The sequence below is a fragment of the Phalangium opilio genome, unplaced genomic scaffold, assembly GCF_054372755.1.
Source record: "Phalangium opilio isolate 3A_F unplaced genomic scaffold, DU_Popi_V2 ptg000082l_1, whole genome shotgun sequence".
Taxonomy (NCBI): domain Eukaryota; kingdom Metazoa; phylum Arthropoda; class Arachnida; order Opiliones; family Phalangiidae; genus Phalangium; species Phalangium opilio.
In genome coordinates, this window is record NW_028324189.1 from 10007541 (window position 1) to 10147544 (window position 140004).

A 140004-nucleotide genomic window follows, 5' to 3' on the forward strand; every position below is an offset into this window, starting at 1 on the left:
AAATCCTACCGATTCTTTGATGATTTCGGATAATAGTGATGGAACTTCATTTGTGGTGGCGTAAAAAATTTCTTCTTGTTCTTCAAAGGCATTGTAGTATTGTGATGGATCGTCATACCGGGCTGTTTTCTCAATATCCACACCGGTAAGGTTGTAAAGAACGATTGATTGACCAATTTGAACTGCAAATAAATTTATATTTTTTACAAATCTATAAGAAGGATGGTTGTTTTCAATTTTAATTTAGGTCTAGTATGGTAAAATACCGATTGTGCATTCGTCTCCATCAAGGTAATACGCGGGAGGGCATTTGCAGACCGGTTTCCCGGATTTATCAACGATGCAATGCGATGCTTTTCTTGCGTTGCATGTCTTACGCTCAAGCTCGCAGACATCTATGTAAACATATTAATTTGTAATTGTAGCGTTCCCAAATATCGTAATAGAAGCACTAATAACGTTTGTACCTTCGCATTTTCCTTCATTTAACTTATATCCGAATTTACAGTCCTTGCATGTGTAATTGAAGTTGGTTATATCTGGTACACAAACGGCGAAGTTTTGTTTTTTACATTCTTCGTCACCCTTCACATTATTAACTTCCTCCTTGCACGGGTCCTTTGCTTCATTATAATAATATTACACGTAAAATTGTTACATCTTTTCGAAATTAAATTCATAAATTCTGCCATTAATTAATTTGAATCCTTACCGACACACACTGTTTTGATAGTTTCATGCTCCCTGTAGTTTCCTTCACAAATACATTTGTAACCATCATCAGTTGCCTCGCATTTACCCGGACAGTTGGTCTTTTTCGCTTTACATCTGTCTGCGTAAACCAAATGAAAAAAAAAAATAAATTTTTTTAACGATACCGAATTCTTAATGTAGGCCTATCATTGTTTTATCATATTATAAATTATTCGTTTGGTTTTTAGCCAGTGGTCCGTCGTCCTCGTCATCATCCGGGTTTCGAGTCAGTGTAATTGAAAATAGACACTAATCTAGCCTGTCTACATTGAAAAGAGGATCCTTTTTATAAACTTTCCTTGAAATTTATATTAAGCTGCCTGTTTAACAACGGAAATCAATAGTTCTAAGGGTTATCTTTGTGAGAGAAAACCACAAACTCAGTATTTGACGACTCGAAACCAAAACAACATTATTAATATGGTAGATATAAATTTCGATCCGAGTTATGTTACTATTTTTCTTACCAATGCATTCTATAGAAGAGTTTGATGAGGAACCTTCGTATAAGTCGGAAGAATAATATTGCTTCTTAGGTGCCTCTGTTCCAGTCGAGGTTATTTTGGCGATAGTTGTAACGCGTTGCGTCACAGTTGTTGGTTCTTCATCTGGCTCCTTAACAACAAAGTTTGGTTTGCATTGGCATTTTCCGTTTTCGGTACAATATGCACCTTTTCCGCAAGAACAGTTCTTGTTTGGTTCTTTGAAAATATATTCAAATATTGCATCCAACATTAAAGTAATTTGTTTATGGTTATGTCGCCTTACCACTATTGCATATGGTGTTTTCGTCAACATCGGTTCCATTGAAACATTGGCATTTGTAACCTTTCGAAATTGTCTTATCGTCAATGCAAATCTCGTCGCAGCTGTGGAAGCCAGTTTCGCAACCCTCCCCTGTTAGATAATTTAACTTTAGTACTTTTCGACGTTGGTTTTTATAGTTTTAAACCATACAATCGCAGTCCTTCTCGTTCTGGTTTAGTTTGTAGCCAGGTTTGCATGTACATTGGTGCCGAATATCAGATGTACAATATGAAACAAGCTCGCAAATCGCGTTTTTGCCACATGGCTTGTCAACACATGCTAAAATATTTAATCAAAGAAAATAATTAGTCAGAGGCTGCAATTTGTTATCATTGATAACACTTACCATCAACACATTTATCTCCAATCAAGTTCTTCTTAAATCCGCATTCGCACTCGCATTTCGTTCCATTTGAATTACAGGTTGAATTTCCTGGACATATGGGATTCACGCACGGTATGAGCTTCGCTTTGCACACCAGATTTATTCCTTCACCGGTGTCCTTTTCGTGATAATTATCTTTGCAAATGCATACATTTGAAGGACCGCAAATGGTGTTCTTTCCCTTACATGGGTTTAAATTGGTGCATTCATTCGCTATTTAAAGAAATAAGTTAACTCTGAGCCGATTGGTCGAGAATTCCCAGTCCGAGGTTAGCTTACCAGGTGGTTGTGTGCATGTTATGTCTAGTCCCGAACCGCCTTGAATAGGATGACTTTCTTTACAAACACATATGTGCGTTAGAGAATCGCATTCGGCATTTTGGCTCGAGCATACTTTGTTGATGCTGTCGCACTCATCCCCTATTAAAAATCCAAAGTGTATATTGATCTAGATTTTCCGGTTGAAGTTTATAGCTTACCAGTTGGTTCTCTGCATGTTGTTGCTAGTCCTGAGCCGTCCTGAATAGTGTTACTTCCTGTACAAACACATTTGTGCGTTACAGAATCGCATTCGGCATTTTGGCCCGAGCATACTTTGTTGATGCCGTCGCATTCATCCCCTGATAAAAATCCAAATGAATATGTTGATCTAGATTTCTCGGTTGAAGGTTACCTTACCAGTTGGTTGACTGCACGTTATTGTTAGTCCTGAGCCGCCTTGAATAGTATTAATTCCTGTACAAACACATTTGTGCGTTGCTGAATCGCATTTGACGTTTTGACCCGAGCATACTTTGTTGATGCCGTCGCACTCATCCCCTGTTAAAAATCCAAATGAGTATGTTGATGTAGATTTCCCGGTTGCAGTTTATAGCTTACCAGTTGGTTCTCTGCATGTTGTTGCTAGTCCTGAGCCGTCCTGAATAGTGTTACTTCCTGTACAAACACATTTGTGCGTTACAGAATCGCATTCGGCATTTTCGCCCGAGCATAGTTTGTTGATGCCGTCGCACTCATCCCCTGTTAAAAATCCAATTGAGTATGTTGATCTAGATTTCCCGGTTGCAGTTTATAGCTTACCAGTTGGTTCTCTGCATGTTGTTGCTAGTCCTGAGCCGTCCTGAATAGTGTTACTTCCTGTACAAACACATTTGTGCGTTACAGAATCGCATTCGGCATTTTGGCCCGAGCATACTTTGTTGATGCCGTCGCATTCATCCCCTGATAAAAATCCAAATGAATATGTTGATCTAGATTTCTCGGTTGAAGGTTACCTTACCAGTTGGTTGACTGCACGTTATTGTTAGTCCTGAGCCGCCTTGAATAGTATTAATTCCTGTACAAACACATTTGTGCGTTGCTGAATCGCATTTGACGTTTTGGCCCGAGCATACTTTGTTGATGCCGTCGCACTCATCCCCTGTTAAAAATCCAAATGAGTATGTTGATCTAGATTTCCCGGTTGCAGTTTATAGCTTACCAGTTGGTTCTCTGCATGTTGTGGCTAGTCCTGAGCCGTCCTGAATAGTGTTACTTCCTGTACAAACACATTTGTGCGTTACAGAATCGCATTCGGCATTTTGGCCCGAGCATACTTTGTTGATGCCGTCGCATTCATCCCCTGATAAAAATCCAAATGAATATGTTGATCTAGATTTCTCGGTTGAAGGTTACCTTACCAGTTGGTTGACTGCACGTTATTGTTAGTCCTGAGCCGCCTTGAATAGTATTAATTCCTGTACAAACACATTTGTGCGTTGCTGAATCGCATTTGACGTTTTGGCCCGAGCATACTTTGTTGATGCCGTCGCACTCATCCCCTTTTAAAAATCCAAATGAGTATGTTGATCTAGATTTCCCGGTTGCAGTTTATAGCTTACCAGTTGGTTCTCTGCATGTTGTTGCTAGTCCTGAGCCGTCCTGAATAGTGTTACTTCCTGTACAAACACATTTGTGCGTTGCTGAATCGCATTTGGCGTTTTGGCCCGAGCATACTTTGTTGATGCCGTCGCACTCATCCCCTGTTAAAAATCCAAATGAGTATGTTGATCTAGATTTCCCGGTTGAAGTTTATAGCTTACCAATTGGTTCTCTGCATGTTGTCGCTAGTCCCGAGTTCTCTTGAATGGTATGAATTCCTGTACAAACACATTTGTGCGTTGCAGAATCGCATTTGACATTTTGGCCCGAGCATAGTTTGTTGATGCCGTCGCACTCATCCCCTGTTAAAACTCCAATTGAGTATGTTGATCTAGATTTCCCGGTTGCAGTTTATAGCTTACCAGTTGGTTCTCTGCATGTTGTCGCTAGTCCTGAGTTCTCTTGAATAGTATGAATTCCTGTACAAACACATTTGTGCGTTGCAGAATCGCATTGAACATTTTGGCCCGAGCATAGTTTGTTGATGCCGTCGCACTCATCCCCTGTTAAAAATCCAATTGAGTATGTTGATCTACATTTCCCGGTTGCAGTTTATAGCTTACCAGTTGGTTCTCTGCATGTTGTCGCTAGTCCTGAGTTCTCTTGAATAGTATGAATTCCTGTGCAAACACATTTGTGCGTTGCAGAATCGCATTGGACATTTTGGCCCGAGCATAGTTTGTTGATGCCGTCGCACTCATCCCCTGATAAAAATCTAATTGAGTATGTTGATCTAGATTTCCCGGTTGAAGTTTATAGCTTACCAGTTGGTTCTCTGCATGTTGTCGCTAGTCCTGAGTTCTCTTGAATAGTATGAATTCCTGTGCAAACACATTTGTGCGTTGCAGAATCGCATTGGACATTTTGGCCCGAGCATAGTTTGTTGATGCCGTCGCACTCATCCCCTGTTAAAACTCCAATTGAGTATGTTGATCTACATTTCCCGGTTGAAGTTTATAGCTTACCAGTTGGTTCTCTGCATGTTGTCGCTAGTCCTGAGTTCTCTTGAATAGAATGAATTCCTGTACAAACACATTTGTGCGTTGCAGAATCGCATTGGACATTTTGGCCCGAGCATAGTTTGTTGATGCCGTCGCACTCATCCCCTGTTAAAAATCCAATTGAGTATGTTGATCTAGATTTCCCGGTTGCAGTTTATAGCTTACCAGTTGGTTCTCTGCATGTTGTCGCTAGTCCTGAGTTCTCTTGAATAGTATGAATTCCTGTGCAAACACATTTGTGCGTTGCAGAATCGCATTGGACATTTTGGCCCGAGCATAGTTTGCTGATGCCGTCGCACTCATCCCCTGATAAAAATCTAATTGAGTATGTTGATCTAGATTTCCCGGTTGAAGTTTATAACTTACCAGTTGGTTCTCTGCATGTTGTCGCTAGTCCTGAGTTCTCTTGAATAGTATGAATTCCTGTGCAAACACATTTGTGCGTTGCAGAATCGCATTGGACATTTTGGCCCGAGCATAGTTTGTTGATGCCGTCGCACTCATCCCCTGTTAAAAATCCAAACGAGTATGTTGATCTAGATTTCCCGGTTGAAGTTTATAGCTTACCAGTTGGTTCTCTGCATGTTGTCGCTAGTCCTGAGTTCTCTTGAATAGTATGAATTCCTGTACAAACACATTTGTGCGTTGCAGAATCGCATTGGACATTTTGGCCCGAGCATACTTTGTTGATGCCGTCGCACTCATCCCCTGTTAAAAATCCAAATGAGTATGTTGATCTAGATTTCCCGGTTGCAGTTTATAGCTTACCAGTTGGTTCTCTGCATGTTGTCGCTAGTCCTGAGTTCTCTTGAATAGTATGAATTCCTGTACAAACACATTTGTGCGTTGCAGAATCGCATTGGACATTTTGGCCCGAGCATACTTTGTTGATGCCGTCGCACTCATCCCCTGTTAAAAATCCAATTGATTATGTTGATCTAGATTTCCCGGTTGCAGTTTATAGCTTACCAGTTGGTTCTCTGCATGTTGTCGCTAGTCCTGAGTTCTCTTGAATAGTATGAATTCCTGTACAAACACATTTGTGCGTTGCAGAATCGCATTGGACATTTTGACCCGAGCATACTTTGTTGATGCCGTCGCACTCATCCCCTGTTAAAAATCCAAATGAGTATGTTGATCTAGATTTCCCGGTTGCAGTTTATAGCTTACCAGTTGGTTCTCTGCATGTTGTCGCTAGTCCTGAGTTCTCTTGAATAGTGTGAATTCCTGTACAAACACATTTGTGCGTTGCAGAATCGCATTGGACATTTTGGCCCGAGCATAGTTTGTTGATGCCGTCGCACTCATCCCCTGTTAAAAATCCAAATGAGTATGTTGATCTAGATTTCCCGGTTGCAGTTTATAGCTTACCAGTTGGTTCTCTGCATGTTGTCGCTAGTCCTGAGTTCTCTTGAATAGTGTGAATTCCTGTACAAACACATTTGTGCGTTGCAGAATCGCATTGGACATTTTGGCCCGAGCATAGTTTGTTGATGCCGTCGCACTCATCCCCTGTTAAAAATCCAAATGAGTATGTTGATCTAGATTTCCCGGTTGCAGTTTATAGCTTACCAGTTGGTTCTCTGCATGTTGTCGCTAGTCCTGAGTTCTCTTGAATAGTATGAATTCCTGTACAAACACATTTGTGCGTTGCAGAATCACATTGGACATTTTGGCCCGAGCATACTTTGTTGATGCCGTCGCACTCATCCCCTGTTAAAAATCCAAATGAGTATGTTGATCTAGATTTCCCGGTTGCAGTTTATAGCTTACCAGTTGGTTCTCTGCATGTTGTCGCTAGTCCTGAGTTCTCTTGAATAGTATGAATTCCTGTGCAAATACATTTGTGCGTTGCAGAATCGCATTGGACATTTTGGCCCGAGCATAGCTTGTTGATGCCGTCGCACTCATCCCCTGTTAAAAATCCAATTGATTATGTTGATCTAGATTTCCCGGTTGAAGTTTATAGCTTACCAGTTGGTTCTCTGCATGTTGTCGCTAGTCCTGAGCTCTCTTGAATAGTATGAATTCCTGTACAAACACATTTGTGCGTTGCAGAATCGCATTGGACATTTTGGCCCGAGCATAGTTTGTTGATGCTGTCGCACTCATCCCCTGTTAAAAATCCAAACGAGTATGTTGATCTAGATTTCCCGGTTGAAGTTTATAGCTTACCAGTTGGTTCTCTGCATGTTGTTGCTAGTCCTGAGTTCTCTTGAATAGTATGAATTCCTGTACAAACACATTTGTGCGTTGCAGAATCGCATTGGACATTTTGGCCCGAGCATACTTTGTTGATGCCGTCGCACTCATCCCCTGTTAAAAATCCAAATGAGTATGTTGATCTAGATTTCCCGGTTGCAGTTTATAGCTTACCAGTTGGTTCTCTGCATTTTGTCGCTAGTCCTGAGTTCTCTTGAATAGTATGAATTCCTGTACAAACACATTTGTGCGTTGCAGAATCGCATTGGACATTTTGGCCCGAGCATAGTTTGTTGATGCCGTCGCACTCATCCCCTGTTAAAAATCCAAATGAGTATGTTGATCTAGATTTCCCGGTTGCAGTTTATAGCTTACCAGTTGGTTCTCTGCATGTTGTCGCTAGTCCTGAGTTCTCTTGAATAGTATGAATTCCTGTACAAACACATTTGTGCGTTGCAGAATCGCATTGGACATTTTGGCCCGAGCATACTTTGTTGATGCCGTCGCACTCATCCCCTGTTAAAAATCCAAATGAGTATGTTGATCTAGATTTCCCGGTTGCAGTTTATAGCTTACCAGTTGGTTCTCTGCATGTTGTCGCTAGTCCTGAGTTCTCTTGAATAGTATGAATTCCTGTACAAACACATTTGTGCGTTGCAGAATCGCATTGGACATTTTGGCCCGAGCATACTTTGTTGATGCCGTCGCACTCATCCCCTGTTAAAAATCCAAATGAGTATGTTGATCTAGATTTCCCGGTTGCAGTTTATAGCTTACCAGTTGGTTCTCTGCATGTTGTTGCTAGTCCTGAGTTCTCTTGAATAGTATGTTTTCCTGTACAAACACATTTGTGCTTTGCAGAATGGCATTCGACATTTTGGCCCGAGCATACTTTGTTGATGCCGTCGCATTCATCCCCTGTTTAAAGTCGAAGTGAGTTGGTTGACCTAGATTTCTGTAGATATTAAGACTGTAGCTCAATAAATCAATTACAAACCTTCATCCTCATCTGACTGTAAACGGTTATTTTCGTTCGCTTCATAATTAATGTTTCCTTGAAAGAGTTTGGCCAGATTTTTTTTATCCTTGGCAAATTCACTTAGTAAATTTATAAGATCACCTTTTTCGGATCTCGCGTCTTTAACCACTATATTCCTGGCATTAAGTCCCGTTATTAGGAAGAAAGTTCCAAGTAGGCCGACAACGCTCAATAGCGTTACCGCGCGCATCTTGAAAAAGAAAATTTAATATCTTTTTTTTCACAAACAACCGTTCATTCAGTAGGTCCACACTCAGGTTTGTCGCGATAAAAAAGAGACTGGGTAAATGGGCTCTATTGCTTATTATATATAATCATAAGACTGCCGATATCAGTTGGGGGACCGTTGACGTCATCCTTCATCTACCTGAAAAGATAAGCTTGTAGTTTTGCGTGCAATGAGGCATATTGCCTTTGAAATCTCATTAATATTTGCCTTTTGAACGCGGAATAAACTCAAATATTACACAATTCTTCATTTTCTGACGGTGACGAATTGAAATCGTTTCTTATTTTCTATTATTTCTCCCTTGCAACTATTTAATTAGATCCTGAATCCTGATCTCAATTAGGGCGTTGTTTACTGAAGTTCATAAATCATAATTGCCAATCGAATGCAATACCATGAAAACTAGTGTGTCTTGCATACTTTGACGCAGTTCATCCTTATTCCGAGAAATACAAAACCTAAAAGGCATTTGTTCATTAGAGATAAGCAAATGCAATACAAATACGAACCTTACACTTTTTTGAGCTATAAATCTGAAGAACTATCTTTATGGGTTTCAAATTATCGAACGTTAAGGATTCAATGTCAATGATTTATCATTAAAAGGTGTTTCATAAACTAATTCTTAACTTTGTCAAGTAATTCAACTCCAGGAGTAGAAGAATTAGGCTAGATATTGAACTTTCATCTCGTTTGCTCTATCCTACCAAGAAATGATTTCTGAAGAAGTATTGTTTAAGTGGTGTTACGACTCATCATAGTAGGCCAATATAATTCAACTCCTAAAAATAACCTTAGGGTCAAAATTAGATGTATCTTTCAATATGGAAGAAATGTTTCAAGTACTTCAGAACTTTAAAAAAATCATCATTAATAAATTAACTTAACATTAAAATCTTCTTATAGGGTTATTTAATAGCATGGTTCTTAAGGCATTAAGCAATACACCTAACATTCGTTTTAGTATTGGATTTGCAACAATGGTTTTTCCACAGTTCTGAGAAATTGATATTTGAATACAATATGTATATATATATATATTTTTTTGGTTTTTATTGTTTTAGTTTTAGCGTATATAGGTACTTGAGAAATTCTGCAACCCCTTTCTCTGGCAGAGTTCGATTGCAACCGTGTGGTAGGTCTTCTTATCACCTAGTTTTCAAGTGCCTGTACTGGTACTGTAAACTGTAGTTCGGTCTGTGGAAAAGGTGTTTCGAGCTCACGAGTTCCCTACCATCAGAAGTATATAATACTTCTCTTCGAGAGAAGTGTACCACAAAGCGGGGCAAGTGTAACGTCATTCTTCACAACATCAGAGCATTTGGAGCAAGGTTACTAAACCAAATCACATACGCGATAAATAGTTCCCTCTTCATTGCTCTATTACGCTTAATTATTTGCCAAGGCACGCTCGTGAATTTTCATCCCATGTCAAGATGAGGTTTGTGGGTTGATTGCTGAGGATTTCAAACCAAACAGTTATAGAATTGACCCCACGTTGCGATGCCCATCTATGGTTTGATGAGCAGGAAAGCAAACAAAAAGGGTGAGCCTGGAAAGAATGACGTTACATAACTAAAGTATTAAGAGGATACAGAGTGTCATCCTTCTTCTATTATCCCCTTCTGCTACCATCTATTTTTATCGGTTATAGGATGTATGAATTTATAGGACAAAGTAGCGCCAATGCCATGCAAACCAAGGGAAAACTAACGGAACGGTTACCGCTTAGTTTAAGTGCAAACTTATCAATTCTCACGGGCTATTGTTCCACGAAGCTGGAAAACTTATGAGAAAAATATTCGGCATTTTTATCGCTATAAACTGATTAGGTTAAATATTCTATAAGTTCCCGAGATTAAAGTTCGAATATTCAGGTTAACTTTGATGGTAAAGTACAACGGTAGAGGCGATGACAATGGCTACAGATAACGTGTTTTCGAAGAACGTTGTAGCTGTCTAAATTTGAATTTTTAGCTTGATTAAAATGACAAATCCAGGTTGATTTTTTTTTTTTTTATTTTTTAAACTTGTATCCTGGTTTAATTTGCGATTTCACTAATTGAAAGGTTCCTGGTCGATAGATTATTTTAGGGAAAAAATCGAAAGGTGTTGAATAATTGCAGTGCTTATTCTACAATGCGAAATAATGATTTCGAAAACAATGACTTCAGCCGTGACACAAAATTTATATTACATTACTAAGTAGTTTACCTTTTCTACCGTCATTTGATTACACTTAGAATCCATTATTGACGGAAAGCACTTTAGCACTTCCAACTGAGAACTTAACTTACTAATTCATTAAAGGGAGGGTGAAGTGAAAAATCAAGTGATTTTTTTATCGATTCTTCTTCTAATTATAAGACCAGTCTGCACAGTGAAACATTCAGGAAATATCTCCGAATGATTTTAAAATTCAAATTAGGTTCAGATTTAAAGGATAATTTTAAACAAGGACTTCCGACCAATCGCGTAACGCCCTGCCTTTTTGTTAACAAAATTCTCGTGGCACGCTCCGTGTTGTATGAAATTTATCACGAGATTTGATAAAATTAGGCGCGCGACGTGACAATCGTGGCGCGAGACACGGAGCGTGCCACGAGAATTTTGTTAACAAAAAGGCAGGGCGTTACGCGATTGGTCGGAGGGGGATACTTCAAATTATTCTTAAAATCGGAACCTAATTTGAATTTTAAAATCATTCGGAGGTATTTTTTGAATGTTTCACTATGCAGACTGGTCTTATAATTAGAAGAAGAATCGATAAAAAATCACTTGATTTTCCACTTCACCCTCCCTTTAAGAAGGATGTAAGTTACTTGTACATCTACGCGTTCGAAAAGGACGTTGCATATCCTCTGTAATAAGTCGGTTCTGACAGAATAATTTGTTAGATTCATTATTTGGTCGAAGTTAGTTTTTGATAGTTTTAAGCTCTGTTCTGTAAAACTATTTTCATTTGGTAAATGGTAAACTTTAAGGAATATTAATACAGAAGTTTGGCCTCGTCAACATTTTTCGATAAAATTGATTACATTTGTAAAATGGTAAACTTTTAGTGGTTTAAAATCACTCGGTTAAACGATTTACATTTGCATAATAAATTCTCTTCGGTAAAACCTTTATTTTTATTTGGTAAATGGTAAAACTCCGGAGTTATAATTTAGTGGTTGCCAAAACGAGTTTTAAAACATCGTTGCAGGCTATAAAACACCTTTGAAAACATCTATTATGATAAAACAGAGGAATTGAAGTGATTAATTTATGCAGATTTATTTCAAAAACAAAGATGGTGGCCCTTTTTACCTCTCCGAGTGACGTATGTCACGGAGAGGTTCTAATTTCGACGTGTGTGTCTGTCTGTCTGTCTGGCTGTTGTTATTGACTTACACCCCAGGGGACCGCGTTCGCAGTTTCCGAATCGAAGCAAATGTGTTCGCTATTTCCGGACCGCATTCACAGTTCCCGGAAAATTCAAAACTTGAGGCTATCCACAATTCAACTGACCACTATTACTTCATCTGACTAGTCAATTGTCCATTCCACATGGACACCAGTCTGTACACACTGGCTTCTAACACCACCATCTTCTGGTCTTTGTTTTTGTCCATCCCCCATGGACACCAGTCTGTACATACTGGCTTCTAATCACCACCATCCTCTGGTCTTCGTCCATTCCACATGGACACCAGTCTGTACATACTGGCTTCTAATCACCACCATCCCCTGGTCTTCGTCCATTCCACATGGACACCAGTCTGTACATACTGGCTTCTAATCACCACCATCTTCTGGTCTTTGTCCATCCCACTTGGACACCAGTCTGTACATACTGGCTTCTAATCACCACCATCTTCTGGTCTTCGTCCATTCCACTTGGACACCAGTCTGTACACCTGGCTTCTACTCCATCGTCATCGTTGGGTTTAAGACATTCGCGGCGATCAGCTAGGGTTACGAGAAACGTCTAGCCTCCCTAAGGTGGGATCACCACCAAAGGTTTTCGCAATTGCGGTTGTTCTTGCTTTTAGCTGTAGTTCGACACCCTTATATACTACCTATTTTAGTAAGGCGAAACAACCGGCGTATGCTTCATTTCAAACGCCAATATTAGTCAAGTCTCTCTAGAATGTTTAATTGTTCTTTTTTAAAACGATGTAACGTTCAATAAGGCGAATAACTAACGAAGAAAATGTTAAATATTAATTATATTTATTTTAATATTTAAGATAATCTTGTTTCTCAATTCAAAATTAATACGGAAAGAGTTAAAAAGCAGCCTATGTTTTTGTCTGTGTGTGTCCGTCCGTTGTTACAGTAGTGCGCTGCGTTAGAAGTTCGTTTTGTTTTGATGTGTAAAGAAATCCTACAGAACCATAATATTCCCTTTATCCTTAATATAAATTGAATATGTGGAAATATTTTTCGTAATTATGATGCATTTAGTACTTTTGTAGCTTTAAAGCTCTATTTCATTTTGATATTCCAAAGATGTTTTTAAATATTATTATTTAAAATGGATGTTTATATATTACTTAAGCTATACTAGATCTGTTTATAGCATAATCCTTTCTAAAGTGAATATAAGCACAACGCTACTATGTTGTCCAAATGAACTTTCATTTGTCAATAGGCCTAGTGAACCAAAAAGTGAACGCTTGGTTTTCGTTTCTGTAATGCAGAGATAGTAACGGTTCAGAGTGAGCCGAAAGTTAAATACGCTTTTTAATAATTAGGCTTAAATTTTATAATCATGGTGTAAATCTGGGCCGCCTTCAGCAGAGCCCAGCGCTGTGAACAGTGTCCTACATAACGGGATTTGGTTTATGAATTTTGACGTCCTGGTGCTCAGCGCTGAGCTAGCGCGGTCTAGAAAGAAAATAGTCGGCTTTTTGGATAACGTGACGTAAAACGCGTAGTTCTCAGCTTGGCGAAAAAACCATGGAGGAATTAATACAAATAGCTTGATGATTCTGATGGGACTATAGCTATTTAATTGGCGTGAAATCAGTTGATCACGCGAGAATTTTAAGAGATATGTTAGTTTCTAATTTTAATTATAAAAGTTGTTATCTATCTCTATAAATATGTTATCATACAATTTTTGTTAAGCCTTGGTACCTTGCACGCTTTATTGCGCTAGCGTCATTTATAAAACGCGGATGACCGGAGAAAAGCTATGACGACAGAGCTCACCGGTAAACATTTCCAAAATCCGCTGTCTTTTTTGGTGAGCTCTGCTGAACGCAGCCCAGACCAGTGAAAGGTCTGATCGTAATCGGATTATAGCTTCGTGTTTTCATGCTTTTTATGATGCGCATTTACTTTCAGTGTGTGTAGCCACAAATAAGCTTTGGTGTTATGTAACGTTAACAGTCATGTTGACAAAACTAAGAGAATCGTTGAGGTGAAACGAGAGGATAGTGTTTACATGGCAACCCTGTTGTGAATATGGCTTTGAACATAGAGGGCATACAGTTGAGGAGTAGAAAATTGGGCCTTTACAAACACGTAAAGGTAATATCCCTCCAAAGTTTTATCTCTTCATTTCCCGTTTTTTCCCCATCGGATGATTTTAATGTGTACAAGTATATCATTATTGGATGTAAAATGTCGTCTGATTTACAGTATATTTGCTATGCTTTGTATACTGCTTTAATATTTCATAAATTTTAACTTAAGAAACATTTCCATATCTGGGTAAATAAGTTGGTAAGTAGTCGTCTTGACTCGGAGAGGTAATATTTTGGTTTTCCCAACTTGTTGTATTATTCGATAAACCTTTGAATTTTCTTGGTTTCGTCTATTTAGATTATTCAGGCCTATTATTCACTTATGTTGTAATGTTTCTGTCTAGTATTACGATAGTTAACTGCAATTTTCAGATATTCGTTAGGCGCGTGCAATCTTAAGTAGGCCTAGTTATATCAGAAGTATATAATACTTCTCTTCGAGAGAAGTGTACCACAAAGCGGTGTAAGTGTAACGTCATTCTTCCCAACATCGGAACATTTGGAGCAAGCTAGGTTACTAAACCGAATCACATCATTTGTTTATTAGCGCTTAACTATAGGGCAAAACGTGTTTTTGGTTTTTTTCCCGCCCCAAGACGAGGTTTGTGGGTTGATTGCTGGGGATTTAGTGCCAAACAATTATAAAGTTCACCTTACGGTGCGATGCCCATCTGAATGAAGTTTGATGAGCGGGAAAGCAAACAAAAAGGGTGAGCCTGGGAAGAATGACGTTACATAACTAAAGTATTAAGAGGATACAGGGTGTCATCCTTCTTCTATTATCCCCTTCTGGTTATATGTATATTTCTCCGTATCTTGAAGACGCCATTTTATCTGAAACACCTAAATCTATGAAAATGCCTAAGTATTTCTATTTATTGGGAAATAATAATTTTTGGTCTTCGATAGCGACCTAGGCTTAAAATTAATCTTATCAGTTTTAAAAGTCAACCTATAGATTGTATTAGACTGGCAGTTTTCACATTGGCGAAACTTTAATCTCCATTTTTCGAGAAGTATCGAAGGATTTATCTCACATTTTCAATTAAAATATATATATATATTTAGGTCACGTGGCACATGTACACGCGTTGAATCAATAACTGTATTTAAGGCCTATTCCAATGACCTTTAATTATTATTTAGGCTTAGCTTATTTTAGAGGGTATGTTTCTGTGGCTAAAAGATTTAATGAAAACTTAAGCCTTGTTGTCTTTTTAAGGCGCAGTTATTCAAGTGTTAGATAAAAATTGAGTTCTTATAATTCAGGGATTAAAACCTATACACATATTTCAACCCCACTTCAAAAATTTATTTCATATCTTTTAGATTATTGATTGACAAGAGGCTTTCAAGGTTTTTTACCTTTGTCACGTTTAATCGATATTGCGAAATTAGAACAAATACATTTTAAGCTCTTTTATTTGAAATAATTTTTGCAGTTAATTGATTTGCATTTCAATGGGTGTTTCAATCTTTAAAATATAATATTTAGATAACAAACTACTGTATTATTCAAAATGTAGGAGTTAAAATATGTCTCAATTTGTTAGTAATCTAAAAACAATGAGTTTATAGATTTAAAATCTAAGACCATTTATCTTTATAAATCACGCGTATTTAATTGTTTTACTGCCATGATTAGTTTTAAGCTTAAATTTATAGATAATATCTCCCTCTAGTAGCTAAATTCAGTTAGGAAAATACTTTTTTTTGATAAGATTAAAATTGATGTGCCTTGCTCGTCTTGTTACGTTGCTAACTAAACGATGTGTGTTTTTACTCCATGGAATATTGGCCTTCTACTCCTGTAAACAATGAATTTATAGATTTAAAATCTAAGACCATTTATCTTTGTAAATCACGCGTATTTAATTGTTTTACTGCCATGATTAGTTTTAAGCTTAAATTTATAGATAATATCTCCCTCTAGTAGCTAAATTCAGTTAGAAAAATACTATATTTTGATAAGATTAAAATTGATGTGCCTTGCTCGTCTTGTTACGGTGCTATCTAAACGATGTGTTTTTACTCCATGGAATATTGGCCTTCTACTCCTATAAAGTAATCTCCTAGTTTTCTTCTAGTTCCTCAGAAAATATACTGCTATATCGTCTGCTTTATTTTAGCGGGAAATTTTCAAAGAGAAGAGAGACGCGCTTTGATTTGAAGGAACGTTTAATTTTCTAATTTCTATTAATTTTTAATTGAAGATAATGGGAATTCAAGGGCTTTCGAAATTATTAGCCGATCACGCACCGAATGCTATTAAAGAAGAGGATATTAAGGCTTATTTTGGTAAATTAAATGGAGAAACCATAAAAATGTGAGCCAAGGCTTAACAAATGTCATTGTCTTTTTTGTAAACAAAAGGCCGCAAAATTGCCATCGATGCTTCTATGTATATTTATCAATTTCTGGTGGCTGTAAGACAAGAAGCAAATGTCCTAACCAACGCTGAGGGTGAAACTACCAGGTAATTTGGTTTAATTTGTACGAATGTAAACAATTACTTATTTGTGGCATGGTTACAGTCATCTTGTAGGTCTATTTTATCGTACAATTCGCATGCTTGAAAACGGAATTAAACCAGTTTACGTGTTTGATGGCAAGCCCCCGCAACTTAAAAGCTCTGAAGTATGTTTAATAGTTCATAATAAAGGCGAATTTAGGCTTAAATTTGAGTAATTTAGCTTGATAAACGTCAAGAAAGGAGACAGGAAGCCCAGAAGAATCTAGCTGAAGCTGAGGCAGAAGGTAATGCCGAAGATGTTAATAAATATACACGAAGATTAGTGAAAGTCACCAAACAACATAATGATGATTGTAAAAGGCTACTTAAGCTTATGGGAGTTCCTTTTGTTGAGGTAAGCCTAAATTAATAATTATTAATTACCAGGCTTTTTTCTTTATGCAAATTATTACGAGTTATTTTAGGCCCCAAGTGAAGCTGAAGCTCAGTGTGCCGCTTTAGTTAAAGCCGGAAAGGTTTATGGCACTGCAACTGAAGATATGGATGCCCTAACCTTTGGCTCGCCTGTTTTACTAAGACACTTATCCTCCAGCGAAGCCAGAAAGATTCCAATCAAAGAATTCAACTTTAATCGTATTTTGGAACAATTGGAACTTGAATATGATCAAGTAAATAGTTTGTGCCATCCCTAATTAATTAATAATTAAAACAAAATTGGGTTTGATCAATTTTAATTTTAATTTACAGTTCATAGACTTGTGTATACTCCTTGGTTGCGATTATTGCGACAGTATCAGGGGAATTGGACCAAAACGAGCCATAGAATTGATTCAAAAGCATAAAAACATTGAAACTATCTTAAAAAATATTGATACTAAAAAATATCCCGCTCCTGAAGATTGGCTTTTTGACGAAGCCAGGAAACTTTTCAAGAATCCGTCAGTTGCCGATCCTAAAGATATTGAAGTTAGTTGTTAATTTTCTATTGAACCAATTGGGGTTATTGTAATTAATAATCCTTTTATATAATTCTAGATTAAATGGATTGATCCAGATGAAGACGGACTAATTAAATTTCTGGTGGAGGAAAATGCATTTAGCGAAGATCGTGTGAAATCCGGAGTAGCGAAATTGATGAAATGTAGAGGAGGTTCAACTCAAGGACGTTTGGATAGTTTCTTTAAAGTTATTCCACATAGCAGCACCAATGGAAAAAGAAAGGTATTAATTAAATTAAATTAAATTAATTAACTATTAAGCATAATCTATTAATCTTCAATTAACTTGTTTAAGTTGTTTTATTATTAAATTAAATTAAATTAATTTACCCAATGAAACTTTAAAATAAATAAAAATAAAAATAAACAAATTAAATTAATATTTAAATTAAAAATAATATATTAATTGTTTTTAATTATTAACGAAAGGTATTAATTAACTATTAAGCATGCATAATCTTCAATTAACTTGTTTAAGTTGTTTTATTATTAAATTAAATTAAATTAAATTAATTTACCCAATGAAACTTTAAAATAAATAAAAATAAATAAATAAACAAATCAAATAAAATTAATATTTAAATTAAAAATAATATATTAATTATTAATATTAATTGTTTTTAATTATTATTTAATAAAGGTATTAAATTAATTAACTATTAAGCATAATCTTCAATTAACTTGTTTAAGTTGTTTTATTATTAAATTAAATTAAATTAATTTACCCAATGAAACTTTAAAATAAATAAATATAAATAAACAAATCAAATTAAATTAATATTTAAATTAAATAATATATTAATTATAAATATTAATTGTTTTTAATTATTATTTATTTAATCTTAATTAATTTAGGCTGAAGATAAGAAAAATTCCAACTCTGCCAAGAAAACAAAAGGATCTAAATCTAATGGAAGTTTCAAAAAAGGAAAATAAATTTAATTAATTAATAATCAAACACTTAATTAATTAACACATTTATTGACAATTGTTTTATAGAAAAATAAAATACAAAAATTAAAACCCCATTTCATTCATTCTTTCTTTTCTTACAAATCTCAATTAATAATTTTTTTTTTTTACTTAATTACAATTTGATCTAATTTTTTATAAATTTGATTTTATATTATCAATATTTCCATCAAGTGGTTTTGATTTATCATGATCATTTATTGTCATGTATAAAGGAGTGTAGAGTCTCCCTCCTCCATCAACGTGTAAAATTTCCCCGCTAAGAAAAGAAGCGGCTGGGGATAACAGGAAACAAACAGGACCGGCAATTTCTTCGGGTAAGCCCAATCTTTTAGTTGGTAGGCGTTGCTTAACTTGATCAAAAATACCCTCTCCATAGTTTAATTCCGCTGTTCTAGAATAAATCCCGCTGGCAGGGGCGATAGCGTTAACTCTAACTCCATTATGAGCCCATTCAATAGCTAAAGATTTAGTTAGATTTTCCACACCAGCCCTAGCGGCTCCCGAATGAGCCATAAGGGGTACGCCTCTGTCACAATCCATGGTTATATTGACAATAACTCCTCCGTTATTTTCCATCCATTTAGTATAAACTGTCCGGCACATTTGAAATGTTCCAGTTAAGTTAGTTTCAATAACGGCATCCCAACCTTTACGATTGATATCAACAGCTTGGGACAGAAATTGACCACCCCCATTATTGACTAAAAAGTCAACTTTCTGGTAATTTTTAAGCGTGGAGCTGATCAAATTCTCAACTTCTAGCTCTTTTCGAATATTACACGCTTTTCCCATAATCTGGGATTGATCGATTTTTAAAGTTTTTTTTAAATTTTCAACGGCGGAGTTAATTCTCTCCTCATTTCTAGATGCTATTACAACTTTGCACCCTAATGAGAGTAATTCCTTGGTAATTGCTAAACCTATTCCCGTCGCGCCACCAGTTACTATAGCTACGCGATTTTTAAAAAGATTTTCACGAAAAACTGAATATATTTTGGACATTTTTTAAATTTTTTCTGCAATTGAAATTAAAATTGATATCAAATTTATTACGGTTGATGGACTTTGGCATCGGCACATGCTTCCTGTTCAGGGTTGGAAATAAGACAGGTTACGCTTCCCTACTAAACCCATAGAGACTATAACCCCAAGGAGTGGAAGGAATGCCTCAACTTGTTGCCCCTTATTCCGGTTTTTCCTGGTACAAGGCGACTTCCGCTAAGCAAAATTAAACGGGCCGGAAGCTCTCATGTACCAATTTAGGAGCAACATCATTATTTGCGCTTGTAGAGCGGGAAACCTGCCACTCCTTGGGGTTTATAGTCTCTATGCTAAACCATAGTTCACTCGATCACGCGCAACACGACGCAAGCTGCTCGCGCGTTCAAGAATTCGATTTACATGTTTAAGCGCAACTTTTGAAGATTATTCAAAGGAACCCAAAATTAACATTAAGTTCTATGGGAGTAGGTAGCTTTTTCGGCCAGATCCTTTGTCCTATACATCCGAATAACCTGAAATTTGAATGAGACGTGTGTTTTGGCGTGTTTTATTATACTAAACAGGGTCCAAGCTTCTAGAGTGGATAGTTTTTCTTATAAAAATTATTTTCCAAAGTCAAAATGGCTTCAGTGCTAAGACTGAATATATCTTCGGATGATTGGATCTACTGGTCCCAATGTCCGAAAATTTTAATGAGAGGTGTGTTACAATCTATTCTATTATACTAAAATGGGTCCAAGCTTCTAGAGTGGATAGTTTTTCTTATAAAAATTAATTTCTAATGTCAAAATTGTAAATTCAGTATTCAATCCGATTCAATCCACAATATCTTTGGATCTAATGGTCCAAATGTAATGAAACTAATGAGAGGTGTGTTACAATATATTGTGTCAGAAGTATATAATACTTCTCTTCGAGAATTTTAAATTATACTTAGTTGTCAAGGAGGGCCAAGAAGAAAAAAGCTTCCTCGCAGCGGTACTCTGCTTGTTCGATGACATTCTGAAGCTTCTTGTGTTTTTTTTAATGCAACATTTTTTATCAGTATCCAAGAGATAGAGGGATAGGATGTAAAAGCGGTACGAGCTTAATAGTAGCTAGGAGGATATAGGGGTGACCGGTGAGCAGGGCCGGAAATAAGAAAAATTTCTTATAGGACATGTGTCCAGTGACCCCTTGTTTGACTGGAAAATTTATAGGACATTGTCCACTGTAATGTGCAAAAATAGTGTCGCATCTCCATAGTCAAGCTATCAAAACTTGGGAAAATTTATTGGTCAAAATGTCCCGTGACCCCCTTAGTTTTTTAAAAAATTATGGGACATTTTAAAATTTTATTGGACAATGTCCAGTGTCCTGTGCTTATTTCCGGCCCTGCCGGTGAGGGAGTCTTCGATGGGAGATTCGTGCACCCGTACCCAGTTACCTTGGTTATGCGCATCACGTGACCACGCAAATCCAATTAAAAAAATAGCGGGTTTTTCGTGCTAGCTTAGGACTTTGAAGCAACGCCGCCTATATTACGTGTTGACTGCACTTGAAGTGATATTATTTTAATTTTATCGGGCGTTAACTCGACCCTCCCACAATCTTTAATCCATCTTAAACACTTATCTAGTAGAGTTTTTGGTGTAGGGAAAGAGTAAAAAACCGTTACCTTTATTTAAGAACCATAATTTACTATTAATAAAAAATAAAAAAAACGATAAAAAACGGACTTCCTTCCACGGGACGGAGGGGTATGAAAGAAGAGGCGGGTCAGAGCGACAGAGGTAAAAAGGAATTACGTATTTTTCGCCTTCCCCGTCAGCAACGTCATCAAAACGTACTTTAAGTGAGCCTATAAGGTAATTTAAAATTTTAATTACGTGTTGGAGGGAGGGGCTCTATACTAGGCTATGAGTCGGACTGAAGTAAATACTAACCGTTCTCCATTCCTGCTTCTAAAATTAAATCTATCCCTGGTATAGTAATTAAATTAGTAACTTGAAAAATATGCTAAATATAAAGGATAATATTACATTCACAATAGAGAATTACTAGATTTGAAAGTTGTATTCCCGCCTAATCTAGGTGTAGATTCAGTTCGTAAAAGGGTCCCAAAAATTAATTTAAAAAATGAATTTCTTTATTTAGTTTGTGAAAAGACGGGCGTGTTTAATTTTGATCCTTTTCATGTTCTTTCAGTAACCATCTCCGCGGTTTGGACGTTTCTCATCATCCCCCCCCATCCTCCTGCCGCCATCATAAAAGGTAAGACCATGGACATCTACGTTGAGGCTCTTAGTTTGACCTGCCCTATTGTTGTTGCCCCCGTCGTGCCAGTATACCCACCTTTGGCTGTATAAAAGTTTTCGTTAGTCGTTAAAGGGAAAGTGAAAGGGAGAGAATTGTGGTTAGGTGATATTTTTCGTTCATCTTCTTATGAAGGAAATTATGATAGTAAGGTTCAGCTATATATTCTCTCCCTTTAAAATTCGTCTCACCCGTCGTCGCCGTCCACAATATGATTTCACGCTTTCAATACCGTTCCCCTATTTCAACATTGAAAGAAATTGAGGGGAATTTATTATCTAGGCAAAGAAAATATATAGGTACTGATGTTATTTTTGGAATGGTCTTAAGGCACCGGGATATTACAATTATTGAGTCTTGAAGGAGAGAGGAATGAAGTACCACCACCTACGGCACCGTAGTCCTCCCATCATCCTCAGCGGTTAGGTAGGGTCGTACCGGACGAAATTGTAAAGGACGCTCCCTCTATCTTAAAATTAGAAGCTAGTTCTCGTACATATAAAATGGCGCTACGCGGCAGCACTTGGCAATCGCCTACCGAAGGGTAGGGGCGTGCGCGAGGTACACTGGGAGAGATACGGTGCCGCAGGCAGGCTGGGAAATAGCACACTTCCTCTGGTCCAAAACCAGTTTATTAATTGCTTGGACTAGTTTTTTAATTCAAGAAGTGGGGGTTACTGGTCCTCGGGACCAGTTTATTAATTGCAAATCTATTGGAGAGCAAAGGATGGGACCAGTCCGGACACCAGTAAATGATTTCAGACACTAGGGGGTCACTGGTCCAAAGGACTAGTTTAAAAAATATCCTTATTTCCCAGCCTGGCCGCAGGTCGCCCTACATCATTTCCAATCCATCTCACCTCCCTTATCCCTGATTGAGTGTTTTACCGAATTCTTTCTCTTTCAAACGCTTCTGGCCATAAGTTCATGTTAGAAATTTTTAAGATGCGATAAGTATGCGTAGGCATAAGTTGTAAATTAAAAGTTTCTGTACGTGTATTAATTGAACGTTAAAGGGGCTGGCCGGAGCTTTTGGGGTGAAGGAAGGGGGTGGGGGTCAAACTGTTGGTTAGCATATTGCTTACCCGCCCACCGCGACGGTGGCGCCATTCCTTATGGCCAAAGAACTGGGTGTTTTCCCCCTGAACTAAGGGCGGTCTCCCCCAACAGCGCCGGTGAGCCCCTTTAAGTACATAATCATTTTAGCACTGTTAAAGGTAACTCGATCATCGAGGGGATAATCACTAAAACTTTCTTTTATTCTATTAAGGGTTACTTGTGTGTAATCAGTTTAACCATAATACTTCTCTTCGAGAGAAGTGTACCACAAAGCGGGGTAAGTGTAACGTCACTCTTCCCAACATCGGAACATTTAGAGCAAGGTTATTAAAACGAATCACTACGCGATAAATAGTTCCCTCATATTACTCTATTAGCGTTTAAATATTTGGCTAGACGCGCTTGTGCATTTTTGTCCCACGTCAAGACGAGGTTTGTGGGATGATTGCTGGGGATTTAGTGCCAAACAATTATAGAATTCACCTTACGGTGCGATGCCCATTTGTAGTTTGATGAACGGGAAAGCAAACTAAAAGGGTGAGCCTGGGAAGAATGACGTTACATAACTAAAGCATTAAGAGGATACAGAGTGTCATCCTTCTTCTGTTATCCCCTTCTGGTTTAACATTGTTAAAGCTAAAACCTCATTTTTATAATGGCCATACGGGTAATCATTTTAGCAATGTTAAGGGTAGCGCATCGAGGGGCTACTCACTCAAGTTTTCTCTTGGCGTCGCGCTATTACAATCATAACATAAATAAATTTATTGAAGTAAGGATTACTGGTAATCATTTTAGCACAGTTAAAAGTAGCGCATCGAGGGGCTATTCACGTAAATTTTATGTACGCCTGTTAAGTACGGTACGATGGGGCTACTATTATGAGCCCAGCCCTTGGCCCATCTTGTTTAACTTTTATTTTTTAGAAATTTTGTTTAATCAAATCTTTCGTGTTCAAGCATTATTATTTGCCGGTTCAAGCAAATTAATGAATATTTCTGTTTAGTTCTATCATGGAAGAACTAATTTATTTATCTATATATATATAAATCAAAGTTCTGACTGACAAACTGACTGATAGTCAACGCCCAGTCCAAACTGCTTGCCATAGAAGGCTGAAAATTTGCAGGAACGTTACTCATAAGTAGTAGGCGCGTACTAAGAAATATTTTTCCAATCCGCCGCCATCTTAATAAATGACGCCCCGAAATGTAAAAAATCTTCTCTATGCAACAAAGTCCGCGCGTTTCAACCGATTTCGCAAATATTTAGTACACAGGTTTCCTTTAACCTATAGACGGGCTGAATGGTCTTTTGGGTTCGATTTGTTGCCATCTTTTTAAATGGCGGCCAGAAATTTAAAAACCCTTCTTTATGGAATAATGTCCGCATAAAAATGTCCTGACGGGCTGACGGGCAACGCCGAGTGCCTTCGCTCCTATGGTGCTACAAAAATATTAGTTATCAGTAAAATCTACCCATTCTTTATATCATTTTGATGGAAGTTCTTATTATTTTTATTATAATTTCAGATGTTCGGTAATGATTCAAACGTTCCTGGAAATTCTGGCGTTACTTCATTCCTTGTCGCCATATTGATATTTCTTTCTAAGCTATAAATGTTTCTGTTTTGAGGCATACCAAGTACAATATACGAGGGGTCCGACTGTACCAAAAAAAAGCGTACGAAATTTCGGGATTTCTTCTTGATTTCGCTTAAGATTTCGGAATTTCCTCTTTGATTTCGTAATTTATTGATTACTTCAAAGATTTCGTGAGAAGCATACGGGATTTCGTGTAAATGTCGGACCCCTCGACAATGTAGAATTTAATAGTGAGATTGAAGTATAGTTTATAGTGTCACCGAGGGGCTAAACACTCGCGCATTCTGGCCTCAGTGTAGAAAAGCGGTACTTGGGATAGCTCATATATTTAAATCCCTCCACCGGACTGAAACAATGGTTGGGTAGTTATTTTTGTTTATTAATTGGTCTTAGTTCCGAGGTAATTATTTAGCAACTCTGGGTTATCTAAACAAATAATTTAATACGAAGGGCTGGGCTCGTAAGAGTAGCCACATCGTACCGTACTTCGATGTGCATCTTTTCACAGTGGTAAAACATGGTACCCGTAAAGAAAATCAGAGTGAATAGCCCATCGATACTCTAACAAAAAATTGGAACCCTTAATCCTTACTTCAATAAATTTACTTACGTTATAAGTGAATATCCGGGGCCACAAGCTAGTACTTTCTTTTAAAACTCTTCTCGATTTGTGGAGAAACAGACGTGTTTTGGGTACGTTCCCCTTTCGCTAGCTCGAGATAGAAGCTCTCCAGGATTACAGATTAACAAAGCTTGTTTTACAAATACGAAGGTGCATTTTTGTTACTATTAAGGGTTGGTCGCTTTAGAAATTGAAAGCTCAAGGTTTTTACTTGTGTTATTATTGTATTCAAGGTTGGGTGGGCTTTTATCTTTTTACTATTGTTCACTCGCACTTACATATTTCATTTATACGCTTAATCTATACATGGTTAATAATATTTATGCAATTTTAATTTTAACAATTAACTTATTCCATAAAAACGCGCAAATTACTTTCCTAATTTTTCAACACTCAGTGACTTTACGCACTTCCTATCTGGACGCAAAAGCATAATGCTACGTTTTGCCACCAAATACCCTGGTTTTCCATCCTAACAACCTCGTTTTCCACCGTAGGATATTAGCGTGGAAAAACAGTGGAAATTCTAAGCCGATTAAAATTTGTTAATAATAGAAATTTTCTTATTATTTTCAGTACCTGGACTCAACACTCGGAAGTTACACGTTTATAAAAATATTCTTATTATTTTCATTATTAATCTTTTTAATAAAATCTAATGTATCAATGAAATATATTTCAAAATAAAAACTTGCATTAATATTTATAAAATATTATTTGGTAAAATTATTTCTATTTATAAGCTTATTAATTATAGTTATGGGGTCAAATAATAAAAAGAATAAAAGACTTTATAAAAATGATTACCACATTTTTGAAAAGTATTTTAATTACAAATTTTTATTAAATCCGAATGTATCAAATGAAATAGATTTCGAAATAAAATATTGAATTAATATTTATAAGTCTGCCTGACAAATTTATTTTTACTTGTAAGCTTACAAATTATATTTAGTGACTAAGGTATAGAAACTTGCTTCATACCTCTGAATTAGAGTATGATTAAAATGCTTTCCCAACATAGTAGAGCCGTGAGTCGAGTATGCTGACGTGAGACACGTGACACACTCTTAATAAACAGTCAGAATAACAGACTTTATACAATGACGTCAAATCACGTGACCTATGACGTCAGATCACGTGACCTATGACGTCAGATCACGTGACCTATGACGTCAGATCACGTAGCCTATAACCTCATATCATGTGACCTATGACGTAAAATATGACGTCATATCACGTGACCTATGACGTAAAATATGACGTCATATCACGAGACCTATGACGTCAGATCACGTGGCCTATGACGTCAGATCACGTGACTAATGACGTCAAATCACGTGGCCTATGACGTCAGATCACGTGACTAATAACGTCAAATCACGTGAGCTGTGGCGTCAAATCACGTGACTAATGACGTCAAATCACGTGACCTATGACGTCAGATCACGTGACTAATAACGTCAAATCACGTGAGCTGTGGCGTCAAATCACGTGACCTATGACGTCAGATCACGTAACCTATGACCTCAGATCACGTGACCTATGACGTCAGATCACGTAACCTATGACCTCAGATCACGTGACCTATGACGTAAAATCACGTGACATATGACGTCATATCACGTGACCTATGACGTCAGATCACGTGAGCTATGACGTCAGATCACGTGACCTATGACGTCACCGAGGTAATTGACTTGTGACGTCACGACAGATGTTAATGGTAATAGGTAATGATTGTCCATTCAGTTAGGCCTAGCGTTCATTCATTTAGGCCTAGCGTTCCTTCATTTAGGCCTAGCGTTCATTCATTTATGCCTAGCGGTGTTCAGCTATTTGGATCTCGCGCCTCGGATACTTCGCACCCGAGTCCGCCCATAGGAGCTTTTAGCGCCCCCCGACGATGGAAATTTACTTATTTGGAATGGAAGTTACGCGTCAGTCGGTTCATTCTTGCCTGGAAGCGGTCGAGGAAAGTCGCATGGAAATCCTTTCTCGCTCAGCTGATCATTACGGATCACCCGTTCATTCATTGCTTGGAAGCCGTCAGGGAAGTCGCTTGGGAAAACCTTTCTCACTCAGCTGATCGTGATCCCGGCTTTTGAGGTCGATTCTTGATAGATCCGCCATTTCGCTGATCGTTTTCACCGAGGACGCAAGCTGAATTCGAAGCTCTTCAACATACTTGGCGGCCATTGCTTCGCCTCGTGGTGTTTTAACAGTCCGTAAGCCTAACCTTTCCAATAATCCAAACTCATCTAGCTCCCCTTAAATTATTTATTTTATTTCAAGTATTTAAATTAATTAGGCAGTGTTAAATGTTAGTGAATTTTATTTATTTATTAAAAGTCAAGTAAAATAAATAATATTTTACAACGAGATGCTGGACAAGAGAGAATCCCTTAATAATTAGTTTAGGAGCTATTATTATAATCGGTTAAACGGGGTACGTAATTAATTTAGATATAACGCGACAGATTTTCGGAAACAAGGTCCCCCCAAGAGAAAATTTTAAAACACGAGGACCGTAAGCCTAAATTGAGCCGTGTCTTATTAAACTCTAGTTATTTTACAGATAATGTCTGTGGGAATAGTTTTAAAATAAATGGAAGGTTTTCCTAAAATTATTTTAGGGCTATTATTATAATCTATTAAACGGGGTACGTAATTAATTTAAGAGATAACGCGAGAGATTTTCGGAAATCGGGTCCCGCCGAGATAATTTTAAAACAAGAGGACCCTAAGCCTAAATTAAGCAGTGTCTTATTAAACTCTAGTTATTTTACGGATACTGTCTGTGGGAATAGTTTTAAAATAAATGGAAGGTTTTCCTAAAATTAGTTTAGGGACTATTATTAATTGAGCTAAAGCGACAGATTTTCGAAAATCAAGTCCCGCAGAGATAGTTTTAAGACGCGTGGACATTTGCCCTAAGCCTAAGTTCAGCCTTGTCCTTTCAACTCAAGTTTTTGTTTATGGGTTCTATCTGTGGGAATAGTTTTAAATAAATGGCTGGTTTTCCTAAAATTGGCAATCTCTAAATTATTTTTCTATTAAAAGGGGCAAGCAATTTAGTTAAAATAAATGTCAGGTTTCCTAAAATTAATTTAGGGGATATTTTAAATTAATTTCATTATTAAGTTAAATAATTTAAATTTAAATGAAGGGCAGATTTTTTTTTCTGAAATAAGTTTAGGGGATATTTTAAATTATTTTCATTATTAAGCTATAATTTAATTGAAATGGTAGGTTTTCCCAAAATTAGTTCAGGCGATGTGTTAAATTATTAAGGTAATAAAAGGGTACAGTTAGGTTTTTCTAAAATTATTTTCTATACAATTTTGGGAAATAATGAGTTAGCCAGATTATTATTTAATAAAGGGTGGCAATCGCGGTAGTCAAGCCTTTCTTTAATTCGGGGTAGTTGGTCTTTCTCTCTAAATTTGGGATCTTGTTTTTTAATTAAGGACTTTTTTTCTTAAATTATTTAAATCTAAGATTATTTCGTTCTGCCCAAAACTAGGCAATAGTTTAAGATGTGTTATTAATGTTTTCATTTATAGATGCGGCTGATATTCTTGGATTTTTCTGTTGCCTGTCCTTCCGAGACGTATCATTCCTGATGACACGCTTCGTTGGATTCACGTTACATGATGTCTTCTGGACTTGCTATGTATCATTCCTGATGCCATTCTTCATTGGATTCACATTACATGATGTCTTCTGGACTTGCTATGTATCATTCCTGATGCCATTCTTCGTTGGATTTACGTTACATGATGTTTCTGGACTTGCTCTTTCTCTCAGCGCTGACCTAAAGATATGGAGGAAGTCATCGAAGCTAGAAGAGACCAAATACATCGTTTTTACTTGCAAATTTTTCATGTAACCACTTAACTTAATTTTTTTCGTGGAAATTTTATTTGTAACTACTTATTATTTTTTTTACGCGTTCAAACTTTAACTTAGAAACCTCTTTAATATTTTTTTTGTTCGAAATTTTTGTAAACACTTTGGTTTTTTTGTTTTTTATTGAATAAATTTTGCCTTAAACCTCGTTCTTTCTTTTCTTGAATTTTTTATATACTAGACTTGGTTTCAATTTTCTAGGGTCTGGACTTAGGGGGATATTTTTAGGTCCCTTTTTAAGCTTTTTACTTGATAAAAAAGAAAATATTAACATAAAAACAATTTTCTTTTATAAAGATAAAAAAGAAAATATTAACATAAAAACAATTTTCTTTTATAAAAAAAAATTTTTTTATGAAAAATTTATTAAAAAATAAAAATTTTATTAAAAAAAACAATAAAAAAGCATAAAAAAGGTCAAAAAAACTACCCTAAGTGTTTTTCGACTATTTTTGTTCCTTCCCCAAAATCGAAACTTAAATTTTAAACTTAAGCTACCACCCCCAAAGTAAGCCTTGCGAGCCCAATTTAAATTTAACAAGTCCCTGTTCAACTCGGGAATTATTAAATTTAAACTAAGGCCCGCTGTGGAGCCCCCAAAAACCAGGAAACTTCGTCCTTAGCATGGGATTTCCAATGAAAGTCCACTTGCAGACGTCCACTTTGTCCTTAGCATGGGATTTCCAATGAAAGTCCACTTGCAGACGTCCACTTCGTCCTTAGCATGGGATTTCCAATGAAAGTCCACTTGCAGACGTCCACTTCGTCCTTAGCATGGGATTTCCAATGAAAGTCCACTTGCAGACGTCCACTTCGTCCTTAGCATGGGATTTCCAATGAAAGTCCACTTGCAGACGTCCACTTCTTCCTGCGCAAGAAAAATTCGAATCAATAATTGGGAAAAAATGTCACACACGTAATTTCAAGTTAATTACCTTAATATGAGAATCCACAAGCGTATTCTCGCATGATGTAACGCAAAATGTTCCGGCATAAGACACAAATTCCTATTATTTGACAAATGACATACGCGTGACGCGTAACATTAAACTAAATACCTTAATAGAAAAATAATACCATAAATCCTAAGACTCGCCTTACACCCGCTTAAAATCGTGATTACTTTTAAAGGACAAAGCGTACAAGCAACCTTCTACCTTAAACATAAATCAAAAATTTATTTATATCCTACAAAAGTCCCTCAACGAGTTGCCGAAAGCTTTTTCCTCTAAAAATCTTTATAATTAAAACCATAAACTAGATACCTTAATACCGCAAAGGGAATCTCACCCTTAAAATTCTAATTGCGTTCATTATTCTTAAAAGGGAGGGCTAAGACCAGGTTTCACCTATTCCATAATCAAGTAATTTATTTATGTCCTGGCGCAAAAACAAAATCCCTAAAAACAACAGGCAAGCGCTTCCCTTCTAAAAATAAATAGAATAATAATTAACTAAGTACCCTGATAATTGCATAGGGGTAATATGTTTATAATAATAAGATTTAATTATTGCTACGCATTAAGTGCCTAAAACGCTTTACACGCTTCTAATTGTTTTCCTAATGAGATTCCCTTTCTACGGATAAAATCAAAGTGTAGACCCGAATTGTTCATTGACTCGATTCATATTGCATGTCATTTGTCAAATAATAGATATTGATTCTAGAATCCAACATAAATTGCTCCTTCGGAAACGGATGATAGCTAAAATAAAAACCAATTCAAACACTGTAATGCAGTTTAAAAATTTTATCATCCTAAATGCAGAGCTGCGCTAATTTTTTTGCAAATTAACATTCGAATTAATTATTGAAGATGCTAACTGAATTTAAATTACCTTACTGCTAATTGGGAAGTAATTATAATAATTAGTATGCATCGGAAAAGCATTCATCTAATTAAAAATTAATTAGATTTAGGATTATAATTAGCCAATTGGATTTTCAATTAATCTCTCGTTATTAACTTGTTTCAAAAATAAATTAGTTACTAATTGAATTTAGTTAGCTTCTATACCTAATTGCTAATTAGATAAATATTTATCCATGTGCTAATTCTAATTTAATTAGTTGCCAGCTAATTAGCGCAGCTCTGCTTAAATCCCACAAGTATTTAGAATAACATTAATTTCATTTTCAAATAAATCATTTAGCATAACTAGAAAAATAAATATTACATAGCTATTAATACGGTTAAGGGTCAATCTTGACATAAATTATCACTTTGAGTTACTTTACGGCTAAAAGTCAATCTTGACATAAATTATCACTTTGAGTTACTTTTAAACCAACGAAAAAGATTAAATAGTAATAATAATAAATTCCCTTACTAGGAGGCTAATAAAAATCATCCTTGGGTTTTCAACTTCTAAAAGTATCACAATATCACCGTTAACTCTACTAACTGCGATTAAAAACCATCCATGGACCCCCAAACGCTATCATCCATTTATTTATTAGCTAATATTAATAGAGGGAAAGTCTAACAAACTTGCTAAAAAAAGGCAACTTGCACCAATGGTTCACTTGATATAATAGCCAAGTTCTACGCTCAAATACCGCAACATCCAATTACGCATGGATAGCTTCACGTTCACACCCCAAGGCTGTAATTTGTACGGCTTGACTAATAAACTCGTAACCCTTATACACTAGATATTGAAAAAAAATTGTAGTAAAAAATTAGTACTTACTTTAATTACTTAGCGAGTCTTACTTCCACATAAGCCTTGGCCTTCCTTACGTTCATCACAGGCGCTAAGCCTAACCTCGTGGACGCAATTTACGAACTCGGAGTTTACCATGATTTTTGCAGATTTTCAATGCCTAATTTACATTAAAATTAATGAACATACCTTTTCACTTGAAATACGAATAAAATTTATAATAAAAACATTAATAAATTACCAAATCTGGGGTATTTTAGCCAGCCTCGAGGAGAATCCTGAAGTCCTTCCTAACCGTCCTTCAGACGACCTTCAGCAGACGAATCATATTCAGACGACCTGTCATAGCCTACTCAATCACGCTCTCAACGAAGTGGATCGAGTATGCTATGACTGTGTCCATTTGGGCATGCAGCATTGTGCCACCATAGAGCAATATTATATAAGGCATAAATATAATTTAAGGCAATTCGGTTAAACTTATGTTTAGCTCCGCTAAAACTACTCCACGGAAATATTACTTGCCACCATGTAGCAGTAATAAGGAGACCGAGATACCATGGATAAAGATTGCGCGTGAGGAAATTTGTTTTCACGCTTTAGAGATCTTTCAGTTGGAGGAGGAGCTGAGTCTCGTGACATGATTTACGCTGCCATATTGGTGGGTTTAAAGCAGGAATGAAGCTGAGACCACCCAATATGGCTACCAGAAGAGCGGTAAGACTTGGGAGGGTGTGACCATGGGTAAAGAATGCGCGTGAGGAAATTTGTTTTCACTCTACAGGATAGGCAACTCCCTATAGGCCTGTCCAGACTGACACATTTTGCGAGTTCGCATATTCGCTTTGCTTGTTTGCAAGATCGCGCTACTGTCCACATTGGGTTTTCGCTACTTTGCGTCCTCACCTCGCGAAGATACAAATTTCTTGCGACTAGGCCAAGAATTTCGCGCCTTCGCGAGAAAAGCACCAATCACATTGGAGAGGAAGGCTGGGAAGATTAGTTTCGTTTTCCTCTTTGGACAACGTCGATGGAGAAGGGCAGATGGCGCAATGATTGCTCAATTTTTATTGGCTCTCAGAATGGGAAGAGCAAAATTTTTGCGTGTATCTGAACAGAAGTGCAAATGTTTTTCGTGATCTTTGCGAAGATGCGAATAAACGAAGGCGCGAACACGCGAGCGCGAACTCAATGTGGACAAAGCTTATCTCGAGCGACAGCTTATTCTGTATATACTCTGTTACAACATCGGTTGGCAGCACGCGCAAAGCTAGGTCTCTATGTAACCTAGCTTTGTGCCTGCTGACAAGAGACGAGGCTCGAACTAAAAAGTTCGCGGATATTTTAAATCCTGAAGATCCTGAAGTTTTTTGTCTCTTGACAGCACGTACAAAGCTAGGTTATATAGAGACCTAGCTTTGCGCGTGCTGACAACCGATGCCGTATCAGAGTATATACAGAATAAGCTGTCCTTCGAGATAGGGAGTTGCCGATCCTATAGCGTGAAAACAAATTTCCTCACGCGCATTCTTTATCCATAGTGTGACGTACTACTATCCCATCTGAAATCTCTCTATAGAGCTATCTTAGAGTTTTTCTCAGACGCCTAACCAAAGCGGTTACAAACATGGCCGCCGACTGCCAAAGCTAAGCCCGTGATGTTTTACCTAGGCATTAACGTCACTACTGAGATATCTCTATAGGATAGGCGTCTATACCCAATGGCAGCAGATGGCAGCTTATTCTGTATATACTCTGTTCCCGCTTTGGTTGTCAGCACGCGCAAAGCTAGGTCACAAGAGAGGAAGAAAATAAGGGTGTTCTGGATTTAAAATATTAGCGAGTAATTTTGAGTATATGTCAATAAATGGACGTATACTCTAATCTCATATGCCATGGTGACGTCATTAAAGGGATGTATAATCTAATCTCATATGGCATGGTGACGTCAACAAAGGGGCGTATACATAGTTTACAGGCTAGGAGGATTCATACCATTTACACAAGGTCTGGATCTAGACTCAGGCCTCCTTGTGTAACACGTAAAGCCTGGCCTCCCTGTGTAATTGTATGAATCCTCCTAGCCTGTAAAATATGTATACTCTAAGCTAATATGAAATGGTGACTCACCATAAACATTCCCCGTGTCGCTTCTATATTTTACTGATGGTAGATTAAATTCTCGTATTTATACTACACCATAGCATTGTAAATTACACTAATTAAGTGTTAATTTTTAAATAATAATAATAAGTACTGCTACTTCTTTATTATTTAAAAATTAACAGTTAAATAACCATGGAACGGAATTTTAATATTTATAAATACACGCTAATTAAGACCATATTCTAGCGTAAATTAATTCCAATTAATTCATTCGATTCTGGCTAAAGATAATAGATTATCTTCCCAATGTCAAAGAATTCTCAAGGTATTTGAAACTCCTCAAGGGACGTATACTCTTAAGTTCATATACCATGGTGACGTCAAAAAGTGATGTATACTCTAATCTCATATGCCATGGTGACGTCAACAAAGGGACGTATACTCTAAGCTAATATGAAATGGTGACGCACCATAAACATTCCCCGAGTCGCTTCTATATTTTTACCGATGGTAGATGGTTTTAATTAGTGTAATTTATTATAAAAATTACACCAATTAAGACCATCTACGAGAACTACTACATCTACCATCAGTAAAATATAGAAGCGACACGGGGAATGTTTATGGTGAGTCACCATTTCATATTAGCTTGACTATTCGGTTAAAGTTCGACTACCATAAATTTAGGTCCTTGACACTTCAGCTTTCGCCACAGAGTAGAGAGACCCACCTTATTTAAAAAAATATCATCTCAATTTTATTTTTCTCCCATCAAAAATAATCCTCCTTGGTACTAGTTCTTTCTCTGTGTTTATATAATTTCTTATTGTTAGTCTACCTTGTCTCATTTGTTATACTACACCGTGTTTCTTAGCACTATATTCATTGTTTAATCTGTTTTACATCTCATATAGATCCGATGTTCCTACACAAGCCACTCTGCTGGCTTTAGGAACAATGTTCATTCAATAAATAAATAAATTAGTATTTACTTTTGTGTCTTTACGCGCTTCTTATTCTCACCAATTTAGAAATTTTATAATGGGACCAGTAAAAAATAATTAATGCAAGGGTCACTGGTCCCAAGGAGTCAGGACCAGTTTAATAATTCCAACATGAGGGGTCACTGGTCCCGAGGACCACTATCAAAATCCACCTTATTTCCAACCCTGTTCCTGTTCCGATATTAGGTAATGGTGTAGATCACATGCTGTTTTTGTCCAATGAGAATCCGAGTATGCTTACAGTTTAAGGCCATTTCCGGTTGCTGACGTAAGCCACCCGCCCGCCCGTCGGCCCTCATTTTCGACGAACCGAACCGATCGGCAGTACTGTACAAAGGACGTTTGGATTTCCTAATTTTCATTATCATTTTTGTGTGTTTGCGCTTTCACGATGTGATAAATTCACCAAGATTATTGCCCCCATGGTGTTCTTTAGTAATATTCAACTAATTGAATCGTCGGAACACCGAAATAGAACATTTAAAACTTTGTTTGTAAGAAAGCTTCAATGCGCTTTGAAGCTTTCGTAGTTGTATTCATGGAACTATGAACCTAGATTCGTTGTCTTTTGATTTGTCACAAATTAATTATTCAGTGGCAAACGTGACAAAAAAGAACCTAAAATCGAGTATTCAGGAGCTCGCGTCCGTAAGTATAACATATTTTTATATTAAAGTCAGAAATTAGGCTTAATAAGTTGCCAAAATGCAAACTCGCCACTTCGCAAGCTTGTTGGCCAAGGCTTACGTGCGTGTGTCTGTGTGGCCGTTGCCTACGTTAATCAAGGCCTGTGCGCGGTGCCGATTTTTATTTTTCGTTTGGCAATTTAAATTCTCTCACCTGACTCAGGTGAGAGAATTTAAATTGCCAAACAGTGTTGTGCAAATTGCTGTACAGAGGTGTACTACCAAGCGGGGGGAAATTCGGGGAATGATCGCGAATTTGCTGGACTTAAAATCTTAACTAATTTGAAATGTTCAAAAGTAGTTTGAAATGTTCATTTTCTCGCGCTTAGAATATAAATACTCATTTTCGCGAGCGTTTCGGTCCAGCTAGCAATGAAATCTCACGGTAAAATAGGGAGAAAATAATGTCGCGTTTCTTAAAAGTCTCCCCCTTAGAAACCACCGCGCACAGGCCTTGCTTAACGTAGGCAACGGACTGTGTGTGTGTGTGTGTACGCTAGAGCAGTTGAGCTGCATTTCATTTTCAAACGTTACCGTTTCCATACCATTTTCGTTCATATTTTTGTTTACCAATTCCACCCATATTTTTTATCAACCTCCCCATCCGTTACTGATCCGTGGTTTCCAAATACCAACCATTCGCACTTAAGATACGTTATTGCATTTCCAACCATTACCGAAATGAACAACTTCGAAAAACCATTTCCATACCATAGTGTTCGATAGAATATAACCCTTGAGCGTCTTGGTTTGGCCCAAAATTACCATTGCAATACCGGTTCTTCATCGGGAATTTAAGTAAAAATAAGGGGGCTGAACAACTGTAGAAAAATCTGATTGGACTGAGGGACTCTTTCTCGACCCCACAAGTGGCTTGAGTCACTTCCCAAAATATTTATTCCTAGAATTTGCCGCGAAAACTTACAATAGACTGATTGACAGCTATAATAGCCGTAAATCTCGTGTGCTAAAGTAATAGGAGGATGAGCTAAAAGACGGTACTGTTAGCTTAGCTTAGCCAGCTAGTAACTAGGCTACAGCAAACTAAGTGAGATGAGTAGTAGTGGCACCTTTATGTTATATAGGGACCTGGCAGTACTACGTCATGCAACGTCAGGCTACCTTCCATTAGTGCTAAAAAACATACCAGGAGGAGGGGCTTATATAGCTTTCATTCTGTTATAAAAACATACCATAATGGCGCTGGGGGCGGAGTTAAGCCCGAATTGCCAAGTCCCTATTGCCATATATCGTCTAATACAGTCAAAGGCATATAGCTGCCGTTACTCAGTGCAGGGTTGCCACAGTACCTGGAAAACCTGGAAAAGTCGGGGAATTTAAAAATGGGCCGAAAAGGTCAGGGAATTTTAAAAGTTTCGGCAAAGTCAGGGAATTTGACTTTAGTGGGTAAAATTTCTGGGGATGAAAGTTTCTCCTCATCCTCTCTTAACACAGAAAACTCTAGAGCAATCCTTAAAAATGTCTAGAATTGTTTTTGTAAAGTAAATGCTCTCTGAAAAAATCTCTTAGACTGTTATTTATAGTTAAAATGTTTCTTAATCATTTTGGTGCAACAAACACATTGGAAAACTTAATGTAGAGAGTTTATTTAATTATAAGCACTTAAAACGCGCTGTAAACATTAACGCTTTCGGCCTAAAAAGGTCAGGGAAAATCGCAGAAAAGGGTCAGGGAATTTGGTTCTGAAAATTCCGTGGCAACCCTGCAGTGGCAAAACCCTTCTTTAAAAAAAGTTAGGATCTTCCATAGAAAATAGGTTCTATCCAATTACCAACCATTTCCAATTAAAATTTACATCAATTTAACCACTTCCATTCCATATTGGTTTTTTCCGTCCATAGAGTAATGTCAGTTCTACTATGCAAACGTCATTCCATAGAGTAGTGTCGGAAGAGGGGGAGTAGACTGTGTAACCCTCCCTCTAGGCGCGCTTTTGTAAGAGGGGATACTGTACGCGCCTAGAGGGAGGGATACACAATCTACTCCCCATCTTCCGACACTACTCTATAGAGTAATTTCTTTCCCATATACGGCAACGTCATAACCCTCTATCTCTTACCTTGGTGTATCCCCCCTCCCCTTCCCTTCCGGGGGCAAATAGTATTCTCTAGTACAAAGTTGCCCCTAACGTAGGGGATACACAGTTCACTCCCCCTCTCAACCGAAATTACTCTATTCCCGATCCGAATATGTAATATTACTAGAAAAACCATCCATTCCCACGGTTTTCCATGGTTATTTACCGTTTCCATGCAGCTCTCTAGTGTGTGCTCGGTGTGTGTGTGTGTGTGTGTGTGGGGGGGGGGGTTCGGCCTTAAGAATTTAAGGATAAAATACCAGTTAATACATTTCATCATTCAAACCGTAATTAGGGTGTATATAAGGCTAACACCTGTGGTACGTTGTTTTCGTGTTTAACCCATAGATAATTTCAAAACACGGCTCTGAAGCTGAAAGACATTTACTTCGTTGCTTATTTTCCCACGTTGAATTTAGTGGTGATGGTAAAAACAGTGGTAAAGACTCTTATCAGGTATTGAAATGTTAATTTTATAAACTTAAAAAATTTGGGGGCTTAATTTATAAATCATAATTTAGACTCAGTATTTAATACAAGAGTGTTTTGAATTAATAAGCAAGCCAGATTTTATATCAACTTGTTGTTACGCTATCGATAATCCTTTACACCAGCAGAAGGTAAGTTTAACGCGGACCATGGACGGTTGACCTAATAGAACTGAAGCTTAAATGATAATGAATATTTCATTCAGAGTTTAAAACCGTCTGCCTCATTATTACCACAAATTAGTCGTATTTTAAAATTAACCAAAGTCCAAGAGGTTGCTTTTGGACTAGCTCTACATCATTCATCTGTGCCAGAAATTTGTCATTTCGCTCAGGAATTTGTAGCTAAAAAACTACCCATCCTATTAAAAGCCTACGTAGATAGTGGTAAATTATTGAATAAAGAACTAAAAGTTGTAATAGCCCCCCCTAACTCTCGACAAAATTTATAGAAGGAACATCAGACCCTGACGCGGGATTTCACGATACCCCGGCAGAAGTCATTCACTATTTACTAGCGCATTTATTAAAATTATCCAAGGAAAACCCCATTATTTTACCAGTGGAACAAAAGGAAGCCTTTCTTGAGAGTTTAAAGAAAGATTTTCCGCAAGGACAAGTGCCAATTATTGTTGAGCCTTTATTATACTCTGACAAACTTGATATTACAATTCAAAAAGCCACGAACTTAAATATCAACATGCCTAAAGAAGTACGATTTGTTTTAGAACTTCGCGAACTGAACTGAAATTTTATGATCCGAATTTTCTTCACACAGTCTGACTCCTCAATCGCCGAGCTTATAAAAGAAATAGGCTATGGGTTAACGTCTAGTTTTGAGGACTGTAGGTCTAGCTTGATGCACCTGGGTCACAATGAACTTACACCATCAACAGTGGCAAAGATCTTGTCCCTTATGGCTAGAACTCATTCTGGTCTTTCAGACTCTGTCTTTGTTCAAAAGTTAAACTCATCTGGAATGACTATTTGGAATGATAGCAAAGACAAAAATGAACTGGGACAAGCCACGACTTGGAATGTTGAAATATTTGTTCACGTTCTAAGAGAACTTGTAAGGTTTCGCGCGACGCGTCACGCTTTAGGACTTTGTTAGATGATTGTTGCGATTTCAGATACCCAACTTAAAATGGAAAGACGTAGTTTACGAATTAGATCATCCCAACTTCCTCTTAAAAGATCGTCAGGGTTTAAAATTACTTTGGTCAGCTTTAATGTTGGGTCTTGGCGACGAAACATTTCCTATGGAACACATGTATAGACAATGGAGGAATATTGAAGGACAAATATCCTTCTTTCAACAAGTTCTTAAGAATTCCGATATTGTTTGCCTGGTTGACTATCAGTGTCATCCAGTTTCCGTTGATGTTCTGAAAGCGCCTCCTGAAGAAGATAGCAGAGACATTGCAAATTGGAAGTCGCTAAATCTATTCGAGACACTATTGTTTTTGTCCGAGGCGGGATATTATTCGCTGGTGCAAGAGTTGTTCAAGTTTCCCGTTCAACATTGCCCTGATTTGGCCGTTTTGGGACTTTTACAAGTAACTGTAAGTCTTCGAGGATACTAGGCTAGGGTTTGAGAGGTTATTTAACACGGGGTGCGGGAAACATTTCAGGCGCCTATGAACATGTTGAGGCAAGAACTTTTAACGACTTTAATCCCGGTATTTTTGGGAAATCATCCAAACTCCGCTATAATTTTACAATTTGCTTGGCATTGCCAAGCCCATTCGACCACCGTTAAACCCATAATTATGCATTCAATGGCTGAATGGTATATGAGAGGGGATTGCGATCAAACTAGATTATCTCGTATATTAGACGTTGCCCAAGATCTTAAAGCCCTTTCGGCTCTTTTAAACGGGACTCATCTACCATTTGTAATTGACTTGGCTTGTCTAGCTTCGAGAAGAGAGTATCTTAAACTTGACAAATGGTTAACTGACAAAATTAGGGAACACGGGGTAAGAGTCTTCGTATTAAAAAAACAGGATTTTGAAGCCCTTTAGAACCTTATTTTTTTCTATAGGAACAATTTCTGCAAGCTTGCGTTAATTTTCTCAAAAGACGTTGTCCCCAGATTTTGGGAAGTATAGTTAAGGAGGAAAGTTTACCAAAAAGCGCTCAGTTACCCCCAGAAACATTAGCGACGATGCTATCTTGTTTGCAAGTCTGCGCCAGCAACGTTTCTAGGGAATTATCGGAAACAATCTTGACTATGGTTGGAAACTGTAGTATCTTACTCAATAAACCGCGTCAGCCACCACCCGGAGTTGTTAAAACTCCCAGAGGTCTTGAACCCGCTTTCTCGGCCTCTTCCATATCAGTTTCCACTCCTTCAGTCGTAAGAAATCTCTATGGGTAATTAACTTAAATCATCGCTTAATTAAATTTCATTTTTGCAGATTGAGTCCCTAGGTGGTTTGCCAACGTCAATGTCCAACTTGTCCCTGACGAGTTCTATTAATAATTCCGTCAGTAATTTCATTACGAGTGGTTTGAGTTCCTTGACTAGTTCATCGGCTGTTGGGTCTCCAGCCAAATTATATAATATACCATCTTCCTCCGCGAATTCCATGCCGGCTGTTACATCGGCGATTGGACATAACCCATTCTCGTTGCTTCCAAATCATTTAGGCCAATTTAGTTCTCAGTTAGGTCTTGGTGGAACTAGTTCCGTTCTATCTCCTTCAGTCAATTCCGCAGTTGGCAAAAGTTTATTCGGACCTCAAAGCGTGGAACGACTTAGGCAAGGCATTCCTCCTTCTACCGTTTACCCCAGTACGGGAGATGTCGGGGATATGTCGATGATTTTCCCCGATATGACCTTACCCATATCCAAGGACGTTGAAGACGAAGCTAATAGTTATTTTCAAAGAATTTACAATCATCCCCCGCATCCTACTTTGTCAATTGACGAAGTTTTGGATATGCTTAAGAAATATCAAGAATCAAACGTTAGAAGGGAAAGGGTGAGGACGACGCTTGCCTATGATTACAGTCGAAAAGTGATTGGGTCTTAATGGTGGTTCTCTAATCCTCTCAAACTTAGGACGTTTTCAATTGTATGGTTCGAAATCTCTTTGAGGAATATCGCTTCTTTCCTCAGTATCCTGATAAGGAGCTTTTAATAACGGCTCAATTATTTGGGGGAATTATTGATCAAGGATTGGTGTCCTATATGTCATTGGGGTTAGCGCTAAGATGCGTTTTGGATGCGTTACGTAAACCGCACGGTACTAAAATGTACTATTTCGGGATTACAGCCCTAGATAGATTCAAGGGAAAGTAAGTGTCCACTTGCCGCCACTTTTGTCCTGAAAGAAATTAGTTTTTTGATAGAAAATTTCTATCAAAATGATAGATTGAAAGAGTACCCTCAATACTGCACGCATTTGGCCTCAATTGCTCATTTTCAAGAGTTTCCGCAACATTTGATTGAGGTTAGTGTCCTATTTAGCCCCTTATTTTTCAAGCCTTAATTAATCTATCTTATACCCTCCCGTACTTATATTCTAATCAGGCAATATGACTAGCTCGTAATCTTATCTAATCTAGTTAATCTTTTATTTACACTGAACTTAATCGAAGCTATTTTTTTTGCGCATTATGGGCTTCTAAAGTCTGGGGGTTTTTTTTAGTATGTTGAATATGGATCCAGATCTTCAGAACCCCCAACAAGACCTCAAGGAAATTTGGGCGCCAATATGGCCAATATCGCGAATTTAAACCCACAAGTTTCCTCGGTAACTCGAACTTCAACTACAACCACCGTTACCGTGACAACGACTGTTGCCAAACCGGCTACCGTGACTGGGAAACCGTCAATCGCGAATGCTACTAATATAGATACGCTTTTGGTGGCCACCAGCAAGGATGAAAAGATGGTGATACCGCCCGAAGCCATTCAAGACAAGATGGCCTTTATCATCAACAATCTAGCGCAGATAAATATCACGCAGAAAGTCGAAGAATTTAAAGAGTTGATGAAGGATGAATATTGGATGTGGACTGCGCAGTATTTGGTTTTGAAACGAGCGTCGATCGAACATAATTTTCATACGTTGTATTCGAACTTTCTGGATAATTTGAAGATGCCAGAGTTGTCAAAGTTGGTTGTTGAGGAGACTTTTCGCAACATAAAGGTAAATATTAGTTAAAGCCCCGACACTGACACTATGTCTTTGTAATTTAAGTTTCTGTTAAACTTAAAGGTTCTCTTGAGAAGTGATAAGGGCATCGCTAACTTCTCTGATAGATCATTGTTAAAGAATTTGGGGCATTGGTTGGGAATGTTAACTTTAGCTAAGAACAAACCCATTCTTCAGATGGTAATATATTTAATAGTCCCCCGCGGTTTAACTCGGAATTAATTTAATCATTTTCGGTTAGAACATTGATTTGAAAGCTCTCCTAATCGAAGCCTACCATAATGGTCAACAAGAACTACTCTACGTTGTCCCATTTGTAGCTAAAGTCCTAGAATCTTGCGCGAAGAGTAAGGTCTTTCGTCCGCCTAATCCTTGGACAATCGGCATCATGAATATTCTAGCCGAGATGCATCAAGATACCACTTTGAAGCTGAACTTAAAATTCGAGATTGAAGTTTTATGTAAAACCCTGAGTATTGACATCAACGAGCTAAAACCCGGAAACGTCCTGAAGGACATTGAGAAACTTAACCGAATGGAATTACAATTATCTCCTTTGCAACCTAAACATCCGGAACCGAGCCCGGTCATATCCTTGGCTCCCGGTCATCACATCCAACAAAGTCAAATTCAACAAGGACCAGTCGCTCCGCCTCAACAGAGCATCGAGCAGACCATGGTCTCTAATGAAGATGTCATTGGTAGTGTGGCTCCCGTTCATCTTGGAGGATCTGGTACACCTACCAGTAGTTCCGGATCGGCCGCGACTCCTATCCCGACTTTGATGCAAAAGCCACAGTTTTCTTACAATGATATCATCTCCAGCAATACTTTGGGCAACCACATTCAAATCAATGGTCAGATACCTCTGTTCCAAGCGCAGCCGCAGTTGAAGAAGTACGTTAGGCAGGCCATCGAACACGCTGTCATGGAATGGATGATACCCGTTGTCGATAGATCCATTAAGATTTCCATAACTACTTGCGAACAAATTGTCAAGAAGGATTTCGCTTTAGACCCTGAGGAATCGAGGATGGTAGCTGCCGCTCACCATATGGTTAGAAATTTAACAGCTGGCATGACAATGATTACTTGTCGCGATCCCTTGATGATTTCAATCAACAGCAACCTAAAAACTGCCTTTACTAATGCCTTGAGAGTAAGTGACTCTGAACTTTTAGACGACCCATTTGGTAAGTACGCTGAAATCTTTTCGTTTTTAGACTCAAAGCACGCCCCAGCCTAAGGAACTTGCCACCTTAGTGGAGCAAGCCGCGACCATTGTTGCCGCTGATAATGTAGAACTCGCTTGTTGCGTAGTTCAAAAGGCTGCCATTGAAAAGGCGGTAACTGAGATGGACAAAAGACTATCGAATGACATTGATTTAAGGAAACAAGCGCGAAGCGAAGGCAGACGTTATTGCGATCCCCATGTCTTAACTTATCAAGCTGAAAGAATGCCGGAACAAATTAGACTTAAAGTTGGAGGAGTAACCGCGTTACAAATGGCGGTTTACGAAGAGTTTTTTCGAAATATCCCAGGATTCATGCCTTCCGATAAAGATCAAACGGCTGGAGCTCAACAACAACAACAGCAGCAGCAACAACAACCTCAGCCCCAACAACATCCTCTATTCACTGCTAAACCAGTAAGTTGTTACTAATGTTTTACTTACTTCTTCCTTAATATTAATTTGATTGGGAAAAACCTTTCTCTTAAAAAGCAACAACAAGTTCAGGCTCCCTTCTATCTACCAGTTGACGAGGTTTCTACTAATTTAGATAAAGTTATTCCCGAAATTGAACATGTCTTGCGTAAAAATATCTCTTTGGCTAGCACTCACGCGGCTTCAGCCCCTGTAGCTGGACTTCATACTCTTTTAGAAGCCGTCATGGTGACGCGAAGCGTCAGAGATAATAACACTGTGGGAGCTCTGATTCAGAAGGTATGATAGTGAAGATATATTATTAAGTTGATGGAACTTTCAGCTTATTTATACGGCGTCAAACCCTTTCCTAGACTATAGAGTGCCTTTTCGAAGGTTTATCTCATTTGAATCGCGAATTGGAATCCTTGTTTAACTACAAAGAGTGTCATTTGATCATTTTCCGCGCTTTGGCCGATACTAGAGTATACGGGCACAATTGGGTGGCTAAGCAAGTCACTAGATGCGTCATTGAAAGCCGGGATGAATATAAATTTAACTTAGAAGGAATTGATTGCCTGATTAGGGATCAGTTTATTAATATGCCTTCCTTCGATATGTTTTTGGCTAAGGCTATTGAATCTGGTCACAGTTATTTGGCCATACCTTTTGCCACGCAATTTATAAAACATTATTTTATTTCCGAAAGGGGACTTATTGTCGAAGTAGGTTTTTATTTTAAGCAGCGGTTCAGATGGCGTAAGGTGGGTTTGTTATTCGTTTTTTGTTCCTTTTTACAGACTGATATATACAATACCTTGGAAGCTCTCGCCAGAGTAGCGCCTCAAACAAGACCACTGCCTGAAGGGTACGTAACGTACTTATCGTAATTTTGGAACTACTGTTTGGCTGGCTAAAATGTTAGCGCGTGTTTCTAGATTGAGTCAAATTCTGGAACTTTTGAGGAACAGCAATGATCCTTCTAACTTCATTGATCGTCACGATCGGGATGGAGCCGTTTCTATGATGCAATCGGGAATAGCGCAGGCTCGGGAATTTGACGATCCACCCGGCCTACACGAGAAGACTGAGTTTCTGTTGAGAGAATGGGTGACCATGTATCATAATTCGGCGGGAGGCCGGGACAGCACCAAGGCATTCACCTTATTCGTTCATCAGGTGAACAGAGATAGTTCACTCTTGTCAGGATCGGATCTGAATCATCCTGTTCTGCGGTTAATCGTAAAATATATTGACATTCATCCCTGTTTTATGTTTATTATTATTAATATATACTTTTTAATATCTCAGAATCATTGGTTAAAAAATATTCTCGTGCAACTTCTTTAATTACTTTGAATTTAAAAAATTAATTACGATTAATCGATGATTTTACAGATTACTGCAGGGGGGACCTTACTTTCGATGGTTGATCTAAATAACTTCTTTCCCTTACCTACGTTGGTTTGGAAATAAGTTTTTCAGATACAAACCCCTTCCTAGAGCGTTAGATCAGCCATTTTAAAGGTCTCGGAAATGAGTTTAATATCAGACTAGTTGTCATTTCTTTACCATGGCACATTATTTATTCATTTTAAATTCTTTTATTCATTAGTTATTTATTTATACGCACTTAACGCTAAGACAGACAGACAGTCGAGTATCGAGATTTCTTTCGAATGCTTTTGTAATTGTTTCTTCGATGGAGAGATTTTTAGCTCGGAAATAATTCTCTAAAAGTTTATTAAGCAGTTGTTCTTTCTCTACGCCCTTAGATGAACTTACAAGGCATCTTAAAAACGGACGATCTCATAACGAGATTCTTCAGACTGAGCACGGAAATGTGCGTGGAACTGTGCAACCGCGTTTTATCCGAGCAAGGAGGAGCTCACGTTAATTCACCCGCCGTTCACAATAAGTGTTTTCATACCTTGGACGCCTACGTCCGACTCATTTCCTTGTTGGTCAAACACAGCGGAGACGCTAACAATACGCTGACCAAAGTAAACTTATTGAACAAAGTTCTGGGAATCGTCACTGGTGTCCTGATTCAGGATCACGAATCGAGAGGGGTGGATTTTCAACAATTACCCTATCATCGTATCTTCATCATGTTATTCTTGGAGCTCAGCTCGAGTGAGCAAATTCTCGAAGCCATATCTTTCCAGATTTTGTCGGCGTTTTGGTAAGTAGGCTTACGAAAATGAGCGACTGGATAGAATAGACCTTTTCACCGGTAGAGCGGGGGGGGGAATTTCGAGAGGTGAGCATGCGTAGAAAGAATGTTTGGGGGCAGTGCGGTACTTTTAACCATTCCTTTTGCCTTATTCGAGTTTATTTTTATAAAACAGTGTTGTATTAGGCCTACTTGTTGTAAAAGTATTAATTGAACTTCCGAGGTGAAATTTTATCAAATAGACGTAAAATTAAATGAAATTCTACTCACTAAATTGGGCGCCAGGGCTTACGGGCATTTATACACAGCGCTTTCGGCACGGCATCGGCGGACATCGCCGTCTATAGAGTAATATCGGTTACGGGGAGGGTGACATTAAACTCCGCCCATTCGCCATTTTGGCGGCAGGATTTAACATGAGCTCTATAGCCACCAGAAGGTGACGCCATCTGTTGGCTTGTTAATTTCATTAGCTGAAAAACCAATGACGTCTCACCCCCCTCAGCAAATATTACTCTATTCGCCGATGAAGCGATGATCCCTACCGTCGCCAAGGCTTAGTGAGCTATAGCGGCCTACTAATATCAATGCACCGTTTCCATTAGAACTTAAACACTTTATTTCTTAACATGATTTTAATTGTACTATCTCGGTTTTAAATACTAGGCATTTTATTTTAATATTAAATTTCAAAAGGTCTGCCATACGTCCATCGTAGTTTAGTTTACACGTTTAACTCCATAGAAGCGCTATAACTCATGCCCCCAAACATTGCAACTCCTCATGCGCGGCCCTTAATGTGAATAGGTCTATAAGGCTTAACATTTTCTTTTAGCAATACCTTACACATTTTGAATCCGAGCAAAGCACCCGGTTTCGCTTACGCCTGGTTGGAGATTGTCTCCCATAGAGTTTTCCTGGGACGTTTATTGGCTCAAACTCCTCATCAAAAAGGATGGAATCCCTACGCCACTTTGTTGGTTGATCTGTTCTCTTTTTTGGCGCCGTTTTTGCGCAATGTCGAGTTGCCAAAGTCGGTAACTCTGCTCTATAAGGTAATTGTAATTGAATGATTGATTGAAGGAAGAATTTAAATTTATATCTCCTTCGACGCGATTACTCCTACAATTTCAGGGAACTTTGAGAGTTCTCTTGGTTCTTCTTCACGATTTCCCAGAGTTCTTATGCGATTATCATTACAATTTTTGCGACGCCATCCCACCAAATTGTATTCAAATGAGGAATCTTATTTTGAGCGCTTTCCCTCGTAATATGAGATTACCCGATCCTTTCACGCCTAATTTGAAAGTTGATCTTCTACTGGAAATTATGCAAGCTCCCAGGATTATGATGAACTTTTCAGGAGTCATCAAACCCGCTACTTTTAAGAAAGATTTGGACTCTTATATTCAAACCAGGAGTCCGGTTACTTTCTTGTCAGACTTAAGGAGCAATTTACAGATGCAGGTAATTAAATTAAATTAAATTGTCCGAGGATTTTGTTTTTCCGTTAATTAAATTAAATTAACGTCGTTGGAATATTTTGGGAACTAGTTGCCTAACGAATCCGTCTTGAGATACAACATTCCCCTGATTAACGCGTTGGTGCTTTACGTTGGTACTCAAGCCATCACGTTCATACAAAGCAAAAATTCGACTCCTAGTATGAGTACTATTACTCATTCGTCTCATATGGACATATTCCAAAATTTAGCCGTAGATTTAGATACGGAAGGTCGTTACTTATTCTTAAACGCTATAGCCAATCAACTACGCTATCCAAACAGTCACACGCATTACTTTAGTTGCACTCTGCTCTATCTTTTTGCCGAAGCAAACACGGAAGCCATTCAGGAGCAAATAACTCGGTAAGTCTTAGGTACTTTTATTTCACAGGGTTCGTACGGAACCTGGATAACCTGGGGGTAAGTCAGGGATATGAAAATTAGGGGAAAAAGTCAGGGATATGAAAATTAGGGGAAAAAGTCAGGGATATGAAAATTAGGGGAAAAAGTCAGGGATATGAAAATTAGGGGAAAAAGTCAGGGATTTAAAAGTTTTTCCTAAAAAGTCAGGGATTTAAAAGTTTTTCCTAAAAAGTCAGGGATTTAAAAGTTTTTCCTAAAAAGTCAGGGATTTAAAAGTTTTTCCTAAAAAGTCAGGGATTTAAAAGTTTTTCCTAAAAAGTCAGGGATTTAAAAGTTTTTCCTAAAAAGTCAGGGATTTAAAAGTTTTTCCTAAAAAGTCAGGGATAAGTCAGGGATTTAAAAGTTTTTCCTAAAAAGTCGGGGATATGTCAGGGATTTCGATTGGTATATCAAACCATGATTGCTTCGAGCAATGCTAAATATGAGACAGGTGTGATGAAGTGGGCTCTGGTAAACACCTTAAAATGGTCAGGGATATTGCTAAAATTTGGTCAGGGATATCCTGGAAAAGTCAGGGATTTTCTATGTAAAAATTTCGTACGAACCTTGTTTCATTTCATTTACAGTTGGTTATACTTTTATTAACTATTTTTTTTTTTGCGAAGAGTTTTATTAGAAAGATTGATCGTCAATCGTCCACATCCTTGGGGACTTTTAGTGACGTTTATAGAGTTGATTAAAAATCCTGGTTTCAAGTTCTGGAACCACGAATTTGTTCGGTGCGCTCCCGAAATTGAAAAGTGCGTAACTTCAGGATTTGGAAAGTGCTTTGGGTGATTTGATTTTTGTGTGTGTCTGACAAAATCTGTTATGATATTAAAGGCTTTTTGAATCCGTGGCCAGAAGTTGTATGCAACAGAAGCCAGCAACGGAACAAGGTTCGGTATAAGAGTAGACCCCAATTTTTTTACTCATAATCATCGTAATAAATCATTAACTTTTCATTACTATAAATATCGCGCGTTTAAAATATTATTATTATTATTATTATAACTTGGTTTGTAAATTCAACCTATTTTTCAGTGTGAATTAATTGGTAAATGTTTTTCCATTTACGTTAAAATGTAACGATGTACATAATTGTAGCGTCGGGCGAAAGTTTATAACTTGTATAAACTTACGTTTAGGCTAATAAATTTTCAATGGTTAAAAAAAAATTTTTGGTTTTTTTTTTCATTTTTGACTTTTGTTTTATTGTTGGGAATAATCCGAGAAGTGGAAGGTTAAAGTTCATGATGCTAGTCTTAATAAAGGTAGGCCCATCTGTTTTAAATAGTCACCATCACGTGACTGAGGAAAGGCTTGGTTCAAAGAAGCTTATAGCATTTATCATTGGGGTGATCCAAGACGGAGGCGCGTTTTCCATTTTACCAGTCGCTCCCTACTGATCCAACCCATGGATTAACTAATAGCGTTTTCCTTTGGGTCCTCGCGGAGCGCTCCCAAGGAGCAATAAAAATGGTAGTAGTAGTTTTCAGCTTCGTTAAAGACTGTTTTTGTAGAATAGGATCTCCTAGTTTTATTCCTCCATGGGAGCGCTCCGCGAGGACCCAAAGGAAAACGCCATTACGCTAGGGATAGTTCGTTCCCCCTAAAAGATAGCGCATGCATGTTCCAAACGCCCCCTAGCAGCAGCTACTATCCCTAACAGGAAGTAAAAAGAAAATTGGACCAAATATCACGTGGTCTATGACGTCAAAATTGAAATACTGCCTAAATTGGGCAAAAACGATTTATTTTGCCGAGAGATGGCGCTATATCTACATCCGTTTTGGTCCAATAAATTGGGGGAATGAAGAGGGGAATCAAGGAATAATTCGGAACATGTAGTTGGCGATAGCAATACATGGGAAACCCAGTTAGTGAACAATCCCTAGCGTTAGTTAATCCATGTCCAACCTCTGCTAGAGAAGGAGCGACCACAATGGAGCGCCTGATGACGTCACAAAACCGCTCTGAACAAACTTTTGTCTTTCATCAGTGGAGCAGGTCCTCCGAGCTAAAGCGAGAGCGATGACGTATTTTGTAAATTCGGAGCGATCTTGGAAAACGCTATTAGGCCTAGTTGGTTTTGTTTCGGAAACCTAGAACTAGGGGTGTGCGAATAGCACTTTTTGGGTATCGAACTGGTTATCGAATACCAAAAATTTTCCTTATCAAATACCGAATAGTTAGGCCTTGGTAAATTTTTTACTTCCCGATTAATCACGAATAGTTAAGCCTAGTATTCGCGAATAGTTAACCCTAATATTCGCGAATAGTTAAATACCAAGCAAGGAGAAAAACATTTAGAAGCTACTATATTTCAAAATAGGTCTACTTGTTGGTCGCCAAGAATTTCTTAAAATTTGCCTAGGCACTCGCTGTTGCTGATAGTTTTTGATGGGAGAAAAATAAAATTGAGATGATATTTTTTTAAATAAGGTGGGTCTCTCTACTCTGAAAGGACCTAAATTTATGGTAGTCGAACTTTAACCGAATAGTCAAGCTAATATGAAATGGTGACTCACCATAAACATTCCCCGTGTCGCTTCTATATTTTACTGATGGTAGATGTAGTAGTTCTCGTAGATGGTCTTAATTAGTGTAATTTTTATAATAAATTACACTAATTAAAACCATCTACCATCGGTAAAAAATATAGAAGCGACTCGGGGAATGTTTATGGTGCGTCACCATTTCATATTAGCTTAGAGTATACGTCCCTTTGTTGACGTCACCATGGCATATGAGATTAGAGTATACATCACTTTTTGACGTCACCATGGTATATGAACTTAAGAGTATACGTCCCTTGAGGAGTTTCAAATACCTTGAGAATTCTTTGACATTGGGAAGATAATCTATTATCTTTAGCCAGAATCGAATGAATTAATTGGAATTAATTTACGCTAGAATATGGTCTTAATTAGCGTATATTTATAAATATTAAAATTCCGTTCCATGGTTATTTAACTGTTAATTTTTAAATAATAAAGAAGTAGCAGTACTTATTATTATTATTTAAAAATTAACACTTAATTAGTGTAATTTACAATGCTATGGTGTATAATTTATATACGAGAATTTAATCTACCATCAGTAAAATATAGAAGCGACACGGGGAATGTTTATGGTGAGTCACCATTTCATATTAGCTTAGAGTATACATATTTTACAGGCTAGGAGGTTTCATACAATTACACAGGGAGGCCAGGCTTTAGGTGTTACACAAACTAGGAGGCCTGAGTCTAGATCCAGACCTTGTGTAAATGGTATGAATCCTCCTAGCCTGTAAACTATGTATACGCCCCTTTGTTGACGTCACCATGCCATATGAGATTAGATTATACATCCCTTTAATGACGTCACCATGGCATATGAGATTAGAGTATACGTCCATTTATTGACATATACTCAAAAATACTCCAATCCAGAACATCCTTATTTTCTTCCTCTCTTGTGACCAGGGCCGGAAATAAGCACAGGACACTGGAGTGACTGGACATTGTCCAATAAAATTTTAAAATGTCCAATAACTTTTTTAAAAACTAAGGGGGTCACTGGACAGTATGACCAATAAATTTTCCGAATTTTTGATAGCTTGGCTATGGAGAAGCGACACTATTTTTGCAAACTCAGTGGACAATGTCCTATAAATTTCTCATTCAAACAGGGGGTCACTGGACACTTGTCCCATAAGAAATTTTTCTTATTTCCGGCCCTGCTTGTGACCTAACTTTGCGCGTGCTGACAACCAAAGCTGGAACAGAGTATATACAGAATAACTGTCATTGGAGATAGACGCCTATCCTATAGAGATATCTCAGTAGTGACGTTAATGCCTAGGTAAAACATCACGGGCTTAGCTTTGGCAGTCGGCGGCCATGTTTGTAAACGCTTTGGTTAGGCGTCTGAGAAAAACTCTAAGATAGAGCTCTATAGAGAGATTTCAGATGGGATAGTAGTACGTCACACCCTCCCAAGTCTTACCGCTCTTCTGGTAGCCATATTGGGTGGTCTCAGCTTCATTCCTGCTTTAAACCCACCAATATGGCAGCGAAAATCATGTCACGAGACTCAGCTCCTCCTCCAACTGAAAGATCTCTAAAGCGTGAAAACAAATTTCCTCACGCGCAATCTTTATCCATGGTATCTCTATCTCCTTTGCTACTGCTCCATGGTGGAAAGCAATATATCCGTGGAGTAGTTTTAATGGAGTAAAACATAAGTTTAACCAAATTGCCTTAAATTGTATTTATGCCTTATATAATATTGCTCTATGGTGGCACAATGCTGCATGCCCAAATGGACACAGTCATAGCATACTCGATCCACTTCGTTGAGCGCGTGATCGAGTCGGCTATTACATGTCGTCTGAATATGATTCGTCTGCTGAAGGTCAAGGACGGTTAGGAGGGACTTCAGGATTCTCTTCGAGGCTGGCTAAAATACCCCGGATTTGGTAATTTATTAATGTTTTTATTATAAATTTTGTTCGTATTTCAAGTGAAAAGGTATGTTCATTAATTTTAATGTAAATTAGGCATTGAAAATCTGCAAAAATCATGGTAAACTCCGAGTTCGTAAATTGCGTCCACGAGGTTAGGCTTAGCGCCTGTGATGAACGTAAGGAAGGCCAAGGTTTATGTGGAAGTAATTAAAGTAAGTACTAATTTTTAAACTCCAATTTTTTTCAATGTTAAGTGTATAAGGGTTACGAGTTTATTAGTCAAGCCGTACAAATTACAGCCTTGGGGTGTGAACGTGAAGTTATCCATGCGTAATTGGATGTTGCGGTATTTGAGCGTAGAACTTGGCTATTATTTCAAGTGAACCATTGGTGCAAGTAGCCTTTTTTTAGCAAGTTTGTTAGACTTTCCCTCTATTAATATAAGCTAATTAATAAATGGATGAAAGCGTTTGGGGGTCCATGGATGGTTTTTAATCGCAGTTAGTAGAGTTAACGGTGATATTGTGATACTTTTAGAAGTTGAAAACCCAAGGATGATTGTTATTAGCCTCCTAGTAAGGGAATTTATTATTATTACTATTTAATCTTTTTAGTTGGTTTAAAAGTAACTCAAAGTGATAATTTATGTCAAGATTGACTTTTAGCCGTAAAGTAACTCAAAGTGATAATTTATGTCAAGATTGACTTTTAGCCGTATTAATAGCTATGTTATATTTATTTTTCTAGTTATGCTAAATGATTTATTTGAAAATGAAATTAATGTTATTCTAAATACTTGTGGCATTTAAGCAGAGCTGCGCTAATTAGCTGGCAACTAATTAAATTAGAATTAGCACATGGATAAATATTTATCTGATTAGCAATTAGGTATAAAAGCTAATTAATTTCAATTAGTAACTAATTTATTTTTCAAACAAATTAATTACGAGAGATTAATTGAAAATCCAATTGGCTAGTAATTACAATCCTAAATCTAATTAATTTTTAATTAGATGAATGCTTTTCCGATGCATACTAATTATTATAATTACTTCCCAATTAGCAGTAAGGTAATTTAAATTTAGTTAGCATCTTCAATTAATTAATTCGAATGTTAATTTGCAAATTAATTAGCGCAGCTCTACATTTAGGATGATAAAATTTTTAAACTGTATTACAGTGTTTGAATTGGTTTTTATTTTAGCTATCATCCGTTTCCAAAGGAGCAATTTATGTTGGATTCTAGAATCAATATCTATTATTTGACAAATGGCAAGCAATATGAATCGAGTCAATGAACAATTCGGGTCTACACTTTGATTTTATCCGTAGAAAGGGAATCTCACTAGGAAAACAATTAGAAGCGTGTAAAGCGTTTTAGGCACTTAATGCGTAGCAATAATTAAATCTTATTATTATAAACATATTACCTCTATGTAATTATCAGGGTACTTAGTTAATTATTATTCTATTTATTTTTAGAAGGGAAGCGCTTGCCTGTTGTTTTTAGGGATTTTGTTTTTGCGCCAGGACATAAATAAATTACTTGATTATGGAATAGGTGAAAACTGGTCCTAGCCCTCCCTTTTAAGAATAATGAACGCAATTAGAATTTTAAGGGTGAGATTCCCTTTGCGGTATTAAGGTATCTAGTTTATGGTTTTAATTATAAAGATTTTTAGAGGAAAAAGCTTTCGGCAACTCGTTGAGGGACTTTTGTAGGATATAAATAAATTTTTGATTTATGTTTAAGGTAGAAGGTTGCTTGTACGCTTTGTCCTTTAAAAGTAATCACGATTTTAAGCGGGTGTAAGGCGAGTCTTAGGATTTATGGTATTATTTTTCTATTAAGGTATTTAGTTTAATGTTACGCGTCACGCGTATGCCATTTGTCAAATAATAGGAATTTGTGTCTTATGCCGGAACATTTTGCGTTACATCATGCGAGAATACTCTTGTGGATTCTCATAAGGTAATTAACTTGAAGTTACGTGTGTGACATTTTTTCCCAATTATTAATTCGAATTTTTCTTGCGCAGGAAGAAGTGGACGTCTGCAAGTGGACTTTCATTGGAAATCCCATGCTAAGGACGAAGTGGACGTCTGCAAGTGGACTTTCATTGGAAATCCCATGCTAAGGACGAAGTGGACGTCTGCAAGTGGACTTTCATTGGAAATCCCATGCTAAGGACGAAGTGGACGTCTGCAAGTGGACTTTCATTGGAAATCCCATGCTAAGGACGAAGTGGACGTCTGCAAGTGGACTTTCATTGGAAATCCCATGCTAAGGACGAAGTGGACGTCTGCAAGTGGACTTTCATTGGAAATCCCATGCTAAGGACGAAGTTTCCTGGTTTTTGGGGGCTCCACAGCGGGCCTTAGTTTAAATTTAATAATTCCCGAGTTGAACAGGGACTTGTTAAATTTAAATTGGGCTCGCAAGGCTTACTTTGGGGGTGGTAGCTTAAAATTAAAATTTAAGTTTCGATATTGGGCAAGGAACAAAAATAGTCGAAAAACACTTAGGGTAGTTTTTTTGACCTTTTTTATGCTTTTTTATTGATTTTTTAATAAAATTTTTATTTTTTAATAAATTTTTCATAAAAAAAATTTTTTTTATAAAAAAAAATTGTTTTATGTTAATATTTTCTTTTTTATTTAGTAAAAAGCTTAAAAAGGGGCCTAAAAATATCCTCCTAAGTCCAGACCCTAGAAAATTGAAACCAAGTCTAGTATATAAAAAATTCAAGAAAAGAAAGAACGAGGTTTAAGGCAAAATTTATTCAATAAAAAACAAAAAAACCAAAGTGTTTACAAAAATTTCGAACAAAAAAAATATTAAAGAGATTTCTAAGTTAATGTTTGAACGCGAAAAAAATAATAAGTAGTTACAAATAAAATTTCCACGAAAAAAATTAAGTTAAGTGGTTACATGAAAAATTTGCAAGTAAAAACGATGTATTTTGTGTCTTCTAGCTTCGATGATTTCCTCCATATCTTTAAGTCAGCGCTGAGAGAAAGAGCAAGTCCAGAAGACATCATGTAACGTGAATCCAACGAAGAATGGCATCAGGAATGATACATTGCAAGTCCAGAACAGCGGAAGTCATCAGGAATGATACATAGCAAGTCCAGAACAGCGTAAGTCATCAGGAATGATACGTCTCGGAAGGACAAGCAACAGAAAAATCCAAGAATATCAGCCGCATCTATAAATGAAAACATTAATAACACATCTTAAACTATTGCCTAGTTTTGGGCAGAACGAAATAATCTTAGATTTAAATAATTTAAGAAAAAATTGTCCTTAATTAAAAAACAAGATCCCAAATTTAGAGAGAAAGACCAACTACCCCGAATTAAAGAAAGGCTTGATTACCGCGATTGCCACCCTTTATTAAATAATAATCTGGCTAACTCATTATTTCCCAAAGTTGTATAGAAAATAATTTTTGAAAAACCTAACTGTACACTTTTATTACCTTAATAATTTAACACATCGCCTAAACTAATTTTGGGAAAATCTACCATTTCAATTACATTATAGCTTAATAATGAAAATAATTTAAAATATCCTCTAAACTAATTTTAGAAAAAAATCTGCCCTCTATTTAAATTTAAGTTATTTAACTTAATAATGAAATTAATTTAAAATATCCCCTAAATTAATTTTAGGAAACCTGACATTTATTTTAACTAAATAGAATAATAATTTAAAACATTGCCAATTTTAGGAAAACCAGCCATTTATTTAAAACTATTCCCACAGATAGAACCCATAAACAAAAACTTGAGTTGAAATTGGACAAGGCTGAACTTAGGCTTAGGGCAAACGTCCACGCGTCTTAAAACTATCTCTGCGGGACTTGATTTTCGAAAATCTGTCGCTTTAGCTCTAAATTAATTAATAATAGCCTCTAAACTAATTTTAGGAAAACCCTCCATTTATTTTAAAACTATTCCCACAGACAGTATCCGTAAAATAACTAGAGTTTAATAAGACACGGCTCAATTTAGGCTTACGGTCCTCGTGTTTTAAAATTTTCTCTTGGGGGGACCTTATTTCCGAAAATCTGTCGCGTTATATCTAAATTAATTACGTACCCCGTTTAACCGATTATAATAATAGCTCCTAAACTAATTATTAAGGGATTCTCTCTTGTCCAACATCTCGTTGTAAAATATTATTTATTTTACTTGACTTTTAATAAATAAATAAAATTCACTAACATTTAACACTGCCTAATTAATTTAAATACTTGAAATAAAATAAATAATTTAAGGGGAGCTAGATGAGTTTGGATTATTGGAAAGGTTAGGCTTACGGACTGTTAAAGCACCACGAGGCGAAGCAATGGCCGCCAAGTATGTTGAAGAGCTTCGAATTCAGCTTGCGTCCTCGGTAAAAACGATCAGCGAAATGGCGGATCTATCAAGAATCGACCTCAAAAGCCGGGATCACGATCAGCTGAGTGAGAAAGGTTTTCCCAAGCGACTTCCCTGACGGCTTCCAAGCAATGAATGAACGGGTGATCCGTAATGATCAGCTGAGCGAGAAAGGTTTTTCCATGCGACTTTCCTCGACCGCTTCCAGGCAAGAATGAACCGACTGACGCGTAACTTCCATTCCAACTAAGTAAATTTCCAACGTCAGGGGGCGCTAAAAGCTCCTATACGCGGACTCGGGTGCGCCATATCCAGGGCGCGAGATCCAAATAGCTGAACACCGCTAGGCATAAATGAATGAACGCTAGGCCTAAATGAAGGAACGCTAGGCCTAAATGAATGAACGCTAGGCCTAACTGAATGGACAATCATTACCTATTACCATTAACATCTGTCGTGACTTCACAAGTCAATTACCTTGGTGACGTCATAGGTCACGTGATCTGACGTCATATGTCACGTGATTTTACGTCATAGGTCACGTGATCTGAGGTCATAGGTTACGTGATCTGACGTCATAGGTCACGTGATATGACGTCATATGTCACGTGATTTTACGTCATAGGTCACGTGATCTGAGGTCATAGGTTACGTGATCTGACGTCATAGGTCACGTGATCTGAGGTCATAGGTTACGTGATCTGACGTCATAGGTCACGTGATTTGACGCCACAGCTCACGTGATTTGACGTCATTAGTCACGTGATCTGACGTCATAGGCCACGTGATTTGACGTCATTAGTCACGTGATCTGACGTCATAGGCCGCGTGATATGATGTCATAGGTCTCGTGATATGACGTCATATTTTGCGTCATAGGTCACGTGATCTGATGTCATAGGTCTCGTGATATGACGTCATATTTTGCGTCATAGGTCACGTGATATGACGTCATATTTTACGTCATAGGTCACGTGATATGAGGTTATAGGCTACGTGATCTGACGTCATAGGTCACGTGATCTGACGTCATAGGTCACGTGATTTGACGTCATTGTATAAAGTCTGTTATTCTGACTGTTTATTAAGAGTGTGTCACGTGTCTCACGTCAACATACTCGACTCACGGCTCTACTATGTTGGGAAAGCATTTTAATCATACTCTAATTCAGAGGTATGAAGCAAGTTTCTATACCTTAGTCACTAAATATAATTTGTAAGCTTACAAGTAAAAATAAATTTGTCAGGCAGACTTATAAATATTAATTCAATATTTTATTTCGAAATCTATTCCATTTGATACATTCGGATTTAATAAAAATTTGTAATTAAAATACTTTTCAAAAATGTGGTAATCATTTTTATAAAGTCTTTTATTCTTTTTATTATTTGACGCCATAACTTAAATTAATAAGCTTATAAATAGAAATAATTTTATCAAATAATATTTTATAAATATTAATGCAAGTTTTTATTTTGAAATATATTTCATTGATACATTAGATTTTATTAAAAAGATTAATAATGAAAATAATAAGAATATTTTTATAAACGTGTAACTTCCGAGTGTTGAGTCCAGGTACTGAAAATAATAAGAAAATTTTTATTATTAACAAATTTTAATCGGCTTAGAATTTCCACTGTTTTTCCACGCTAATATCCTACGGTGGAAAACGAGGTTGTTGTTAGGATGGAAAACCAGGGTATTTGGTGGCAAAACGTAGCATTATGCTTTTGCGTCCAGATAGGAAGTGCGTAAAGTCACTGAGTGTTGAAAAATTAGGAAAGTAATTTGCGCGTTTTTATGGAATAAGTTAATTGTTAAAATTAAAATTGCACAAATATTATTAACCATGTATAGATTAAGCGTATAAAAGAAATATGTAAGTGCAAGTGAACAATAGTAAAAAGATAAAAACCCAAGTGCAGTCAACACGTAATATAGGCGGCGTTGCTTCGAAGTCCTAAGCTAGCATGAAAAACCCGCTATAGTTTTAATTGGATTTGCGTGGTCACGTGATGCGCATAACCAAGGTAACTGGGTACGGATGCACGAATCTCCCATCGGAGAATCCCTCACCCCTATATCCTCCAAGCTACTATTACGCTCGTACCGCTTTTATATCCTATTCCTCTATCTCTTGGATACTGATAAAAATTATTGCATTAAACACACACAAGAAGCTTCAGAATGTCATCGAACAAGCAGAGTACCACTGCGAGGAAGCTTTTTTCTTCTTGGCCCTCCTTCGCAACTAAGTATAATTTAAAATTGTCGAAGAGAAATATAATATACTTCTGATACAATATATTGTAACACACCTCTCATTAGTTTCATTACATTTGGACCATTAGATCCAAAGATATTGTGGATTGAATACTGAATTTACAATTTTGACATTGGAAATTAACTTTTATTAAAAAAAATCTATCGACTCTAAATGCTTGAATCTTTTTAATAGAATAGAATATATTGTGGCACACCTCTCATTCAAATTTCAGGACATTTGGACCATTTAATCCAACGATATTGTGGATTAAATACTGAATCTACAATTTTGACATTATAAATTAATTTTTATTAAAAATTTATTCATTCTAAAACCTTGAATCCTTTTTAGTATAATAGAATAGATTGTAACACACCTCTCATTAAAATTTTCAGACATTGGGACCAGTAGATCCGATCACCGAAGATATATTCAGTCTTATCACTGAAGCCATCATTTTGACTTTGGAAAATAATTTTTATAAGAAAAACTATCCACTCTAAAAGCTTGGACCCATTTTAGTATAATAAAACACGCCAAAACACACGTCTCATTCAAATTTCAGGTTATTCGGATGTATAGGACAAAGGATCTGGCCAAAAAAAAAATAAAAAAAAATTAATTAAAATCGCGTACAATTAACCACCTCAACATTAAAAATAATCGTACATTGGTGTATCGCGGGTAACAATTCTACAGGGGCTCGTTGGAAATACATTATACATTTAACCCCTGTAGTTCGGCACTCGGAACCTTTTTGGAATTTCGACATTGGCATGGTCGCCCACAAGATCTAAGATCTCCGGGCAAAAGTCAAAATCTATAAGTTGTCTACGCTACGACTACGAGATTTCTGACCATAAGTGTATGTTATAAGTCAAAGTCTATGTAAGCGAGAGTCGTGAATTGTTACTTGGATTATGGTAGTTTTTAAAAACTTGTTTTAAAGAGGTTGTTGATCAGTGAAATTAATCATAAATGGAAGCCATAGACGAAGACTACACGTCTATATTTTCATCTGGCATCTCATCCCTCCACATAAATATGGTACCGTGTTAGAAAGGCGATACAGTGGGCGTATGGTGGTATTAAGCTTAACCCTTGAATGATTTTTTCACAAGGTATAAGATTATAAAATGGTTTACACATCTGCATTATCGCGGGTATAAATATTCGAGAATACAATGGAAATTACTAACCATTTATCTAAAAAACCAAAGTTAGGCACGGCAATTTTAAAATATATCGTAATTTAAACCTTTTGTTTATTTTCCACATTATTTCTTGATTCATATCCAATATAAATGCCACCGTCTCGGGTTTCAGGAATATTCTATATGACCTTTGGTTCCAATGGCGGAGCATTTTTCGACCAATAGTGTTCGTCTTGCGTGTAATCGTCCTCTAGGATGCCCTTAGTTTTAACGACTCGGTTCCAAACGCCACGGGTTAGGGAATCCTTCGAATTCTATAGATGAAACGGTGAGATATCTTGGATCTAGAAAATCGGTTAGACCAAAAGTTCACACGTAAAAACAAAAAGTATACTTCATTTGATCATTTGATCTTACTCGCGCCGTGTAATACGAGAAACCCCCTTTACACTCGGAATAGTGTTGACCTCCTCTGCGTAGCACAGGGAACAGAAAAGTGATAAAAAATATTTCGACGGACTGACTTGCAACGTCGGGTTCCTTTGCTGTTAGTTTTAAAATATATTGAAATAAATCTTACGTCAAACGCTGCCACTTTGAGATGAGTTGAGGTATCACTTTCGTCGTCCATTCAATAACGAAACTTGAAAGTGCCTTGGAATTTCGTACTAATGCTGCTTTCTTTCAACGAGAGAAACTTAAAGCAAAACTAGAGTTCATAAGGAAAGTCAACTTGTAAGGGGGGGGTGTCCAGTGGATCCCCTACAAGTTGACTTTCCTTACAAACGCCAGTTTTGGCTTGGCGAAGGCAGGAGGCATTTGTGGCGATAATGCCGAACGAAAGTACAAAGCGTTAGGTTATTTGTGGATTATACTGGCCAGATTATTATATATAGTTTCTTCAACTTGTCCTCTACTCTTATCCTTCAAATGTAATTTCAACAAGTTTATTCGGGATAATTAAACAAATATTTTCAAACTCGACATGGGCCAAGATAAAATAGACTCGAAAACTCTGCAATTACACTTTTTCTGGGTCCTAATAAAACTTTTTCCCTCGATGCAGCCATAATGCGGGCGAGAGGGAGAGAGAGAGAAAGACAGAGAGAGAGACTGAGAGAGAGACTGAGAGAGAGTGAGAGTGAGAGAGAGAGAGGCAAGCGTAACAGTCCAAGTTAGTCGACAAGAGAAAGCGAATCAGTCCAGCCGCGACCACCGTACCGTCACCACCTCGTGAAGTAAGCTGACGCGACCAGAAACTTTTAGTCATTTAAGTATTTATAAATTTATATAAAAACAAAAAATAAAAATAACTCGCGCTTCGTTCAATTTGTTCAGAGTACGGTACATTTTTGACACTCATAAAAATTCACGATGGTTACTATGACGTCACATTCAAGATAATTTACTTTATAAAGTTTGCTTCGGAGACATATTTAAAACCAATTCTTCACATCCAACGGAAACGTTTTACACGAAACTTTGAAGTTATTTAATGTCCAGTATAAACGAATTACGAAAACTAATAGCCATCCATATCATACGATAGCGCCAAACGTTTCGTCAAGTCATCTATCCTTAACTATTACCGAAAATAAACATGTTCGTGTCTCTAATGGATGGCGGCGTATCTTTAGCAACTGTTAGTTCGGCTCTAGAAGATTACGTTAATAACGAAGAAGAAGGTGTCATGGACAATTTTACGGGTGTGCCTTTTAATTTCTCCAATTACGATCAAAACGGGACTGAATTACCGACGGAAGAATTACCTACGCGTAACTCTTTCATTATGTCCTGGTGGCAACAGGTACTCTGGATCTTTGTCTTCTTCAGCATGGTTTTGGTTGCCACCGGAGGAAACCTGATTGTCATCTGGATCGTTTTGGCCCATAAAAGAATGAGAACGGTCACGAACTATTTCTTGGTCAATCTCAGCTTGGCCGATACCATGGTTTCGACGCTGAATGTCGTTTTCAACTTCGTTTACATGTTGAACAGTGACTGGCCATTCGGAGCGGCTTACTGTAAAGTTTCCAACTTCATCGCCATCGTATCCGTCGCGGCGAGCGTTTTTACACTCATGGCGATCGCCATTGATAGGTAAGAACAGTCATCTCTTCTTCGGTACCCTTTCAAAAATAAATATGTATTTTTAAAATTAAATCTCGTGTAATCCATAAATTATTTTCAACTGATATAGGCCTATTTAGTTTTTACAATTTCTCGAGGGGCTAATCACTCTCACGTCCACTACACGCTTATTTCCAGATATTTGAAATTGCTATTAAAATAGTGGTAATTTTATAATTCATTCCTTAAAGTTTTTCGACAATTTTAAGTAGAAAGTTTAAAAGAATTGACCGAAAACGTGTATAGGTAAACGCTTAAATACCTTTCCAATATTTCACTGAAACGAGTAAACGAAATTCAAGTACACTTGACTAAACTCTATCCAATTAATGATATCCGTTTAATTTAACATTTTAAAGTTATTAAATACTAGGTTTCAAACGCTATCGTAGCGAGTGATGAACTTGAACCTACTTTTAATCTTATAAAAGCAATCTACAGGTTATCTACTTAAAAAGGGGTCTTATTCCAAATTACTCCTCTTATCTACTAAAGTGACTAACCGCCTGCTTTAATCAAATTAAGATAAAAAGAAAATTTAAAGGACAAAAAACGACTCCACGATTCGTTTGCCATTAAAGATCTCCGTCGTTTCTTAACGACCGATAAAGCTTTCCTCGGGAAAAGCGTTGAAACTTATAGGTCGCGAATCCTATCCTTATTCCCCATCCATACGGAGTGATGGACTAATACCGCTTTACTTAGTTCCCCCATCCAGCTTGATTCGAGTCATTTCAGTTCATACTGTATAATATTCCCGCCCTTTAATGGAATGGCAAAGTTAAGATTCAAAGCCGTCCAGGATTGTAGCCAGCTCTGTATACTATAAATTCTGATATTAGAGCTCTTATCTCGGATTTTCGAATTTAGTTAAACCATTTGGGCCGCGTGTTGTATAACAATTAACTAACCTTAGCTTTAGGTAAGCCTCCGAAGTGATCGCGCCTAAACCAATGCACTAAGAGCGTATACGAGTGAAAGAAACGACACTGTGGATCGCGAATTGAAACCAGAATTTAGATTGTCATAAAGATATTGAATTCCTTCATATAACCGCAGCTCTTATCCAACAACAAACCTAAATATTTGTGGCTTGAATTAACTCAGGGTTATTGAGCTTTGTGACGCGAAATAAACATTGAGACGTCACAACTCTACCTAGGCCTACATTAACAACGCGTCTGATGATCTGATACTACCTAAACTAGTCCTTTATCCAACGATACTACCTAAACTAGTCCTTTATCCAACGATACTAATTAGTAATATATTAATTAGATAAACATATCCTTTACATTTCTAGATTAGATACACATATCCTTTATATTTCTAGATTAGATTATCAGTCAAAAAATGTCGTACTAATTGATTTAATATTTACTAATTGGTTATTTACATTACGATTGTTTTATTGATCCATTTGTTTAAATAATATTACAACGGGTTACAAAGGCATCGTTGATTCAGTTTCCTGATCACGGTGGAAGTTATAGTCTAGCCGATACCTTACTTCCGGTTAGTAACGGGGAATAAGGAAGCGGAAGTACACTTCCTTAAGGGGTTAAACCATTATACTCGTAATTCTTAGAAAATTGTCTACCTCATGCAGGAAGAGGATATAACATATACATATATTACGAATTGATTATGATTCTACCATGTTGTAATTAAAAGCCCCTTTCAAACATAGCTGTAAAGGCTTTAAACAAATCAAGTTCAGTTTATAACTCTATTCTCTACGAGAACTTTACAAACGACCGCATTTTTCATATGAATTACCCAAAGATGTTGTCATACTTCTTGCGGTTATGATAGACTGAGGAAATTACTGTGGCTTTATAGAGCATCGTTGAGTTACAGAAACTCACTAAAATTACTTTAACTTCATGTATGTTTAGGGTCGGGTCTTTAAGCCATTAATTTTAAAATTTTCAAGACAAATAGAGTGTGGAAGAGATCACACCAACAATCATTTTCTCCGAAAATCACCACGCCAACGGAAGAGATCTTTAACCGCTCCTGAGCAACTGTTGAAAGGTTTGGAACTGAATGATAATTACCATAAGTTTATAAGATATGTTCCATGATAAGTATGACACATCCTATACTTCGTAATGCTAGAGATTTACAGCTCGAGCTAGTTCGAGAACGACAAGCGAGAATTGAAGTCCTACACTCGGGGGTTAATTTTGCAGGACTTCCATCTTCCTATTTAGTCTGTACTAAGCCTTTGACAGCGCCTCACCAGGTGTCGCTTTACGAGATTCTATGCCTTTTCACCTACGTCACTTCGTGACAAGCTCTCACTAACCAGTGACAAACTTATGGAACATATCTTACGTACTTCTGTAATTACTGAATCGAACAGAATACTACAAGTAGTTCAGTTTGTTGCAGATAGCGCTTGAACCGCATACGTCACACAAATGACAGGCAACGACACTTGCCCTCACACTATCTAGTGTTGGTCTGACCTCTACCACACTGTTGGTTTATGTAACTTGGTAGAAAATACCTCCCACTGCACCCTTAAAAATATCGTTTGTCCAAGCAGCATGGCCTGGGGTAGAGAGAGAGAGACGGAAAGTTAAACGATTCAAATGATAAACGCGGGTATCGTTGAATAAAAGGCTTATACTGGACTCCTTTGAACTCGTGGAAGCTATTTAAACGCGCGGACAAAAGGGATATAATATCACTAGGAAGAAATTTATTTGAACCTAGAGCCGCCTCTGCTATAAACGACTTCTTGTCAGATACAGAAAGCCATTTGCGCGAAACTGTCTCGCGCCGGGGATTCCCGCGTCTCTTTTCCCGCGAAAAACATCGCGTGAACCGTGGAAAAATCTGGGATAGAATGCGCCTTAGGATCAGTAAGGACTAAATCCGTCAAAATCTTTCAATTTATATTTATATATAGGGCGAAAAAATAAAATTTATTTAGAAATATGGACTGTAGAGAAAGGCGACGGTCGGAGTTGATACGATTTTCAAGTCCAAACGTAAAGTGACGTCGGTTTTATTTAATTTTTATCTATCTGTCATCCGTGATTCATTTAGGGCAAATTCTGTTTTCAATATATCTTTGATCTTTCGAGCTTTTCGAAAGCAAAAATTATGACCGATGCTTTGACCACCTTATCATTTAGAACTTAATTCTTCAAATCTTTCTAAGTAAAGCCAGTTTTAAGTAATTAATAATAATTAAAAACTATACTACTCAAAATATAAATAAGTTAAGAAGTACGTTAACCGGTTTACCAAATATCAGTGAAACCAAATTTATCAAAGATATCTAATATTAGAACTCTTCTTTTAAACCAAAACCATAAAGCCCGTTTATAGGATTTATAGTTAACTTGTCAGATCAGATCAGGTCAAAGTTATTTGTTAAGGATGGTTTTATTTTTCATTTCCGTGCTCCATTTTCCATGAGAAAAATCAATCTTAATGAATGCCTACAACTTAAGAGTGTAATGTCCAAACAAAACTACTTCCATCTTAATCCCAGAGAAAGCGGGTATAATTCTAGGCAAAGAACACTTCCAGAGAATTAGAGCTTGATACGTAGGCCACAATTGTCCTCTACGTAATGCAGGGTAGGGATAATGACTTCTGAACAAATTCCAACTACCCCAATTAAACGTTTTAACAGCCCTATTAGCGAAAGACCCAGCATGTAACGTTAATTCCTCTAGTTAGAGGCGGATTGATGTTTTCTCGGAATCACTTTTCATCGCTCGTATTTTGAGTGCTAAGCCTAATCCAGTTTATAAATCTACCCAAGCTTGTCACTAGGAATAAACAGCTAGACAAGAACTAAGTATATAAATACGTATAAGCCCGCCACTCCCTCTAATCGATTAATTTGTAAGGACGTCCCTTGTAAATGACGATATAATTACTAGCTAATTAATCTGTCATTGAGCTAGCGTTTCATATTTTGACCGAGCACGCTGTTAGAATCTATCTACTAGTATAATTTACTAAGCCTCGCGTCTTTGACAGGGCCACAATAACAGTCCATAATGTAAAGCATTACATACCTGCAGGCCTAATTTCAGTTATAACAACCTGCGTGCAGGGTTTAAACGTGTTCTGTTATGTCAACAACTACTAACATCCCTGGGCTTTGCTAGACTATTAATTGAATTAAACCTTAGATGGTTAAATATCAAAGTTAATAACGACAAATACATGTGGGTGTTTCAAAAAGGTTAATTAGGCCAGAAGTGAGATGAGACTAGAAGTACTGAGCTAACCAAATTCTTCACTCGGCGAAAGTGAATATTCTTGATAACACACCAACGGTTGGCCCTCTGGTGGCGGTTTCAGAATTTCCCCTCCAAAACGTGAGACGCTCGCGGTGGTAGACGGCCGAAGTAGATTCAAGCACCCGCGTCCGTGTTCCGCCGCTTTAGGTTGAGGGGAAGGGGGTAGGAAATGATTTTGGAACTCGACCAATTTTTCTCTCTCTAGCGTAGGCGCGATTGAAGCGGCGTAAAATCCTCAAATTTGTTCACTAGTGCCAGGATCTACTATGAATGCTAGAGCCCTTCACTTCTAGTCTCATCTCACTTCTGATTAGGCCTATAGTAGAGTGTTTCTATGAAATTTGGCCATCCGGGGCACCGCTTACAAGTTACGCGATTACTGTGTTTTAGGGATGACCACTTAACTAAATTAGCATTGACTTTCAGTTTCCTATGTTAATTTTAAGGGACCATAGTAAAACATTCTCTATAATCATAATATGTTTAATAAGGCAAAATTTCATAAAACATTTTGGAACACAACTACTAAACTGGTGTTCTTCAAATAAAATTAATAAACAATTAAGTTTAAATATTACTTCCAACCAAAATGGCCAACGATTAAAAAAGTGGTGAACATCTATATTCTAGAATTTCACAACTAATCGTTTGTAAATTTTAGAAATATTTAAAATAGCTATGTCTTACTTTACTTCGTGTACTTCTACAGAAACTGTCAATATTTATTTTTGTTACCAGCTATACCGTTCTTGTAATAATTACAATATTATCATTCGACTGCGTGTCCCCTTCAAAAGGCGTTACTAATATTAAATTTGAACAAGGGGCATTTTAATATTATATCCTTCAAGTCGAATTTCAAGTTACTCTTTATAATCAGAGCTAAAGCGAGCAGAGTGACGTTTCGAGTAGAATTTAATTTGAATTAATTTTCTTTTATCATATATATCCTAAATAAAACCCTTATCTCTATTCTTCGATCTGATTAGAAGGCTTGCTTAGAGAATATTATTACTCATATCTATCAAACAAAGCACCCGTGACAAATCAATTTGAAGAAGCACTGGGTACAGTAATTGAGTTTGATTTACTAAATTGAATTGGAAGTCCAGTATATAAAAATTGGCGGTGAGATGAAGTCTATCTTTGTTTAAGAACTTTTATGGTCAAGGTTAAATTTGCAAAAAAGCTATATAGCACAAATGGATCTCTACAACCAACAATAACCCACATAACACCCGAGAACGTACTAACTACATTTCTACAAGTTCTTATTCGTTATGTTTGGCAATGTCGCGGCGATGTGGACGACCTAACTTACTTTAACAGAAACCTCAATCCGAACCCTACTGAATTCGGGAGCAAAAAAAAAATACCATGAAAACAATCCAATCAGAATTCTTTCTTTCAGAAAGCCCCAAAGCACTTCAAGGGATAAAATTAAAAGTTAATCCCACTTCGTTAATTTCTCAAAATCTTTTAGTGAGGGAATAAAAAAAAAGAGAACCCCATAGGTGAGGACAGAGCACAACAGAACAAAAACTTAAGCCGTTTTTTATCCTAGCGTAAAATACCACGGGACCCTGCCGTCTTAAGTTCCACTGCCACAAAGAAAAATCGGACTCGGGCCTCAAAAGAACGAAGAAGGAAGAAAAACGAAAAAGAAAATCGTAATTGGTCGGCTTTTCAGCCTAGAAAATCCCTATACGCTAGGCTTAACGACTTTTCCCCTATCCTCTTTTCACGCTACGCTCACGAGCTACGAGTCAGCCTGATCTCGGGACCCTGTCCGATGTACCGGGAAAACTCGGAACGTGCCTTAACCTAGAGTCTCGCGCCTTGCAAATGTTTTTACCGCCAACTTCGACAGGACTCGCAATCACGATTTTCAGGGGACAAAATACTAGTGCAACACGGACGGACGCGTCCGTCTTTATCTCGTTCCAGCATTCTGCAAAACATTTTCGCTTATAGGGGGACATTGCGAGCGGGGACCAAGATATACCAAGTGCTAATAAAGATGGAATGAAATGGCCAGTGGGGAACCTTTTCTAATCGATTTAGATTAAAAAAAAATCACAGAAAATTTGTAAAAAACTTTTCAAGGTTATTTTATTTAAGTTGAGGTGACAAAGTGAAATTCTAACCAATCAGCGACGATGAGTATAAAAGCGCGGGCTTAAACTGAAAAGTTACATGGTGTTCCGGTCGCTAATTGGTCAGAGTTGACTATTGACGTTTTTAGAAACATGCACCATTCATTTATCAAATATGAGTCATGACATCAACTTTTAAAACTATATAACTTTTAAAATAAATATAATATCAAGTGAACGTTTAAAAATGATTGCCTGGCCATTTCAGTCTCCCTTTGAAGGGATTTTGGACGAAAATTAGTATATAAAAGACTTGAAAACTGCACGCTCCCTTTTTACCATAAATTCACCTGTGTTTCTACAGGTTTTTCCGACCCAAGACTAATACGAACAGGCTATGTTAAAATACGTGTCTGGCTAAGTAATTACACTCTATTCGTGTTACTCTCCCTTCGGAAGCTAACGTGTATCTATTATTTAAAGAGACGCTACCTTAGGCATGTAAGGCTAAAATTTGCCTTATTTCTCCCCTAATCACCGAGGGTCACGAAACATTATCTTCTCTATGCAGAGTAATTTTAAATTCTCATTATTTTAAGAATACACAATTACTATATTGAATTTTAAATCTCTACAAGTTAGTTCACAGACAATCCTATTTTCCATGGCATTAAAATTTAATGCGGTGTAACTTTAAATACGTTTTCACGGTAATATCATTATTGTTGATATTTAAATTAAACTTTTCTTCTAGAGCTACAAAGTAGATGCCTATTTCACTGGTTAGGCTTAACAAAACTCCCCTTGAATTAGGCTTAAGGGTCAAAAAACAAACCTTTAACTATGTTTTCACGATGGCATAATTACTGTTATTCAGATTAAAATATTCTTTTAAATATAAGAACAATTTTGGAAGATTTTATTCAGCTTCAAAGTACAGCCTATTCCACTTGTTAAGCTTAACTACATTTCCGTTTTGCGTTAGGCCTAACAGCTCCTTTTCCCCCAAAAAAGGGTCAAAAACAAAACTTATCCGTAGGAGGACGTATATCAAGAAAATTATCGCGCGTGCAACTAGAGTCCAGCCGAGAAATGATAATCCCATAAAAGATTATGTCGGATAATTTTGCGCAAAGGCCTACCTTGCAGCCAAGGATGGCAAGGCTTAAATGGGCCCTATAAATTTCGGACATGTCCAAACGCTTAACTAAAACCAAAAGAATCTGCACATATATTCCCAGAGTATGTTGCAGTCCCGAAGAAAGATTTTACCCTATTTTTATCCCTGGAAAGCGTTATGCCTAATATTCGTAAAATAATTTCGTAAATTCATATGAAACACCTCCCTAGTCGCTACAACCGACAGGTTTTGGATCCTAAATTCATATTTTTTCGGAAACGGCGAAGGAATAAAGGAGATAAAGCTAACAAAGGAGCGGAAATTTTATCTTCACGTAATATTAATTATTTACTGTTAGATTAAAAATTTGGGCCTCGCTACCTCGAGTCTTTGTTGGATAAGGAGTTTGGTGGGAAAAGATAAAGCACCCAAAAATGACAGGTTATGTTTTTGAAGGGCCTCCTGTCTCAAGTGTTAGCGGAAAGTTGGAGCATTATTTACCTCTCAGGTAAAACTATAAAAACTGCTCAATCCTAACACGATAGAATCCTTTGATAACCTTTTTATCTTAAAGATTTAAGATACGTGAATTCTCACACTTATTTATCTTGCCCGTTTTGGTAAATTAAAGTTTGTTTAAAGCGGCAAATTACGATTATAATTCTGAAATTTATTTACGCCTACGCGCTGACTTAATCCTGAGCAGTGGTGTGCGGCAGTTGAAACATTTTTACAGGCGCTATGGAGAAACTAGTGCTATTTGAAACCCTGAATGTCGGCAGCCTTTCATTACATCGCGCTGGTTACAAATATAAATCAATTCTGATGTATCAAATTGTGTTGCTACACAAATTTACATAAAAATGGCATAACCCTACATACGTCAATTAAATATCCAAGGAAGACAACCGTATTTAAAGGGAGCATAAAGCGCGTTTTGGAATAACTGGATCGTAAATAGTTTCTTCTAAATGGAGTATGATAAAATCGTAGGACAAAAATGAGGCTGGAGTGTTTTTATTTGCTTTATTACCCCTTTAAAATTGGCGCGAGCTGTTAATGAAATCGGAGACTCTACCGTAGGCGTATTAAGCCTAACTCTAGCGTTCAGACAAGCAACGGTACGCGTAGCGTGGGACGAAGGCGCAATTTCTATGGGAACAAAGTGAGGTGTACGTATGAAGTATAGACACCATCCATGATGAGGAAAGAGCTAGGCTTAGCTGAAGAGAAAAGCCCGCGTTAAAATCCCGTGAGATTCTAGAGGATACATCCCCGGTAATGCCTACCTACCTAGTCTCGAATCGAATAAACAAGATATTCTAATGATTAGACTTAACGTATGTAATGTGTACCGGCAAAATCCGGGTACAAATTTCGAGAGGTAATGCCTGTACTGTGGCTGGTTAGCGGCGCGAGAGGGAGATAAAATCTATCGCATATCATGGAGGCAAAAGATCGCCGAATATTATGTAAAATAAATTCAAATAATTTGTCGCCAAGGCTTAGTACTCGCTTTAATTCAAAACATTTTCGGCTAATTGATCGGTATTTATTAGAATAATAGTTAAAATATTATTAAGGCTTAGCAAATAGACCTCGTCCCAGATAAAATTAGGCCAAACCACGCGTGCGTACTTCGCAGAAACAGTACATTACCCACGGAATCTTTCGTGATTTTTAATTAACTAAATGTCAAGTTTTCCAGCAATCTGACTCAAAACGGAAACGGAAATGAAATTTATTTCCGATTTCTGTAAAATTTAGACCTACAAACCCTTCAAAACTAAAATAACTGACAATTACGTCATCGTCGCTGCGAGATATCTCAACTACTCAACTATTCCAGTGTGAACTAAGAGAGCCACCACCATGCAATAACAAAATCAGTTATAGGAGAAATAAGGAGTAGAGGAGAGGAGAGAGCGTCACCAGAGAGAGGCCATACTGAAGCTCCCCAACTGTTGCAATTTTCATATCAGTGTGATAGCATGAAAAGAAACTTTTCCCGAACCTCTTTCAAGCCAGTCTTCTCTTTCCCATTGTATGTCCACTATTGGAAGACCAATATGTATAGGGAGATAAAATCAATGTGGGCCCAGCTTGGTCTATTTTCGATATAAAAAAATAGCTACGAGATACTGTACACTTATTTTCGGCCAGCTCTCCGAAAAAGGTTTCTTTTCGATAATGTCGCTCAAGGATGAATTTATCCCTTCAAAAGAACCCTCGCAGTTTAAAAAGAAATTAGGTGCTGGATTCAATAAGATTTCCTTTCTCGATAATAGGTTATTAGGTTAGGATGATGTGAAAGAAAAGAACAGTAAAGGTATTATTTGCGAAAAGCGGGCCAATATTTCCCGATTTCCGAAGGTGATTCTATTACACATGGCAATTGAGTAATTTAAGATTTAGGCTTAACAGTCTGGAAGATGAAAACTTTAAGCCTAAAATGGGCCTTAAGAATCGTGAATCCTATAGTCAAAAATAGTTTGCGTTTTCCATTTTATAGATCAAGAGTGCTCGTAGCTCAAATTGTGTCCAGAACAGCTTTGGAGCTGTAAATGGGAAAACACCATTAGGCTTAGAGACGTCTCCAGTGAAAATTGGTTGACGTTAAGCCTATTTCGGTATCAAAATGGAATTTACTGTAGTAATACCATAAGCCCTTTAAATGTATACAATTTGACTCAGTTTCAAAACCTCATTAAAATTAGGCCTAACATTTAAAGAACCACAAATTTAGGCTTTGACAGTATTGTAAAATGGGCGGGAAGTTAAACCCCAATTTGAGAACGAGAAAGGTGAAACCCATTCGCAACTGTGTAGCAAGGGTTATATTTAAGCCTATTGAGGTCATTAAAATTATACTTAACATTCTGAAAAGGAGGTAACTCTGCGTATCTTTGAAGTAAATTGTTTAGGAAACTATATGGGCGGCGCATGAAGACTTGACATCTATCTATTCCTAAAAGAGGGTTATTTCTCCGCACTTAATTGCTAGAGACCTTTGCCGCAGTGGCCAATTACGGAGACTTTTACGCCTAACGTTTTCCCTTTTCCTATTGGGTTTGCTAAGCCTCGCTCTGTCAGGACTACGGGTCCGTAATAAGAGTGGAAAACGCGCGTCACTGCTTAAAAGGATCGAGCGTGCTTACCAGAGTCCAAGACGTCGGTCTAAATAATTAAATGAGGATTTATCGGTCCAAGTATCGAATTAGGCTCTTAAGGATTTCTGGGCTTTCTTTTCTATTCCAGTTGAACGTCTAGATAGTGTTATAAATGAAGGAAGTGGGACACATTTAATTGCCTTAATTGGAATTTTAGACCAGGAGGATATTTTTCACCCATCTTTGTCAACTATATTAGTATTTACAGAAGGTTTGAGGGCTCGGTTATGTCCCGAAATGACAATAATGGAAGCGTAAAACACTTCATAAACATTTTGTTTATAAACTTCTCCATAACTTAGCATGAACAAAGTTTAGTAAAAAGTATAGAGAATCGCGGCAGTAAGGGGAAAACTGTTGTGAGTCTGAACAGAATTTATTTCGGCGTGATCCTAAGGGGTCCCCCTGTGTGGACCCGATGGGCCCATATATCAAAGAATTCTTGTATAAACAGCGATTATTTGCGCTGAAGCGTACACAATCCTCTTTTCCACCGTCTTCCAGCGGCGAACCCAAGTCCTATTGTTTCCACAAACCAAACCAAACCAATCCGTTGTTAGGATACGTTCTATACTTAAGCCTCGGCTAGCTTCTAGCTATATAAGGGATAGGGCTGACTTTCAGCCCGACGCGTCTTAAGACAGCGCCCTGCAATTATACGTATACCAAGCCCTCTTTTGTGTGCCTAAACTATACTATACAGCAACAAAGTACATAGGATATAAAATACCACTAAGAATTTATCAAAATATACCATGAATATTACGAGACAAACTCGAGCTAAAGAAAATCTGTTTCTTCAGAAGGCACACTAATATTATACTTTATAAGACACGTATACCTATACTTCTTAGTTCTAGAGACTTACTATAGTTCGAGAACGACAAGCGAGAATTCACTACACTCGTTATACAGTCCATCTTCCTATTTAGTCTGTACTAAGCCTTTGACAGCGTCTCCCCTACGTCACTTCATGACAAGCTCAGTAACCAGTGACAAACTTATGGAACATATCTTATGAACTTACGCTAATACCCAAGAAAATCGAGTAAATCAAGGCACCGTCTGGATGGGCCTTTACAGAAAACAGTAAAATTCGGAGTAATAATAAAAGTCTTAATATTATAGGTCAAATTTGGTAAATTCACGTGTGTTCAAAGTTTCCAAAATCCCGCGGGATTAAGTTTCGAGAAACTTTTGAAAGCTTGAGCCAATTTCGATAATTATATCGATTTAAAAGACAACGTAGTTCGTGTCAAGATTCAAATACAATACAGTTTAAGCTATACGAAAATGTGTTGTACCCATGATAAATTTCACTTTTAAAGTGCAATATTATGTAAGGTGAATAAGTACCCTTAAATGTCTTTAGAGCATAGTTTCATACGTATTGTAAATTCAGGATGTAACTGAAACGAGGTAAGGCTTATTTTTAATCTATGAATGGGATTTGGAATTATTGTTAGATCTTTGCCTGTTGCAAATTCCGGGTGATCTTTATATTGTATATGAGTACGTGGAATTTGAAGCGGGTCAATTGTGTATAATTTATAGCTAATATTTGAAATCCATAGTTGTACGAAACTACAGTCATTATGAAGCAAAGTTTGGCCTGCTAATTAACTTTGAAAATTATTATACAATATAATACTAACCCTTTAATACTTTCCATAAGTACGGGTCGAACGATCAAGCATCCCTTATAAAATTGCATTGAGGCATCTCCTGGTGGTGGATTTACTGTAAATAAAAGTCATCACTCACTGTAATTTCCATCTACTCCTGTTCCAGAAAAGGACAATCAGGGTCCCGGTTTGTAGAAGAAACATGTAAACAAAGACGGCGCTGCAAGCTTTTTTTTTTTCCATGGATAGTCCTCTACGAGAGACCCATATTTATTGAAAGTATTACAGGCTTATGATATAAGTAGGAGTCAACGTTTATGGTAAATTCCCTCCCATTCACAATTTTTCTTTTCCCCTGGTAAAAATAGCCGCGTTATTTTAATGTTTTCTGTTTGAGTGTATTTTTTAATCTATTGATTGATTCTGAATTTTGGAAGACTAATGGTTTTAACAATGATAAATGGAAAGGGTTTTTTTCCGGATGTATTTATAGTTCGTTTCAAAGAATTGCAGCCGTAATTCCGAGAAAATTTACGCATAATTTAAAGTATGGAGAATTTAAGGCTAAGAAGATTAAACTGCCAGTCTTTTCTTTAAACTATACATAAAAATTTCCGGGATTTAAAAATGACATACATCCGTCCGTAAATTATGCGGGATTAAAGTCTTAAAACCCTTAAGCCTTAGCTTATTAACTACTCTCTTTGCTTGATCTTAAACGCAAAGTCCTAGGAGTTTCAAATTTAATCAAATAACTTTGCCTTTAACTAGAAACATGTTCGAAGTTACGCAAAATGGTACTCACTTCTAAAGCTATACTCGTATTAACAGTCAAAGAGGAGAGACTTGTCGTGTCACTTGGCATCTGATTAGACGCGTTGAGTTGATGTTCCATATTCCTCTAGTGATTCCATTCGCAGTAGCGAGTTATAATAGCCGAGTTAGGTCCAGAAACAATGGATTAGGTTTAGTAATTAAAATTATAAATCATAGAAAGAGTTATAATGCAATGGAGATTCTATATTTCTCGTATTGTACAGAACATTGGCTGTATAACCACGTGAAAAAAACTAGTACAAGATTTGGCTTAAGAGTGTACGAGAATTAGGCTTAACAACATGAAATAAAACCGATTCAGACAAGAATTAGGCTTAAGATAATTAGATTAAACGACATTAAATAAGACAAGACTGCACAGGGATTAGGCTTAACAACATGAAAAAATATAGGCGTGCAATAATTAGGCTTAAGATACCAAAATAGACCAATTCGAAGAATTACAATTAAGCTTTATAACTAAACCAAAACAAGACTAAAATTAAATAAGGTTTAGCAGAGGATATATTACGGCGTCTGTTATTGATCAAAAAGATCAATAAGTTTAAATATCGTGCCTAACAAAGCCGCTTCAGACATATCACATCCCAAGGGCGTAACGTTGTCGTGTTATTTCAATTTCAAAAGAGTATAATCACGTTAATTTGGAACAACATCGAATGGTGTCAAAACCAGAGCCTTTTTCAGAGAAATAAATCTATCTTTACAAACGTTTTCCAGAACGACATTTTGCGAAAATGGATTTTTTAAAATAACAGTATCAAGGCTATAGATTTAATATCAAATGTTGGTTTTACTCCGTTTTTAAAAATTACTATCCTTTCTTGTTAGTACTAGTCGACTGACGACTTGGCCGGCCATTGGCATTTGTAACAAAGCTGAATCTGAAATAACATAATAATATTATTATTAGTATTATCATAGGTTCATAAGAAATCTTTCATAAGTTTGTCGCTGGTTACTGAGAGCTTAGCTTGTCATGAAGTGACGTAGGTCATAGATTTTCGTAAAGCGATCCCTGGTGAGGCGCTCTCAAAGGCTTAGTACAGACTAAATAGGAAGATGGACTACAAAACCGAGTGTAGCCATTCAATTCTCGCTTGTCGTTCTCGAACTAGCTCGAGCTGTAAGTCTCTAGCATTACGAAGTATAGATTGTGTTATACTTATGGAACGTATCTTATAAACTTATGGTATTATTATGACATCATCTATAAAGGGGGATACAAGCTCGACCCACGTCTATGATAATTCCCAGCTACACCTCTATAATTTTCTATTTGCATACAGTTTAAAATATTAGACATTTTTAAATCAATCAATGAATATAAATATAAAAATAAAAAAGAAATCCATAAATTGTCTGCGATTTTTAAAAACTACAAAATATATTTCAAAATTATTGAATTATACTCCTTTTCGAGATTCGAAAATCTCTAAACAATTTTTAAAAATAGAATTTTTGGAAAAGTGCGTACGTAATACATTGTAATCAAGCTAAATGGAGCAATATTCGTTCGCGATGACCCAATGAATATAGAATGAATGTCGCCCAGTGACTATTAAATACGTCTCTCTAACCTTTAACTCTATTCCATATATCAAAACGAACATAAGGTCCTTCGCCCGTTATTCTAAGGGAAGAATTATGGCCCTTGAAATGGGGCATAGAAGCCATAACCCCTTTTAAGAGGAAAACCGGGAAAATTTGGCGGGAAAATATATTTTTTTTTTGTGAGAGAGAAAACCAAAATGTCGTTGAGGGCATGGGACGATTTATTGAAGATGGGCTCGAATCATAGATATGATAAATATTTAGATAGCTTTCCGTGATTTAGGCCTAGCCTAAAAAGGTATGTATGATTTAAATTGATTCAAAAATTGACGTTTCATGTTTAAATGGATAATGAAGTGTATAGACTAGCATCGTTGAAATTCATATAAAATAACATAAAAATCACTAACAAAACTTACCAAGTTTATTATATATAAACTTTTAAAATTTCAAAAAAAAGAAAAAAAATGAGCTAAGCCTAACGATCAGTTTGATTTAACCAATTAGCGACCCCAACTCCATTTAACGATTTCAGCTGACAGGACCCCTTTAATCTCACCGTCGCTAATTGGCTGGAGTTTTCACGCTTCATTTATCAAAAATGAGCATTAACTTATAAAATTTTGAATATTATACATAATTTTAATGATTTTGATATTATTTTATCATTCTAAATCAATTAGGAAGTTTTTGTTAACACTTCATCGTCCCTTTAATACGCCAATGGGTCCCATATTGTAAAAGTTATCTCATCAAATCCTTCACGACCGAAATATGTCACATAATGTGTGACAATAAATTTTTTTGTTCAGATGAAAATAAAATAGAAATATAGCCTAAGGCCCCAGTAATTGATACTTATATAAAAACCCCAAAACAAAGGGGGTGGGGGATTAAAATAAAACAGATTGAGGGTTAAAAACCCCTCCCATCCGCTATTTTTCATTGTAAATTAGTGTCCTCTAATGAGTGTTTCCCCCTCCTCAAAGAAGTGGTGGTGTACTAGCTAAGCCCCTCCTACTCTCATTAAGCGAATTTAAAAAAGGAAGGCAAACGCTTGCCGATAATTAAGTTAATTAGATACATTAACGCCAACCAAATTTCCCGTTCGTTTTAAAATACCTAGGCTAGAAAAGGAATTAAAGTGGTTGGGGTCACTGCATGGTTTTCGTAAATTCCAAAAGAAAATAGTGTAGAATTAAATAGATTCTACGTCTATGTGTTGATATGATTAAAAAAAATTGCAATAAAATTGTGTATAAGATTAGGCTTAACATTAAGCCTTAATTCTTATGTAATTTTCACCTTCTACGTCACAGGGAACTAACTATCATCAACTTCCGGTTATAAATATTTCCTATTGAGGGACAAATTGGTTTTTCTTTTTTTCTGGTACAATGTGTGAAAATTTAAAATTATTGAAAAATTACTATTGCATTTATACGTACGAACTTAAGTTCATAAGATATGTTCCACATAAGTTTGTCACAGGTTACAAACTGGAGCTTGTCATGATGTGACGTAGGTCATAAATTCTCGCAAAGTGACTCCTGGTGAGGCCCTATCAAAGGCTTAGTACAGACTAAATAGGGAGATGGACTGCAAAACTAACAGAGTGTATTCGATTCTCGCTTGTCGTTCTCGAACTAGCTCCCAGTAAATCTCTAGCAGTACGAAGCATAGGTAGTTTCATACTTATGGAACATATAATTTTATAGTACTAAGGAATAGACACGTTTAAAATTTTACGATTTAAGTAGATTTTTCCCTTAAAAAAACTAAATCTTCAATATTCTTGAGATAACGTAATAAACTCGTTATCCAGTATATACATTTTAAAGTTATGAAATATTTATAAATGGTATTCCCTAGATTTCTCTACCAAATTCCTCCAAGTATTGAGAATTTTATTTCATATTTCATTTTATTATTTGCTTTGGCCAAAAGAGAGTTTACCGACTTAGAAACCCGGAATTTAGTTTCTTGAATTTTTCTCGATGATATTCAACATCTAGGCCTAGAACCGATTCCTCCCTCCAGCCATTTAGGCCCGAATATTTTAAGAAATTTGCCCGATTTTTTAAAACCATCAAATTTGCTTTAATATTTAAAAAAGGTTAAACGCGTATTTGGGAAGAATAAACTGACTCGATAACTACATTAACTTCTTTCAAATATTAAATTAATTAAACGTTATTTTAAATTAAAGATTAAAGGATTTTTAGTGTGTAGTTAGAAAGGTTAATAAGGCCTAACTTGATTGGTTTGAAAATAAGCAATGAAAGTTTTAAAATTGATTTAAAAAAAACATACATATCGTACACCAATGTATTGCGGGTAAAAGCTTTACAGGGGCTCGTAGGAAATAGATTATATGCTTTACCCCTGTAGTTCGGCATGTTAAATATTTCTAAAAAAATATCTTTTTTTTCTTAATCCGCTTATATTTTGGAAAATATTGTAGATATAAGTTAATAAAACTTTCTGAAGTCGTAAATATTTATTACTTTTGTTTACTTTATCACGGTATGACATTTGACTACGAAAAGTTATTATCTTTCTCTTCAAATATGTTAGGAGTTTTATCATTCTTCTAGCATCAAAAGGGCCCCCCAAAATTATATACTGAGTGAAGTAACTTTAATTGTCATTAACTTTTATAAATAACCATTCATATTTGATGCATACATAACTGTCCGTACTAGCGAAGATCTATCACGCCTCATTTTATTGTTAATTTTGGCATATCCCATGCAGTGACTGATTTTGATACAAGTACAGCAGCTAATGGTGAATCTATTCGTAACCATTCCTCATAGCATGAAATCACTCCTGGGAAGGCAAGATTCAGAACGGAGACGAGGGGAGGGGAAGAGAACTGAACTGACGCTACTGGGTAGCGATGGATAGAAGCAATTTTTCATTTTGGGCTTTCGGGAAACCAGCCATCTCTCACTATCAAGGTTCAGGATACATCCCATATACCTCGTTCTTATTTTTGGGTGTATATTTGAAAAATACGTTTTATTCGAAGGGAAAAAAGCAAGCACTTCTAGAATCTCCGGGACTCCTTTGCTCTTTCTTACAAAATAGTCATAAAAAACCTCTTTCTAGATAGCTATAAATTCATATATAAACCGCGGGCAATATTTTTACAATGCTTGGAAGTTGGAACCAATCACTGGATAGGAAATGTAAAATATCCGCTTCGAAAATTATACCTTCAGGCTTAAGGCGAAATATGTGGTTTATTTTTTATCAAAGGCTAACCTGAATACGCCCAGAAATATTGGGTTTGTTACAAGGAAAACCTTAAAAATGCGATAGACCAATTGACATCTATCCAATTATACTACATTTTTTGGGAAGAACTAGTCTAATCTATCTCGCTGCATATTGCACCTTGAGCTCGCACCTGACCTCAAATGAAATCACAGTTAGGAAAGCGTCAGAATTATGACGCGTAACAGATTGAGCACTCAAGTCCGGCCCCCAAAACCCGAATAGAAATTAACATGGGAGAAATGGGGTCACGATGATTACTAGTACCTGTATGCATTCCTGTATGCACTATGGATGGAGCGTCAGAACTCTGGTTGGTTTTATAAGGTGTTGAGGGACGTGCCATGAATACGTCATAGCCCCAACTCTTCTCTTTCAAACGATATAAAATATTTGGAGAAGACCTTTTGTACTCTGATACTTCGTGTTTAATCGTTGTGTTATTTTAAAAATTGTTGTTAAATTTAATTCGCAAATATTATTTGAAACTAAAACCGATTAATTTATGTAGTTTCATCTTAATTTCTTGCTTACCAAATTATTTTTCTAGGAAATCCAATTTTTTCCCTAAAGCAAAAACAGAATATTGGGTTCCCAGACAATTACCGCGAAATTTCCTCGTTATTCCACGAGACAAAACTTTGCAAAACAAAAGACGAAAAAAAACCACATGCAGTTTCCTTTCTTCTCCACTAATTAAAACAAGCTAAGAAGTTTTAATTGCTTTATCCCACTATACGAGCTACATTCACCGAAAATATCCATAGAACCTTTATTTACTAAGAGCTATATCCAAAAAGTCTCCTTGCAGTCTTGGAAAGGGGTCTTATTTCTAAAATATCCTTAGTTACGATCGAGATTGCAATTAACCCAATTTCAGTTGCAAAATTTATTTAACCAAAATCAAGCCTGCTTTATTTGAACTTTTATCAGAAAAATTGGACTCGGAAGGAAGAAAAGGAAGGAAGCAATCAAGAATGGCTTTAGGGAATCAGGGTTAAAATCGGAACCATTTGTTAGCTAAAGAGATAGTAGCACGTTTCTTCTTGGCGTTGAAAAAAATTAATTAAAAATTTATTATATTAGGCCTGCGAAGTGCTGTAATTATCTTAAATGGTTTTAGAATGATTTTATTGTGTTAAAATTTAGTTCGATTCAAAAACGATAGAACTTACTTCAAAGCGAGTACAATAACCTACAAGATATTAAATTTAAACCCTTATATAATTTAAATTATTATTTTCTATTTTTAGTTTAATTGAAAATCTAAACTATTTTCAGCGAAAAAATGTAATAATCAGGGTTAGAATTTTATCTTGCATACTTATCCTCGTAAATTCGATTTTGTAGGGATTTGAAGAGCTAATAAGGACATAAGGGTTTTAAGGGTAAAAATGGTAAACTTGTTAAGGCTTTAGAAACATTTATAAATCGATTTTTACCTCCATGATAGAAAACCCGGTTTATATATACATATATATATATATAAAAATTATACTCTAAGCTGAGATTGGAATATTGTTGCTCGAGGTTTTTTTTTCTTTTTTTTTTAAGAAGAGCCTCTATGTTATAATATTAGAAGGACACTTTTCGCTTTACCGTAACAAGAATTATCTATTAGAGTATCAGTATGTTTTAATAACAGTGCCAAGTGACTATGGGTTAACGGTGTATAGGTTCGGGGAAGCTTTAGGTCGTTGCATTTTAATGAGTGACTCTCAAATAACTCCTTGTTTTCTACGAAAATCTCGTGGCATGCGCGCGTACGTCCTTACGCCTTGATGTAATAGTTTTCTGGAGCATCGAGAAAGCTACGGTAAGGTTGATTCTAACACAAGAGGCGGGACATAAGACTAAGAATACACATTTTTTCAAGCAAAAGTTTGAATTAGGCTGAACAATTATAGGATGGAGGCCGCCATATTGGATAGTGTTGTTTTAAATCGTTAAGCCTTAGTGTAAACATTGTATGATTGGTTTTGAAAGTTAGGGGGTCGTCGTAGATACCACCTAATGTGACAACAACTTTGAATTTTGTAAATGTCTGTCCGATCTCTTGGATTTTTCGCTAGAATTTTCGCCAAGAAAAATCGAAGGGCCTACTACCTACATTCGCGCCTCAATGTGTGTGTATAGAGAAGTACAATAAGTATCCTCAATGGTGGCGTATTTTAAAGAGCACTCTATTCAAATTTTGCGGCATACCAGATAATGAAAGGTTCGCGAAAGATGCCGGCGGGTTTTCTAGAAAAGTATATAGTGTGCGTGACAAAATGCCTGTTTTGTATCGTAAAATTCGTATACAAGTTCCACTATCTTAATCTTTTATACCCACATCTCTCAATTATAAACTGTATAAGGCTTGAAAAATATAAATTATGGCAAGCTAAAGTGGTCATACTTTCATTAAAATATACACAAATTACGTCAGATGATCGAATTAGGCTTAACAATTTAGATTTGGCAATCTTCGAAATGAAAGATTTCAACAACTAGACCTCGCGCAACCTACCTATAAGGGCAACTGAACATGTTATTATTAGGCTTAGGTATTGTGAGTTTGAAGTATAGGCTTAACGCTGTGAAGTAGTTTTAAAAATTAAAATTAGGCTTAACAATTTAGATTTGGCAATCTTCGAAATGAAAGATTTCAACAACTAGACCTCGCGCAACCTACCTATAAGGGCCTAGAAACGTATAAACAAAACTGAACATGTTATTATTAGTCTTATGTATTGTGAAAGTTTGAAGTATAGGCTTAACACTGCGAAGTATTTTCAAAAATTAAAATTAGGCTTAACAATATGGGGTATTTTGTAGAAACTGAATTTAAACTTAAAAGAGCGGAGACACAAATAGGCATACTGTCACACACTATCCCTTTAAAGTAAGATGTCAAGTCAAAAACGAATAAGAATCGTTTCTCGGAGGCGACAAAAAGTGAACTGTCTTTTAGAGGCGGAGCGGAAAAGGCGGGAAAATGTTTCCCCTTGTATTTGCCATTCGTACTTTCAAAAATTATATTGATTTCAAGTGACAGAAGTTGGCGCCTGACCCCTTGCCTTTATAGTATGTAACTTTCTTGCAACCTTTAGGTTTCAAAAATACCACCTATGCATTTATTGATTTGAAAAATATAATAGCGGGTTTGTACGTTTGCAAAAATTATTGGTTTTCATACCACGCGTTAAAGTATAAAATAGTAACCAAATACAAATATTAAAAGTATTTGTTTCGTGACATATCGAATAATTTAGGCCTAAAAATTCACGAGCTACTAAGCCTAATCTTACATTTTTTCTTAGATTGATTGAAATGGAAATCCTAAGCCTATACTTTTTTTCGTTAAGTTTCTATACAATTCAGGAAGTAGCCGTTGACTAAAATCTATCTTGAATTTCAAATAGGTTTTATACTTTTAGACATTATCTCGATTAATTTATTTTCTTTGCTTTATTATTTCAAATCCCCTTTGAACTCTTAGTGACATTCTAGCCTATATATAAACACGGGAGAACTTTTAAGAGAGCGTTAGGCTTAGCGCAGTTTTTTTCCGGAAGGCGTAGCGTATCGTATAGGAAATGAAATTGCCAAAGGAGTCCTAAGGGAAATTTACGGAAGCGAGAAACTAAGAGTGGCTTAATGTCATTAGTCCCGCCTTACCTATAGCTAGACGAGCTAGGTCACAGCTACTTCTTTCCCCTTTTTAAGTCTCACTTCTTTGCCACCATCTTTCCCTCTTCCTTGCCGCCCCATTATCTTATCAGAAGCTTCTTCGATAACCTAAGGCTTACGCTTTATTCAATTCTTAAGCATTCATCTCCTGAAATCGAGGGGATAACCACTAGTGACTAAAAATATAGATTGAGAGAAAAGTAAAAACCTATCTTCCACTACTCTACATTCATAATAATAGCAGAAGGAGATAATAGAAGAAGGATGACACTCTGTACCCTGGCTCACCCCTTTATGTTTGCTCTCCTGCTCATCAAACGTTCGATGGGCATCGCACCATGGGGTGAATTCTGCAACTGTTTGACCAGTACTAAATCCTCAGCAATCAACCCACAAACCTTGATTGTCTTGACGTAGGACAAAAATCCACAAGCGCATGCGCCTTGGCAAATAGGGCAATGATGAGGGAACTATTTATAAAGTATGTGATTCGGTTTAGTAAACTTGCACCAAATGTTAAGGGATGTTGGGAAGAATCATGTTTCAATTACCCTGCTTTGTGAAGCGAAGTATTATATACTTCTCATAATACCAGCTGAGACGTTCGAGTTTCATTTAACTTGACACTTTAGGGTTCAAGTTTCCTTAAGTAACCATCGTTTTTAAGGTCTCGAAGTAAAGTTACAAGGGTTAAAGAAAACCCATCGCCATGATTGTTCTACGAAATACTTTAAATATTGATTTTAAAAATAGAATTTTAAACGCGATCTTTATATTTTTAAAGTTTCATACGTGCACTTCGCTTGATTGTCGTCGTTTCAGGGTTGCTTTTTGTAGTCTTAGAAAGGATAAAAATATCTTTGTTCGTTCCCTTGTAACTTAATAAAATTTAAATCCTTCCAAGATTGAAAATTATCTGGATGATAGAACGAGTTCGTACATTCAAAAGGGTTAATACGTAAAGGGTTAATTTTAAATTTAAAGGAAACTGTGTTAAAATTAATGAAACAGAAAAGAAACTTTTGAGGATATTCTTTGTAGTTTGAAATAGCTTTTCTAAGGATTTCATGCACGCATAATTAATCGCAGGTGATTTTCAAAATGAAAATTGTTTCACTTTGATTGGTGCATGGAATAAATAATTCGGAATTTCAATTTCCTAGCTGATGAAACTTCTCTCTCTCTCTCTCTCTGGAATTTAATGGAAGTTTCGGGCCTAATTTACGTACGATGATTAAAAATGCGTTTCATTCCCTCATTAAGTACCAAAATTTGACCTTACGACTGGAAATGTTTAAGAATATAGTCTAATAATTACATTAGGCTTAGCGTGTAGTTTAAATTCTGCATAATTTTAAATTACCACCCCCAAGTTTTAATTAAATGACCAAGGCTTAAGATATAACCCTAACTCGGGAATATGGTTGGTAAGTTACTGATTTCCAGCGGCCATTGTCACTCACATCACAAGGTATATAAATGCAACGTCACGAAACTGATTTCGTCGACACGTTTGAGGTTTGGGTAACAAAGTTTATATTTATAAATCAAACACACTCATTCGGTTTGAAATTAAACTTGGTGAAATCCGTTCGTGCAAACTCTGTTTGTTGTCTATATACATATATAAAGTGGAAAACTTCTCATTGTTTGAACACGGAAGTAGCTTGCTGTTACTAATTCCGAGTGGAGTCACTAATTAAAGTTATTCACCACAAACTCACTTGGCCTCGATCCCAAAAACCCCAAACCAAAGGGAATTGGCGTTCAAAACTAAAACGTTTTATTAAAGCAACAGGGTACCATAAGTAATATCCTATTTGGTATAACCGAGGCTTAAGTTTAATGTCAATAAAGTCGTTTGAAATCACACGCCCATGAGGAACTAATTCGGATGTCATCAAAAGTCAGTTCAGTTAAATATTTGTTTAGGAATTGGTGGAGATTTGATGTATCTTGTCAGTAAGGAATACATAGCTAGTTACACAATGATTGATATTAGTTCTATGAACATTTGGTACAATTGGTGTCATAAATTTGAAAAAAAAAACGTCCTTAATTTTATCTTCTAAAAGCACACAATATAAATCTAAATAAGCCTTCCAACTTCTTACTCTTCTAAGCCTAACTCCTTAAAAAATCATTGTTCGTTTTACGTATATCTCCTCTTCGGAATTTCTAGATGATTCCAGGCTTATATTTTCAAATGTACGCACGCACTGACGCTCTAAAATTTAAATTTGAAAAGATTTTGGTAAATCGACGTGAGAGAAAAAAAAGTGGAATATCTTGGGTTCCCTTCCCCCTCGAGGGAGTTTTTATTTTATTTTTTTTTTCTTATAATACATCCATGAATATATTGCTAATGCCGCTTGAATGTACATCCCTTCCCCCCCCCCTATCCCCCCTTTCTCAATTTTTATGGGTCCCTTCTCGTCTTAGAAAGCGAATGTAAATTAAATTTTCAGTCGCTGAGGGGGGGGGGCGAACGGTTTTGATTGATTATCAATAGGAAATAAAATGAGTAATAGGGTGCCTTTAAATATATATATATATAAAAATCTTAACCCTTTTTAAAGGAAAACTGACATACCGATTTTAATTTATAATTTAAAGAAGCTGGAATTTTCTTAGTTTTTTAATCAATAGGGCGTATGAATACAATATTAACGAAGATACGAGCAAAATTAATTTCAGGGTATTGGGCTGGCATATATATTAAACAGTCTGGACGTATGTAGACATATACACGGGCAAGAAGCGATATCTAGTTTACTAGGGAGAAGGTATAAATTCGCCTCATTTCAAGCCTTATCTCCAGTCCAAACGTAGGTATGGAGTTAATCCCCGCCTATAAATTACAACCAGCATCTCATTGGTTCTTCTTGAGGAGAGGCGAAATAGCCCGGCCTCCTTTTATGTCCCCCCTTCGTTTTTGAAAGGGGGACTGGGACTAAGGCGCGCGAATACTTAGGCATCTTATACCTTCTCCCTAGTAAACTAGATATCGCTTCTCGATACGGGTATGTTTCCTATTCGTTATAATTATAATTACGATAACAAGAATAATTAACAAATCAATTATGAGAAATTTCATTAAATTCTTAATTGGGGGTTTCAACTTCCCTTTAACTAGGGCTATTTGAAAATACGCTGACCCATCTCGACATTCCTTGGCTGTAATCGTAAGGCACTATGGAAATCGGGCTCCTTTTGAGGTGCCATTTCAATTTTTTTTTTCAATTTTATGATTAAATTCCTTCCAATTTTTATGATCTTTTTTTTTCTTTTTCAACTAAGTTTGTAGTCTCACATCAAACTAATAAACTTAACTCTGCCAAGCACTCGTATTTTGATATATATATAAATATATTAAAATAAAACTGTCTGTAGGTCCCCTAACTCAAGCCTTAGCCAAGATATAACAATTCTATATTTGTATAAAACCAGCAGGAAAAATAAGAAGCTATTTTTATTTCCTATATATTTTTCCTATAAAAATTTCTATAAGATTTAATGTATCTTACATCACATCAACAGGAAGTACTTTTATCACCCCAAAGCCCGTTTCTTTTATACATTTATACGTATATATTATATAGCTTAATCGAATTGTTGAAAAGGTTGGACCCTTGGGTTGGACCCACTCCCCTAATATATATATATATATATAAAATCGTGAGGAAGTTCAGTTTTTTATGCACCGGAAATAACTATTACTTTTGCCGGAAGAAAGATTACTCCGAGGGCTGGAAAGGGAAGGACTTTCAAAAAAAGAAAAGAAAAAAAAAGCTGACTGACTTCAAATGGTTTTTGATAAGACATTGATTTTTAATTATAGCCTTTATAGAAGACGACTGTGTCTACATTTAAAACACCTAGAGAATAATTAGACGCTAATTATGTAGATTTTCTCATCGATTGAACTGAAAGTTAATTTTAAAGAGGGGGGGAGAAAAACTCTTAAAAGTTAAATTTACAAATATCTGAATATTCAAAAGCAACTATTTCTAAATTCTAATAAACAAATTTGATTTGCAGAAATGAATTACTCGCTAAAACTGAAACTAAAAATCCTTAAGCCTAACGAGTGTCTCCACATCAGCAAAAATCTTACATTTCTTCACCCTAATTCGTTCTAAACCTAAAGGGATGGAACATGTGCTAAGCCTAATGTTGTTAAATCTAAGTCGATCCCGCATTCTCTAAGCCTAATCTTTTCCTTGCAGCCTTATTTCGTTCCTAATAATTCCTAAGCCTAACTATATCGAATATCCCATTAAGCCTAAATCAAACAACTAAGCCTAATACGTTTAGTTCTTTGCTAACACCATGTAATTTTCTTTCTTAATAGATACGTGGCCATCATGCACCCATTAAAACCTAGAATGTCTCGCATCACGACGCTAAACATCACCTTGTGGATCTGGATAGCTAGCAGTCTCCTTTCATTACCCAACATCCTTTACTCAACCACTGTTCTGGAACACTTTTCAAACGGCGACTTCAGAGTTATTTGCTACATGGAATGGCCTGACGGTCGCTCCTCCTTTAGTGACGTAGAATACATGTAAGTCTAAAACTTTTCTACACCCTTTTCATAAATAAAACTTAATCAAGGATTCGAGATAAGTCGTCTATAGCAAAAATTTACAAAAACTCCCTAACCAAAGGGTTAAGTTATTCCTTGGAGCGTAGAATTTCAAATTCGTGATTCGCAAACGAAATAGGCCTATTCCCCCCCCCTTCTCTCTAAGCCTTGGCAATTTAAATTCATAAAGAACCATAGCAGACGGACTGCAAGAGATAAGAAAGATTTTGGAAGGGAGGGTGATGCAACTGTTAAGAGGAATATTGTTAAAAAGAAAAAATAACCAACATTTTTTGGCGTAAAAGTTAGCTTGGCTGCTTTCTGATAATAAGAACGGACACTCTCGCGTCAAATGTGATGACGTTATACTTGACGTAACATCTGTTTCACTCATTGTTTCCCTTGGCAGTGTTTTGTTTTAGCGTTTTAGACCGTGAGCTTCAACAGATGCGATAGAATGCATGACTTGAATTGAGAGAAAAATACATTCTCTTTTATACGAGTTTTAAAACTTGTGCTAAGCCTATTCGATCAAACAACCGTTTCTGATCTCAGTCTGTTATTGTATATTGACACTAAATTTATCAACCTAATTAACGACTTAAATTTGAAACTTCCGAGTAAGTTAATTATTCAATTAACTTAACTTAATTTAAGGAAAATATTACATGGAATGTTACGTAATTACTCCAAAAGATATGCTAAAGAACAACATAAATTTTACTCGGAATTTTCAAAATATTTCAGTCCGTGGATATTACAAATAATATTATTCTTAATGATGAAATTTATATTTAATTCGAGCATTTGTAGGTAGCAAACATTTGAAGGAAGTAAATCGTGCCACAGGTCATGGCCCTTAGACTTAGCTTAAGGCAGGCAAATGCTTAGTTACTTAATTTCACAACCTCCTTGCTCTTGGGCGAATTTTGAATATTCGTTGCTCTTATATCTATGACTTCCTCTAATATTCCCTCTGTAATTTTAGCTGGAAACTTCCCACTCATAGTAGAAAACACAATACATCTCTTCCATCATATCCTCCATCTCTAAAATTTAGTTCCAACTTCCAAGAGAAGTGATATCCATAACCATAACAGAGAAGACGAGTGAGTGCGTTTTGCAGTTCATCTTTCAGAGCTATTAAAACGTTTACTGCATTAATAAACACCAAAGGTTATCTATCGCCTACGCGCCCCCGAAAGTTTTATTGTATTTGTGGCTGTAATACGCCTTTGTCCAAATGACCAAGGCTTAGTTTTGACGACCTCTTATAATGAAAAAAAAAAAACAATAAACAGTATAAACCTAGGCCTATATTGATTAATTTAGTTATTATGTCTAAAGTTTTTAGGAGAGAATAGCGTAGTACTTATTGCCTGTTGGTTTTAATAAAGAGCTTCCTGACTCGGGGTAATTTAGAAGCGAGTGTAGAAATTAATATTCTTAACCAGAAGTCAGGGTTGGTTTATATTGGTGATGAGAGGAGTATTATGGATTAACTAATGAAAATAATAATAATTATGTAATAGCAATATTAGATAAGAGGTTAACGACTGGCGTGATGTAACATAATATAAGGGGGATATTGTTATTTGTTATTGGTTAATTAAAAGTAAACAAAACTGAGTAAATAAATTGGAAGTATAAAGAAGAAAGGGTTACTATATGTAAAAGGATTGGTGACCTGCTAACGCGTCATAACACCTATTATTTTTAAATTATTCAACTTACATTCTTAAACTTCACTGCCAGGCCTGTTATTTCCAAAATGTGTTGATTAACGTTCGTTGTAGGTTTGAATTATTACGTTGAAGTTCAGTTAAAAATAGTTCGATTGTTGACTGGTTGCATAATTAAACACAGTCGTATTCTTAAAGTTAAAGACGAAGATTAATTTAAACTTGGCCGAATATTCTACATTTTTACATTTAACCAGCCTATTATTATTTTTTCAATAAAATTGAGTCAATTGTGTAATATTTAATAGACCAATGTCAAAGTAGTTTGGATAAAAAAATCTTGATAGAAAAATGTTAAAAAATTTTACTGTCTAAAATACGTTATTATGTTTAAAAAAACTTCCTAAATATAGGCATATTTTGCATCAAATTACAACAAGGCCTACTGTGAGTCAAGTTAAGGTCAAGTACTGAATCAAACTGAACTGCTAGACTTTTCTCTCTGCAATATCTTGACTCAACAACGACAACTGGCAACACTGAGGGAACAGTAAAAAAAGCTCTTAAGTAACCCCCGCGATTTTTTCCCCATTAGAGGGCGTCACAGATATGACGTCATCACACAGTCATTCTATTTTAATTTTCTTAATATTTTCTCTGATCAAATAAGAAAACTATACATTATTGGGATTAATTTCACATTTTCCGGTATTATAAACAACAGTAGTGGAAAGTATCCCTTTACTTTCTGTGATTTTTATACATTTTTTGATACAGCATCCATTTATTTACCCTCTCTTGCAATGGCCCATTGTTGTATGGCAAGCCCATTGGGGTCTGTAGTCGGCATGGAACGTTGATTCTATTCAAGAAGCATAGTTATTTATTCCGCTTTTCTCTTTCAAACCTCGCTTTTCACGTCAGGATGGGAATCCAACCATCTATATTATTTTCCCAAAATAAGTTTCATCCAATGGAAAAGCCCAGGAAACGCGTATTTTCCAATGCTAACTCGTTAAGCGTGTCCCGTAGCTTCGGGGAATGTTATAAACTCAGGTTGAAAAAATATCTAAGGCAAGGTCTACAAATATGTCAGAAGGGGAAAAAGAGGAGACCTTGTTGTGTGTATGCTGTTTTTCTTTGTTAATGCTCTGGTTTTATATAAAACAGATGGGGAATCAGCGGGTGTCAAGGGTACATTGGCTTTTATCTTCTGACAGTTTCTTCTGTCTTCTTTGATTCGGACCCTTTTTACGGACCCCCTGTTCCACGATAAATAATTGACCATGTGCCTTGACCCTTAAAAGCTCTCCATTTTCTATATAAAAAAATGGATAATGAAAGGTTTTTTTCTACACTATGCAGTGGACATTTTAAAGTCGTCTCTCCTGTCTCAGACCAACTGGATGGATAGTCACTAATTAGTTGATATTAATTACAGACAACAACTGTTCAACAGTGCATTTAATTTAAAAATTAAAAACCTACTTCCCTAATGATTATTTTGGCTTTAATATAAATATTTCTAATTCTAGTTCCAGACACTTTCTTCACAATTTTTTTTTTCACTGATTAATTTTTACGAACTATTCAAAATCTTCAATCAAGTTTCGATTTTCAGATTTCAAATAACTTTGGTGAAAATTTGTTTTCAAGGGGACAAATACTTACAAAGGATGTCCAAAGTCCAGTTGGGATGTGTACTACTTGAAAAGAAATAACAAGAATATATACACTGTATAAAAAATGTTTTGTGTTTTTTTATATTATTTTTTTTCTCGCAAATCGAAAGTTTCATATCCAAGTCCTTTGGGAAATTTCAGTGCTTTAAGAAAAATAGAAACGACTTCATACCCCCCCCCCATTCACTCGAGTCTTAAAACTCTATTTTCAAGTTGAAAATGTTGTAGTGTTCAGGAAACAAGCATGTGCAAGAACATTGCAACTTTTTTGAGTTGTTAAATTTCAATTTATATGATGTCAGTAAAGTTTAATTTTGAATATTTCCAAAAATTGTGGTGCCGAACTTACAGGGGTAAACCTTCTAATCTATTTCCTACGGGCCCCTGTAAAACATTTTACCTGCAATACACCGGTGTACGATATTTTTAAAAAATTCGTATCTTCGTTAATTCTGGACCGATTTAGTAGTTTTTGGAATAAATTTAAACCTAAAATTATGCTCTACACGAATATTTCGATATAATTAGTAATTTAAAGAGACAGTGGCACAAAATAATTAAAACTTGATATACCATTATAAAATAAACCGTTATATGCCCAATCTTTTTCTTTTCATTTACATTCTTCAATTACATCACGCTCTATTACTACTTCACGCTTAATCATCCTTAATTTTAAACTTTATCTGGCAACATCAAAGTAAACTTCTTATTAAAATTACTAAATTTACTAATTAAACTATGTCAAAGCTTAAGTAACAGACATATTAATCTAGAACATAGTTATTGTATTTGAAAGGAAAAAACAAGTTACTACCTATTTTCTCTCAGATATAATTTAAAAAAATCTCACTTCTGACACAGACACACAAGCAAGGAAAAAAGGCCAAACCTTTTCTCTCTACTCTTAAAAAGTTCTTTTCTTAAGTTCACCATTTTTCTTGGCGAAAAAATCCTTCTTTTTGGGACATTTCTTCAAACCTAACGGACGAGGAATTAATAATAAAAGTTGCCCCCCCCCTTTTCCCGCCCTTTCTTCCCCCACTTCTCACATCACTTTCACTACTTCTTTCCTCTTTGATCTAGCCAGGACTAACATTATTGGAGAAGTCAGAAAAAACTTTTTTATTTCCTTACTAAGTCTTCTTATATTATATATATATTACTAAGAATTTATAAAAATCTCCCAAGAATATTGCATACCATGTCCCCAACATATCAGGAAGCATGTAGGGTTCAAACGAGTTAATTTTATTCACATTAAAATGATATAATAAGCTAAAACTAACGTCAATTATCCTCACCAAAACATTTGGGTTGATTTATAATCAATTAGCGCCTAAATTAAGCCTAATAAAACTGGAAATTAATTCAGCATTTAATTAACCCAAGCATATGATTAGGCCTATCTGCAGTGCAAAGGAGACTGGGGGAAAACAAGTCACGTGGTATTTGTCGTCGTCCAATGTGAAGTAAATTTGTGAATAGAAAATTAATTAGAGATATTATTCATGGTGTTTTCATTTAAATTCATGGAATTATCGTGAACTGGAAAAATAGAGAGGCGATTGAAATGTAATAAAGAATAAAATCAGAAAGAAGTGTGGGTGGTATAGTTTTAATCCCGAACGTATAGGCTATCTATCAAGATATATTTCACGTAAAAAAATAATAAAACCTAGAAATAAATTTTTCATCGTATCCTTCAGGTATTAATTATGAAAAGATTACGAAAGTTCTTTTTCGCCCATCCAAGGCTTCCTTTTCAAATAAGAAAAGGTGAAATTTAATAAGGACTTGAAAGAAATTTATAACTGGAATCTTTTTTATTACATTAGATTTTCTTAGATCGTGCCTTAGACGTTTTAACTTGTATCTTGTGATTTTATTTTAAATTGGTTTCATTTCGTCGATAAAGGTTAAAACTTAGGCTTCACTGAATTGTGTCAAGTTAGGCTTAGTATATAATTATTACAGCGAGAGTTGGAGATAGTAGGTTAAGCTTAGCAGATTATTGAAATGAAAGGGTTACGTTAGAATATTTTCGTTTTATTCAAAATCCAAGTAACAATTTAAAATAAGGAAGATGATAAGAGTTAAGCCTATATTTGAAGCAGACGACGTTGGAGTATAATAAAGATATCTTGTACCTTTCCTTTAATAAGCTGTTCGAAACGCTATACTTCGTGCTCTCTTTAATTAGGCTTAAGAAATACTAGATGTAATTTGCAAGGCCAAGGGTTAGGAAATTATTTCTAAAACTATTCAGAATTGGAGTTACGGTTATTATGAAAGATAAGAGAAAATCAAATTTGCATTTCCTTAGGGCTGTCTTCAAAGGTTATGGAGCCATTACCATTAAAAAACACTTACCTTAAGCCTTGTCCAATCCATCTAACCCTCCTTAAAGAAACCCGAGTCCAAATATACAATAATGTGAGAAGAAAAACGTGGTTCTCCAGATGGCTGCGTTATTTTAACGTTAATTTTTTCTCATCACGTACACGCGAGATTCCTTCCATCAATTTATACACACAAAAAAATAACCGTTATGTTTTAATTCAAATCTTAAGCCTTGGCCTTCCTAGAATATTAATTAACCCTTTATAAGCCGCCGTCCCGTTAATAGCCCCAGAAATACGTTAAACTTTATAACTTTATTTCATTAAATTTTACTAATAACTGACATTATAAACCTTTGACCTCAAGTCAGTTAACCTTTAGGGGCTGTAGAATTTTACTACGTGAAAGTCTTAAGAAGAGAGAGAGAGAGAGAGAGAGAGAGAGAGAGAGAGAGAGAGAGAGAGAGAGAGAGAGAGAGAGAGAGAGAGAGAGAGAGAGAGAGAAAGTTTAGGCTAATAAGAAGTTTTAATTAAAGTAAAAGCATGTCCGAATTTTACTAGCCCTAAGTCTTAAATATAAAATAAAATTATAAAATAAAAAATAAAAGTAATAAATTTAGGGAGAAAAACATTAATCTTCGTAAGGAACTTTTTTTTCTTGCTTCAAAACTTTTAAGAAATGGGGTTTAATCATATTAATGCGTATGACTACATTTTATTATTGATTTTGAGTCGTATCTAATTTATTAACACAATTTTACAACTTATACTAAAGAACCTAGAAATTCCAGTGACAGAATATGTTTCGATATTATGTATTTAGCACCAGAAAAGGTCGCTGGCTGCGACTAATACAATTCAAACGCAAGCGACTAAATTAAATTATCCGTTAAGCCTTTGCTTCCAAATTCAATTTTTAAATTTAACAAATATGTCTATAGTGATTATGTCAAGTCCTTTGCGAAATACATTAATACCATATCCAATAATGTACTTAAGATTTATAGTTTATTTTCTTGTAAACAGAATTTAGAGACTAAAGGCAATTCGTATTAAACTCGGCGTTCAGTAGAGATAATCTTAGCCAAGGCTTAAATACCTTTAAGACTTAATACGATAAACTTCTGCTTAACTTTAAGCCGCTTTCTGATGTCACTACGTTTCTATTCCATTCATAGTATTAGCTTGAACACGATTTTTGTAAAGGTGGGCGTATAAGGGATTAATCTCATCAAGTTACAACAGAAATTTAATACACTTCAATCTTAACACGTTTCCGGGGAAGATGAATTCTTATTTGCTCTTGAGAAAAATAATTTTAAAAAGTTATTTGATACATTGATACACTATATGGAGTTATAACGGAGGTATTAAGCCTTAACCTTGTTAGTTTTTACAATAAACTGAAGTTTGGTGAAGGTAGCGAGCGTCTTACATCCATGTGGCTAAGCCTAACTTGAATTTTATGAGATTTTCAAAGGTATTTTTTTATGATTTTGTGTCTGAAATATGATTAAATATGGAGAAAACTACGTCCTACGTGTTAGGCTTAGCGTTCAACGTAGTTTCGCGAGGTTTTCGTTAGGCCTAAAAGTTAACAAGATCTTGAAAGAGCGTGACCTGACTAACTAATTTTCCAAGTATACGAACGAACCCGGATGCGATACAAGCGTTACTATGCCTAAATTTAATATAAAATTAAAAGCCTTTAGACCACTATAGTAAATTCAAATTTACGTTCATAAATGAGGTAGTCCACGCCTGCAATAGGTAAATTGCCGGAAATGAGGGACTTTCGTGCAATTTTTAACTATGTCCAACTTTTCCTAATACTCATAAGCTCTAATAATAACCTCATAGCTAGCCTAAAGACAATAAGTTGGGAAACCTTGTCTTTACATTAATGGCTAATTTCTAACGTAAAAATGTCTCGTTTGGTTCGACTAATGATTTAATAAATTATAGAGGTAACACGGGGAATTTTGTCTCCGCGCCTCAAATATAGCCGTGCAAGTATGAAGCGTTTCAAAATGGGCGAGTACGTCATATACTATGGTGACGTCAATAAAAGCTTCTCCACATTAGGCTTAACAAGATTCCAGATTTTAGTGACATTTCTAAGCCTATTCCTTTAGACATCCGATAATAATTAGGCTTAACAACCATACTGATAATTAGGGACGTTTCCTAAGCCTATTTTAATTAGATCACATAATACAACGTAACAGAATTTTACGTCAGCCAAAACACACGTGTTTATTTATCAAATCGGGAAAAAAGAAACGAAACAACAATGACAGGTATTACCGGCTGACTAATTCCGCGCCTTAAACTCTACCGCACTCTCGCTTTGAAACGAACTTTATCCAAAATCCTATAAATCTCCCGCGTCGCCAACAAAAACGATAAACGGATTAACTTATAAAAGAGCGATGGATAGCTTTATTTTTATCCTACCAATGGTAACTTATTTCCATTCTAAATGCTAGCAATACTAAATTCCCCGTCTCATTTTACTGTCTAAAAAAGCCAATGGAAATAAAGCTAATAAGGGGTGAAATTCCAATCCCTTCGTAGCCCCATCAATCCCCTGTACATTGCATCCCCTTCACTGACTTTATTTTCTTAAACAATGTCTAAAATCCGACGAAGAGAAACAGAAAACGGATTTTGTTTTATTTTTTCGCTTAGGAATGATACCTTCAGGGCGTACGCTGGGGATTGTATTGTAAGGATGGAGAGGACGATACGCAAATTGTATCAGAATTGAAGATGGGTACTAAAGCGTTTTGAACGTAGGGGGAAATAGGGTTCCCCACCTTAGTACCATTCCGCTTTTATTAAGTCACCTCGCTCTTGTAATTAGATGGAAATTGGTTCTCACTCCTAAAATTTAGCCATTGCCTTGACTATTCTTGGGGCTAAGCGGGAATACTGTTGAAGGTATGAGAGCGCGCGGGAAGGCTATTGTCAATAGTTGATAATACGGAGTATGCGCCAATCTTCATTCCACGTGACGTACTTGCTTAATGGCGAAGATGAAACCATAACAATATAATGCGTTAGTATGAGTCTGAAGTATAGGGCATTTAGTTAAAGGGGAATTGTTTGTGAGAGATTGTAGACCTCTTTAAAATTTCACTCTAAACCACTAGCAGACGCTCACTACCTTTTAGATGTACCATACAAATAGGCTTTCGACCCAGAGTATAATAGGCCTATGATGAAACGTAACTGAATACTATTGTAAATTTGTGATATCATACCAGGATACAATAGAAGCGACATCGGTAACTCAATAGCTCCAGCGCTGGAGGGTGGGTACCCTAGTATATTTGGGTAATAGTGACGTCAAAAATCTCCTCATCATGGCACCACAAGAATTCCATTTGTCGCTTCTATCTTACTGATACACGTGATAATAGTTCGTATATGTGGACTATTTCTGCCTAATACAATTCAGGCTGCTACAGTGGGCGGTAATACCCGGCCAAGGCTTAGTGTGTACGTAAGGATATAATTAAATTAACTCTAAGTTATTATGGGAAATTTTCCCCGGGTATCCTTTTGTTAGTACACCGTTAAAGGGTCCAAATTTTAGACTGATAATTTCACGTTAATATATTTCTGGAGTTGCAACGCATAGTTATTTTGGAAGAGGAAGTTTCCCAGCTCAGGTCCATCTTTGCTTATTTAGAATTTAATTATTTTTTGGGAAGGGACCAGATAGCTTTCTTTTTACCGCCAAGGCCTTTATTTTTCTATTAAGAACACTCACTTTTCGCCTAGGGAACAGAGAATCCCTACATATTTTTCATATTGAAGCCGCGAAGGCTCATGGGAAGGCAGTCACGAGGAGGGAAAGGAATACCGTAAGAGTTTTGCATACTTTTAAATTCGCGGTTCAGAATTTTTCTGTTTGATTCAAACAAAACCATTTTTCCTAGTTTCGTTACATTTTGAAGCAGACGTCATACGCGACCTTTCACCCCAACACCCACATTCTGGGCTGGGGTCAAATTCTAAAATTCCTCCAATATTTATGAGAGAAAAATGAACGGTTTAATTAATTTTTAGGTACTTTAACGCGCTCAAATATTGAAAAATCCAGTATTAGGCTTAGCGATGATGATAGAAACGTTAGGCTTGACAACACAGTTTGAATTTTGAGAGATTAGGGCTGGAAGAAAGTAAACTTTTCTTTTAGGCGCAATGTTTCAAAAAATAGGCTTAACATTTAAAACTATTTACGGGTTGTAAAACGTAGCCTGGAAATATTAATCAAATCACTATCGTCTGATATTTTAAATTTTGAATCACTAAGCCTATTTTAACAAATACCATAAAATGGGCTTGAATAAACGTACTGGGATATGTTTAGGGATTGAAAAACGAAACCACCTACCGTATCGCATACACAAATTGGGTGAAATGACTCTAGTTGGTAAAGTCAAAAACCCGTAAAATCAGAGGGAAAAACATAGAATAACCGGAAAAATTGGAACTTCTATATACATCTATATATATATTCAAATACATCAGTATAAAATGCATACTGTTGTTTCTTTCCAATATACAGGGTGAAACAAAAAGGAAGGGTGGTAAGACCGATGGTTCTATGGGAAATCAATTTTGAGTCGTAAACGTAACATCTATGACATTGCGCTAAATAAGGGCCACCCAATATTGGCTAGCATATAACAACCCAGTGCTAGTCATACGTTCTAGAGTCTTATATGGGTTCTTGTTAGAAACTATAAGAATATGCGTATATTTCTATCAAAAATAGGAGCTTAAAATTTCGTAGCATAAACAGATAATAAGGAGGGGATGGGTTAAATCTTAAGCCCCTTTCATACTCATCTTCTAACAGTGAATACAATAGAAGCAGGGAACTATTCCATTTAACCCTACGCAACTACCTTCCACTTCATTCCCGTTTACAACACGAATTTTCAGAAGTTGCTTTCCTTGGCCTTAGCACGCGCACTTTTCTTCAAAAGAAGAGAAGGAGAGAGAGAGAGAGAGAGAGAGAGAGAGAGAGAGAGAGAGAGAGAGAGAGAGAGAGAGAGAGAGAGAGAGAGAGAGAGAGGATTTGGCCATAAAATATGTAGATATAACGAGATTTGGTGTTCGAAAAGCAGCCTTCCAGCATGCTATTTAGGCACGTTAGGCCTTGGTTGCTACCATCATAGATTACCCTTATTCGCTATGGCCAAAAAATCTGATTCAAGAATTTTTAGCATCGCCAAAAGGCAAGCCAAACTCGAACCCAATATGGCGGAAAGATAAAAAATGGTTGGCTACTCCAAGTTTCCACGTACGCGAGAAACAATCCTAAATTTCAATAGGAAAAAGGCTACCAAACCTCAACTGAAACTTACACAGGGATAACTATAGTTTTAGAGCATCTTAGGACTGAGTTTCAACAAAGTGCGTGCAAAGATTCTTGGGATAGTTCAAAAGTACCGAAGTACTAAGAAAGAAGAGGATAAATTCGCTAGGGGTTTGGGACGGACTATGGGGGGGGGGCCGAAATGCCCAAGCCTTCAATACAATGATCTGGAAAAAAAAAATAGAAAATTCTCCACAAAGGCTAAAATGCTAAACAGCAACAGTAATATGTTTAAATTTCAGATTTTTCAAGAAATGTTCTTTCTTTCTCATACTTGTCTAAGGATAAACCGATGCTAAGAAAATTTCAAACAGTTTTTATCTTAATTGGATTCATAAGATTAAGATGAAAGAATTTATCTTAAATGGGTTTTCTTGGTATGAGTATTTCAACTTAAAAGGATGCATGATGAATAGGAAAAATCAAGTAATTTTTTTGTCGATAATTCTACTAATTATAAGACCAATCTGCGTAGTGAAACATCCAATCTCGCGCTAAATTTCATTCGACATGGAGCCGCACGTGCCACGGGAATTTAAAATGCACTACAAATTAACGGAAATATTTTGGGCGCATTTTTGAACCTATTTCACCATTATAAAGCGATAAAATTAACGCTTGAACACACACATTTTAGCTCAAGGGAATCATTCGTCGCTGCAGAAATAAAATCGTCAAACGTGGTGTGCCCTCCCTTGGTACGTAGACTTAAACTAGCAATAAAGTTTTAACGACGCAACACTTAATATTGCAGAGAAGTTAAGCCCATACTTCAATCGTCAATATATTGTTAATGTCAACCCCTTTTAAGAGTACCTTACCTCAACATTTAAAAAGAATCCATAAAACTCATTAGAAAAATTACTTCCCGGAATGTTTAAGTTCCCGTTAGACTTAGGTTAAGGTTTTTTTTCTTTTTTTATTAAAAAAAAAACCCCATAAAACCTATCAACAGATAGCTAGGCTTTGGCTCTTAGTTTTACTGAGGCGGAAGGGAACATCAAAGAGAGCTTGGAAGTCAAGAGAAGCGTAAAAAAGTAATACCGGGGAATGAAGAGCTGGGAAAGGAGAAGGGTTCGAAAGGCACCAATGGGTGATGTTTTTCTTAACAGTACGGAACTGAACAAGGGACAGAGAAAGCGCGGGTGATTCGTCTCTTGTCTCTCTGACCTACACGTCGACAAGGACCCAACCGGTCTCTTTGTAAAATAAACTTCAGAAACAACGTCCCCCTTGAGAAGATCGGAGATCGGACGAGAACGAATAGGTCTCCATCCCAAAAAGCGGAAATTTCAGATAAAAAATATTTAAAAAAGGAAACAAGATGGTCAGAGGCTAGTTAAGTATTTCACCCAACTATACGACCTTGGGACGAAGTGCCAAGCACTGCCACCAAAGTGAATGCGAGGTTTTTTACGCCTAAATTGAAGCACCTGTTCCGTCCTAAGACCCGCTATCAAATAAAATATTCTGTAACATACGCGTTTCATCCTTCAATCCTTAAAAATACGACACATTTCAACTAATATCATCAAGTGTATGGTTAACGAACGACTCGTTTTCGAAGTATAATTGCAACACCAATTACTACTCCACTCTACAACAACCCCCATTAAATTTATTCGAGACGGAGCGGAGCTAAATTGGAAACTGAAGGAAGAGAAGGACTGGCCGCATCCCTGAACCATCTATCTACAATTCTGTACTACTTCAAAAGAGTCGGAAGAAAACTTTTCAAAATAGGGTCTCCTTGGGTCGGCGCTAATACAAGGGTTCCGGGGATAGAATACGTGGATTCATTCACGCCTGATTTAGCACGATCCGTCCGGGTCTTCTGTTTCTGACTTTATTGAGTTTTGTTTCTTTAGCTTTACTCTTTTGCCGCCCAATTCTAGAATGTAACAAAGGGGGCGGAGCATTCAACTTCTTAAGCCTCTTTTAACGATGCTTTGCTTCACCCTTTTTCTTATATAAAACTCCCGTATCTATTTCCCTTAAAATAAATAAACCTACAATACCGGATTTTTTTACTTCTTCTTTTAACTTTCTTGTTCTTTCTAACTTACAAATAACATTATAATTGGAAATGAGAAAGTGACTTTTACGCCTAAGAGAACAACATCCATGATTGGATAGATAAAGTCAATTATATTATTAATTTTAACTATTGTTTTCTTTTGGTCTGTTTTTCAGATATAACATCTGTATTTTGATCCTGACTTACATGTTACCTATTACATCAATGACGTTCACCTACTTTAGAGTTGGAAGAGAGCTATGGGGAAGTCAAACTATTGGGGAATGTACCGCCAAACAAGTGGAGAGCGTTAAATCAAAGAGAAAAGTAAGTAATTATAATTAATATCTCTTTTAACTAATTAAGTTTTGATTTAAAGTTGTATTTAATTACGGATTTGAATAGAGTGTAACAATACCTTTAAAATGAGACCAAGAACGTTAAAATCGTACAGTAAATAAAGAAGATGTTAATTTTCATATTCCGCTATGACGTCATAACCAAATTAATTTTTTTTCTTTAAAGTTGTAGAATCTTTATTTATTTACCGATTTTAACGGGACTTATTTCATTTTAAAGGTTTTATTGAGCTCTATTTAACCCTTAAAAAACATCCCATATGTAAACTATATAAGAAAAAAATTACGGGTTTTTTCATCATTATAACCACATTATTTGAAAACTCTATACTAACACACTCTATCAAAAAACCCTTTTAAGACCTAAAGGGGTGTAACGATAGATTATTATACGTAAACAAGTATATCTTGAGAAAAGAAAATAATGCGGCGCTTCCTCTTCCGATAATGTTGTCCCACATACCGAAGCGGAGCGGTATATTATAGATACATGTATTGGCAAATATTATTTATCTAAACGACTTTTCGATGCTACGCGTATATAGACTCTTTCGATCAGAAGACCCAAGTTATTTTGTACCTGCCCTTTAAAACGCAATCACTGAAAGAAACCCTGTAAAACCCGGAAGAATTTGAACAATTTTGACAGAAATTGCCTATGAAAGAGAGAATGAAAAACAACAACAAAAGACCTTAGGAAAAAACCCAGATAATACTCTTTAAAAAGATGCAAAACTCTGGAATTACATATCGGGAGGGTTTATTCAGCTAGAAGCGAAAAGCGATGGAGTTTAAAGGGAGAGTATAGCGCTTAATTTCGACTATCATACTTTTTTCACTAGTTTTAAATACCAGGAAAAAAATAAATATCATAACTTAGGCCAGCTGCGAGACTGTTCCTTTAACACCCAATAAGATAAAAAAAAGTGCACTAGCTGTAGTTAAGACAAGTTTGATAAGTTTATTCAAGAGATCCGAATGAAAATGGTAAAAAATTCTCTTTTTGAATAATAAAACCGTTAGCAAAAGAAACATAAAAAAATTTATTCCTAAAAATCTCTTGAATGGAAACTGAGTGGGAATAAAACTTTATAGGCCTAGTTCTTATTCGTTCTTAGATTGTGAATAGTGTCAAAGGGTATTAATCATTAAAACCTTACCTAGGTTTATTTTTTACCTTTCTATTATTCTTAATTCCATGGGACTGCGCGAATAAGGTATGGGATCTTGTTTCTACTGTAGGATAGTTCCTCGAAAGAAAAGAAACAATTTATGCGAATAAATTATGGTCCCTTTTCAAAGAAAACTCTTCGAGATAGAATGGAAAAAACCCATCGCTTGTCTCCGAGAGAGAAGTCCCACCCCGTCTTTGTTTCAAAAGAGTAACACGTTTATATCTTTTAAAAAGGGAGTTTAGTTCTTATAAACTAATGTATAACTAATTCTAAGAAGAAAATAAGAAATTTTTAGGCATTAATTAGGCTTAAATCAGAGCCTGAAACAAAGTTTTACTTTTACAGTGATATGAAATACACTCGGGATTAGTATCGTCTACGGTATTCATTCAGTCCACTTTTATAATTATTTTTTCCCAGCTAAGCCTAATATTAAATATTCCGTGCAATAATAAATTTGGTGAATTTGGCCGCCAAATTTGGTGTTAGAAATACACTCGAGACAAGTATCGTCTGCTCTTTCGAACTGTATTCAATCAAACGAATGAGGTCACTTTTATTATTATTCATTCCAAAGTAGCTAAGCCTAATATCAAATATTCCCCCTTTCCCGGCAGTAAGGAAGACAAAAAACTGTTGAATTTTGCCGCCAATTTCGTGTTAGTATTCCCTAAAACCTTATACGACGCATTCCTGGAATCCTAGAGCTAAGCCTAATCTGAAACCGTTCATTCTTCTTCAACTCTGATTAGAAATAGGATCCTATATTGTGACATTCCATTGTTTAGGGGGAGGGGGGTATAACCAAGGCTTAGGGGGGGGGGTCAATATTTTGAGAGAATTAAAGCCGAAGGTAGAAGGCGTAGATAGTAGAGAGGCTCGAGCGTTGCGCCAAGGCCTACGAAAGTAAAAATCCTACAACAAGGAAGGACATAAAAGATAGGGGATAGGGAACATGTAGGGAACTAGAGCCTATCTATTTTGGCGCCCAAAAAGGGAATTGTGATGGATTTGCGAGCCTCCACCCTTCCGCGCCGCGGGAAGGCGCCCTAGCGACCCTTAAAGATGATGGGTCTAGGCCTTACTTTAGCCTTAGCTTTGGCGCAACGGTTTATCCTCGTGACTTTTGACTATAGAGCACCAAAACACAGGGTAGAATTGATAAAAAGTTGGGTTAGCAGGCCTGAATATACGTTAGGCAGTGCTTATAGCGGAATATAAGGCTTTTAGGGGAACTGGACCGGATTATACGGGTCGATTCATCCGCGAATACGTTCAAGATGAGGTCGCTATTCCCCCGCGTTTAATCTATATTACCTCTTTCAAGACGAACGGAAATGACATTATACGGATCATCTTAAATTTAGGGCCCCCAAAAGTTACGAGATCACGTATCTTATAAGATATTAACTTTAGTATAGATCAAATGACGTCATTTCACCTACATACGTGCTGAAATGAACTTGAAAGGGTTAGGGTCGTAAGTAGCGTTTCGCTTTCGGTTTAGAAACAAAGCCCGTTATTCTCTCTTTCTTTCTTTCTGTATCTCTTTTTATTGTTTATTTTTTGGGAAGCTCGTAAAATTCTGCTCTGAAAAATCTCGGTTTCTCTACGTTTACCTTCGTAAAGAAGCTAGGCAGCTTGGCGCCCTACGGGATTTAGGAATTTTCGCTAAATTGCGTTAAAATAAGCTCGCTAGCACGACTGCAACTTCAATCTCCCATTGGACCCTCGCGTCAAAAATAGTAAACTACTTTGAAGTTAACAGAATAACGGAAAATATTCAACTGTATAGTAACTTAGACGGATCTATATGGTTTTTCAAACTCATATTTAAAGTTAATAATCATGTTTTGCGAGTTAAACGCGGTGAAAGCGTTACTACCAGACAGACAAACAAAGAAATTAAGATGGGTCATTAAATATTAATAGTTATTAATGAAGTTTTGAGAGTTAAAAGCAGTGAAAGCGTTACTACTAGACAGACAGACAAATAAACTAAGATGATTCTTTAATATTAATAGTTATTAATCGTGTTTTGCGAGTTAACTCTGTGAGGGTGTTACTACCAGACAGACAGACAAATACTAATACGCCTTTTTCATATAACCTAAAATATAAATAATATAATAATATACTATAATAAAATAACTTTTAAATATGATATTTCAAAAATAGATAAATAAGAAAACATAGTTACGAAATTTTAAGGAATTTATAACTTCAATTTCATGAAGTTATATTTTTCGTTCTATCCCACGCTAGGCGTTGCCTTTAGAATCTTATTTTGAGCCATTCTATTGTTTTTATCTAGCTACTAAAGCTATTCTTTATATATATGTAGGCCTATATATATATACTTTCTTCAAGAGTAGAGTTGAATCTCTTTGGTTTTGATCGAGAAAAACAACGAAAAAATGTTTTTACCAATGGGATAAGTGGGTGGGCTCTCATGGTAGGTACTATTCGGGAAATTGAGTTTTTTCTATATATATTTTCTTAGAGACAATATTGTAGCTTTGATCTGTTGCTATGGCCTTTCCAGCGTCCTAGATATAATTTAATTATACGAGAACATATTTAATTTTCTCATATGATGAACGTGAAACCAAGCGAGTTGTCATGGAAACCATTTTCTTTACAACGTTTCCCGAAAAATAGGCTTACAATTATATTGTTTTGATATTTTTTTCAGAGACATTGGTGGTATTATTAGTTTGACTGGTGGTGGAGAATTGGAGTTGTTTGTGAGTTAGTATTTTTCTCTACACAATTTGGGAAATAGTTACTGAATTTAGTTCTAAAACATGGTAAAGTTTAACTGAATAACATATATAAATTGAACTAAAAGTTAGTCAATTGAAGTTAAGAATTGAACTAGAGTTATAGGCAGTGTATTTTTAAGAATATATTAGGTAATAACAAGAAGTGATATCTAGTTTATTAGGTAGAAGGTATAAGATGTCTAAGTATTCGCGCACCATAGTCCCAGTCCCCCGTTAAAAATACAAGGGGGAACGTAAAAGGAGGCCGGGCTATTTCGCTTCACTCTCCTCAGTCGGAAAATACAAGTAATTTTCGTTTTCAAGAACCAATGAGATGCTGGTTGTAATTTAGAGGCGGGGATTAACTCCGGACCTACGTTTGGACTGGAAATAAAGCTAGAAATGTGGCCAATTTTTACCTTCTCCCTAATAAACTAGATATCACTTCTTGGTAATAATGAAGCAAAGTTAGTAAACCAGTGTAGTTAAGGATGAGGTGGCTCTATTATGGGCTTGATCATTTTGTTTAATTATAATATATGGAATATTTTAATGAAAAGATTTCGGTGTAAAATATTTAAGAGCTAACTTTCCCGAGAAAAATCAAAGGGCTTCTTGAGAAAAAAAAATCTAAGCAATTAACTGAAATTTTTCATCGGGATTTTTTGCTAAACTATATTTGTCGTTGTAAAGAAACCCGTGCACATTACGTTGTCGAGGTTACGGTTAATTAAATTAATCATAATAATTAAATTAAGAGGAATTTTTCCGGTGGCATTTTTCTCAATTAAGCCCAGTATCCCTCAAGGGTCAACCCTGCTAGCGCTACTTAGACTCAGTATATATACTTGACAACAGCGAGAGATAAATTAGATTCGTGACTTTGGTATATACTTTAATCCTTCTATAGTGCTCTGGGCTAATTGAGCGAAGGTTCTTATATACCCTCTACCGATCACCATCCATCCTTCAATTCAAGAGCGTATCCTGCCCTAAACCCCGCAACCCCTCCTTTTTTCTTCTTCTAGTTTAAAGGGAGAGTCGCGTTTAATTTTGACCACAATAAGGTCTTGGCATAGTTCGTAGTTTTTAGTAATGGGCACAAATTGATATTCGGTAAATATCGGTCGATATTGGTTCATTTGGGTTATCAAATAATCGGTTATCTCGCCGAGTGTTAAATAATCGGTTAAAATCGGTATCGGTTACAATAAAATTTCGATATCAGCATCATTTATCTCGTCAAATTTAAATAATCGATTAAAATCGGTATCGGTTACAATAAAATTTCGATATCAGCATCATTTATCTCGTCGAATTTAAATAATCGATTAAAATCGGTCGATATCAATTTAATTGGGTTAAATAATCGGATAAAATCGGTCGATATCAATTTAATTGGGTTAAATAATCGGATAAAATCGGTCGATATCAATTTAATTGGGTTAAATAATCGGATAAAATCGGTCGATATCAATTTAATTGGGTTAAATAATCGGATAAAATCGGTATCGGTTCCGATAAAACTTCGATATCTACATCAGTTATCTAGCTTAATTTAAATAATCGGTTAAAATTTGTATATATTCCAATTAATATTCGATATCAACATCGTTATTGGTTAATTTACGATACCGGCGACCATTGGTACTAGTTTTAAATACACGAAGGATTCGGTTTTTTTTTTTTTAGTTCAAGACAACGGAAAATTTTATAACTCGGAAAAAAATGTTACAGTGCGAATATAATGATTGTCTTACAACTAGCCCTTTAAGGCCTATCGTTTTAGATCATCATTCATCGCGCTATCGAAAAAATACACCCTTTCTTATACGTTAGGCCTAACGCCGCTAAGCCTAACTAAACTTTGTCCGAAAGAATTTCCCAACAACTTTTTGCAAGTACCTTTTTTATGGGATGGGTTTTAATGATGAGGCCATAAATCTACTTTGCGTTTGGCTTTAGCCAGCCACTTCCCGTTTCTTCATGTTTTTTTTTCGGGTGTTGCGAGGAATTTTAATGCCACACTATTTGCGGAATCATTACAACTTTTGAATTACTTCTTAAGAAACATTCGTTATTGTTATTTCTTTTGAGACTTTGTAAAGGAAACGTTAAACCAATTTGATTCTAATTCAATTATTTTGTTAAAATCCTATGACCACGTAACTAATGTTCTTCTAGTCGTTAATTATATTTTTAATTTTTTGATACTTTCTATTTTAAGGGGCCTCAGTTTAAACCACAGATTAGTGTAAATCGTAATTTGCGCTTTTAATTGATCCCAAAAACGACTAAATCGGTTAAAAATTAACGAAGATACGAATTTTTTAAAAATATCATACACCGGTGTATTGCGGGTACGACTTTCTACAGGGGCCCATAGGAAATACATTACCAGCGCACCTGTCGCCTCTGTGGTCTCCAGGACGAAGATGTCTTTCACGTCTTAATGGCGTGTCCAGAGACATGTGCCTCCCCCGCGACTTCCGATTGGCGACATGTCAATCGTGGTAGCCCGTTGGAAGTCGTCCTAGGTCTGGAGGGCTCCGTGTGGGACCACGACGCCGTTCGGGCCATCCTCACGACCTGGTGGTCCAAAAATGAAGCCTGGCGACGCGCCCACCCTGACTCGTCCATACCACATTATCTGGACCGATAGGTCTCAAGACTTCCGTCCCCCGCTGCCACCACAAACATTTGCGCATTTTGTTGGACTTATTAACTTCTGCTGCGCTCCCCCAATTGTAGGGAGCCGCCCTGTTTCAAAAGGGCGTACCATTGTACGGCGAACAATTAAACCTGTAAACCTGTAAGGTTTACCCCTGTAAGTTGGCACCCTAAATATTTTTGAAAAAATAAATAGAAACTAATTCATTAGATTAAAATAGTTCAATTTAACAACCAAAAATGACCTTTCACTTTTAACCTGCAAATTAATAATTAGGCTTAGCAACTCACCTTAAAATATTGAAGCTATACAACTCAAGACATCATTTATGAATGAATAGAAAAATGCTTTTCTGGAAACGCTGACCTACAATAACTATAACCTACAAATCAATAATTAGGCTTAGAAAACGAGTTCTCCTAAAACGTTTCTTACTTTAGGGTTCCTTTACTATCAAAAAAGGACTAAAAAACTTTCGGGCGACTGACCAAAGATCAAGCAACATCGCAGTCATTTCAATTTTTTTTCTCTCTCAATCCTTATGTTTTAGGGTTAGCGAGTGAGGGTTAGTTAGCCTGCAAGTACATAGAGCGCTACGAAGGCCAAACAACCATTTTCGTGGCGGGACAAACAAACCTAAGCAAAATCCAAATCGTTTCCCGGTACATTAAGTTCGCGAAATTGAGGCTGAAATATCCGGAGCGTATCATGGTACAATATATAAGATGTCCGAAGTATATATTTATATATATATATATAGGCAATGCGGAATGTTACAATTTACCGAATCCCCAAACGCAACCAAGAAGTCAAAGTCTACGACTTTCCATTTGTAAGGCTTTACCAAGTAGCTATTATAATCCTTTAAGCTGAATTGTGAATAATACGAGTTGGATTTCAAGCTTATAGATAAGAAATATTCTTTAGGCAACACGTGAGTACATAAGTAAAATAATTCGTGTGAAAGTATTACTTTTCCCATGCTACGGAAACTTATCTTTACATGTAGCTCCGAGTTTCACAAACGCTCGTTTAAGTTTTTAAATTTGAGGTCACAAGGGGTCAGAAAACCATTGAAACACGTGATTTTCATTGTTTGTATCCTCTTCACAGTTATCTCCAAATTGATCAAAGGATGTGCCGATGGAATTCATTCGCCCTAGGAGTCATACAAATCACAAAAAGCTATTTTTTTTACCAAGAGGTCACAGGGTTCAGCAAGCTAACGAAATACGTAATTTTCAAAATACTACAATTACTTCATAGTTTGCTTAATACACTGTTCCATTAATGGGGGTAGGAAAACTGTAATAGTCGACAAAGACCAAATAAATATATCTAAATGGACTAGTCAAGCTTTCACTATTTTGTGGATTTTACATTTTGTTAGTCCGGCAGCCCTTTAATCTGCACCGCGTTTCGGCTATCGGCTATGCCTTGGCTTCCTCTTCTGAAGCCGGCTATCACTCGTAGCAGTAGCCATAGCCCACTCGATCACGCGCAGCGTCTGCGAGCGCGGATCGAGTGGGCTATGCTTTGGCTAGATAAACGTCTTCGCAACTTTAAAAACCAAGTCTAAATGCGCTCAGTGTTTATAATCATAGAGATCGGTTTCCTATCAGAAACCGCACTAAAGGCCTGGCAGCCCGGTTGTCTGAAAGCCCTACTTTCCCGAATAGAGTGGGGGAAAGCAATTTATGGAATAAATGGAACGGAGTATTGAGTTAAATTTTAGGTTATACTTCGCTAAATTAATAAATTAAACACAATATTTATTTACACCTGTGACGGCGATTGAATTAATAATCCTTTAGTAACGAAACACGCCTAAAGCGAAAGATTTGTGATTAAAGGCGTAACCTTTTTCCTATGGGAAGTGGGAACGCCCCTCAGAAACTTCTAACTACAATCGCTTAACCTATGAATAATACAATGAGACGCAAAGCCAATTTCAGTACATAAAACTCGATCCCACGCGCTTTACCGTCTATCGTTGCACCGTTATAATTAAATCGCCATTTCCAGTTCGATATATATCTAATTAATGGAAGTCATTTAAAACTTCCGATAATTTCGGGTTTAAACTATATACGTATACAATCGAGACGGGAATTGCCTAAGTTCGTACGCTAACTTTGCTAAAGGGAATTCAATATGTTTAGACGTAACATTAATCGGATACGCTTTTGAACGTTCAGAGAGGATAAACCGTGTAAATGTTGCATTAATAATAACTAACAATATTACGAGTTTAATTGGAATGTATGGTCTAATTTCTATTAAAAGTATCTTAAATGAAATATACCTCTTAGGTAATAGAGATCAAACGTAAGCGGCTTAGCTTGCATTGAAATTAAACATATTAAAACAGTATGCAAGAGCAAATTAAATTTTACCGGCCTTAGTATCCGACACGCCTCATAATTATGACGTCATTCTTACTGTAATTTTATTGGTTGGTAACAACGTGAGGTCAGTAACGTGCAGCGAGATTGGTTATATTCGCGAGATAAAATTCGTCATACATAATGACTAGTCTAGCAGTAGCTAGCTCTTCCTAGATGCGTAGAGAAAAAAAGGGTACATCATCATTCCTAGTTTCTGTATGCATTCTTTTATTATACACGCTCTTTTCTTATAAAATCAAGAAAGTTCTATGGTACACCTTTCCTTTAAAAAAGACATTTCTAAGAGAAAAAAAAGGCTTAGATTATATTTTAAAATATAATGACGGATTCATTATGCGATTCTATCCCTTTAATTAAAAACACTAATAGTGTTTTTGATTTCTTTCAGATTGTCAAAATGATGATGGTCGTAGTGATGATCTTCGCGGTTTGTTGGTTACCCTATCACGTCTACTTCCTGGTCTGTCACCATCATCCTTGGATAATGGAACAACCATACGCTCACCACACTTATCTGACCATCTATTGGCTAGCTATGTCCAACTCTATGTACAACCCAATCATTTATTGTTGGATGAACAGCAGGTTAGTATATACACTCAAACTCTCTTACTAAAGTTCAAACCTCTACAGAGAGAATATAGCAAAAGGAGTAGAAGCTTTTACAGATGCCCCTGTAAACGTAATTTAAGGCATCTCTTTGTGAAGGCAAGACAAAGACAAACTTTCTATTCCTCGTGTTATATTTCCTAGGTTTCAAAACCAACCAATTCTAGATTTTAATTCATTTAAGAGACAAACCCAGACCAAAAGCTTAACTCTTAACTTGAGCTAGAATTCTGCAGAAAACGAGTCTCTAGTGATGAGAACATACGAACGGAAACTTATCTAATTCCGTTTCAAAACCAGTAATTGAATTTTCTTCAAACCACGTCGATGGAGCAGTTCGGTCTTAACCACGAAATGACCTTTCCTCGCCCTTGCACGTATTACACATTATATAAATGACTCAAAGGTACTTCGAGTTCAGCCCAAACTCGAACCGAAATAGGTCCATAAGAAACTAGAATAGGATGTGAACTTTTGTTTTCATTCTTAGACAACCGCAAATTTTAAGCGAATCCTAAAAAGAAAATTGCTAAGAGCAAACAGTGGGTTTATCCATTCGTCTTGAGATATGTAATTCAGTTAAAGGCTGGTTATTTGGAAAATTATACTGAGGGTACAACGCTATGTTAATTCCAAAGCGACACCTGGACGTATATAAAAGAGTATATTTGAAATTGGGATGAAAGTTTTGACTAGTATTTCTCTAAGGGGCACGTCTCTATTATGAAGAATTACTGCAATTTTTTCCATGAATGTATCTAGCTAAGAAGAATAATTGTGCCCCATTGAGGGCCGGGCTTGAGTACTCAGTCACGTGTCATAATTCTTACGTCTTTCTATCAATAATTTCATTGGTTAGTAGCAAAGTTAGGTCATGCGCGCAAGATTCACGGTGGAGCGAGATAGATTATTGGCCAGGTAAAATTCGTCACAAATTATGATTAGTCCTAGCTCTTCCCGCAAAATCCGCCAGGATACGTTGAGTGAAAATGGTTACGTAATGATTCCTAGTATACGTAAGCATTCCGATGCAATAAATAACTAAAGGTACGCTCCATTTTATCCCACAGTCTATTTGAATTTTTGATAATAAAATTTTACAATAGAAAAGTTCAATTTTCGCGGAAATATTTAAAACACTACTAAATATAATAGGCGTTAGAAATAAAAATATTAAAAAGTTTAATTTTGAAGGAAAATATTTTGTCGCCTCTTGATGGATTTCAAAGTTCAACAGATCCCAATTATGAAAGTATCCAAGAGATGGAACAGATTATATAGAACGTACGTGCTTGCGAATTATATAATGCCTAATTTAAATAATAATTTCGTCCAAATTAACAGAGACTTGTCAGTGTTTAGAGTTTCAACGGATTATTTGCCTTAAATTTTAGAAGCCTTTATTAAGTTAAGATGAAAAGTATCTTAAGTATTATCCTAGTTTAATTAATTAATCAACAATTAAATTAAATGAGTGTAATAACTTAGATAGACAACCTTATTTTTGTTGAGGGTTTAATTGCCTTATGGAACTTAAATTTTCATAATTATTTACTTAAATTTTGGATTTAACTTAGCTTTAATAAGTTAGTTAAAATACACTAAATCCAGGCGTGGATAATTAATTCTAAATTGAATTTAAAGCATCAGGATGACAATAATGGCGGAAAATCGGAGACACTTTGTTAATTTGCATAGCTAATTTTGACAAAACTTTTAATTAATTTACGTTCATTAATTTTCTATATGCAATAACCTTCTACGTCTCCGTACGTGTTCTTTATGAAGTCCCCAAAACATCAAACTTTATCTTTAAGAACACAGCACAGGTACGGCCGTGAAAACAATTCACTACCCATTTTTATAACCTAAGAAATTCTTCTCTATAGCGGACGATGGTTTAAAGAAAAGAAGAAAGTAAGAAAAAAGACCAGAATCCCACAACGGTGGTGTAATATAGACACAGCAAATATAAAGCTACCTATTCCCCCGGTTTTTACGCATCGCAACAATAAAATGTGCACGAGACCCTACTTCCTTCCTCTAGAGAAGTATAGACCCAACGGAGAACTTTCTCGATATTTCAAACCAAGTCTTAACCAAAGTTCGAAGCTCAAATCAAAAAAGAGAGAATTACGTTTAAAAACACGCGTTACGCCTTTGTCCTTAGTACATTCTTAAATTGAAAATAAAAGCGACGTATGGCGTGCCTAGAATCCCCCCCCACCCATCCATTTCCTTTTAGACTTTTACTTCCGAAAGCACGTATAAAAAATCCTGAAGCTGGAAAATTGCAAACTTTATGTTTTGTTATAAAAAAAAATATACTGGATACATGGGGTATTTCGATGAAGGCTGCGTGCGATTTTGGGCATTGACTTCGTTAAGGTTATTTAATTTTTTAAATTGAAATTAAGTCGGATTGGATCGTATTCGCTTGAAAAACCTAACGTTTTAAGTCGTAAAACGTACGAAAGTTTTTCTTTAGCTGTGGGATTTGGGGGGTAGTCGTATCTATGGCCAGAAAACACTTGGAAATATTAAAAATTTCACTTTGGGATTTTATTTTATGTGTTTATAATCATGAAATTGGTGGAAATGGAGTTTTAATAGTTATGTTTCCTTATGTAATATATAATTTTTTAAACCCATTTATTTGTGGGTTACATTATACATTTTTTCAATCTGAGAGAGATCTAATGGATTCCCAATAGGCGCCTGAGAAAATGTTTTTCGCTGCGAATTGGAGTTCAAGTTTTAGGCTTAAGTTTTAAAATGTTACATTACTAACAATGTTTTCGCTTTACTGGTCTCGGACTCTCCTAAGGCGTTCTTCAGAAATATTTCAAGCTAAGCCTAATTAATATTCACCCTAATAAAGACGGATACAATTTATAACTAAGACTACTAAAGTTCCAATAATGACTATGAAGTTTCTCGTAAGCCTAACTGATATTCCAATAGTGCCTAATAATTTCTTGCTAAGCCTAATTCTTCTTCTGAACTGGGCATACTTTCTACCTCCTACAAGTAACTAACGACCCAACGAAAAACCGATATGAGATACGGCGATATAATTTAGGGTTAGCAATATCTCCGATGACACCCTTGGATATGGTAAGACGTACGTAAGAAGCTGACATAAATCGTCGGCTACTACAACACGTACCTAGTCAAAGGAAAGAAGAAAGGCATATACGTGTAGAGATCAGGAAATAACAGGTTTTTGCTCTTTGCCTATTTCAGGTTTCGACACGGCTTCAAGCAAGTGTTCTTGTGCTGTTGCCGACGTAGCGCTCAAGTCGCTTACGATCAACGCCAACAGGCTCAAGCCAGGTACAGTTGCTCCGAACCCTATGCCGATACCAAAGTTACGTTCAACGGCAACGTGTGCGTCGCCCTTCACACTGTCACAGATACTGTCAATTATAGCGGAGGGACCACGTCCGGGACGCCATTCCTGGCTAACAAATTTGGGTCAAAACCCGAAAGACTAAGTAACGTTTGAAACCTAATAGCGTATACGTAAATATATACTCCAGAACAGTTGTTTGTAAGAGGGCAATTAAACTCCGGTGTTTTGGAATATTTGTAACTACGAGAACTTTCTAAAACAGCAAGGTTGCTAATTTAAATTAAACCTAATTGAAAAGGAAGACTTTGTAATATACGCGTAAACGTTTGCAATCTCAAATTAAGGTAACGGAGATACGCCGCCTCCATCATAATCTTTTACCAACATTAAGTACGACAAGTATTGAGGTAACGACATCACGTATACGGCGAGATCATAATGATACGTAATTCCAAAACAAACCACCGCCATTAAATTTAGGAAGTTTAACAGATGTGGAAGTCAAATAAAGCGCTATTTTTTTGCTATCTAGGTAAATTGATAAAAAGGACCCAGACCTATCCTGTGGTTTTTTACAGGATATGTAAAATGTAAAGTGCTGGGTTTAATGGGTAGATTTTTGGCAAGAAAGAGCTATAATGGCGGATAAAAGGATATGTTAGACCAGAGATGGGACACGTAAAAGAAAGAAAGAGAGAAAAAAACACTTTTAAAGGGGGAAAAAAGCTAATATTTTCCTATTGGTTGTAGGTAGTATTAGTTTAGTCGAAGTATGGCTCGAGGGCTGAAGAACAGTCTTATACTCCTCATGTGCATATAAGAGAGCGATTTATCGATTGAGGTGTCTCTCAGAACTTCCCACCACGCTTCTAAGACTATTATGATATGGATGGATCGGGAAAATGTAGATGGACCACTTCATTCCAAATTGAAATATTTATTTCATTAACTATTTCAAATAAAAAATTCTACCTTGGTTCCTGGCTCTTGAACGAAGTAAAGTTTGATTTTGGAGTAGCAATCATACTCTATAGCGCTAACACGAGAGGACCCTTCCCAGCATGCATTAAAGTAAAATTTACCCATATAGTACCCCGGTTTTAGGTTGGGCATACGCTTTAGTGTCATCTGGTTATGGAGCAACTAGAACTACTTTTTACCTATGGCTCAGCTATAGTAAAAATATTTCAACCGTGAAGTGGAGGGCTGCACTCATGAAAAGCATGACGGGATTTTTAAGCAGACTTGGGGATGGTCCCCAACCATGAAGGAGAGAGAGGGATGGAGTGTAAACCCCCATACCTATAATGCTGCACCCCCACCAATGGCACCGAAGTCCTACCAGCATCCTCAGCGTTTAGTTTGGGTCGTACAGTAGGGAATCGTAAAGGACGCCCCCTCTGTTTTAAAAATAGAAGCTAGTTCTCATTCAAATACAATGGCGCTACGCGGCAGCACTTAACAATCTCCTACCGAAGGGTAGGGGCGTGCGCAAAGTACACTGGGAGAGTTTCAGTGCCGCACATCGTGATTCCCACTCTATCTTACCTCATTTCTCTCTGCCCCGACTATGCCACTCCAGCATCAAGCCTTTGCTACCGCTTAGAAACTTCTCGATTCCATACCTTAATATGCTTAGAATCAGGCAAGCCTCATTGCTTCCCAGCATATCTTTTCAGAGTGAGAGTGAGGGAAGGAGGGTATGTTGAATATGTCCGGGTCTTCTCTCTCTATATGTAAAAGCCGAAGCTAAGTAGATTGATTCAGATACGAAAACATTTGCAAAAGATCACCAACGCGCGATCTATGAGTATGGGCGAGTTATAAGGCATAATGCAGACGAATCGAGTGGACTATAGGTTTTTTTTTTCATAAGCCTTGGGTCGTGTCGAACCAAGGCAAAGAACGACTTTTGCCTATAAAAGAATTTCTTCCTACTTCAGAAAGGAGGGGTTTTTAGGAAATAGATTTTTTTATCTCTGGTTTGCAGATGGGTTAATGGATATGGGACACGTTATATAGAAAAGACATTCCTGTATTATATATATATATTTATATGAATTTGATGGTGTATTAGAGGTTATAGGTATAATCAATAAAAAGTGGTGAAGGGGTCAGAGGTCATGAACATTTAAGGCTTTACGCCTCCACATAAATAACAACCGATGTTTTTAGATTGAATTCAGTTACGAAAACGAAATCTGATAATAAATATTGAAGTTTGATTTTTTTTTAATATTTCCCCCAAAAGTATAAATTTGAATATTGTAACGCGGCTGTTTGTAATTAAAAATTCAATCTTCCTTATTTATTGCACGATTTCGTCCGAGCTGGATTCAAATCCATAATAATTATAAAGGTATTTTCACAACAACAAAAAACAAACCACCCTAACTAAAAGAGCATCAACAAAGGTATAAATTAAAGATAATTAAATGTTTGCGGCTTTTTTTACAATTGTGCAAATGGCAAAATTTCTCAATATATTTTTGTCGAAGACAATGTAATAACGTAAATATTTCTTTCCTAAAACTATAAAGAAAAAAAAATAATATATATATATTTAAATCGTTAATGCCAATTAAAATAAATCCCGCCGAGTATTGTTGCAAAAATTTAAACTAAACTAAACTAAACATAATGGGGAAAAGAATTTTCTGCGCAGTGTTTTGTAAACTTGTGTAATTAATATTCGTATTTTAGAAATCAAAACAAGAAAAACTGTTTTATCAATGTTTTTAAACTTTAATTAATATATTACCAGGAATGTATAGAGAGTAGCACTTATTGGAGAGTACATTCGATGATGAAACGCGTAATAGGTGGAGCCTAATCCCTTTCACCCAATTACGACGTAATCAAAATGGCGTTCGTCTCCGAGCTTAATACTAGCCAAATTTCGCGTTGCATCGTTTACAGCTTGATCTATTTTAATTGCTACTATTTATAAATTCTTGGTATTATATTTTAACTTATGACTTATTTTTTTACTCAGGGCGAGTATAGAGACACAAGGTGCTTCGTATGTTACTTACATAGGCTCAAATATAATTACTAGTCAAAAGAAAAACCATGCTTTTTCATATAATTAACTGTATTTAAATTATATTAAATTATAATATATAAAAAACATGCCAACGTAAAATGTTGTTAACCCCCGTTACGTATTTTAAAACGCTAGCCAATTAATTGGTTAGTGTAAAGTTTCCAACAAAGCGAGATTAGCTATCCTTATAAAAAATGTTTTAAAATATTTAAAATTAAGTGTTAATAAAAAAAGGTCCCATAAATTTAATAATAAATATATATATAAAATTGTTATACATATAATTCGCGTGTAAAATAACAATAAAAGGCTAATATCTTTTGTGTATCTAAAATTTGTCTCTCAATTATTATCTAATCGCCATTTTACAAGATGGCGGATGTTCCAAAAGTATTACACTACCTATATTTCGTAAAACTAGAGACTTACAGCTCGAGAACTTATATAGTTCGAGAACGACAAGCGAGAATTGAAGTCCTACACTCGCTTAATTTTGCAGGACTTCCATCTTCCTATTTGGTCTGTACTAAGCCTTTGACAACAGCGCCTCACTAGGCGTCGCTTTACGAGAATCTATGACCTACCTCATTCACTTCATGACAAGCTCAAGTTTGTAACCAGTGACAAACTTATGGAACATATCTTATGAACTAATGCTTATACAGATAGATAGAAACAGAGTTGAAAACCATCTTAAACAAACAGGTTGAATATTTTTGTCGAAAAATTCCAAACACTTGAAAAATTTATTAGAAACTTGTTTGTGCCTTACAGTATCAAAAGTCTAATTCTCTACCTTAGTCGCGTTCCTCCTTGTTTCATTCTCTATTGACGTATATTGTCGCCTTGGGCAACTGCCCACCGACAATCTTTCAAAAGGAATTACCAAAGTAAATGACATCCCACATTCCAGGTTTCCACGTGGAAACCAAATCACTAAGCCTAACATCCGAAGGTAGCTTTCAATAAAGCGTCCTACGCGAACTTAAAATATAAATACAAGAGCATTTTTAAATTCTGATGAAGGCAGAACGCCAAGCAGCGCGTGAGTTTAGTTGAAAGGGTACTTTACCTTATAACTTTACTAATAAATTATAACTACAGAGCTGAAAGTATGTCTTCTAACCAAGGCTTAATCGATAGAAAGATCCTTGGCTTGGAGTAATTTAACCATGAATGTATAAACAACTGGAAGATTGCGCGAAATGCAGCCAGTTAGGCCTTGGCAAAATTATTAAGATTTTTGCGTTCCCTTCTTTGATTGGTTAACAAATGAAAACGTTGTTAAAATTTAGCAAATACAGTGAAAAAATGGCAATACTAATAGGTCAAGCTACTTGAGAGGTCAAAAGTTCAGCCACTTTTACCCTCCAAGTAAGTAAGTGTCAATGGTTTGGATCCTAGTTTGAAAACTTTATCAGAAACTTCTTGGGAAGCGGTTACAACCAAGGTGAATATTTAGGAAAGTTTCAACCCTTCATTCTCCCTTTAAATATAAGTGCACTGCTGGTTTAATTTATCCAATGACCAAGTGCCATAGGGGAAAATGTGCGCGCGAAAGAGACAAGCTAAAAGCGCGCGAAACCATTAAACAATTTTTCTATTCTTTAATAAAAATGACATATTTCAAGTTAACGGCCCACACGTCGTAACACCAGCTCGATGAGAGTTAATTTCATTAACCTTTTTTCAAAAATACCTCTCCCATCGCCGGACACCGTTGAAAACCTATCCCCAATCACTTGCCTAAACAACCGTGAAATAAATTTTGACAGTTTCGCGCCCGATAAATGGAACATACAACTTTTCAACGCTTTTTTTTCTGAGGTGAAATATTTGGCGGGAAAAGTAACGAATGGATTTTAATAAGGGCCGTTAGGCTTAATAATTAATTTTAAAATGATTAATTTTTAGGATTCATTGTAGTTTGGTGGTATTTTTAGGGCTGTTTAACACGACCTAAATTTGGATAACAATAACTTAACGTTAATTGGTTTAATCAGAGCGAAATTAAGATCACGAAAATCGCTAATTGAGCCTCGTGATAGTAACAAAGGGACTGGGCGTTGCCAGTTATTTTTAATTGAAATGGTTTGAAACGTATATGGATGTAATTTCGTAAGGAAGGTATTTCCTATCCGCCATTTTCTAAAATTGTAAAAAGATTTGATGGTAACTTCCCTGTAAAATTTCAGATTTATTTGTTAAGTAACTTGTGCTGGGCAGGTCTTTTACTTAACATAAATATAAATTTTTATCGTAAACAAAATAAATCATAATTAGCCAAAGCGTAGCGCAACTTTTAAAAAGGGCAATATAAATGTTTTACTTCCGGAAATCAACTTCCGAATTTTGTTAAGAGCTTTCGTTATCTTGGGGCGGTGCCGCTATTTCAACTTTCCAAAGCAAACTATCTCCAATTCTCACGAGACCGGGTCAAAGTTTGCTATACCGTGGTAAAACGCTCCGAAGTTGAGGGTTTCGCGGAGTTATAAGTAATGCAAGCTATCATCAAGACAAAGTAGTTCATGAATACTGATGGTAGAATAGGTAGTATAACTTCCGTGCAGGTCACTTTCAATCAAGTTACACATCCTATACGCTTCGTAGACCTATCATGAGCAATGTGGGAATATGATTAAAGATGAAACTAGCACGATAGAGTAAGTCAATATTAAGGACTTCCTCTAATAGACCAAGGTTCTGCCCTACCAGGACAAACCACGCTAGGCAAACAATAAGGACTCGAGTTCCGTGAGCTAGCTTTCTTAAGTGTTAAATAAAACACTCCCAAAGCGCGTATATACGCGAAAAATGTATAAAGTTTAACCTTTTTCCGTAAATAATTGATATGTAACCATCACAGTGATGGGTTGGTGCACGATAGGAAGAGATTAACTCTTCGTGGAAGGTTTATTTAGTCAGGTTTAGCCTTAGAATTTTAAGGATCTTTTACGCCATTTTATTAGGAGTCCATTAAAGCATTAAATTTTCAGGTGTTTTTAAGAATGTTAAGAAAACTTGGAAAGGTTAATGATTAAGGTTTAATGATGTACAAAAGGGGTTAAAGTTCAGTAATTCAAAATGGTATGGTGGATTTCAGACTTAGAAGGACATTTTTGTCTAAAGGTAACGTACAACATGAAATAATTCACATCAGGGATAGATTTAATTTTAGAAGTAGGAATGTAGAACGGTTAGTATTTACTTCAGTCCGACTCATACATAGCCCAGTATAGGGCCCCTCCCTCCAACACGTAACGTTAGTTTAAATTATCTCATTGGCTCACTTAAACTACGTTTTGATGACGTTGCTGACGGGGACGGTGAAAAATACGTCATTCCATTTTACCTCTGTCGCTATGACCCGCCTCTTCTTTCATACCCCCCGTCCCGACGAAGGGGGTCCGGGACTTTGACGCGCGCCCAGATTTCTCTGTTCTCCACTCCAATTTCTAAAATTAAATCCATCCCTGTTCACATTAAACCACCCAACGAAAACGAGTACTTTCCATATTTAAATTACGCTTTTCACCTACAAGCATTTGAAAAGTTAAACGTCTAAGGTGGAAGTACGCGTTTCTTGTTCAGTTTCTTAAACTCTTTCATTGACTGCTAAACGTGTACGTGAATGATAACTACGCAGACGTTCTTAAGTTTAAATGTACTTAATATTATTAAACCTTATTTGAAATAAAATTAAATTAAAAGTATCTTTGATATTTTCTAAGTACAGTTTTTTAAAACTCTCTTAAATATTTTAAGAACTCATCAAAGCTGGAAAGAAGGTCTTAATTCCACTTCCAATAATATTACAGTCCCAGCGGAAACCCAACGTAAAAATACTCCGCGAAAACCATTTTAGGCCTAGGTCTATCTATTTGGTCAACAATTTATAGAAAACATTCTTCGAATTGTTTTCGCATAGATGGAAATTCGATAAACACTCCAAATAATATAAGGACTCGGGCTCTCTACTTAGAAAGGAAACATTTACGCTATAGGCCTACATAAAACTGCGTCTAACAAGATTTCTACATAGATATATAGCTAGACAAGCAGCGATTTCATTCTTTATGCGTGACATCTTTTAGCCACACTCACGATGAGGTTATTAGTTTAACTCGAGGCGTATGTAGTAGTAGTAGTAGTAGTAGTAGAAGTGGTGGTGGTAATAATAGAAAGGTAGCGGTAGAAAACTGTATGTAAATATAGTTTTTTTCCAAAGTAACTATGGTTTTATCCATTTTCTCCCACAAAGTAAATTACTTTCGATTGGTACGAACGATGCGGGTTACAAATACGACCCAAACTTTTGGACCGTCTTGTTTCCCTCAAAGTGCAAACAGAGAGGAAAAGCTACAAGTACGATTAGAAACGATTCCAAAGTGAAGAGAAAAGTTGCCTTAGAAAACTAGGCTCGCAGGATGACGCGTAGAAACGGTTGCCATGGTGATATATCATCCATAATGCCAACTGTTTGTGGTTGCTTCAACCGAACCGACTTTTTTTTTTCATTAAATAAACAGGAAAGGAAAATTTGAAATCCGTACACCTGGAGGTAAGGAATAAAGATAAATCGGGGAAGAAGGTGATGTTTAAATTCATCAATTTAGGCTCAAACCGCATTAAGCCTTTGCAAACGAATAAGGGATCGTGTGAGAAAACGAAAGTACGCGACAGGGGGACAATATCAAAGAGAAAAATAATAAAAAAAATATAACCTGCAGGATCTCGTTAAGCCTTTGAAAATTGAAAACGTATATCCATCGTTACTAATAATTAATTAGTATCGCTGAAAATAAGTAGAATATTTAAGGGATATCGTTCCTTTGACGTCAATATTGCGCTGGAATTTTTTTTTTAAGATTAGGCTTAGTGATTCCCGAGTCTTCAAGATTTAAACTTAAAAGCTAAGCCTATTTCAGTTGTTATTTTGATGTTTCAATGATTAAAACCTTTTGAAAAAGCTTAGACCTATTTATAAGAAATCCAATATTATATTTTCTAATATTTAAGTGTTTATGTATAGTTTTAGCGTTATTGTCAAGACAAAACCTCATAAATAAATCGTATATTTATGTTAGAAAAGGTCGAACTGAGATGAAAACAACCCTAACTTGAAACTACACGGTTCCACTTGGGTTATAAATAGAAAATCGGTTTAAAATTTAAATTATTCTAAACACGCCCCAAAACCCAATGCTTCCACGTCGGCAATGAAATATTTACAGGAACGTAGAACCCCAAAGAAATCAGAGCATAAAATAAAATCCGAGATTTATAAATAATAATAATCCTGAATCTAGATGACATATACACACAAACTGAAAAAATTGCAACTCGTATAAGACGCCCTAAGAACGTTCAAAGATGGGCACTGTGTCGTTTAAACCCAAGATGGGTATTTATTCCAACATTCTCAAGTCGTAAATGGGTTCTTGCTTATAAGTTGAATAAATTGAAATAAAAATAAAATAATATTTGAAAAATATGGTTTTTGAGTAAAATTATATTCCATTACGCTCTACTTAACATTACATTAAAGTTTTTGAAAATTTAATTTAGTTTTAAGAATTTAACCAATAAAGACTTTTCAAAGTCGGTATTGGGGTGGGGGTAAAATAAATGTTGATGTTAAACCATCTTGTTTCCTTAAGAAAAAACATCCGATTAATGAACAATTAATTACAATTATAATTTCATTCTCACTTCAAATTAATTACTCCAATAAAAATTAAATAATTTCATTTTAAATTGCCTGCTAATCTTTACTTAATGCTTATATTTAATTGAAGGAAATTTAATTAACACCTTTCTTATAGCAATTTTGTAAGAACGTGATTTTTAAGTAATCCGTTTTAAAAGGAGGCCTTCAGTTTTTAGGCTTTAGAATTTCAATGGGTTTTCTTTGGGGGGGGGGGGTTCAATCTCTTCTTAGTAAAGAAGAGAAAAAAGGGGATTTGCACGAAAAGATGGGAAATAAAACCAAAAAACCTAAAACGAAAAAGTGGTGTGTCGCCTAGACTATCTTATCTACTCCGCGAGAGTGAATCACGAAAATCGAAAAAGATCTCTAGAAAAAAAGGTAAAATGCTTTTTAACAGGAAGGAGATCCCTTGATCTTTTATCCTCTGGGTATCAAGTTTCAGTTTCAGTTGGAGCGAGAATTCAGTCTCAGTTGCTAGCTTGTACAATATTCAAACTTATTGGCCACTATCCCAGGAATACATAACAACTAAAAGGAATAATTGTGCTGCATCCATTTTCACTCAACGTATCTAGGCGGATTTTGTGTTAAAAGCTAGACCAAGAAGTGATATCTAGTTTACTAGGAGAAGGTATAAGATGCCCAAGTATTCTCGCGCCATAGTCCCAGTCTCCCTTTCAAAATACAAGGTGGGACGTAAATGGAGGCCGGGCTATTTCGCCTCTCCTCACTCGGAAAATACGTAATTTTCGTCATTCGTGCCGCGCTGACCTGAATTTTCAAGAACCATTGAGATGCTGGTTGTAATTTATCGGCAGGGATTAACTCTGGACATACGTTTGGACTGGAGATAAAGCTAGAAATGTGGCGAATTTATACCTTCTCCCTAGTAAACTAGATATCGCTTCTTGGCTAGACTAATCATGTATGACAAATGTATTCCCACTGAAACACGTTACTAAATAAAATTTCCGGAATTCTTTTCGCCCATGGTGTAAAAGTATACAATGTATTAGACTTTAAAGGTGTAGCTTTGGGTTCAAGAAATTTCACGGATGACAACATTAAAACGACATAAATGTCACAGTGCAATAGGTATCTTTCTGCATTAAGAATATCTATCTCACAGTCTAATAAAATTTAACGTTTCCAATAAGTTAATCTCATATTGGTCTCAATTTTCCTTCATAGAACTTTCTAGTTATGTAGGAATACAAAGCTTGTATTAATTTCGTTTACCACCCTTTACAAGTACAAGCATATAGTTTTTGCAGTCTAGGGAACATCTAAAAGCGAGGTCACTATATACTCAACTTCAAGAGTTGCCAAGTCTTAGTAAAAATCCAGGTTGCGACCAAAGCGGGAGCAGGCAGGCAAGCAAGCAAGCAAGCCTTCGTCCACCGCCTGACCCTTAGGGAGTGGGGTGGCTATTTTGTCTCCGAAGAGGATCATGGGACGGAAGTACGTGAGAGAAACGAAGAGTTACAAGTACTTGTAAAAGAGTGTTTCGCCGCCTCTCCTGGAGCAAGCAAAATCACTAAGTATAGAGGATAGAAGAATTTCTGTAGTCAGCGGGGAAATTACGAAAAGCTTTAGGAGGCCGTTCACGCCTTTTTTTTTTTTAGAACTGGTCCGTTCTAGATGAGCCGTGTTACAACTATCAAAAACCTAAACGAAACCTATAGGCGGCGTCCAACTTGAACTGACCCAATATAGTTCGCTTCCAATTTTCTCCGTACACGTTTACGGCTTAACAGAACGAGACTTTTGTATATTAACAGAAATGAGGAACGGTTAATTTTATAAGTGTGACAGTTTTTAGACAATAACTGACGCGTCTGACTTCATGAGTGGTACAGCTCGACGCGTATTACTCATGGTTAACACTAGAACGAATTTGTTGCAAAGATATGAACAATGGGTTTAATTACAGACTAATTAACCCTCAAATTACAGCCTTGCCACTGGTAAATAAGAGGAGAATTAGTTCATCTTTGTTTTAGAAAACCCTTCAACAAAAACCAAAATAAAAGAAATACTTTGATACTTGTCTTTTCAATTGAATCAACAAACAACATGTTTATCTCTTAATTGTGCCCTCACAAATAAGAGAGAAGGATCATAAATTCTTCAATAGATTAGGAACCCCTTTAGAGAGTCATTATGCAAATGAGTAAAGGCTGGAGTTCTCTCATTGGTTGACTTGAAAACAATTATGGCCTAACTTCCTAAAGAAAGATTTATCCCTTACGCACTTAACGTTATCGAGTTACTTTTGCTTCAATAGACTGGAAATGAAATTTGGCAAGAAAAGGAAGGTGTAATATTGTTTCTATCGAAGCTTTTCTTCTAAATCATGAGATATTGGGACAGTTGAGAAGAGAAGGTGGCTCAAGTAATACTTTTGGGGGGTGAAAACATCCATTTCATCTTGAGGTACCCTTTATAAAAGAGACTATCAAAGTAATGAGGCACCTAGATGTACGATGGCTTCCCAGATCCTCTCTTTCTCCCATAATGGATGAGCGGAGGATCATGCCCTTTTTTTCTACCTTACCCACAAGCCCCTGTTATGTGGTTGGTGCACCAAGAAAAATACTTATTATTACTCCGAAGGTCCTTTCTTGGTAAAGAGTACCTTTGGATAAAAAAGCCTAGATTTTTTTCACCCACTTGCTGTAAAGACTTAAGTCGTTTTAACTCGAGCTTATTGATTTATTTCTCGCCTTAAAAGTGTTTGTGGAAATGTTTTTATTACTGCCTAGCGACATCTCGTACGTCAAGTTCAGGATTATACTCAAATTTAATTGTTAAGCCAATGATTCGTAGAATTAATTTATTTTTGTGGTTTGATTTTAGAATAAATAGTCACGTGGTTTAAAGTTTTGCCAATAAAATAGCGCGCTAATTGAGTGCGCGTGAAGTAGATTCGCGCGGGAAAAATAATAATTCACGCGCCAATTTTTCAAATTTCACGCGCTAAAATAGGCTTAGCATTTCAAACTTTTTTTCAAGTCGGGACACCCGCTTCAAATTTTTCTCTTATATTTAAAATTAAAGTTATTGTAAAATATGGTTCAGCCACCTTTCGACGAGCGAAGCGTCACTTTAGGCTTCGATAACCCAAGATTGGAAAGAACTCCATCATTTACTAAAGCCTACGACGATATGCGCGAATTTTTAGAGGACCAACTGGCTACGCAAGACTTACGTTTAGAAGACGCCAGCATCTTAGACGCTGTCGACAACCTAAGTTTTGGTTCCCTACACGATGAAGACGCTGAAGCTCATTCCCCAGTTAGGGTTGTTGACAATATATACGAAAGATTGGGAAGTCTACCGGATATGCCCGATTCGGAGTTTATCGACAACGAGTCAGCGAATTTTCTAATCGGAAATGAATTCGATGAACCAATAGGGGATCGCTCCGGGGTCATATTGGTTGGGGACCAATTCAATCTTAGCAGGGAATTCGATCTTGCGATGGAACAAGAAGAGGCGCATCGTCGATTGAATACTTTTCATGATGCGGATTTGGGAGGTAAGTAAATAATCTAGGGGCAGTACCTTTTCCTAACCCTAATAAATTATCAGCTGTTTAATAAGTATATTAATTAAATTAGTTTGCCATCTCCTAACCAAAATTAAGCTTAACGTTTAGGACCAATATAAACCATTAAATAATAACTAAAATACCTTAAATATAGACGATCCATTCAACGAATCTTCATCAATTCTCAACATCCCTTACGACGAAGAACCATCAATAGGTAAAATTCAATATTGACTCTATACCAAGAACATATCACCCTAAGTCTATTCCCCCTAAGGTGGCCGACAATATCAAAGGGAGCACCAAACAAACCCAATTTTTGACATGAGTCAAGAAGAATTCCAACTACCAAATGACAGTTTCCTAATGGATCAATCATTCGGTATAACTTATAACTTCCCCAATAGATCGTTAATTAAAACAGCTAACTAGCCTTTCATTATTTGAATTAAACAATCAGAACATGACAAACCTAGTAAGGAGGTGAATACAGTGGCCATCAACATAAACATGGATGCAATTCATCCAGAGAGAATGATCCTGGATGAACCGGATGATTTAATCTATGGACCACACATCGATTTTGATCCATGTACGAAACAACACGTTTTTAGGGGTCAAAGGTCAGATTTTCACGATTAAACATTGTTTTTCAGCTCGACCTAACTTCTTGGATTCTTCAATCGACACATTTACAAGAGGTTTCCTTCAGGAACCAATGGCACCATGTAAGAAATTATAACTTAAAAAGGGGCTTTTATATTTATAACGAAGGAAATATTTTCTCAAATTTTCAACGGGCCTGTTTCTAATATTGAATATTCATGAAATATATTTTCAGTTCGACCCGGTTTAATGGAGTCAGTTTATGGTAGGCTGAGCGGTGGTAATTTGCCCGCGCCTTTATCGCCACAACGAGGAATATAACTCAAAACACTAATTATAAATACAATATATATTTTTGTAAAATCAAAATTCCCCAAACACGAAAATAAATTAATGTTTAATGAAGGAAAACTTGAACTTGTATTTTTCTTAGACGAGGTTGTTTTGCAATGACGACTAGACTCTTAATAATATTTGATAACGTTTCTGAATTATTTCAAATATTAAAGTCGAGTTGTACACAAGAAAATGTTTAATTAAAAAATACTAAAACTGGAATATTTCTTTAAAAAAATCAACATTTGTGTCAACTTCTCGACTTCATAAGAACTATATATTATCGGTTCAGACTTTTCTTAAACCATAAACTAGGCTTATATGTTTTTACTGTACTGAAGGTTTGTGACAATTTTGAATTTTCGTTTCGTGCAGTTGTCATTTTTTGAACATTATGGCAAGATATAAACTTACTAGAAAATAATAAAACTTTTCTATGGGGAAAACTTCAGTTATTTTCCAGGTTCTAAGGTTGGGGTTTTAAATTAATATTAATCAGCCAATCGTAAAACGACAATTGAAAGGCGAAAAAAGCAACCTGAGTGACAAGCAACAAACACGAACAGAAAATATACAATATTATATCTAAATTAATAGCAATGCTCTGCGTGAAAAACATTGGGAAAGGAATAAAAAGTTTGCCTTAAAAAAATGCACCTTCGAAATAATAAACTAAAGGGCACCAAGAAGTGATATGTAGTTTATTAAGAGAACTTGGAGAAGGTATAAATTCGCGCCACATTTCCAGCTTTATCTCCAGTCCAAACGTAGGTCCGGAGTTAATCCCCGCCTCTAAATTACAACCAGCATCTCATTGGTTCTTGAAAACTCACGTCAGCGCGACGTGAATGACGAAAATTACGTATTTTCCGACTGAGGAGAGGCGAAATAGCCCGTCCTCCTTTTACGCCCCCCCCTTGTATTTTGAAAGGGGGACTGGGACTATGGCGTGCGAATACTTAGGCATCTTATACCTTCTCCCTAAAAAACTAGATATAACTTCTTGAGGGCACTTTTCCAAGCATAAGCTTCTACTCCTTTTTCTATACTCTCACAATCCTTGCATGCATTGCATGCAACTACGTTTCTCACTAACCTTAAAAATCGTTTAAAACGCTTGGCTTCACAAGACGTGCACTGCTTGAACATGTTGATTTCGGCAGGGAAATAAACCTTTTGCAGCGCGCACATACACCACTTAAGGTTTTATAAACGTTTAAAACAGTTATTTTGGCTCTGTACGTTTACCATAAATGTGGTTTAAAAGATCAGTCTAAAGAATTGTTACGTACCGCGGCTGGTTGCTATATTCATTTCAAAATTTAATTGCGTAGTAACGGCTACGAATACAGAAAAAGGTGTGCCTTTTAAAAATTTTTAATGAATAGCAATGAATTTACCCAAAAATCACTGTTTTGTTTTAGCTTGTTTAAATGTTTGCTTTAAAACTTTTAAATTGTTCCAAATAACGCGTAACTATTAGTGGTTTCCGAACGTTGATTTAAAAATCAATGTAAAGAATTGTTACAAACTTTGGAAAACGATAGCTATGTTTCAAAATTATATTGAGTAGTTAAACATATTTGTTTTTCGCCGTTAAACTTCTGAAATGGATTACAACGAGCGTGTTCTAAGGGTTACCGCGTTCAATGTAAGTGAAATTTGGATTTCTTAATTATTTATGTAACATCTTAATTACTAAAAACAATTATGCTTTATATGTATATTAATAATTTGGTAAATAGCCATTGTAAGTTTATATATCGGTAATTTACGCGGGTATTTGTATAAATTACCGGTAATTTACGGCGGGTGTTTGTATAAATTACCGTTAATTTACGGCGGGTGTTTGTATAAATTACCGTTAATTTACGGCGGGTATTTGTATAAATTACCGGTAATTTACGTCGGGTATTTCTATAAATTACCGGTAATTTACGTCGGGTATTTGTATAAATTACCGGTAATTTTCGGCGGGTATTTGTATAAATTACCGGTAATTTTCGAATGGTAAATTACCGAGTCGAATCTCTTTCTTCTAGCACTGATAAAATGTAAAGATCGGATTTTGGCATAAAAGGCCTACGTATTGATTTAATTCATCACGTTTTATAGAGTTTTAGAGGCGGGGATTTTATTACAATTTGAGCTATCAGCGCACGAAATAGTGCTTAAAGAACAGAAAATACAAATTTCTTGGGGAAAAATCCATGAAAGAACTAATGGATTTTTCACGTTTAAACTTAGGCCTAGTAAAACCAAAAAATGTACCATGTTACGATATCGAGTGAAGTACATGTAAAAACTAACTGCAGAATTCTTTACAAAGAAAAATTCAGAGCAGGATATATTCATGGGTAAATTTATAGCGATTCTCTGGGCAATATTGTAATCACAGTTGTAATAAACAACCTTAAAGGGGTTACCAAATAGAGGTAACACCTGCTATAACAATGAACAGTCACGACTGCAGTTAATTAAGGGTAGTGATTAGCCCCACGGGTTTTGTCTCACGTTCGTGCCCTTCTCTAAGATATACATTAACCGTCTCAGATTCGAGGCAGCCAGGAAATTGGAAACTCAATATGTTCTGTCTAACGATGGGCCCACCTTCTGTCTTCTCTTATACACTTAAGTAACTTGACTCTTGTCTTATTTCCAGTTAACCCCTTGGGTATCCGTAGATCCCTACTTCCAATCTCTTAAAAACAACACCTGGGATAACCATTCGGAGAAAACCTTACCATTTCACGGTCCTCTGGCCATCTTTCTTGAATACTTAAGAGATTCATTAAAGCTTAGGTAATAACAATCTTAAGCCTTGGCTATTCGTATAACATTTATAATTATGAAATAAAACAGGTTACTCTTTGTTCCTAACGTTAATGCATCGCAAGGACATGGAAGAATGGCTCCGAACACCCAATGGAATGGGGCCATTGGGATGATACTACGAAAAGTAGGTTAGGTTATAGAGGAGTTCAATGCGTCCAATTTAAAAATACTTTCTTATAGGAAGTTGATTTAGCTTTAATTCCTGCTGGACTTAGTTTTGACCGATATCAAGTTACTTTCATGCCTCAACCATTGGCATACACGACTACGGCAATTTTATCAAGATACACATCACCACAAGCCGGATCTGCAATGTATTTCTTAACTATGTTTCCCAAAGAGGTAGGTAATAAGAAATAGTGATAGATTTAATTTTAGAAGTAGGAATGGAGAACAGAGTAATGTGGAGCCCCCTTCCACGGGACGGAGGGGTATGAAAAAAGAGGCGGGTCATAGCGACAGAGGTAAAAAAGAATTACGTATTTTTCGCCGTCCCAGTCAGCAACGTCATCAAAACGTAGTTTTAGTGAGGCAATAAGATAATTTAAAATTTTCGTTACGTGTTGGAGGGAGGGGCTCTATATTGGGCTATGAGTTGGACTGAAGTAAATACTAACCGTTCTCCATTCCTACTTCTAAAATTAAATCTATCCCTGACAGTATATAAGTGTTTAATTAATAGTTTGTGTCCTTATCGTTTACTTACAGGTATGGTGTATCCTCGCAATGAGCGCATTGTTTGTGGCTACTATGGTGTATTTTTTTGAACAAAAATTAACCCACCTGATCAAAATCAAGGATAGGCAAGTCATAAGCTACAAAGAGTACGTTTGGCAAATATTCGCGACGCTTTTCTCAGAGTGTAAGTTATAATTTAATTTCAGTGAATGATTATAAAATTTTGTTGCGTAATATCCCTATACAGATATATCAATTCAAATTAGGAGTACACAAGGTCGGACTATGGTTTCTTGTTGGTTGTTGTTAATTGTCGTCATAATCAACGTCATCAATGGATCGAAAAAGGCTACGTTAATGACGAACGAAAAATCGAATGTCGAAACCTTAAATGATCTATTCAATATTCCCTCTTTAGCCCCTATTATGATGAAGGATTCTATTTTTACTAGATATTTTAAGGTTTGTGCAAGACCAGGGATAGATTTAATTTTAGAAGTAGGAATGGAGAACAGAGTAGTCTGGGCGCGCGTCAAAGCTCTGGACCCCCTTCCAAGGGACGGAGGGGGTATGAAAGAAGAGGCGGGTCATAGCGACAGAGTTAAAAAGGATTTACGTATTTTTCGCCGTCCGCGTCAGCCACGTCATCAAAACGTAGTTTAAGTGAGCCAATAAGATAATTTAAACCCTACGTTACGTGATGGAGGGAGGGGCTCTATACTGGGCTATGAGTTGGACTGAAGTAAATACTAACCGTTCTCCATTCCTACTTCTAAAATTAAATCTATCCTCGGTCAGACTAATAGCGAATTTCATTGGACTGTTCGGAGCGCTCTAACAGTCCAGTGGAATTCGTTATTAGAATGCTCTAATCACGTGTCCTCATACGCATAATCTCACGAATTCATGGCTCCTAAGCCTAATTGCGTAAATGACTAAGCCTAATATTTCAACCCACGTGACAACAGATACCGTCTGAATCAGTTTATTCAACGCTAATCCGCGAAAAACTTCTGGAGCGTGCAACCAAACGCCAAACACTCGTAACCTCGGACGCAATCGCCAGTTACGAAACATATCAAGACGTTTTCAATCGTCGCGGGGTCATTTTAAACGACTACTTTCAAACAATGCGTGGATTAGTGTCCTACTGCACGGACGATAAGGTTGGAGAGTTTTACAGGGCAGAGAAACATTTCTTCGAGATCCCAGCCTCGTTACTCTTTTCCCGCAATTTAACTCATCTGTACGAATCAATCACTCTCAGGTAAGGTGATGCATTTAGGCCTAAAGTTAAGCCTAATGGGTATTTTTAAACAGCGTGCTATACGTAAAAGAGAATGGTTTGATGGATTACTGGTTGCTGAAGACTTTAGGGAATAACTATGAAAAATGCTTAAATCACGGCTCAGCCTCAAATAGTGATGAGAGCAATTTCTACGGTATGCAAGAAATAGCTCCGGTATTTTCAAGTGTCTTTAGAGGGTTCGTGTTCGGATTCGTACTAATTGCGATGGAAATTTGCGTGAATCACCATTTGTTAAAAAGAAAAAGGAAACGTCCAAACCGAATTAAACCAACAGAAATGGTGTTCGTTTCCCGAAGTAATGATCCAAATAAAGTTAAACCATCAGTTACAAATAAGGTCTTCAAATCTCAACAACAATTGATCAAGGTCAAACCCAAAGTAAACCTCAATCTTGACACCCCAGAAATGGACACCACCCGTATTACGTTTAGAAGAACGGAAGTAAAGACTTCAAGCATTTCCGCAATTTATCAGCCTGGTTCAACTATAAATAAACCGGAAGTGCTATCACGTAAACAAAAGCCATCAACAAAATACTAACCAAAGTTACTTGTAAACTTCCTGAGGTGCGCGGCATGGTTAAATTATGCCCATATAAATCACACAATAGTACTATAATTTTAATTTTGCCTATTACATTACTGTCTGTAAATAAGTGGCTTTTAAAAAAGCGCTAATTGTTAATGGCGGTCTAAATTACTACCGCGTGAAAGTACTTGCGGATACTCTCTTGAGAAAAAAGAATTAATCAATACAAATTGTCAAAAATTGACGACGTGTCCACGTATCGGACTATCGGTTCGCGATTATCAGTATTTTCGCGCCAATTCCTGTAGCGCGAAAGAAACACCGATTGGCTTGGGCTTCTATTTGACTCAACAACCGGTCGTAAATCCGTAATGGGTGGAACAGTTGAACTACGATTTACCACACTTTCTTTTTGCTGCTGCGACCTGAACGTTAACCTAGGACTATTTGAACTACGCCACAAAATACGTCGAAAATCGTTCGGGGAAATTGGTTTACCGCCATACATAGAGGATACTTCACGGAAACTTGCCGCCACATTGAGAGCTTTGCGTTGTTGGTGATGCTTACTAATAAAGGAATCGAGTCCCTTGGTACGTTTGCGACACAATTTCGATTTTAAGTTATTCGAAACCCTTTTGGGATGACGGAAGGCAAACCGTATCCAAAACAGACAACACTCGATCAAAAAGACGCAAGCAGCCACTCCCAGGCCTTGGATCCAAAGTTTGAAAGCTGGATCAACGTGATCAACTTCTAACGGAGCGTATTCCCCGCCATGCGGTTGAAAGAAACAAGTAGGTTTTATTTCGTGCACCTTGCGAAGCCAGTCTTGTTGAACGCCGTGTTGAAATATTCGCAACATTCTGATTAATAAATTGCAATTTCAATCAAAAATTCAAACCTCTGTGCGAGTGCAACCTTAGAAAGAATCGAATTTCCCTCAAAAAATTTATTTTGTAGACTCTATCGGTTATTTTAGGTCAAGGCTTACAATAAAACCCTATGACTGGTCCTTAATTGAACCGACTGGTACGAAAGACCATTAAGGCAAGTGCAATAACAAAACTTAATTCCATACCTAATATTAACCTGATCCATGAATTTCTTACTCAAACGCTTATTGAAAAACATGCTGACAGGTACTTCAGTTATCAAATTCTTGGCGAAATAAAATCCAGTGATGTTGGTTGGACCTTCGCAGTATTTACGAATAGCGCTTAACAATGTATATCTGTCGTTGATTTGAACGGCCCTTCTAGCAACTATATCTCGAAATTTTGATTCCTTCATCAAATTAGGCATTGAAGTTCCGCTATTTTCCATGGCAATTCTCACAGCCAAATCTGGATTATTAGCCTTTAAATCGATACGATTCAGTTAAGTTCGGTTCATTTCTTAAGAGAGTAGTAGCACGAAGTACTTGGCGCTACTACTCCATAAAATGGGGGGAGTGGCTTTTGCCTTACTTCAACGTAGGACATATGACCAGAATTGGCCATAATATCAGCTCTCAAATTAGGCTTAACCATGATATCACTCAGTTTATCAATGGTAAATTCAGGCGGAACTATTGTCATACTGGCCGTCATATCCCCGCCAATTATGGTTGTTATAATCAATCCACCAATAAGCCATATGGATAGTATGATTCTGGTTGCCGTTTTGCGCATGGGCAGACGAATTTCTACCAGGGAAACAATGAATACATAGCAATAGCTCGTAATTGTACGGAAATTAATGTTTTGGGTGGAAACCCACCTTTAGAAAATACACATCCCACGAATTCCCAACAAAATCTCAAGAACTTGTGACTATAGTTCTCGGTTCTTCCCCAGCTGAAATGCAAGCTAGCCGAACCTTCCGAAATCCAGGCAACAAACGAACTCATCAAAAAGCAAGCGATGTAACAGAGCCAAACCTGAATAACACGTCAAGTTTCAATATTATTCCTGATTAGTTTTTGTAAACAAGGCTTAAATAATGTCTCGCCTGAAGTGACATGTTGTCGAAAGCGGCGACTCCTTGAGGGTCATCAACCAAGTTTCGACCGGACAGTATAGTTAAGTCCGTGTAGGCGAATGGTAAAGGCATACGTGAGGCGTTACATCGAGGTAAGTTCGGACCAGCAGGGACAACTGTGAAGTCCACAGCCTAAAAACCGATCGTGAATTATTCCAAGTGATTGAAAGAAGGGAGTGTATAAAATGAAATTCCAGGCGATAAGGAATTTATAAAATAAAATCCAGGCAATATGGAGTGTATAAAATAAAATCCAGGCGATATGGAGTGTATAAAATAAAATCCAGGCGATATGGAGTGTATAAAATAAAATCCAGGCGATATGGAGTGTATAAAATAAAATCCAGGCGATATGGAGTGTATAAAATGAAATCCAGGCGATATGGAGTGTATAAAATGAAATCCTGGCTATATGGAGTGTATAAAATAAAATCCAGGCTATATGGAGTGTATAAAATAAAATCCAGGCTATATGGAGTGTATGCAATGAAATTCCAGGTGAAATGGAGTGTATAAAATGAAATCCAGGCGAAATGGAGTGTATAAAATGAAATCCAGGCGATATGGAGTGTATAAAATAAAATAGAGGCTATATGGAGTGTATAAAATGAAATCCAGGCGATATGGAGTGTATAAAATGAAATCCAGGCGATATGGAGTGTATAAAATAAAATCCAGGCTATATGGAGTGTATGCAATGAAATTCCAGGCGATATGGAGTGTATGCAATGAAATTCCAGGTGATATGGAGTGTATGCAATGAAATTCCAGGTGATATGGAGTGTATGCAATGAAATTCCAGGTGATATGGAGTGTATGCAATGAAATTCCAGGTGATATGGAGTGTATGAAATGAAATTCCAGGTGATATGGAGTGTATGCAATGAAATTCCAGGTGATATGGAGTGTATGCAATGAAATTCCAGGTGAAATGGAGTGTATGCAATGAAATTCCAGGTGAAATGGAGTGTATAAAATGAAATTCCAGGTGAAATGGAGTGTATAAAATGAAATTCCAGGTGAAATGGAGTGTATAAAATGAAATTCCAGGTGAAATGGAGTGTATAAAATGAAATTCCAGGTGAAATGGAGTGTATAAAATGAAATTCCAGGTGAAATGGAGTGTATAAAATGAAATTCCAGGTGAAATGGAGTGTATAAAATGAAATTCCAGGTGAAATGGAGTGTATAAAATGAAATTCCAGGTGAAATGGAATGTATAAAATGAAATCCAGGCGATAAGGAATGTATAAAATGAAATCCAGGCGATAAGGAATGTATAAAATTAAATCCAGGCGATAAGGAATGTATAAAATGAAATCCTGGCGATAAGGAATGTATAAAATAAAATCCAGGCGTGAATTGTAAATAAAATCATTTTCTTGCGTTTTAGAAGTGCTTGGAGTGAATAAATAAATTTTTAGTTGTTTTGGTAGTGCGGAAATAAAGTGATTTCTAATAGAATAAATTAACTGCAAGGTGATTTTGTGGTGTGGTGTTTGTTTAGCAGTGCATAAAACTATTTCCTAGTTATTTTGAGTGCATAAACACGAGTGCATAAAGCGAAAAAGTTGAAAACCTACATTTCTGTAGAGCAATCCCAACAACCCAACCCATTTGTTGTCCACCAATTTTCCATGCCCAGACTTATATTCCGGATTATCCACAATTTCGTATCGAAAATTCATGGACGACGCCAAATACTCCAACAAAGTCACTAACGGTCCTTCCATGGAAATAATTTTACTTTCGCTACTATTCACGATTACCCATGGTGGAATCTTACAACACAGCCAAATATAATAATTAAAACAATAGATCTAAAATCGACAAAGTTCTTTGAACTCACTTGAAAAGCGGTTACCCTCAAAACATCGGGGTAATAATCGGTGTAGTCGTTCAAAGACATGGCGAAATTAAAGATTTATTCAAAATGAAAGCCTAGAGTCGGGCACTTAGCTCAGTTAGTAGCCCGTGACAAATTAGGTTGAAGGGCAAAAAAGAAACACGCTGTTTTGCGAAAAAAAGACTTAGTAAAACTAAAGACCATACGACGGAAAGGAGCTATAGCCCTAAATGCTAACATATTTAGTCAAAATGTTCTCAATGCAGAGTGAGTGCAAGGTACTCACGAAAGTACGCACCCCTTATCGGCCCATTTTACGTGGTAAAACCCTTACAGTAATCTCCGTATGAAACCTTGATGGCGCTTTTAGCCGTTTCATTAAAAGTATTTTGGAATAGAGAGTCGACCACAATCGCTTAACAAATCCGTGAGCCTTAAAAGCTAACACGTTTAATCCATTTGGAAATCCATATAGACTAACCTTTATCGTTGATGCTTTTACTTATCGCGTGAAGCGGTAATGGAATACCTATTAGTTTCAATGGAAAAATATCCTCAAACGCTTTACCGATGCCTTTTTACACGCATTCCGATTTAAACTAACGTAAAAACTATTAGGTTTGGTACAATAAACGTTGTTTTTGTTTTATATTCGCTAAAGTTTTGCGTTTTCCTAGTTGATTTCTTTTCTAATTTTTAGAATTGTTACAAAGATTAGACATTAAAAGTAAATGCCAGATTATAATCTAAAATACCCCTTTTTCAACAAAGAGGTAGGCACCCTTAGTATAGGGGCATAATAGGGGGTTGATACATTGCCGTATCTGTGCACACATTCACGATCCAAACCACCTACAGCGCAGGTGCCCAAGTCAGAGTTGTACCCCAAGCGCCTTGGCCAACTAAATTCATTTAAATGGTACATTCACAAACATGGCTAAAGATAGTTCTACTTAATTAACTTTAAATATTGAATTAAAATAAGCGGTAATACTATCCAGGTAACAATTTCTTACTAACTAAATCATATTAATTTGAAGTTCACTATAGGGAAAATAAGTACTCCAAATTGGGTGCCATCCTTCATTCACGACCTACACTAAACGTAATGGCGCCAAAGTAACGCGGGAAAACGATCATATCGATAAACTATAACGCGCTCCGTCATATAGATCTATAGACTTCTGAGCCATGACCCTTAAATAACCATAGCTTTGCTCGTTTATTGGCGTATGGAAATAGCGTGCCAGCATTATACTAAAAAAAAATACCGTCTCGAATCATATTACTTCCAAAACTTTTTGCGACAATCGCTCATTGGCTATAATCTAAATAATAATGCCTCTCTTACAAGAGGGAACGGTCAGTTCTTATAAAAATGTAATCTACGCAACCTTTTAGTAAGAAAAAAATGGCAAGTGTTAGATCCCTCGTAGGAAAATTTACAAGGGCGTTTACAAGTAATAACGGCAGATGGTTTTGACTTTTCGAAAGTAATTATATAAGTTTCAGTGTTACAGTACTTGAGAAACTTGGAAGTCACTAAAATAACCATAGAATATTAACACGTCAATTGTATAGTGACAGACTTTCGAGACAATATTATTTTTTTCCAATGTTCTAAACATTATAAACAAATATATCATTAATTAAATTAGTGCATTTATTTACTGGAAACTTAAAGAAGTTTAATAAAACTAAAATTGATGTTATGACGTTTATAAAGAATAATCAAGAAGCGATACCTAGTTTACTAGGGAGAAGTTATAAGATGCCTAAGTATTCGCGCGCCATAGTCCCAGTCCCCCTTTCAAAATACAAGGGGGGACGTAAAAGGAGGCCGGGCTATTTCGCCTCTCCTCAGTCGGAAAATACGTAATTTTCGCCATTTCCGTCGCGCTGACGTGAGTTTTCAAGAGCCAATGAGATGCTGGTTGTAATTTAGAGGCGGGGATTAACTCCTTACCTACGTTTGGACTGGAGATAAAGCTAGAAATGTGGGGAATTTATACCTTCTCCATAGTAAACTAGATATCGCTTCTTGGATTAATTAAATCATACTTATATAGTTTTCCGATAAGTTTAACTATGTTTATATTTGAAAAAGTGCACTTACGTCTTTTGGAATTATTCCTAAAACCATAAGTTACGTCGAAAGAAAGTTTAAAAGAAAGAAAACTGATAATATTATTGCCAAGAAAATGCTTAACTTGAATCACGTTTTAAAACTGTTTTTGTTATACGGAAAACTTGAGCTGTTGGGCTTGTTTTTCGTTCTTTTTTAAAATGCACCCCGAGACAGACCCATTATAAATGTATTAAACTTTACAAAGAAAACTTTAATACTTTCAAACTGAAACGACTCTTGAAAAGAGTAGGTTAGTTTATACTTTAATCATTAAATCCATGCGAAATAAAATATGAACTTAGAGATTAAACTCGCCTACGGTTATTTCTAAATAACCCTGCAGGTTTACGTCCTGGACTTCACAAAGTATTTTCCCCCCAATATTTCGTTTAATTAATTTTAAACGAGTTTCAATAAATATTTAACTTGCAATGTTTCGTATCAAAGGGTTAAAACAACTACCGCAAAACCCATTCTAAATTAGATTTAATTGTTAAATTAACTTTTTCTAGAGTTCGAAGCGCCCCAATTTATCATACCAATGTGACAATGTACTTGAATTATAGCTACGACTGCAATAGATAAAAACAA

At 36.4% G+C, this 140004-nt stretch overlaps 7 protein-coding genes and 8 long non-coding RNA genes across 23 annotated transcripts; 8 read left to right on the plus strand and 7 right to left on the minus strand.

Annotated features, from left to right (window-relative positions):
• The first annotated feature begins 15968 nt into the window (after window positions 1–15968).
• Fen1 (Flap structure-specific endonuclease 1) lies at window positions 15969–18351 on the plus strand. The gene is made up of 8 exons (XM_089848449.1): window positions 15969–16150; window positions 16226–16328; window positions 16387–16489; window positions 16546–16719; window positions 16790–16993; window positions 17073–17291; window positions 17361–17546; window positions 18179–18351. The coding sequence occupies exons 1-8, from the start codon at window positions 16069–16071 to the stop codon at window positions 18257–18259; spliced, it is 1152 nt and encodes a 383-aa protein (XP_089704575.1). The 5' UTR covers window positions 15969–16068; the 3' UTR covers window positions 18260–18351.
• Window positions 18285–19413, minus strand: LOC149651502 (peroxisomal trans-2-enoyl-CoA reductase-like). Its single transcript, XM_089848450.1, has one exon. It carries the CDS (start codon window positions 19298–19300, stop codon window positions 18431–18433), a length of 870 nt encoding a protein of 289 aa, XP_089704576.1. The 5' UTR covers window positions 19301–19413; the 3' UTR covers window positions 18285–18430.
• An 82-nt stretch (window positions 19414–19495) lies between these two features.
• On the plus strand, window positions 19496–25593 carry LOC149651503 (uncharacterized). Of its 3 annotated transcripts, none has more exons than XR_016371247.1 (3): window positions 19496–19999; window positions 21488–21553; window positions 25457–25593. It is a non-coding gene; the product is annotated as an uncharacterized LOC149651503 (long non-coding RNA). The 3 variants fall into 3 exon arrangements; XR_016371248.1 differs by lacking the exon at window positions 19496–19999 and adding an exon at window positions 20935–21072; XR_016371249.1 differs by lacking the exon at window positions 19496–19999 and adding an exon at window positions 21008–21147.
• Window positions 21003–24960, minus strand: LOC149651504 (uncharacterized). Of its 2 annotated transcripts, XR_016371251.1 has the most exons (4): window positions 24869–24960; window positions 21941–22064; window positions 21226–21873; window positions 21003–21140 (listed from the first exon to the last, which is right to left on the minus strand). It is a non-coding gene; the product is annotated as an uncharacterized LOC149651504 (long non-coding RNA). The 2 variants fall into 2 exon arrangements; XR_016371250.1 differs by having other exon boundaries at window positions 21098–21873.
• Window positions 25594–26598: 1005 nt separating the features above from the next.
• LOC149651505 (uncharacterized) lies at window positions 26599–28940 on the plus strand. Its single transcript, XR_016371256.1, has 2 exons — window positions 26599–27108; window positions 28447–28940. It is a non-coding gene; the product is annotated as an uncharacterized LOC149651505 (long non-coding RNA).
• A 163-nt stretch (window positions 28941–29103) lies between these two features.
• Window positions 29104–32254, minus strand: LOC149651506 (uncharacterized). 4 transcript variants are annotated; one of them, XR_016371252.1, is made up of 5 exons: window positions 31701–32254; window positions 31487–31619; window positions 30431–30498; window positions 29728–29799; window positions 29104–29660 (listed from the first exon to the last, which is right to left on the minus strand). It is a non-coding gene; the product is annotated as an uncharacterized LOC149651506 (long non-coding RNA). The 4 variants fall into 4 exon arrangements; XR_016371253.1 differs by lacking the exons at window positions 29104–29660; window positions 29728–29799; window positions 30431–30498 and adding an exon at window positions 30511–31444 and having other exon boundaries at window positions 31510–31619; XR_016371254.1 differs by lacking the exons at window positions 29104–29660; window positions 29728–29799; window positions 30431–30498; window positions 31701–32254 and adding an exon at window positions 30511–31444 and having other exon boundaries at window positions 31510–31689.
• Window positions 32255–34852: 2598 nt separating this feature from the next.
• On the plus strand, window positions 34853–48917 carry Not1 (CCR4-NOT transcription complex subunit 1). 2 transcript variants are annotated; one of them, XM_089848451.1, is made up of 26 exons: window positions 34853–35217; window positions 37702–37809; window positions 37875–37973; window positions 38048–38228; window positions 38294–38553; window positions 38620–38913; window positions 38975–39406; window positions 39476–39823; window positions 39889–40203; window positions 40265–40831; window positions 40912–41147; window positions 41224–41302; window positions 41501–42004; window positions 42056–42190; window positions 42252–43169; window positions 43234–43659; window positions 43735–43956; window positions 44031–44381; window positions 44457–44524; window positions 44595–44898; window positions 45432–45841; window positions 46668–46887; window positions 46967–47299; window positions 47387–47700; window positions 48366–48500; window positions 48583–48917. In XM_089848451.1, exons 1-26 carry the CDS (start codon window positions 35116–35118, stop codon window positions 48647–48649), a joined length of 7428 nt encoding a protein of 2475 aa, XP_089704577.1. In that variant the 5' UTR covers window positions 34853–35115; the 3' UTR covers window positions 48650–48917. The 2 variants fall into 2 exon arrangements, with proteins under 2 accessions (XP_089704577.1, XP_089704578.1); XM_089848452.1 differs by having other exon boundaries at window positions 42074–42190; window positions 44595–44835.
• Window positions 48918–51517: 2600 nt separating this feature from the next.
• Window positions 51518–56475, plus strand: LOC149651508 (uncharacterized). Its single transcript, XR_016371257.1, has 5 exons — window positions 51518–52204; window positions 52286–52395; window positions 52447–53464; window positions 54096–54164; window positions 54232–56475. It is a non-coding gene; the product is annotated as an uncharacterized LOC149651508 (long non-coding RNA).
• On the minus strand, window positions 54955–56778 carry LOC149651509 (uncharacterized). The gene is made up of 2 exons (XR_016371258.1): window positions 56518–56778; window positions 54955–55401 (listed from the first exon to the last, which is right to left on the minus strand). It is a non-coding gene; the product is annotated as an uncharacterized LOC149651509 (long non-coding RNA).
• A 1489-nt stretch (window positions 56779–58267) lies between these two features.
• On the minus strand, window positions 58268–60176 carry LOC149651510 (uncharacterized). The gene is made up of 3 exons (XR_016371259.1): window positions 59518–60176; window positions 59225–59440; window positions 58268–59128 (listed from the first exon to the last, which is right to left on the minus strand). It is a non-coding gene; the product is annotated as an uncharacterized LOC149651510 (long non-coding RNA).
• Window positions 60177–60185: 9 nt separating this feature from the next.
• Window positions 60186–61183, minus strand: LOC149651511 (uncharacterized). Its single transcript, XR_016371260.1, has 3 exons — window positions 60583–61183; window positions 60420–60474; window positions 60186–60346 (listed from the first exon to the last, which is right to left on the minus strand). It is a non-coding gene; the product is annotated as an uncharacterized LOC149651511 (long non-coding RNA).
• A 419-nt stretch (window positions 61184–61602) lies between these two features.
• LOC149651512 (tachykinin-like peptides receptor 99D) lies at window positions 61603–118178 on the plus strand. The gene is made up of 5 exons (XM_089848466.1): window positions 61603–62102; window positions 88120–88335; window positions 101651–101801; window positions 111241–111437; window positions 114708–118178. The coding sequence occupies exons 1-5, from the start codon at window positions 61603–61605 to the stop codon at window positions 114967–114969; spliced, it is 1326 nt and encodes a 441-aa protein (XP_089704592.1). The 3' UTR covers window positions 114970–118178.
• Window positions 118179–124678: 6500 nt separating this feature from the next.
• Window positions 124679–128094, plus strand: LOC149651513 (uncharacterized). Its single transcript, XM_089847109.1, has 6 exons — window positions 124679–127113; window positions 127280–127342; window positions 127403–127507; window positions 127586–127717; window positions 127782–127853; window positions 127967–128094. Exons 1-6 carry the CDS (start codon window positions 126645–126647, stop codon window positions 128050–128052), a joined length of 927 nt encoding a protein of 308 aa, XP_089703235.1. The 5' UTR covers window positions 124679–126644; the 3' UTR covers window positions 128053–128094.
• A 1085-nt stretch (window positions 128095–129179) lies between these two features.
• LOC149651514 (glutamate [NMDA] receptor subunit 1-like) lies at window positions 129180–133952 on the plus strand. Of its 2 annotated transcripts, none has more exons than XM_089848455.1 (9): window positions 129180–129425; window positions 129492–129718; window positions 130730–130869; window positions 130930–131026; window positions 131083–131244; window positions 131611–131764; window positions 131828–132042; window positions 132549–132847; window positions 132901–133952. In XM_089848455.1, exons 2-9 carry the CDS (start codon window positions 129677–129679, stop codon window positions 133427–133429), a joined length of 1638 nt encoding a protein of 545 aa, XP_089704581.1. In that variant the 5' UTR covers window positions 129180–129425; window positions 129492–129676; the 3' UTR covers window positions 133430–133952. The 2 variants fall into 2 exon arrangements, with proteins under 2 accessions (XP_089704581.1, XP_089704582.1); XM_089848456.1 differs by having other exon boundaries at window positions 129180–129718; window positions 132901–133184; window positions 133256–133416.
• On the minus strand, window positions 133438–137773 carry LOC149651515 (uncharacterized). Its single transcript, XM_089848457.1, has 6 exons — window positions 137289–137773; window positions 135410–135571; window positions 135179–135338; window positions 134887–135104; window positions 134499–134776; window positions 133438–134283 (listed from the first exon to the last, which is right to left on the minus strand). The coding sequence occupies exons 1-6, from the start codon at window positions 137346–137348 to the stop codon at window positions 133638–133640; spliced, it is 1524 nt and encodes a 507-aa protein (XP_089704583.1). The 5' UTR covers window positions 137349–137773; the 3' UTR covers window positions 133438–133637.
• Between the last annotated feature and the right edge of the window lie 2231 nt (window positions 137774–140004).

Coding starts and splice junctions, on each gene's coding strand:
- Fen1 (XM_089848449.1), top strand. CDS start 16,069: ATGGGAATTCAAGGGCTTTCGAAATTATTAGCCGATCACGCACCGAAT. Junction 16,490..16,545: donor CGCAACTTAAAAGCTCTGAA/GTATGTTTAATA, acceptor TGAGTAATTTAG/CTTGATAAACGTCAAGAAAG. Junction 17,547..18,178: donor GCACCAATGGAAAAAGAAAG/GTATTAATTAAA, acceptor TAATTAATTTAG/GCTGAAGATAAGAAAAATTC.
- LOC149651502 (XM_089848450.1), bottom strand. CDS start 19,300: ATGTCCAAAATATATTCAGTTTTTCGTGAAAATCTTTTTAAAAATCGC.
- Not1 (XM_089848451.1), top strand. CDS start 35,116: ATGAACCTAGATTCGTTGTCTTTTGATTTGTCACAAATTAATTATTCA. Junction 41,303..41,500: donor TTCCGCAACATTTGATTGAG/GTTAGTGTCCTA, acceptor GGTTTTTTTTAG/TATGTTGAATATGGATCCAG. Junction 45,842..46,667: donor CAGATTTTGTCGGCGTTTTG/GTAAGTAGGCTT, acceptor ATTTTCTTTTAG/CAATACCTTACACATTTTGA.
- LOC149651512 (XM_089848466.1), top strand. CDS start 61,603: ATGTTCGTGTCTCTAATGGATGGCGGCGTATCTTTAGCAACTGTTAGT. Junction 62,103..88,119: donor ATGGCGATCGCCATTGATAG/GTAAGAACAGTC, acceptor CTTTCTTAATAG/ATACGTGGCCATCATGCACC. Junction 88,336..101,650: donor TTTAGTGACGTAGAATACAT/GTAAGTCTAAAA, acceptor TCTGTTTTTCAG/ATATAACATCTGTATTTTGA.
- LOC149651513 (XM_089847109.1), top strand. CDS start 126,645: ATGGTTCAGCCACCTTTCGACGAGCGAAGCGTCACTTTAGGCTTCGAT. Junction 127,114..127,279: donor TCATGATGCGGATTTGGGAG/GTAAGTAAATAA, acceptor CCTTAAATATAG/ACGATCCATTCAACGAATCT. Junction 127,508..127,585: donor CCTAATGGATCAATCATTCG/GTATAACTTATA, acceptor TTAAACAATCAG/AACATGACAAACCTAGTAAG.
- LOC149651514 (XM_089848455.1), top strand. CDS start 129,677: ATGGATTACAACGAGCGTGTTCTAAGGGTTACCGCGTTCAAT. Junction 129,719..130,729: donor TAAGGGTTACCGCGTTCAAT/GTAAGTGAAATT, acceptor TCTTATTTCCAG/TTAACCCCTTGGGTATCCGT. Junction 130,870..130,929: donor AGAGATTCATTAAAGCTTAG/GTAATAACAATC, acceptor GAAATAAAACAG/GTTACTCTTTGTTCCTAACG.
- LOC149651515 (XM_089848457.1), bottom strand. CDS start 137,348: ATGTCTTTGAACGACTACACCGATTATTACCCCGATGTTTTGAGGGTA. Junction 135,572..137,288: donor TGAGGGTAACCGCTTTTCAA/GTGAGTTCAAAG, acceptor ATCGGTTTTTAG/GCTGTGGACTTCACAGTTGT. Junction 134,284..134,498: donor ATGGATCAGGTTAATATTAG/GTATGGAATTAA, acceptor TTTATTAATCAG/AATGTTGCGAATATTTCAAC.